This window comes from Marmota flaviventris, chromosome 19 (assembly GCF_047511675.1).
Source record: "Marmota flaviventris isolate mMarFla1 chromosome 19, mMarFla1.hap1, whole genome shotgun sequence".
Lineage (NCBI taxonomy): Eukaryota > Metazoa > Chordata > Mammalia > Rodentia > Sciuridae > Marmota > Marmota flaviventris.
Genome location: NC_092516.1, coordinates 22,781,544 through 22,903,053, shown reverse-complemented (window position 1 = coordinate 22,903,053; position 121,510 = coordinate 22,781,544). Strand labels below are relative to the sequence as shown.

General features: G+C 48.7%; 4 protein-coding genes and 1 long non-coding RNA gene across 7 annotated transcripts; 4 read left to right on the top strand and 1 right to left on the bottom strand.

Moving 5' to 3' along the window:
• Positions 1 to 2,198: 2,198 nt before the first annotated feature.
• On the top strand, positions 2,199 to 2,881 carry LOC114103020 (histone H2A.V-like). Its single transcript, XM_071605456.1, has one exon. It carries the CDS (start codon positions 2,227 to 2,229, stop codon positions 2,611 to 2,613), a length of 387 nt encoding a protein of 128 aa, XP_071461557.1. The 5' UTR covers positions 2,199 to 2,226; the 3' UTR covers positions 2,614 to 2,881.
• Positions 2,882 to 26,024: 23,143 nt separating this feature from the next.
• Positions 26,025 to 60,742, bottom strand: Crcp (CGRP receptor component). Of its 2 annotated transcripts, XM_071605808.1 has the most exons (7): positions 60,640 to 60,738; positions 50,223 to 50,321; positions 49,557 to 49,636; positions 48,562 to 48,631; positions 43,121 to 43,215; positions 33,908 to 33,965; positions 26,025 to 28,377 (listed from the first exon to the last, which is right to left on the bottom strand). In XM_071605808.1, the coding sequence occupies exons 5-7, from the start codon at positions 43,141 to 43,143 to the stop codon at positions 28,228 to 28,230; spliced, it is 231 nt and encodes a 76-aa protein (XP_071461909.1). In that variant the 5' UTR covers positions 43,144 to 43,215; positions 48,562 to 48,631; positions 49,557 to 49,636; positions 50,223 to 50,321; positions 60,640 to 60,738; the 3' UTR covers positions 26,025 to 28,227. The 2 variants fall into 2 exon arrangements, with proteins under 2 accessions (XP_071461909.1, XP_027804427.1); XM_027948626.2 differs by lacking the exons at positions 48,562 to 48,631; positions 49,557 to 49,636 and adding an exon at positions 52,484 to 52,520 and having other exon boundaries at positions 60,640 to 60,742.
• Positions 60,743 to 80,039: 19,297 nt separating this feature from the next.
• Asl (argininosuccinate lyase) lies at positions 80,040 to 88,764 on the top strand. Its single transcript, XM_027948539.2, has 17 exons — positions 80,040 to 80,092; positions 80,291 to 80,344; positions 83,139 to 83,333; positions 83,663 to 83,746; positions 83,997 to 84,053; positions 84,164 to 84,261; positions 85,374 to 85,451; positions 85,536 to 85,613; positions 86,037 to 86,089; positions 86,361 to 86,423; positions 86,601 to 86,715; positions 86,863 to 86,947; positions 87,038 to 87,097; positions 87,337 to 87,420; positions 88,141 to 88,221; positions 88,367 to 88,473; positions 88,566 to 88,764. Exons 2-17 carry the CDS (start codon positions 80,333 to 80,335, stop codon positions 88,708 to 88,710), a joined length of 1,395 nt encoding a protein of 464 aa, XP_027804340.1. The 5' UTR covers positions 80,040 to 80,092; positions 80,291 to 80,332; the 3' UTR covers positions 88,711 to 88,764.
• Positions 88,765 to 101,307: 12,543 nt separating this feature from the next.
• LOC139702862 (uncharacterized) lies at positions 101,308 to 105,740 on the top strand. Its single transcript, XR_011705432.1, has 3 exons — positions 101,308 to 102,133; positions 103,701 to 103,814; positions 104,331 to 105,740. It is a non-coding gene; the product is annotated as an uncharacterized lncRNA (long non-coding RNA).
• A 773-nt stretch (positions 105,741 to 106,513) lies between these two features.
• Gusb (glucuronidase beta) lies at positions 106,514 to 118,061 on the top strand. Of its 2 annotated transcripts, XM_027948423.2 has the most exons (12): positions 106,514 to 106,750; positions 107,457 to 107,642; positions 107,969 to 108,150; positions 108,321 to 108,463; positions 108,830 to 109,017; positions 109,533 to 109,685; positions 109,868 to 110,046; positions 110,132 to 110,278; positions 112,014 to 112,098; positions 113,389 to 113,565; positions 115,661 to 115,796; positions 117,172 to 118,061. In XM_027948423.2, exons 1-12 carry the CDS (start codon positions 106,544 to 106,546, stop codon positions 117,339 to 117,341), a joined length of 1,953 nt encoding a protein of 650 aa, XP_027804224.1. In that variant the 5' UTR covers positions 106,514 to 106,543; the 3' UTR covers positions 117,342 to 118,061. The 2 variants fall into 2 exon arrangements, with proteins under 2 accessions (XP_027804224.1, XP_027804225.1); XM_027948424.2 differs by lacking the exons at positions 106,514 to 106,750; positions 107,969 to 108,150 and having other exon boundaries at positions 107,549 to 107,642.
• The last annotated feature ends 3,449 nt before the right edge of the window (positions 118,062 to 121,510 follow it).

Sequence of the window (121,510 nt, the reverse complement as noted above, 5' to 3'; positions counted from 1 at the left end):
TTAATAATTTAGCTCAAAATACTTCCAAGGCTCTGCGTAATCAAGTAAATATTGATGAAAGGATTGAGACTAAATTAAACGCCTTAGAGGCGACTGTTATAGACATAGGTAATGAACTTTCAGCCTTAAAATTTAAGGAAAGGCTTAAATGCCATGCCAATTATAAGTATGTTTGTGTTACAGCTGCCAAGTACAATGCTTCTCTCTGGGATTGGGAGAAGGTTAAAAACCATTTATTAGGTATTTGGCAAAATAGTAATAATAGCTTGGATATTCTGGAACTTCATCACCATATCCAAGACATTCAAAATAATAAAGCTAAATTTTCAGATCCTTCTTCTCTGGCAAACCAAATATTAAAGGAGTTAAATGGATTCAACCCTGGAAATATTCTTAAACACTCGGCCTGGTACATTATTGGATTATTCTCTTTGCTGTTAATTCTCTTTTGTGTTGTAATTATAGGATGGCAAGTCTTCGGAACAAGAATACAGAAACTCCAAAGAGTGAACCGCCGCCTCATTTTTAAGAATACAAAGGGGGAATATGTGGGAAGCCATCCTGACACGTGACTGGGCGACTCCCGTTAAGGGTCTGAGGCTTCTGGCTGTGTCGGAATTTTCCCGGCCCTTTCCTGATGAGAGAACCCGTCCGTGTGGGGGTGTGACTGACCACTGACCCCGGGGGCCCAATCACTGACCCTGACCTTGGAGTGCAGTCCCCCCTCAACCTTCATTGGATGGAATTATCCCCTGAATTTCTTGTTCCCCAATAAAAGGCTACTCCCTGGCGTGTTCACTCTCTCTCTCTCCTGCTAGCCCTGAGTAATCCTTGCTGCCCTGCTGGGCGGTTAGAGGTCGGAGCCAGAGAGGGGAGCCGTCTCGGACCTGGCAATAGAAATAAGGTAACTGAGTCTGTGTGTTTTATTTCGATCTCTTCTAACTAACTTTATGCCTAGAACCTCATTAATGAAACCATTGCGCAGGCCGCGTGGTAGACATGAACACATCTGCTCTTCTCGCTCACCATCACACATCCCTACAGCTTGACGCTGTCTTCCAGTGGAAGAGGACAGCCTCTATTGTCACTCTATCATCACTCCTCAGTGGTGGTCGTGCTTATTCTTTTATTTAATTAATTTATTTATTATTTTCGTGCTTATTCTTTTAAATAGCTGCATGCATATCTGTTGTGTTTGGAGCTGCATGTGTGGGGGGACTTCCTGCTGCATGGTTCTTGGCTTTACCCAAGAGAGAGCCAGAAGCCACCAGCTCCCAGCTCCTTGCAGCTGAGGAAGCATTTGGTCAGGTGGCATCAGCTCCACCAACACAACCTACGTGTGCGAGACTTCAGACAGAAGCGGCAGGACAAAGCGGGCTGTGTGGAATGCTGGTGAGGGTGTCAACAGAGACACCCAGGCTGGCGCAGCTGTGAGGTTGAGCTCCAGGCACTGTGCTGGGAGTCATAGCAGGTGCCACGGATGTGGGCCTCTGGTACTGGTGCTCACAGTTCAGTGCCCGGCAGTGGGAAGAATGGTCAGCTCTGCAGTAAGGTCTGGGCATCACTTTGGAGATCCAGCTTCCCAGGGGCACTGAGGGTCACTCAGTGCTCACTCACAAACGCCTTTTCTATGCAATAGCTGGAGTGCTTTCTGATGTCTGTAAGGGGGAATCCCAAGGACACTTTAGGCCAATACGCCAGGGAAGACACCTGGGCCTGGACCCACTCTGCACATTTAAAGTGTAGCCCGTCTGGGTCGACAATATCGGCAATACTTGGGACTTCCTAACCCATTTGTTAGAAAGGCATAATCTTGGACCTACTCCAGTCCTGCTGAGTAGTTTTTGTTTTAAGTTTTTTCTTCTTTTTTAAGTTGCAGATGAACACAATACCTTCATTTTATTTGTTTTTATTTTTATGTGGTGCCAGGGATTGAACCCAGTGCCTCACTCACGCTAGGCAAGCACTCTACCACTGAGCCACAACCCTGGCCCCCTGAGTCGTTTTGTTTTTTTGTTCTGGTACATTCTGTGAGGATCTCCAGGGAATTTGTGAACACAGATTGAGAAGCCATAGCTTAGTATGATTTCAAACACTAGTTGCACCTTAAAACACACTGAGGACCATTAAAAGAATGATCGAGATTGTCCCGACCGGCGGCGGCGATCGGAGCTGCGAGAGCGGCTGCGGCGGCGCGGCCCAGCGAAGGCAGAGGCGGCCGAGACCATGGCTGGAGGCAAAGCTGGAAAGGATAGTGGGAAGGCCAAGGCCAAGGCAGTGTCTCGCTCACAAAGAGCTGGACAACAGTTTCCTGTGGGCCGCATCCACAGACACTTGAAGACTCGCACCTCAAGCCATGGACGGGTGGGTGCCACTGCTGCCGTATATAGTGCTGCGATTCTGGAGTACCTCACTGCTGAGGTGCTGGAGCTGGCAGGTAATGCTTCCAAGGATCTCAAAGTAAAGCGTATTACTCCACGTCACTTGCAGCTTGCAATCCGTGGTGATGAAGAGTTGGATTCTCTTATCAAGGCTACAATAGCTGGGGGTGGTGTGATCCCTCATATCCACAAATCTCTGATTGGAAAGAAGGGACAGCAGAAAACTGCTTAGAGGGTTGTTTTAACCAATCCTCTTCCTCCCCGTCATTGTACTGTAACTGGGACAGAAGATAACAGTGGGGATGTGTGGAATTTTAAAAAACAGTTAAATGGAAAGGCATAGACAATTACTGTAGACATGCTAAAAGAAACATTTGTATGTTCTTAGACTCGAAGTTTGATAAAGTACCTTTTCATGTGGTGACAGTGTGTGTTGATTGGCTAGGTTTCTCCCATATGTTTTATACAAAAATGGAATTGATAAACCATTTTTTACAAAATTATTGTCTCAAAATTGTTCTGTTCATGATGTATTGAAAATATTTTGCTCAGCTTTTGAATTTTTTTAAAATCATAATCATTATTCAGAATAGTCTTAAAGTAGAAATTGGGAATATAGCTTTATCGTGATTGATATTCCATGTTGTATTGAATGTTAGATGCTATCAATTTGTTATAATGCTCCATTATCCTATTATATACCACTAAGGAAGGAAAACTCCTTGAATTAATGCCATCAATTATAGGATACATCTCAATTTCAGAGATGTTAGAATATGGAAAAATATGCATTTAAGACCGAAATGGGGTAGTAGATTTACTGGAATCCTTTACTGAATACTTACCACGTGCCAGGCCCTGTGGTCAGTGCTTTACTAATCAAGAAATCTTATCACATTATAGACACGGTTCCTGAGGTTCACAGAAATTAAATGATCTGCCAAAAAATATTTAGGACTAACAGAGCAGAGCTAGAATATACACCTAGATCTTATTGACTCTAGAGCCCACACCCTTACCTAGATTTAATGTTAGATTTATCAAACATTTCTGCTTTTGGCTTAAAATTCCAACTTTTGGTGGTCTTTTATTGATATAGTAACAGTAATTTGTACAATCTTTTAAAAATTATTTTTCGTTGTCAGTTTCTAAATAACTGTTAGAAGATTTAAGTTAATTTAATTTAAGATTTAATTAATGGTCCATCAGAAAATTCTATTTTTCTGTCTGGAAATCTTCATAAAGAAGGAAATTTTTGATGTTTTATAGTATAACACTATCAAAACAAAACTCAATTTTAAAAATATTTTAGTATGGAAATCCTCACAAATACACAAAAATAAAGAGAACAGTATGATTAAGCCCCCCCCCCCAAAAAAAAAGAATGATCAATGTCCAATTCCATCTTCCATAACATTGACTTGGGCAAGAACGGAGGTCACAACCACAGGGCAAAAGGCAGTGTGGAATAGATTATTTGCAGAGCTCAAAGAATCTCCCCACAGGTCACTTATTCGTTACCCAGGGACAAGAACCATCTTCTCAGCAGGTACAGCTGGCAGAGCTGCCACAGGGAGAGGGAGGCTCCCTTCACCCAAAGCACTGACCCCTCACTTGGGCCTGCAGGTGGTCAGTGGGCAGTTGAAGTCAGGAGGAAGCACGGCAGCTGGGCCCTCGTTCCATATCTCGCCTTTACTGCCGTGAACTTGGGGTGGGATTCCTGCTCCACTCTGCACCCAGGCATGCCAGTCATCTCAAGGGTGATTACAAAGTCGGCCTCTCCCACCTCAAGGGTGAAGTCTCCAAGGTCAGAGCATTTTCAAGATCTGCAGCGGCGCCAACACCAGCCCTCCCGGCTCCCTGCCCAGCTCCATTCATGGCCCTGCCCCCTCCAGCAAGTGCAACAGCACTGGGCTGACCCGCTGAGCAGCAGCAACCAACTGTGGGATCACACTGGCCCTGGCTGGGATCACAGGTCCAACAGGTGAACGTGGAGCAGCGAGTGGAAACTGTCCCCTTGAGCCAGGGGACCTCTCTGAGGCCATCTTGCAGAACCAGAACTGAAAGACAGTCAACCACATGGGTCTGACTAGACTGTTTACTGGAGCACACTCTCAGCCCCCACCCGGGGTGTGCTCTGTGTGGTCTGGGCTCCTCCCGGGCACCCCAGACAGGGCTGCGGCGCTGGACCACCGTACCTCCCATGGCCATATCCACTGACATCCCTCTCCTGTTTTCCATCATTGTTTTTATTCTGGCTTTTGGGGCAAGTGTCGGGACACCCAGAGTCAGGCCTTGGGCTTAGGACTCTGGCAACAGCACCACCCAAAGAAGAGATAAACCTTCACACACGAGGGACACAGTGACTGCGTGAGCCCCAGGTGTGAAGCCATGGGGACATGGCACCCTCTGTACAGAACGCCTGCCAAGCCCACGGACCTGCTTCTCACTGAGAGGGACAGTGGGAAATCCAAACCAAGGGACAGCCTGTGGAATGGACTCCCGAGAGATTGACCCAGACTAATAGCAGCTGACCCCAATTTCACACAACCTGGGGCTGACCACTTCACTTTGGGGCTCTGCATGTAGCAGAGCAGCTTCAAAAGTCAGCCCTTGGCATAGGGTTTGATAAAAAAAAAAAAAATAGGAAAAAAGACACCACTCCTCTGTGCACCATGTGATGAATCATGTGCTATCACGGGCGGGGTGGGGGGGGTGGGGGGGGTGGGGGGGTGTAGGCAGGCAGGGCGTGTGCAGAGATCTCAGTGTCCCCTCCCAGGTACACTAGCATTAGCCCTCTGGGAGTAGCAACACAGTGTGCCTCATGCAGGGGGGTGTGCTTACTCTCAGTGATGTGCCAAAGTGCCACAACATCTCTGCTTGGTTTTAAATGGTTCGGGGAAATCCATGTATGAGAGAGAAAGAGAGAGAGAGAGGCGCAACACACCCACTGCTAGGCACACTGCCAGGCTGACAAACCTAGGTCAGGGCTCAGCAACATTTTTTGGTGAAGATAGTAAGTACTTGTGGCTTTGTGGCCCGCTCAGTCTCTGTCACAATACTTAACTTTGATGTTTCAACACAAAAATGCCATAAACAATATATAAACAAATATGCATGGCTGTGTTCCCACAAGTTTCTTTCTATGCAGTACTGGACTCAAACCCAGGGCTTTGTGCACCCTGGGCGAACATTCCACCTCTGAGCTACATCCCCACCCCCTGAATTTCCTATCATTTTTATGTGTCATGAAATATTTTCTTCTAATTAGTACTTCTCTCATTAAAGTTAGAACACACTCATTTCAAAAATTTTTCTCTGAAAGGATACCACCAAAGTGATGTCAGTAACTTCCCCTTTAGGAGCAGAAGGAATGAATTGAGGGGAACTTGGTTTGACTTTATTTACTTCTGAACTGTTGGCGTGTTCCAAAGAGGGCTTTGGCTTTTGGTTGGTTTTTTGTTTTCTTTTTTCATTAAGCTGCTTCTTAGATTAGTCAGCTTTTGTGCTGCAGCAACAACAAATGTGAACATCTCTGAGGCTCCTGCTCTGTGAGGGCTGAGCAGGGCCTGCAGATGGCCTCCCTGTGTCCGCTCACTCTGGAATGGATGGTCAAGAACACCCCGCTCCTGGCCAGGGCGGGACCACTGACTACACTGGCCAAACCTTGCAACTGCACTGAGGCTTCTGCTGACCCAGGATGAGCCCTGCACTCCTAGGCCAGAGGTGCAGTGGGCAAGCTGCCCAGGGAGTCTGGGAGGGCAGAAGCCAGTGATGGTGAGACCCTGACACCTTCACTGCACTTCTTCCAGACTAAGAAAATCTATTTTGAAGAATATTTTCTTTGTTCTTATGTAATTTTCCCCATTTCCTCATTTTTTTTTCCTTTTAAATTCCCTATTTATATGTAAAGACTGAAGACTGTTTAGTAGTGCTTTTCAAACTTGTGGGTGGCAACCCATTATTGAGTCAAGAAATTAATTAAATAGGGGCACAATCACCATTTTTGCAGGGGTTGGGGGAGAACCAGGGATTGAACCCAGGAGTACTTAACCACTGAGCCACATCCCCAGCCCTTTTTATTTTTTGACAGGGTCTTGCTAAGTTGCTGAGGCTGGCTTTGAACTTGTGATCCTCCTGCCACTGTGCTTGGCACAATCAGAATTTTTGTTTAAAACAAGAAGAATAGGATAGAATAGATAATTATAAGAAAACATTAACACAGCAAAATAAGAATTGTTTCATGAAATTTTTTTAAATATTTATTTTTTAGGTGTAGATGGACACAACACAATGCCTTTATTTTTATGTGGTGCTGAGGATCGAACCCGGGTCTCGCCCGTTCTAGGGGAGCACTCTACCGCTGTACCACAATCCCAGCCCTTCATGAAATTTTTATTTGCCGTGTCTGTAAGTCTGTGTTCTGACATAAACTATATATGTGTATGCACGTGTGTGTGTATTTATTTACTCACTTTTTGTGGTGCTGGGGGCTGAACCCAGGGCCTCATGCATGCCCAGCAATCACTCTGCTACTGAGCCACACCACCAGTCCTAAACATTTTTTTTTTTTACTTTGCATTTCAGTCAAGACACTTTTTTAAAAAAAATATTTTTTTAGTTGTAGGTGGACACAATATCTTTATCTTATTTATTTATTTGTTTATGTGTGGTGCTGAGGTTCAAACCCAGTGCCTCACACTTGCCAGGCAAGTGCTCTACCACTGAGCCCCAGCCCCAGCCCCTCAGTCAAAACACTTTAAAGCTTAGACATAGAGGACAGTCTAGATTAAAGAATGAAGGGAAGTCTGCCATAGAATTTGGTCACTAAGACACGACTGAGCAGAAGCTGGTGGATAGAGCAGACTGGCTGCCCTGGTGTCCACGCCATCCTCCACATTGTTATGTGACTGCCTACACTGCAGGGACCAGAAATCCTAACACTACACTCCCTATTCCAATGGGGGCTGGGTCCCAGGCATCCAGGTGGACAGAGCTCCCACCAGTCCTGTGGCTGTTAAGACTGCACACCATTCTTTGCTACTCCTCCCACTGAGGGGTGGGATCTGGTCCTCCCCTAGAACCTGTTCTGGATTTGGAGGTGTGTTTGGCCAACAGAACACCATCTCTGAGCACAGTCCATAAGAGGCCTTGCAGCTCCCTGGGCCTCTTGGGACGCACGCTCTGAGCGGCCATGTGGGAAGAAGCCCCAAAGCAGGAGACGGCAAGTGGAGGTGCTCCGTGGCGGAGTGAAAGCGCACTCCTGGAAGTGGGTCCCCCAGCCCCCGCTGCCCCAGACAGATGGGGTGGAACCTGAGTTAAGCATGATGGTGGCCTTCAAGGCTTCCCAGGGAGAAAGGGTGGCTTTTTGTCTGGAAGCCCTGAATCGGGTCTGAGAGTAGGGCTGGCTGCAAACAGGACACCTGGGAATCCAGAGCTGGCACTAAGAACCACGGGGGAGCCCAGAACCTGGGCTGGAGAGGCAGAAGTGGGGCACTCAGCATGGCAGGCAGATAGCTCACACCGCTGAGCGTCCGGGCGTTGACTGGGAATATGCCAGCCTTCTACAAGCATGGCCACACTTGACCTCCCCACGACCTTCAATGACTCACATGGCAGATGAAGAAATTGAGGCAAGACAAAGTTCAATGACTCCAGGTCACAACCAGGAAATGGGAAAGGCTGGATTCAAACCACCCGACTCCAAACTGCCTCCCACCAGCCACTCACCCCAACATGGCTTCTGAGAGCAAGGCCAGTCCCCGGGCACTCTGAAACCAGGGAGAACACCAGGGACCCATGAGGTGGGCATGTGTTCTTGCACACCGTACAGATGGCTGAACCTCACAAGGTAACTCATGTAGGTGTTCCCACGCCTCATCCTCTAGAACCGGCTGCAGCCTCAGAAACTGTTCCCACACTGTGAGACAGGAAAGTTCCACTGGGCCAAGGGCTCTTTCCATCCAGGTAACCTGAGAGCCTTGGTATTACCGAGAGCCCCAACAGCTCAGACCTCTTACCCTGGTGTAAATGTGACTCAGTGGATGCTGGCAAGGGTAACTGCTAGAAGGAGGCTGGGAATTTTAAGATGTTCCCTATATCCTTCTCCTCTGGTTACTCCCGTGATCATGCCATGTTATGCGGCAAGAGACATCATCCAGTGTTAGCAAGCTCCCTGTTACTACAAGAAAATACCCGCGGTAATCAACTTTGAAAGAGGAAAGGTTTATTTTTGCTCATGGTTTTGGAGTTTTCAGTTCATGGTCAACTGGCCCTACTGCTTTTGGGTCTGTGGTGAGACGGCACATCAAGACCGTGTGCATGGCAGAGCAAGATGCTCACCTCACTGCAGCAGGAAGGAGAGGGTGAGAGCAAGAGACCAGCACCTCACAGTCTGCACTGAGGGCACGCCCCAGTGACCTGAGACCTCTGCCAGGCCCGCCTCTTAAGGTTCCTCCACTTCCACGAGTGCCTTGCTGAGGACCAGCCTTCAGCACCCGGGCCTGGGGGGACGTTCCAGATCCATCTGCCATGCAGTGAGCCTTGTCTAATCCGTAAGCCCTTTTCTTTTTAAATTCCACTTTTTTTTTTTTTAAAGTGGAATTCCCTGGCAGGTGCCAGAAGTGACAAAGATACTTGACCAAACTCTCACCAGGCTCCTCTGAACTCTTTTCTCTACTAGGCCTTGACCTTGACCACAAAGACTATAGCAAACTAAGGCGATTTCTATCAGCTCAAGGCTGTACCACTCTTACTCTGTGCCAACATCTAGGGGTAAGATCTCCCAGCCGGTGGGAAGAGAGCCCCCTAACTCCAGTAATGGCCAGCTGGCAAATGCGGTGGGCATAATCACACTCACACTGGCCTACCCTTTTGTAGCTTTCCCTTTCTTTTTTCTTTTCTTTTTTTTTTTTTTTTTTTTAGAGAGAGAGAGAATTTTTTTTTTTTAATATCTATTTTCTAGTTTTCGGCGGACACAACATCTTTGTTTGTATGTGGTGCTGAGGATCGAACCCGGGCCGCAAACATGCCAGGTGAGCTTGCTACTGCTTGAGCCACATCCCCAGCCCTGTAGCTTTCCCTTTCTTGGCTCTATACTGAGAACCTGCTAGCCCCCTCCTACTTGTTCATTCTTTCTTTAAAATGCACAGCCACCTCTCTAAAAAATTAACAAAGTTGAGTTTCACTTGCTCTGGACTCTTCCCTATTGCAATACTGATACTGATTATAATCTGTCCTTAGACTGGGTTTATAGCTTGGTGATGGAGTGCTTGTCTAGCATGTGAGACACTGGGTTCGATTCTCAGCACCACATATAAAAAAATTAAATCTGTTCTTACCACTTTAACTAGATTGCACCTGTGTCTTTGACAGAAGTCAGAGCAGTTCTTTTTTTTTCTTTCTTATTTTGTGCCACTGGGGGATTAAACCCAGGAGTACTCTACCACTGAGCTATCTCCCCACCCCTTTATTTATTTATTTTTTTAAATTTTGAGATAGGATTTCTCTAGGTTGCTCAGGTTGGCCTCAAGCTTGTCATCCTTCTTCCACAGCCTCCCAAGTAGCTGGGATAACAGACGTGCACCATGGTGCCTGGATGAAGCCAGAGGATTCCTGAGCCTGAGAACGACTGCACACACAGTTGCTGGCTGGACCCCCATCTGAGGGGCCACTTGGTTTACATGTCAGGCAGCCTCTGGAAACTGAAGAAGCCTCCAGCTGATAGGCAGCAGCAACATGGAGACCTCTGAGCTAGCAACTGAGTCCTGTCACTGAATTTCTTGGAAGTGGATTCTTTCTAGAACTTCCAAGTAAGACCAGCCGACATCTTGATTGATGCCTATGACAACCCAGGCACCCTAAATATATCTGACCTGTAAAACTATGGGTGTTTGCATAGTAAGTATGCAGTAACTTACTATGCAGCAAAAAAACACACTAACACCCGCTTTGTGTGACCCCACAATCCCACATCTAGGAGTCTGTCCTGAAGACATGCTGTCAACAGTTCAAAAACATGTATTCACTGCAAAAATTTAAACTAGAAATACTGGAAACTATCTAAATGTCCACATAGAGGAGACCGGTTGACCAGACTGGCGTGTATACCACAGAGCTCCAAGAACAAGGACCATTTCTATGGACTGAAAGGAAGTGACCTCCAGAAGATGTTAGGTGAAGAAACTACACTGCAGAAAAGTACATGTATGTATTCTGTCTTTTGCATGAGAAAGGGGAAAGTAAAACATTCATATCTCTGCTTATCATAAAATAAGACACAAATCAGAAGATGATGCAGCTGTTTACATACACAGGGTGAGCAGAAGAGGTAGGAATGATGCATCTCTGAGCATACACCCCTTTTCCACGTTTTTCACTGGTGCATTGCAGTATGTGATGACAGGATTTGTTGTTCCATATTAGTACAAGCACATAGCACAACAATAATGATTTGACCAATGTCACTCCCCAGCATGTCCCCCTCTCCCCTGCCTCTCTCCCGCCCTCTGGTTGAGTGTACTATTTTTTTTTTAATTTTGTAGTTGTAAATTAAACTGGACAGAATGCCTTTATTTTGTTTATGGTGCTAAGGATCGAAGTCAGTGCTTTGAACATGCTAGGCAAATGCTCTGCCACTAAGCTACAGTCTCAGTCCCAGCGTACACCTTTTTGATAGTTTTGAGTTTTAAAAGCATGGCAGTATCCTACATATTCAAAATATATTTTATATGTATGTACATATGTGTGTGTGTATATATATATATATATATATATATATATATATATATATACACACACACACACATGTGAATGAAAATAAAATAAAAACTGAAAATAATTAAACTGATTCTATTGCAAAATAGTTCCATAACCACACTGAAAGTGGGGGAAAGGAACAAATTCCAGTAACTGAACACAGTGTTTGACTATACACCCTCAGTTAGGGGGCAGTTGTATGGTTAGGAGAACTGTGAACCAATCCTAGGTGTGATGCTGCTAATGGTCTGGGTGAAGCCATTCACAATAGAAGATGAAGCTGATGTGTCGATATAGCTGGGAAACAGATTCTCACTGAGGAAGAAGGAAGTGCAAATATGGAGCAGGGAAGGCAGGAGCTAAAGCACCACAGGGAGGGGTCCAAGTGAATGAATGGTTTCTAAATATGTATGAGGCTTGTGTCATCACGCATTACGAATGTGCAGATGAGCATGCAGATCTGTGTGAATGCACATGCACCTATTTCCTAACTCTGTCCACTGAAAGAGCCAAGCAGCAAAGCAGCGAATACACGGAATCTTCAGTGTCTCCTTAGTGCCACCCACCAAAAGAAATCAGGGCTTCTCAGAGAAGAGGCAGAGCCCAGGGCTGGCGAAACACACGGCAGGAAAATCCTTTTACACCAAAGCAAGGAAGTGATTTTAAAAAAGTATGGATTACATTACAAGGGCAGAGGAGACAGCCTGAATGGGTTCCCACAGGCAAATCTGTGACAATCTGAGTGTGAAAATAATTACGTAATGAGTTGTAAGTTGTTAAAAACAGGAACCCACACATTCCTTATGTGAGTCCATAACCAGGGACAGATAAGGTCTCCCACTCACAGAAGGAAAGGAGGGCAGGTGGAAAGGTGGAGGGGTGCTGAAGCTGGCAGCCATCACGGTGAAGGCTGGATGAGGCCAGGACAGGCGCCGTGGGGCCAGGGCTGAATGCAGAGGCAACTTTGATGAAGAGCACAGCAGCACCTGGCGCCCCTCACCGTCTCACTGCTTATGAGCTGAAAGGCAGGAATAAACAGAAATGACCATCCAGTGTGGCATGGGGCTTAATTCATTTCAAGATGATTTGGGGAAAATGTACATTTATGTTTATATTGTGCTTCTTTTATTTTTGCAACTTTTTATGAATTTGAATTTATTTCCAGTAGTTTTAAAAGTGTGGGAAAAGGAGGCATTACATAGAAAGACTCTGCATAAGGCGGGCTGGGGGCTGACGGCTGACCCAAAAGAGGAGGAGCCAAGTATGGTGACCCCTGCTGATGGGCCTGAGGGGCCCACGGGAGTCCCCGACTGCAGTTGGAGAGGCGGATGCCTATCATGCAGCCTGATCTTGGGGCGTCCACAGCAAGAGCACACGCCCGACCTCTGAGCCCCAGCCCTGGGCTAATGGGGAGACCTCCAACACAGAGCTCTCCCAGCTCACCCCGTGTGATCCTGCCTGGCTGGGGCCTGTGCTGGCTGCTGTCCCGACTATAGTCCCCTCCCGTGACCTCACCTGCATCTGGCCATCTCCCCCGGATCCCAGCACTCAGCCTGTGTTTCCCTCTAGTTGTTCTGGCTCGGGGTGCCCTGCCCTGGCCCTGACTCCATGGTCTGCTTATGACTCAGGACTCTGGCTCCTCGACCCAGGACCCCACCCTGCCTATGTTCTCTGCCTTCCCAGGGGAAGAACGGGGCCTTTTAACCCAGAACCTGCCCAGTTGTCCTGAGAAAGGTCAACATGAGCCCTCTGGTCTGTGACCCCAGCTACTGACCCAGCTAAGCCTGGGGACAAGCAGTGACCCACGGAGCTTCACACAGGGCACCAGTGTGAGCAGCGAGTGCTCTCCTGGGGACCCACATGTCACAGCCATGGCCTGCCTGCCCGACCCCCCTTGCCCCACTCTGGTTAGGGGTGCTTGGGACCCACAAGGAAGGAGCTTCAGAAACAGGATGACCAGGAGGGGCTGTGTGAGTTGTAAACAGAGGAACGACACTTTGGCCCACTGTCCTGAGCCAAGGCTGAGGGGCATCTGGCGATGACTTTCTCACTAGCAGTGCCACAGCACAGGGTGTAACATGTCCCTTTGGTCTCTCTCCCTCCCCTTGTGACTGACGCATGGTATTCAGCATGGGCTTCACTCCCTGGCCTAATCTGACCTCCTCCCTCTCAAGAGACCCAGTCTGTGTTGTGTTATGAGCAACAGAAAACCAAAAAGACAAATTCAAATGGATGCGTCTCCAAAAGAGACACCCGTGGCCAATCTGCCCAAGAGACACCCGTGGCCAATCTGCACACGAACAGACACTCAACTAGTAATCCTTAGAGAATTGCAACTCAAAGCCAATGTGAGATACTACTTCATACTGCTCAGGATGGCTACTCTTAGAAATAAGCGGGGAAGAAAACCCCCAGAAATCGAAGAATCCCCAGAGTTGGTGAGGAATAGGAGGCTGGAACTCGCACTATGCACGGCTCCTTGGAGTGTAAAACAGCAGCTGTTGTGGAAGACACCTGGGCAACTCCTCAGAACATCAGGTGCAGAACTGCCACAGGGCAGGCAATCCCATCTCACACAGACAATTAAAAGCAGAGACTCAGACACACTTGCATGTGAGCATTTAGCGCAGCCAAGATAGGGAAACAAGTCGAGTGCCCATCAACAGATGAAAGGGTATGCAAGCATGGCAGAGATATACAAAGGAATATTAGCTGGCCATAAAAAGGATGGAATTTGGATAATGGCACACGTTGGACAAACCTTGAAAATTCATATGTAGTGAAATAAGCCAGACACAGATGGACCATGCAAGGTACCCAGAGTACAGAAGAGGGTACCAGGGCTGAGGGGGAAGAATGAGAGTCACAGTTCTGGAAATTGCAGTGGTGATGGTCACAGCATTGGGAATATACTTTAAGCTACTAAGTCATAAGCCTAAAAATGGTACATTTAATGTTGTGCGTATTTTACTACAATAAAAGACGTGGGTGAGGGCAAAGGCTTGGTGCTAAGAGCTGAAATATCTTGAGCATCACTGTGAACCCTCCAAACCAGCTGGTGAGGGATCCTTTCCAGCCCAGGCCCCATACTGAGGAGAAACTATGGGGGCTGTCAAAAAACGGAACAGGGCCAAGGCACCCAAGACAAGGGAAGTCCTAGGCCAGAGTGACAAAGGGCCAGCAGGTACACATTCTGGAGGGCAGAGTCCATGGTGTAGCTCCTCAGCGCTGCTGATTCAGACTAAGAGCACCCATAAGCAATACACAAAAGATGCACATGGTTGTATTCCAATAAAACACTACTTAAAAAACAGATGGGCCAGAACTGTGGCTGTGGCTCAGTGGCAGAGCACTTGCCTAGCATGTGTGAGGCACAGGGTTCCATCCTCAGCACCACATAAAAATAAATAGTAAAAATAAAGGTATCATGTCCATCTACAACAAAAACTAAAAAAGCAGGCAGGCCGGGCATGGTAACTCCTAATAGCTTGGGAGGCTGATCATGAGTTCAAAGCCAGCTTCAGCAAGTTAGTGAGGTCTTAAGCAACTTAGTGAGACCTATCTCAAAATAAAAAAAAATAAAAAGGGCTGGGGATGTGGCTAAGTGGAAAAGCACCCCTGAGTTCAATCCCTGGTATCAAGATTAAAAACCAACCTGCCGCGTCCGGCTAACGGAGCCGAGTCCGGCGAGGGACGGCGGGGTTAAAAAATACACAGGACACCAAGGTTCTTCATCCAGGAGGGAGCATGTGCGCGCTTTATTGCCAAATTTGTTCCCCTTATATATCTTTTTAACAGCTGCGGGAAATCACTCAAAAGTGAGGAGGGAAGAGTAATAACTGCGTCCTTGGGTTACCGTCATGTTAGAGTCTGTAAACAAGTCAAAAATAACACCTGGCATTTTGCCAGGGGAATGTTAGAGTTCGTAAACAAGTTTGGATGGTGCCTGGCAAAATGCCAGAGGGAGTGGTTTGAGAAGTAACAAAAACAAGCCATTAAGTGTGGAGATTCCTTATTGGTTGACTGATGTATCTAGTTTATGCTAATTAAGATAAGCTGTGCGGAATGTATAAATACCGCTCCTGTCCTGCAATAAACGGCTCCTACTCCTGCTGTATCAACGTACACAAGTTTTTCGTCACCCCCCGGTTATTTTGCTGCAGCCGGACTGCAGCAGATGGTGGCCTGTTACGGGGAGCCCCGAGACACTCGGGGGTAAGTGACGAAATAAGCTGCCCGTCCATAGATAGGACGGGAGCAAATCTGCTCGTCCCTAGGAAGATAGGGCGAGAGGAAAAATGGTCATTTCAAGAAAATGGAGAAGATTGATACAGTATGTTTGTGTCTTGTTTTGTCTCAGTGTATTGTATTGTCTTTGTGATGAAAATATGGAAGGGGTGAGAAGTAAATTACTAAGGGAAGAAGGCACCCCAATGGAACCAAGAATAGTTAGGGCATGTGTTGATAGAAGCCCAGGAACTCTAGTCAGAAAGAAACAGAAAGTTCAGAAGAAGAAAGATTATCAGAGGAGGAAGGATTATCAGGAAAAAAGTTGCAGCAAAAGGCTATTACTAAATACTTTTCGTTACCGGAGGGTGCGTGAAGCGGAGAGGCGGCTGCCGAGTGTGCAAGCCAGTCACAGTGCAGCAAGGATTTTCCAAGAGGCGGCGGCAACTGGCTCTTCCAGGCCTCCTGGCCGGGGAGCTGGCTCTTCCACTGCTGCGAGCCCAAATCTAGACCTGACCTGGAGGCACAGTCTCGCAGGCTCTTGCTCCCTGTGCCCAGTAGCAGTTTGAGTCCGGGACCCTCCCCAGGGCGATCTGGGGCTACCCGGATGCTACAGCCAGCAGAAGACGCTACTAGCGTCCCTGATGTTTGCTCATTTTCAATGCCAATAACTAAGCTACAATGGTTCTCCCATACCTGGAAGCTAATGAGTAATGCGCACTATTAATGCTTATTTCAAATGTAGAAAACCTTGAGATAATGTACTAAATTGTTCAGAAGGTTGTTTTCTTAGTAGAATGCTACAGGATTTTCTTTAGCCATCCGGAGTTCCTGCCTTCGTCCCAGTGCCGGTGAGGATGAGGGTGGAAGAATTTCCAGTGTTGCTGAAAACTGGACAAGACTTCGGCTGAGAACCAGAGGAGACTTCGGATTAAGCTGGCTGCCTGCAGAACTTACCTGGACTGTGATTTAAGCTAGCTGCCTGCAGAATTTACCTGGACTGTGATTTACCTGGACTGTGAGTTAATCTATTGAGACACTGCTTTACCTGGACTGAGACAACAAACTGTAATCTATAACAAATTGTAACTCGGTATCTTTGCTAAAGGTGTCATTGCTGGTATAATTTTTCCAAGGGCTTCTTGCATGGAGCCATCAATTGGCTTGGTATTGTGGCATTTTGTATCCTCCCTTTCTGTTTGTAGCAGGTTATTTATGGTGTTTCTGTAAAAACCACTATGGTCATTATTTAAATTAAACAAAAGGGGGAAATGTTAGTCTGTAAACAAGTCAAAAATAACACCTGGCATTTTGCCAGGGGAATATTAGAGTTCGTAAACAAGTTTGGATGGTGCCTGGCAAAATGCCAGAGGGAGTGGTTTGAGAAGTAACAAAAACAAGCCATTAAGTGTGGAGATTCCTTATTGGTTGACTGATGTATCTAGTTTATGCTAATTAAGATAAGCTGTGCGGAATGTATAAATACCGCTCCTGTCCTGCAATAAACGGCTCCTACTCCTGCTGTATCAAGCTACAGAAGTTGTTCGTCACCCCCCTGATTATTTTGCTGCAGCCGAACGAACTGCGGCACCGTCACATCACCGTCCCCTATCAGGAGGCTCGAACAGGTCAAGATGTTCCCGAGAGACACATATGCGTGAGGCAGATAAACAGGGCATCACGGCCTTGTGAGCTGGCCACATTGACATGCATAACAAAGAACTGGGGGTTGAGTCCCCAGGGGCCAGGGCGGGCCTGCTACCAGCACAACCAACCAACCAGCAACATAGCAGCTCTGAAAGGTAATGATGGGATATCAAGAAAAGCAGGCTCATAAAATAGTGAACCACTTTATTTTTATTTGATAATGGCAACTGAATCCACAGGTGCTTAGCCACTGAGCCACATCCCCAGCCCTTTTTATTTTTTTGAGAAAGGGTCTCACTAAATTGCTTAAGACTTCACTAAATTGCTGAGGCTGGCTTTAAACTTGTGATCCTCCTGCCTCAGCCTCCAAGATTACAGGAGTGCACCACTGCACCTGGCCAATCCACTGTATTGAGACAACGTTGATCTAGAGATAAAGCTTGTATATTTCACACAAACAACTTGATGAAATCTGGAGATGGATACACGACCCTGAAAGCATTGTGGTCTATGCCATTGACCTACCCATCACCCTGGAAGTTTCTTCCTACACTCTTGATTTATTACTATGACTTCTTGTGACAAGAACACTTGTGGTGAGATTACCTTCTCTGCAAATCTTTGCATGCACAATGTAGTATTACTAACTGTACGTCCTGCTATAGGAGACATCTTGGGACTTACTCATCTTGTATAACTGAAAATCTGTGTACCTCCCTTGCCCCCGTCTGTCAACCACCATCCCACTCTCTGCTCCTGGAAGTCCATTTTAGATTCCTCCTATAAGTTTGGACCTGTTAATTTAAGACCAGCTAAAAATCATTAAGAAAATAATTTGAGACATGAAAACACCACATTAAATGAATTGAGAAAAACTCAGAAATTAGTAAATAAGAAAGAAAAAAAGCAAAAAAAAAAAAACAACAGGAAACAAACACAATAATGTCATAAAGAAATAGGAACGAAAAAATTTAAATTGTGAAGAAATCACAGAAGACAGCAAAATGATTTCAACGCAAATGAAAGAGATAAAGAGGAGTCAAGAAGTGAGACACAGTGGTGCACGCCTATGATCCCAGTGACTCGGAGGCAAGTTCAAGGTCACTTCAGCAACACAGTGAAACCCTGTCTCAAAAAAAAAAAAAAAAAAATTTTAAAGAGCTGGGTTGTAGCTCAGTGGTAGAGCACCCCTGGGTTCAATCCCGAGTACCAAAAAACAAACCCAAGAAGTTTCATTTTTCCTTTTGATAGATAATTCCTATGTATGTACTGGATTGCATCTGCCTGGCCATAGAAAAATGGCCATGTGCCCGGTGATTTCCTCCACAGTCTCCTAAACAGATTGCCTATAATGTGTAGTACAGTCTGGCTCAATGCTTATTCAATACTACAACTGCTTTTTCCCTGAATTTTGTAGAGAGCGATTTTTGCATTGACAGTTTTTAGTTTTAAATATATTTCCTCCAAATATGTACCTGAATACATATTAGAGGGAAAATATCTCATTATAAAAATATCCCATTTGGGGCTGGGGTTGTGGCTCAGTGGTAGAGTGTGTGCCTAGCACATGAGAGGCCCTGGGTTCCATCCTCAGCACCACATGAAAATAAATAAAAGTACTGCGTCCAACTACAACTAAAAAATAAATATTTAAAAAATCCCATTTTATAAATGGAATTGATCTGAACTAAGCAGAACAAGTTAAAAAATAAAAATAAATAAATGGAATAGATTTGATAGAACTAGAGTTGGGATCCCCTGTGACCTAACAGATATAGGCACCGAGAATCAACAACTGCCTTTATCACAGATAGATACACAATACCATCTGTCATCCCAGAGGGATCACACCTGAATAGTACTAGCTTCTGCATTCAAATGCTAAACTGCAAGATAAACTCAAGACAGAGCAACCAGTTTAGTGGTACTGTAAGGAGGCATCAGCAAAGCCCAGGGCTATGGGGAAGCCTACAGACCAAACAGCCTGGGCTCTTCTCTGAGGAATATGAGATAGAGGCTATGCCTGCGATGAAGAGACTTGAAGGTATGTTAAAAAAACAAACTACCAAGAGTAAAGAGAACAATCATAGTAAGGGATGCCCACATGGGCATGAACCAGGCAGGAAACCAAAGAGCATTAGAAAACACTGAAGTATCCTCAGGACCATGGTCTACTCACCCTTCATGCCCACACACTACTCGAGAACCTTCCTGACTCTCCCAGCAGGCTCAGGACTGCATCTGGGACTGGGTAAAAGTAGGGCTCTGGAGCAGCTGGCCGAGCTCTGCTTTTGACCTGGGAGTTGTTAACAAGGATGCTCTCCTTGTAATCCATTGAGCTATGAATTTTAACCCACAATCACAAGCTGTCCGTATCATTCCCTCCTCATGACCCATGTCTTGTATAGAACTTTTTGGTAACTGTGTTTTACTGAGCAATAAAAAAGTTAAGATCATTTCAAGCCAAGTCCTGTCATCACTGCTGTCCCCAATATCCTATGTGGACACACAGCAGATGTGACTCACCTTGAATTGAACAGAAGTGGAATCAGGGGCAGTTTCTGATGAACACAAGAGGGCCAGGCAAGCATCGCTACACATGCAGGGCCATATCTGGCTTAGAGCTGGGTCAGGAACAGATGGTCCTGTCCACAGCAGAGTGGCCCTGCAGCACAAGGTGCTCAGGAAGGATTTCTCAGAGAAGGGCAGGAGCAGCTCTCGAGCTGGAATCTGGGTATTTGAAAAACCAGGTAGTACAAGCAGATGGCACAGTATGCACGAAAGCACGGGCTAGAAAACACTGAAGTATCCTCAGGACCACGGTCTACTCATCCTTCATGCCCATACACTACTCTAGAACCTCCTGACTCCCCCAGCAGGCTCAGGATCTCCATGATGTGCTGCCTTGGTTCCCTCTCATTTGAAACTCTATCCACAGCTGCAACTCACTAGTGAATAGTGAAGATGGTCGTTCAACATCTCTGCTCTCTTCCTGGTGGTTGGCAATCTCCCCAGACAGCCCAAAGCCTGTATGATCAACACATAAGAATCCCTTCAGGAAATGAGTGCATGAGCCCATTGGCTGGCAGGACATAGAGATAAACCCAATTCAGATTCATTTCTTCCTAACAGGCTCCCAACACAAGTCTCTTCCATGATCACAACATATGTGGGGGCTTCTCCCCACTGGCCACCAAGCCACCAGGTCCACAGCAGACACCAGCTGGGTATCCTTTACCACACTTCTGACACAGGGGCTGAGACTGCTCTCTGCTTCCAACACCAGTGGCAAGTCTGGGCCTCTGGAACTTCTGACTAACTGGCTACGAAGTGGGGTTCACATGCCCCCTTTCTGAGTTCAATTAATTTTCTAGAGTGGCTCATAGAACTCCGGCAAACACTTCCCAGTTATTATGTACAGGATGCAGACAAGGACACAAATAACAGTTGCATGAAGAGGCAGGCAGGGAAGGGTCCAGAGTGCAGGAGCTGCCCTCCCAGTACAGTTGGGCGCAGCACTGTCCATTATGTGGACACATTTTGCTCAACATCCTGCTGTCCTCCATGTGCTCAGCTACCCAGATGTTCACTGAGGCCCTTCCTTTGGGCTTCTATGGGATTTCGCCCTGTGTGCATGGCTGAAGCATGGGCGAACCTGCGGAAGCACGATTAGACAATATGGGTGTGATCCACTATGATCAGGCCGAGTAGGGAAATGCAGCAAGGCCTGTGTACACCTTCCTGGCTGCCTGCAAAGTGCTGCTCCCTCCAGAGTAAGGAAAAGGATCCTTCTAAAATGGGGTCTTACTATCTACTATCAGACAAGGCAGGCCAAGAGCTTAAGGCCAGTTCTAAGGGGGAAAGGCTGGGAAAATGATGATTCTAGCTTCTGCAGCATCCCTTGGGGAGAAGGAGCAGGTGAAGGAGGGTAGAAGGCCAGAAACACTGCTTCCTGTGCCCTGAAGTACCTCATGTTACTATATTATAAACAACAGTAATGACGACTCACCTTTAGTATTTCGAAGCTGTTCTGAAAGCTGCTTCAGGAACCAAGTACAAAAGGGCAGATTTATGAGCTAGGAACCACAGATGAAGTATGTGTACACCAGGGAATCAGACGGCTGTGTGAGAAACTGACAAAGCCGGAAGCTTCTGTGAAGACCAGATGCGAGTGACCAAGAATTCCAGGGTTACATGTTCACTTCTTGGATAAGAGAGGTGCAGCTCGAGGGTGGGCGTCATCCGATGGGGCTGGATTATACCCACTTGTTTGTTGTAACTCTGCCCCTTGCCTTCTTTGAATGGCTTCTCCCCAATAACCCAGGTTAGAGGCGTGCTCTCTTTCTTGCCTGCCTTGCCCCCTTGTGGAAGCTGTGCCCAAGGAGTGGTCACTGAACCCCAAAGGGCTGTGTCTGTATCTTTATTTAGCCAAAATTCACTTGGAGTGACCTTGACCACTTTAGTCGTGTGTCGTGACAGAAGGGCACTGACACCCTTGATGAAAACCATCTGTCCTACGTGAGGGCTTTGCTTCTGGGCTCTCCTACCCTGTTCATCTATATATCTGCATTTATGCCAGTATAACTCTATTTTGGTTATTCACTTTGTACTATATTTTGAGATCAATAAGCAATTTTCCAGCCTTTTTAAAAATATCTATTTTTTAGTTGTAGTTGGACACAATACCTTTATTTTTTTTGTATGTGGTACTGAGGATCAAACCCAGGTCCTTGCACATGCTAGGCAAGTGCTCTACCACTGAGCCACAACCCCAGCCCCTACCCTTTCCAACTTTTAAAAAATTAGTTTATTTTAGCTACTCAAGGTCCCTTGAAGTTCCACCTGAAGTTTTAAATGTTTTTCTATTTGCACAAAAAAAAGTCATTGGGGGGCTGGGGTTGTTGCTCAGCGGTAGAGCATTTGCCTAGCTTGGGTGAAGCACTGGGTTCGATCCTCAGCACACCATAAAAATAAAATAAAGGCTTTGTGTCCACCTACAACTAAAAAAAAAAAAAAAAAGCCATTGGGATTTTGATAAGAGTTATGTTGAATATATCAGTCACTTTAGGTAGCACTGACACATCTTCCAATGCATGAACATGGAATGTGGGCTGGGGATGTGCCTCAATGCCAGAGAACTTGCCTAGTTGGAGCGGGAGGCCTTGGGATTTAATCCCCGGCACCACACACACACACAAAGAACGTGGAATGTTTTCCATTGATTTGTATTAATTTCCTTTAGCAAGGTTTTAAAGTCTTTTGTTTTGTTTTTAAGCATTCAAATATTTTTCTTGGTCATTTTGAATCTTAACTATTTTTTAAAGACAGGGTCTTGCTATGCTGCCCAGGCTGTTTCAAACTCCTGGGCTCAACCAACCCCCTCAGACCACAAAATCCCAAGTAGCTGGAACTTTTTTATTTTCAATGTGGTTACAAATGGAATAGTTTTACTGATTTGCAGATTGTTTGTTGTTGGGGTAAGAAAATGCAACTGAAGTTTGTGTTGATTTTATATCCTGTCACCTGCTTTTTCTGAGCTGATATGCCTGTAGGCAGGTTCCCCCTTGTTCTGTTGATGTGGTACATAATGCCTACTGATTCTTACTTGAGGCATCCTTACATCCAGGAATAAATATCATTAAGTCACAGTGCATCACTGTCCTTATACACTAGTGTATTCTCTTGAGGATTCTGCATCAAAATTTGCAAGGGAAATTGGTCTTTAGCTCTCTCTTCTTGAGGTGGTATCATCTAGATTTGGTATTGAGGTTTGTATTGGCCTCACAGTTAGGAAGTGCTTCCCTTCTTCAGCATCTTGGAGGATGCTTGGTAGAATTCATCAGTGAAGCCCAGGAGGGCATTTCTTTAACACAGGGCTTTGATTATAGACTCAGTCATATGCGCGCGTGCACACACACACACACACACACACACCCACACACACACATACACCGTTGTTTATTTACTTTTATGTGGTATTGGGGATTGAACCCAGGGGCTCACTATGCTAGGCAAGTGCTCTACTGCTGAGCCACAGCCCCAACCCCTAGATTCAGTCTTTAAAAGCTGTGGTCTATTGAGATTTTCTTAGCTTTTTCATTTATCTTCTGGTGTTGGGGATTGAGTCAGGGTTAGGGTTAGAGCACACGCTCTACCAGAGCCAAACTCGCATCCCCAAGATTTTTTTCTTTCTTGGCACTTGCCTGGCAGGTTTGCAGGTATTTGCACATTTCGTTCTGGTTGTCAAATTTGCTGATGTACAGCTAGCTGTCCATCATACTTTCTTATAATCCTTAGTCAGTAGCAAGGTCCTCTTTCTGATTTTAGCAATCTGAATTTTCTTTTCACTTAGCCAATCTAGTTAACTGTTCATTTGTTACTCTTCAAAGAACTAAATTTTGATTTTTTTCTTATTCTTATCTAAGTTTTTTAAAAATATTTTTATTGTTGATGGACCTTTATTTATTTACATGTGGTATTGAGAATTGAATCCAGTGCCTCACACATGCTAGCCAAATGCTCTATCACTGAGCCACAATCCTATCTCTTAAGTTTTTCAAAATAATAAAATCTAATTTTTTTCTGTTAGCTTTGGTTTTAACTTGTTCTCTTTTTCCCATTTCCTTAAGGTATCTGTTTAGGTTGCAAATTTGTTTCTTTTTAAAATAGAAGTATTTGCAACTATTCATTTTCATCTGGCACTGCTTTTGCCACAACCCTTAAATTATGGAATGTGATTTCATTGTCTCATTTTCTAATTTCCCTTGTGATTTCTTCTTTGTATCATTGGTTCATAAACCTGTTTAGTTTCCACATAACTGTTAATTTTCCAGTTTAAAAAGTATTTTTAGTTGTAGATGAACACAATACCTTTATTAGGCTTATTTTTATATATTTATGTTGTGTTAGGATCGAACCCTGTGTCTCATGCATGCAAGGCAAGTGCTCTACCATTGAGCTAGAAGCCTTTAATTTTCCAGTTCTTTTGTTACTGATTTCTAGTTTCATTCCATGGCAATCAGAAGAGAGTCTGTATAATTACCATACTTTAAAATTTGTTCTTGGGCTGGGTATGTGGCTGTTGGTACAATGCTTGCCTCGTATGCACAAGGTCCTGGGTTCAATCCCCAGCATAATTAATTAATTAATTAAAAATTTATTCTTATCTGGGCAAATAGCACACAGCTCTGTGGTCCCAGCTACTCAGGAGGCTGAGGAAGGGGAATCACATTTGGAGGTCAGCCTCAGCAACTTGAGGCCCCGTCTCAAAGAATAAAAAGGGCTGGGGGTGTTGCTCAGTGGTAAGTGTCCTGGGTTCAATCTACAGTGCTGCAACAAAGAGTGCATCATCTTGTCTTATCCTGATACATGTTTCCTCCTGGAGAATGTTCCACATGCACTTGGAAAGTGTGTGTGGTATTGTTTTTGAGGGAAATGTCTTCATGTCTGTTAGGCCCGGTCAGTGACGCTGTTGGAGTCCTGAATCTCTTTACCAATCTCACCTCATTGTTCTATTCTGTATTGAAAGGAATACTGAGGTCTCCTATAATTAGGCAATCATTGTTCTCTTCAATTGTCAATTTTAGCCTCATGTATTTGTATGGGCTATTTTTTACAGATGTAAACATATAATTATTGTTAAATATTCTTGCCATGTTGAACCTTTCAATATCTTTTTAAAAAACTATTTACAAAGCATTTTGTTTATTGTAAACTTCTTATTTAAAATTTAGAATATTTTGTCTGATATTAGTATATTCACTTCTGCTCTCTTTTGGTTACTATTTTCAAGAAATATATTTTTTTACCCATTCACTTCCAACCTATTTGTGTGTTAAATCTGAAGTGAATCTCTTGGTGATAGCACATCATTGGATCATGTTTTCTAAATCTATCCCGTCAACTTTTGCCTTTTGATTGGAGAATTTAATCCATTTACATTTAAAGTAAGTGCTGATAGGGAATGACTTATTTTTGCCATTTTTATATGTATTGTTTTTGTTCATTTCCTCCATTACTACCTTCTTTTTTGTTCAGTTAAGTTTGTTACTATGACGTTTTAACTAGCTTCTCATTTCCATTTGTATACATTATAGCTATTTTCTTTGTGGTTACCATGGGCGATTATATATAATATCCTGAAGTTATAACAATCTCTTACATTTCTTGTTGTAGTAAAGCACACATAAAAACTTACCATCCTAGCCATTAAGTGTCTAGTTCAGAGATGTTAAACACATGCCACCTGTTGAGAAACATCACTATCATACCTTTCCATAACTTTTCATTTGGTGAAATTTGAAACTCCACACCAGTAAACAATGTCTCCCCATTCCTTCCTCCCCCAAGTTCTTGGCAACCGCCATGTTAGTTTTTGTTTCTATGATTCTGACTACACTAAGTACCACATGAAGGTGGAATCATACTATTTTCCGGGGCTGGGATTGTGGCTCAGCAGTAGAGTGCTTGCCTAGCACATGTGAGGCTAATAAAGACATTGTGTCCAACTACAACTAAAAAATAATAAATATTTAAAAAAAAATTTTAAATCATAGTGTTTTCCTTATCATGGCTGGCTAACTCAGTATGATGTTCTCATTCCATGTCACAGAATGTAAGAATTTCCCTCTTTCTCAAGTTTAAGTAACATTCCACTGAGCGTGTGTGACACATCTGGCTCACTGGTGCACCCATCAATAGACAGCTAGACTGTTTCACAGGTGTGAACAATGCTGCTGTGAACATGGTTATGACAGATATCTCAAGACTCTGCTCTCAATTCTTTTGCATATACACCAAGAAATGGAATAGGATATGGTGCTTCTCTTTTAAAAATTTTCTGACAAACTGTCATATTGCCTCTCAGAGCAGCTATGCCATTTCACATTGCCACCAGCAGTACACAAAGGTTTCAGTTTCTCCATACTTTTTTGCTATTGTCATTTAAGATTAGCCATTCTAATTGGTGTGAGGTAGTTCTTCCTTATTTGAAGGAGACTTTCAGGTACAAAATTTTCTTGGTTGATAGTTTTTTTATTTCAGTTTCTTAAATACATCATTCCATTGCTTTCTGGAATCCATAGTTTTTTTCCTGTGGAGACAGTTTTGAATAATCTTTTTCTTGCTTTCTGCCCTTTTTTTGTTGGTACTGGTGACTGAAACCAGAGGCACTTTAACACTCAGCTACACCCCCAGTCTTTTTTATTTTTTAAAGACAGGGTCTCAATAAATTGCTGAGGCTGGCGGCATTACAAATACAAGTCTCCTCTTTACTCTGTCCAGCAAACTAAGTAAGAAGACAAAACAAGTCAAGAACAACGAAAGAGATCTACACACATAACATCCAATGACAGCCACTAGGCCAGACACTGGCCTGGTCAGATGCTGCAGTCTTCCAAGCTCCTCCCAGAAGGCAAGAGTGCCTGGGCTGGGTTCAGCCTCCATTCAGGAAAATTCAACTGTCAATTCCAAGAGCAACAAGCAAATGGACATTTTTTTTTTTTTTTTTAAAGACTAAAACAGTCACATAGCCAAAAATTAAAACAGTACAGAAAGATACAAAATGAAAAGCAAGCTCCACTCCCCAGATGTGATCCTGGTTTTCTTATATAAAATGACCTTATTTCTGAAACATTTAACATGGCAGGAATATATACATTAGGGTGTATGTATTTCTTATGCATGTTAGATATGTTCTGATAAAGGTTAAATCTTCCAGAGACTGATTGCTGAGGCTAAATTCAGGCCCCAAATATAGAGACAAAATTTTCTTGAAATCCGATAAAGAATTTAGAACAGATTCAACCTTTTTTGAAAAAATCACATTTTATCCTTTAAGTCATATTTTACTTTTTCAATCTGTAACAATATAAACTCTTGAAGAAAAATGACACCTGCACCTGGATGCTCTGACAGATAATCAATAGCTCCAGATGAAACTCCAGACCTGAAAAGCTTAGCATAAACTCTCCTGGTATACCCAATGCCGCCCATAAGCCATTTCAGTGGATCCTCAGTCTGTGGAGACAGACACAATGCAACTGCTTGCAAGTGGAGTAGAAAGGTCTGAAATGGACTGGGAAATATAAGGGGCAGAGGTAATCCAAGTAACTTTTAAACAAAATGAGTACCAATTTGGAAAATTAATGTTTATGGGCATTTTCTTCCCCAAACAGGGACCTGTGAATGCAAGAAATCAGACTTTAAGCAAGACTCCTAGGATCTAAGGCAATCGCATACTTGGAACAAATAAACTTTCCAAAGAACACTTAAAATGTTTTGACTGTAATTATCTTAATATTTTACATTAAAAAACTGATGCAAACTTGCAATGGAAAGCAAATCCAAACTCTTATTAATCATCTTCTGGTTTATTTTTTCAACCTCCAGTTTTTACATGATCTGTTCACAAAAGAGCTAAATAATTGTGCCCCTTTTAAAGGTGTAAATGACTTGCCCATCATGCAAACAAAGCTCACCTGGTCTCAACAGGCAGTGTGTGGCCCGGGCTGCTGACTCAGTCAGAAAGACAGCCAACACAGTATTCCTGTTGCCACTGTCATACTGTTTAGAGTTTCTACCTTGAATTGGAATGAGTTGGTCTCTAACATTCAAGACTCATTAGTAGGTCAGTAAACAAAGTCTGTTTGGGCAAAAGAAAGGGGCATTTAGAAAACCTCAGAAGGGCAGGCTGGACACAGTCTTATCTCTTTTTCTTATCTCTGCTCTCAAGGAAGTTCCTTTAAGGTGAGCCAACTTTGTGGTTCATTTTAATCTAGAGCCACTATGTGCTGCTCTGGGAGTCTTGAGCCAGCTAATTGTTCTCACAGTTCAGCTCACATCCCAACAGCACACTGAGCTTGGGACTTGGGAAGTTCCTAGGGAAGCAGATGAAATTCATTAAGACAGAGCCCATCAAAGGCAAGAGCATTTTGCCATCTGTGTATACAGACCTCCCACAGCTGTGGCAAAGGCCACAGAGGAAGTATTTCTACCACAGAGAGGTCCAGTCATTGTTCTCCCCTCTTCAGCTCTCTGCCTTGACAACCTCAGCTGCCTCCACCATGTTTCTTCTCCCTGAGGCACAGACATTTCTTTTCAGCTTATTTTTGTGATTTTTTCCCCCCAACTAACCATGAAATTGGGCCTATTGGGATAGAGGGTAAAGTCAAATAAGCAATCCTTTGTATGTCCAGGAAATGGCCACCGGGCTCCTCTATGCTGGGTCCTCTTCGTCCATTGCTGCATCGCTACTGGCATTCTTTGTCTGCTCAGCCTCTGGCCCTGCAGGCAGAATGCTCATGACAGTGTGGAGAAGAGCTTCAATCTGCTCCTCCGTGAGCCGCTCTTCACTCTCTTCCACCATCTGCCCAAGGAAAGAAAGTCTTCATGAGTCACATTGAGCCTAGCCATCCTGCCCCACCCTGCCCAGAGTTCAGCATCAGGGTCCTGAGCCACCTGGTCCCCAGGAGCCTCTTCATCTAGGCTCCAGGGTCGGGCAAAGCCAGGTCAAATCCCAGGACATGTCAGTGCAAATGCTCAAACTGCAACTTGCAGGATCATATTAAAACAAAAACAAACAAAAAAACCTAATCAAGGGCTGAGGTTATAGTTCAGTGGTAGAATGCTTGCCTCACACATGTGAGGCACTGGGTTCAATCCTCAGCACCACATAAAAAAAAAATAAATAAAGGAAAGATATTATGTCCATCTTTTAAAAAAAAAACTCTCAAAAAAACCTAATCATTCTATACTCATCCACTTCCACATACAGATATGAATGTTTTTTTGTGCAAAGAAAATCCACCTCTGGGGAGTGGAACAGCACTTTATAAACACATCTGTACCATGATCAACTGTATCTACAACTCCTTTCTCCTAATTCTTACTAGCACTCAGGAGATCCCTTGGGGGGCCTCCCATGTACCCGGGGATGCACATTGTGCATGAAGACTACTATCTTCTTTTAACCCTCACAGCAATCCTAGCCAGGGGCAGAACTGGAATCTGAAGCCCCGCCCACGCGAGTCTAGTGCCCACCACCTCACACCCTTCACATGATGGTTTGGATCTTGAACTGAATCTGTACACAAAGGGGCCTGGACCATCTGTCACCACACCTTTCTCGACTCCACCTTCCCGACTGAGGGCCTGTTCTATGGTATGTATCACAGCAATCTCTTGAAACCTGGCAACAGGTACCAAAGGAATTCCAGAAAGAAATCCTGGCAGATTTAAGTAAAACAAGGTTTACAGTCCTCAGAGAACCTCTGTCTGACTGTCCTATTTCAAGATGATAGCACAAAAATTAGAGAAGTTACCAGACAAGTCCAAGAGCACACCACTCTCTCCTGACAAAGCAGCCAAACAGCTTCTCCACAACTAGAAAATTGTCCCTGGTATCACAGTGGGAAAGATCCTGAGCAAACCAATAGCGGCTACTTTCCTTCATGCAGTGAAATACAATGACATTTTCTGATGATTCAGTGGCTCAGGAAAATGCAACTTCTTTGCTGATCAAGAACAATCCTCAAAAATACATATTTTCCAAATATTTGGTTTTTAGTAGTATGAACACCATACCTTTATTTTATTTATATGGTACTGAGGATGGAACCCAGTGCCTCTCATGTGCTAGGCAAGTGCTCTGCCACTGAGTCACAACCCCAGCCCATTCTTTATTTATTTTTATTGCATTGGAAATTGAACCCAGAGTGCTTTACTACTGAGCTACATCCCCAGCTCTTTTTATTTTTTAATTTCGAGAAAGGGTGTGATTTTCCCAGGCTGGCCTTGAACTTGCGATCTTCCTGCCTCAGTAGCTAGAATTACAGGTGTGTTCCACCATGCCCAGTTCAAAAATGCATTTTTAAAATTAGACATGCAAAATTAGGTCCTGTGACAGCAGTAATCAAATATAGACTCCCCCAAAGAATGAGGGAAGCAGGGAGACACACAATTTGATTATTTATTTTACAACAAAAAAATGTCTCCAGGTGTAAAGCCATTGGTCTGGACAGCTGAGAAAGAGCCTCCCAATAGTTTACAGTGCTTCCCTGTGTAGGAAGCCCTCCTCCAATCACAGATACCAGTGTTTCTCCAAAGCCTGGCACACAGTCAGGACATGGGAGTTTTTTCTAAGAAAAACTTCACCTGGGCTCAACAAGTAGGAGTGAGGTCTTCTGGTGCTAAATGGCAGCTCAGTAGAATGCCATGGCCTCCACAGGAGGTTAATCATTTTCCTCTCTCAAAGATGCTATACACAGACTATAGCCCACTGGTTTGAAAGTCTGGCTATGTGTCCTCTGGGGGCCTTCTTCTTTAGAAAACCAGAGAGGCCACCTTCTTCCATCCTCGTCTCTGGCTTGGCACATGCAACTCTGATCAGGTGTCACCTAGCTGTGTTTATCAGCAAAATGGCAAACCTGGCAAGAGCAGAAGCTTCTGCCAGCACGCAAACCCCAGGGGTCATCAGAGTCAGAAAACCTTTTTTTTTCCAGTCCAAGATTCCCAGTCACAAGAAGAAATCCTAAGCTGCATTGAGCTAAATAAAATATACACAAAGAAGTTTTAGAAAGAAATGTATTAACAGCTCTTGGATCAGTGGAATAAGTGACAGCTACACCATGCCTCACCTTTTCCTTCCAACACAGAGAAACAGAGCCTGAATAAGGAAGCACAAAGCAGCACACTAATATTCTCTGATACCAAGGGTTTCCAGTTGTTCAGAATATAAAGGCAAATTAAGTTAGCTATCCAAAGTACTGGCAGATGGGTCATGACAAATTTTTATTACATACAATGATTATATTAATCCCCAGGGTCTGTCCAACTGGGCTGGGACTCCAAACATGGCTGTTTCTCATTTTAAGGTGCCAAGCCTAATGCATTCCTTTCCTCAAAACAAGTGAAACCCTTTCTGAGTGCCAACATGACACCTCTAGTGGAAAAGACTGCACTGACCACACGTGACAGCCTGTAGTTACAATGGAGGCTCAGCAAAGACGCAGCACAGGGTGCTATGAAGCATGAACAGCCTGGGTGAAGATGCGGGCTTGTCCCCAGGGTATCATCACGTACACACAAATATTCCAAAACGAAAAACACTGTGGTCCCAAGCATCTTAGACAAGGGACGCCCAACCTGTGGCCCCAACAGTCACTTCTCGCTATGTTAACAACAGCTGACTACCTTCTCTGACTGCAGCTTTCTCCAAGGTAAAACCAAAGCAAAGAGAAGGTGCATCAGTGTCTCTAAGCCGGGCAGGGAGTGCTAGAAGCCATGAGACAGCCCCACTTCCCACAGACCCAGCCACAGGCAGTCACCAGAATGTCAAAGCCACTGTCAAGGCACAACCAGACCAGTGAGTCTCAGCTTCCAAGATGCCTGCTCCCAACCCAATACCAACAAGCACTGGGAGCCAGGATACTTTCTGGACTAAGGAAGAACCCATAGTGCTGAGTTCAACACAGAGAAAGTCTCCAGTCCTTGCATTTCCACTGTGAATGCCTCCCTTCTCATCCTTTTGTAGTGAGGAAATGTGGCTAGAGGCCCTGGCAAATGACCTGCTACCTTCTGCAGCTAGACCCTAGGATGGGAGGAATCTGGCTATGTAACGGTCCGACTGCTCAGAAAGAGTTTTGATCAAGGCCTACCTCTCTGAGGAAGGGAGAAGAGACTTTCTTCTCTCCAGCTGTGTCAGCTGACTTCAGGTGTCAACTTGACTGTACCAAGAACACCTAGAGGACTGGCAAGGCACTGCTCTGAGGGTGCTCCTGGAAGACTGGTGTGTGAGCTAGAGGGGAAAATCCACCTTTGAGGTCAGTAAGCACCATCTAGCTGGCTGGGGACGCCATGGACTCTCCCTCCTGAAGCTGGGACAGTCTTCTCCTATCCTTGGACATTAGAACTCCAGGTCCTGTGGTCTCTGAACTTCAAGACTCACGCCAGCAGCCCCTGAATTCTCAGCCTTCAGTCTCCGAGTCACCTGATCAGCTTCCCTGGTTCTGAGGCCTTCATATATGGACTGAGCCACGTTGCTGGTACCCCAGATCTGTGAAACTTCTAGGCCTCCATAATCACATGACCCACTCTCCAAATCCTTTCATCTCTCTCTCCAGAACCCTGATTAATACACAGGACAAAAGTACACGGCTTGGAGGAACCAAGGGGAGGTTCTGAATGAGACCTAATGGGCCACACTCCAAACCTCTGGGCTAAGTGGAGAGAACACTGTCCCTTCCTACACAAGGGTGAGGGCACTAAGTCCAGCTAATCTGACCAACAAATGACAGAACTTTCTATGGACTCTGGGATGAGGTCATGCTGTCCTCCTCTTCTCCATCTGTCCTCAGCCTGAGTACCATGTGCTGCTGGTTAAAGCTGGAGGAGACAGGACATGTGATCTGTGACCCTGAGGGGCAGGGATTAGTTTCTTACTGTTTTGTTTTTTTCTGTCCTGTAAATTGAATCTCCCAACAGTCTAAAGTATCAGAATAATGAGGATACTTTAAAAAAATTACCTCTATTTAGCCTAAAGGCCAATTCATCCAGAAAGGCATGCTAATGGAAGGAATTTTTCTAATTTATTTTTGGGCACATGTTGAAGAACAGAAACAACTCTGGGAAGACAATGAGGGTTTTAGTCAAAATTCTGAAGAAAAACTGCAACAAGAGAATCCAGAGAACATAGGTTTTTTTATTTATTTTTTTTTTTTAAATCATTTTCTTGCATATTTTTCTATGGAGAATTTCACAAAAAGCTGAGTATTCCTATAAAAGTAACTTTGGAAATGGCTTTATTCTTTTTTTGGAGGGGAGGGTACCAGGGATTGAACTCAGGGGCACTCAACCACTGAGCCACATCCCCAGCCCTATTTTGTATTTTATTTAGAGACAGGGTCTCACTGAGTTGCTTAGCTTTTGCTGAGGCTGGCTTTGAATTTATAATCCTCTTTCCTCAGCCTCCTAAGCCACTGGGATTATAGGCATGCGTCACCCGCCCCGCAGAAATGGCTTTACTGCTGTTGTATTAACTCTCTAGACTGAAGTTTTTTTTAATGATGGTCAGAGACTCTGCTCAGTACCTGTAGCTTACTGAAGCACACTGCCACGCCCAGAAGGAAGCTGCTTCGGTGTACCAGCAGATCAGTCACTCCTTTATCACTGGACCTCATTCTCACGGTCTCCTCATACCACCTCAGGGCTCCCAATCTGGCTGCCCTCCCCAGTTCTAAAGCAAATTCCCAATGTGGAATTTACAAATGCTGGCTCCACCAAATAGCTCTGTGCAGAGAAATGCAATCACACTTGTGGCTTAAAAGATGATCTATGATCATGGCACAGAGGAAGGAATTGCAGGGGACCACATAGGAGGCAGGGAGAACGGGGGAGGACAACTGCAAGAGGAGGGCTAAGAAACAATAACAGAAATCAATGCCGTGAAGCAGGGAGAGAAGAAAGAACAGGCAGGTGGGAGGTGGGAGCAACAGCAGAGGGGACTCACTGAATGTGAGATGAGGGGAGAGATGACTTCCAGGTATCTGGCTGAAGAGATGAGGCCAGGAGAGAGGATGAGTGTGTGGGAAAACATACACATGCACCACTAACCAGGAAAGGAGGGACAGGGGAAGATAACCTCCACTAGGCAGAGAAACAATGGCCAGAATGGCCCAGAACATGACAGCAAAGAGCTGCCAAACTCCACGGGAGAAATCAAACCTCCTCCAATTCCTGCACTTTCCCTGAGTCTATTCTAACTAGGATCAAACTGGTGAGGTCGCTTTTCTCTTACAAAACGGGGACTGGGCAGACTCTTCAAAACAACTGCAGTTCCTGCTTAGCCCTTCCAGATTCCAGACCCAGAAAACACTCTGGAGCCCAAGATTCTCACTCACCAGCTGGATCTCAACAGCAGTCACAGGCCTGTGATTCAGCAGCTGCAGCTTTTCAGCCCTGTCAGGAGAAAGCACAGAGCATTTAGACTCTTATACCCTGGGCTTGGTCAGACATGAACTGAGACACACTCTAAGGAGGCCCCCTGTTGGCTCAGCTGTAAAATGAGAGAAGGGTACAGGAAAGTGCAGCATAGGTGTGTTCCAGGGCCCTAAAAGGCAGAGAGAAGGGATGGCAAGAAATGGAGTGACAGGAAAGGTATGGTTTTAAAAACCACATTTGACATAGTAAGCTTCATCTAGAAAACGTGAAGAAAATAGTACTTTCTTAATCCAATTTAAAGAAAATAAACAAATACATTGGTTGGTCATTACTTAGAGATGGTTGAAAATATCTTTTTGAGAATAAGACAAAATGTTACTAAGATTTGATCTGCTATCTTAGGAAAAAAACACAATAACAACAACAACAACAACAAAAGTACTATAAAGGGACAGAAATTAATACACAAAATTATAAAGAGGTTATATTATATGAAAATTTCCAAAATAAAAATTTCAGAAAAGGGTGAAAGAGAACATGTCTCTTCTGTCACAAAGGCACACACAGCTACTGCTGGTGGGGTTGAAAAGGTGAAAGGGCTTCAAAAGAAAGGGGACTTTAATTGCCACCCCTGTGCAGGAATAATTTCTAAAGTTCCCCCTCTCCAACTCTGGAGATTCAGACCCATCTTGCGATTCAGTTTGGCAAGGTTCACTGCACTCAGACACACTGTGAGTGAGAAGACAAGTCGTCACTCCTGCAGCTACGTGCTGGGAGAAGCAGTGCAAGTCACTCAGTGTCCTGTTTCCAGTCCACCACGGGTGAAACAGGGTTGGTAACAGAGCTTAGCACTTAGTAGAGGGTCATGAGGGCTGATAATCTCCTACTGAGTGTGTCAGCAGCAATCGTCTATTGCTTGTTTCCACGTGGCTATCACATTTAACCCTTGGACTCAACTGAGGCCGAGACAGGAAATAACCTGTCCACAGCTACACAGCTAGTACAGGAAGAGCTGGGCTCTGCACCAAAGCTCAAGCTCTGGACCTCTGACTCTCGCAGAAATGTGACAACATGGGAAAGTGTTCATCAAGAGGCCGTCCCACAACAGTGCTTCTGTAAATGGTGGCCATTCCTAAGGCAGCTGTAGCCTGCTCTCCTCCTCTTAATCCCTTACTGACTGTAGACTCAAAAAGGGGACCTCACAAAACAGATGACCTTTGCACGGGGCCCTGAAGGATTTTCTAGGCTAAAGAGATGGAAGAGCAAGAACAAAGGTGAATACCCAGAACAGTAAAAGTTTTCAGAGTTTTAGGCTGCTAGGAATGTACGAGACTGAGGCTGGACGCTACTTTGTAGAACTGAGCGGCAAAAAGGAAAGGAACACCGCACTCTGGCTGGTGCTGGCAGCAGTTCCAGGACAAATGCAGAAACCACTGGAAGACTCCCAGGTGAGAAGGTGAGGTTGTGAACCCTGCAGCAGCAGCAGGAGGAATGGCAGTGAGAACCTGACACACAAAATGCTCCTGGTCACCCTCAGGAAGAATCATCCGGATCTGCCACCTGCCTAGCAAGAGTGAGGATGAGGCAGGGTAAAGGAAGCAGGAGAGTCGAGGTTAGCCTCAATGCTTGGGAAAAAAATTATTTAAAACTGCGTTTGCAGAAGTTTAATGACTATTATGAATAAGTGTCTGTCAAAGAGTTTATCAAATCTGGTCTAGAATTAACTAAAAAAAAAGACCAGATCTAGACATGCAAAGAAAGTTAATAAGTGAAACCACACTGTGACCCAAAACCAACTGTGGAGCACATGAAGACCCAGGGCAGAGCAGCACAGAACACCTCCACTTCAGGGCCAGGAGAGAAGACAACCTGGGGTGGTGTCAGGGAAGCCCAGAGAGGACCTATCAAGACAGAGGGATCACCAGCAATGTTAAGTGCTGCAGGGAAGTAAGGAGGTTAATAGTGAAGAAGTCACTGAATTTGCCCAAAGAGGTCACTGGCGGTCTGTGTAAGCAGTTCACTGGTATCAGTGGTGTTGACAACTGGGTTGTAGGGACTGAAGAATGACTGTGGGCTGGTGCTCCACCAAGATCACAGGAACATGGAGAGGGGCTCTGAAAGGTGTGACTGCTTTCTGGACCACCTCTAGGGAAGCACAAGTGAAGCGACCCCGGGAGGGCTGGGAGTGAAGGACAACATGGACCAGATGCTGCAGAGAATCTGGTGAGGTGAGGCCCCGAGAGAAGACCAGAGGCAGTGCTGAAGGCCCAGGTGAGATGGAATCTGAGCCCTTGTGCAAAACAAAACTATGGTGGCTTTTCTGAATTTCTTGTTTTGCAACCACACAACAGTATGGATTTAAAAAAAAAAAAAAAAGAATAGGAACAGAAAAAAGGTATAGCGGAACAAAAGAGTATCTCCTCTCCTAATCAGCCAAAGCAGCAGAACGCAGTTCCAACTGTCCTTATTCTGCCAGGCTCTGAACTCCTGGAAAAGCTCAATGCCACACTCTGAAAGACCCCCAACTCTGGGCCAACCAAGGAAATTCCTGTCCCATACCACAAAGCCGTGCACTGCTGGAGTAAAACCACAGACCTGCGTGCTACAGGCTCAGAAGAAACTCTCCCACCATCTCTATAGCCTTCTCAGTTCACTCAGTTATCTCCAGTCTATTCTGACTGTGCCGTTTGACTCTGCTGACCAGTCTCTCCCCAGAATCCCACAGTGCCACTCTTCCCCAGTTCTCCCTCTCCCTGGGTTCCTCTTCTCTTGCTTGTCTCTGTCATCCCACAATGCACCCTGCACCTTCTGACCCTCCCCCCAAGTTCCTCACCCACACCTCACAATCTCAACAGCTACTACAGTTCGTGCCCCCAAAATCCAATGTCTTCAAGGTACATGAAGAGAGCCACACCTCCGTGCTGACAGCACATCTCCACTCAGACCCTCTGAGCTGGACATGTCCCTGGGTGACCCGACAGACCAACAGCCCTCTGTACTCCTCATATGGGTGAAGAGCCAAACACCCAGGCTTGAAGACTGGAGACCAGATGTCTCCAACTCTTCCCTCTCACCCACTCCCAAGGCAAACATGACTGACTGTATCTCTTTTTTTTTTTTTGGTACCAGGGATTGAATCCAGGAGTACTTAACCACTGGGTCACATCCCCATAGCTTTTTATATTTAATTTAAAGACAAGGTCTTGCTAAGTTGCTTAGGGCCTTGCTAAATTGCTGAGGCTGGTTCCAAATTTGTCATCTTCCTGCCTCAGCCTCCCACTCCACTGGGATTATACGCATGTGCCACTGTGCCCAGGATTGATGGTATCTATTTTAAGATGTCTGAGGGCTCCTAACCATTTTTAAAGGCCACTTTGACCTATTGGTTGTAGGACAAAGGCATCTGTCAAAAGACGACTGCCACTTTTTCTATCTATCTTTTACAAGGCATAAACAAGCTGGTGTGCCACTGCCTATAATCCCCTGAGGCAGGAGGATCACAAGTTCAAAGCCAGCCTCAGCAACTTAGCGAGACCATCTCAAAATAAAAAATAAAAAGGGCTGGCTGGGGCTGGGGTTGTAGCTCCGTGGTACAGTGCTCGTGTAGCACATGCAAGGCCCTGGGTTTGATCCTCTGCACCACATAAAAATAAATAAATAAAATAAAGGCACTGTGTCCAACTACACCTAAAAAAAATAAATATTAAAAAAAAAGATAAATAAAAAGAGCTGAGGATTGGCTGGGGTTGTGGTTCAGAGGTAGAGCACTTATCTATCATGTGCGAGGCTCTGGTTTCAATTCTCAGCACCACACATAAATTAGCAAATAAAATAAAGGCTGGGGATGTGGCTCAGTGGTTAAGCAACCCTGAGTTCAATCCCCAGTACCTAAATAAATAAATGGCAAACAGCATCACCCCAGTATCCTGCATATAGCCCTCCTCTCCCTACATGTCTTGGTATGAACCCTGATGGCCACCTGAAATCTGGTCTCAGCCGGTCTCTATGCCATAGCGCTCTACTCTCCCTAAGAGCGCATATCCCATTTACCCAAACTTCCCACACTGGAAGAAGTCACCCAGCTACCTTCTGAGTCCATGTCTTACTCAGCTCGGGGTACTCCCCCTGCTGAGGAAACATTTCCTCACCTGCATCTGGTTGGCTTCTTTATAATAAAGCTACTGCCACTTCTTCCAAACAAAATAAGCTCAAATTCTGACCCTGCAATATCTCTTCACTGTGTCCCCACTACCACTGAACTCTTTTTTTTTTCCACACAATACCTTTATTTTTTATTTTTAATATTCATGCGGTGCCAGGGATCGAACCCAGTGCTTCACACATGGTAGGCAACTGAGCCACATCCCCAGTCCCTGCACTGACTCTTCACTGTATAAAGTACTCATCTTTGCATTCCCAGTAACAAAGACAAAGTTGGCATGAGAAAAATAAAACCTGAAGGATAAAGAAAGCTATGGAATGTGACTTCCAGAATTCATGGAAGAAGACTAGTCTAGAACTTTGTGAAGACATGGGACAGGGATCCATGCTCTAAAAGCAGATAGGGTAATCAGACTCTATATACTAGGGAAACTTAACCATCTACCCATTTACTCCTGAGTTTTTCTGGTCCTAGAGGTATATGTCCCAAATGTGGTATCAAGTCCTAGAGTAGTCTGAGCACAGGATTCCTTTTAGGGGTTCTAATGTTCTTTACAGACTAAGTAAGCTGGGCTGTAAAGGAAAGTCCTCTCTGATCCTGGCAGACATCACTATCTCAGAATGAGAGCTGGACTATAAACCAGGCGACAGTCCCTTGAGGACGAAATGCCTCAAGCAAAAAGTAAAAAGGTTAAAGAAACAAATGTTCTGGGAGGGGAAGTAACACACTGTAGAAAAAAATTACGTGAAACATATTATCAAAGGGATTTTGAGTTAAGTTCCAACCCTATCATTTTGCTGAATAACACTATGAAGCCATATGAAACATGGTTCCTCTGCTACCCTCAAGGACTCTAGCAGTGGAGAGATTTAAGAAAATTAATGGAGCCCCAGCTACACTAATAGAACCAGGTCTGTTATGGGTACATTTTGGATCTCCTTTCCCTGAGCCAATGGTAAAAAAACAAAACTTATTTGGGATACTCAGATACAAAAATTAAAGGGAACTTCAGCAATTCCTATTATAAATGGAATTCCGCTCTTAAACTGCATTGACTAGCACAAGATGGTATAAGTCTTGATGGTACTGGGTAAGCAGCCCCTGGGTCACTAGGCACTGGGGCCAGGAGCCAGGACCTAGCCATGAAGAAAAAAGTCTGCTGGCTCCCTCTCCTGTATTGTGCAACCCTGATTGCAGCTTCTGCTCTAGTAGTCAGAGGGCCAATTTATTATTTATTATTGTTGTGTTATTATTATTTGCAATGCTAGGGATTGAACCCAGGGCATGTTAGGCAAGTACTCTACCACTGAAACCATCCTGAGCCCTATAGGACCAATTTAATAAAAGGCAGAGATTAAAAGGCCACAAAGGACTTTATAAATCCTCAGTTTGGGGTTCAAATGGAAAACAGAGCTAAAATTAATCCTCCAAACTTACGCAGATTGCAGTCAAGGATCACTTTTCAGGGTTATTTCTATCTGCAGCTTTCTTGAACCGTAGCCACATCCATATTTAGTGAAAAAGATGGAAGATTAGGAAGCTAAACACAGCCAGACAATTAGCTGAGAAAAAACAACAACAAAAAACCCTTAAAAATCAACCATTAAGATTTCTATTGTGTAAAAAAAAGACTTCTACTACAAAGTGAGTGCTATTCTGTGGTGCATGCCAGCGATCCCAGCTATTCAGGAGACTGAGACAGGAGGATCTTGAGTTCAAGGTCAGTCTGGGCAATTTAAGCAAGACCCTGTGGAAAGGGAAAGGAGGGGTAGGGATGGGGGGGCAACGGAGAAAAAATGGCTGGAGATGTGGGTCAATGGTGAAGTGCTTACCTAGTATATATATGCAAGGCCCTGGGTTCAATCTCCAGTACTGACAAAAAAAATTTGTAGACAAGATGATATAAGCCCACTAAGGCCTGTCTCTCCACTGATTACAGTGAAAATCTCTGGACAGAATATAAAAGCAATAGCCTGAGGACTCTGTAAAGCAAGCCAAAGCAGGTGGATTGAGGGAAACAACAGATAAAGAACAACTGGGGAGAGTATGGAAATGAATTTCTTACCCACACTCCTCTTAGATCCTTGGACCTAGGGTGGCTCACAAGTAGTTAAGAAAACTTCAAGAGAAATCCGGTGTGAAAATCCAGATGAATTTCCTAACTCAAGGGCAACTCCCCAGCAGAGAAACAGCAGCAGGAAGAGACCTTCAGGTGCAAAGTGCCCCGTTTCCCTTTCTTTGCTCTCTCCCTGCTGCACCCCAAGGGCAGCCCCAATGACAACCACACCAGCAGAGAAAACACACTGCCACTGAGCAAATCAAACCGTCATGCAAAATAAGACCCAAAACAGCCCAGACTTCAGAAACTGAGCAGATGCGGCAATCCTTGCCCTTGGAAGGTAGATTGGCCTGAGGTCTGAGCCTAAGTGGGCTGACTGCTCACTCCAACAGGAAGAATAACATCGACCAGAGGCTTAACAGAAGTCAGAGACTCAACTACTTAAATATAATATTTTAAATGCCCAGGACACTACTTAAAATTATCCCAACCAGGAAGATGTGACTCATTCTCGCACATGTGAAGCACTGGGTTCGATCCTCAGCGCCACATAAAAATAAAGATATCGTGTCCATGTATAACTAAAAACATTTTTAAAAAAAATGAGTTGGGGGGCTGGGGATGTGGCTCAAGTGGTAGCGCGCTTGCCTGGCATGCGTGCGGCCCGCGTTCGATCCTCAGCACCACATACAAACAAAGATGTTGTGTCCACCGAAAACTAAAAAATAAATATTAAAAATTCATTCTCTCTCTCAAAAAAAAAAAAAAAAAGAGTTGGGTGCCTGTAATCCTAGCCACTTGGGAGGCTGAAGCAGGAGGATCATGACTTAGCAAGACGCTCAGCAACTTAACAAGACCCTGCCTCAAATAAATAAATAAATAAATAGATAGATAGATAGATAGATAGATAGATAGGACCGAGGGCACAGCTCAGTGGTAAAGCACTGCTGGGCTCAATCCTTAGTACAAACAAATAAATAAATACGGGGTTATCTTTTTTTGGTACTGGGGATTGAACCCAGGGGTACTTAACAACTGAGCCCCAGCCCCAGCCCCTTTTTTGTATTTATGTAGGGTCTCGCTAAGTTCCTTAGGAATTCAATAACTTGCTGAGGCTGGCTTTGAACTTTGAGATTACAGGTGAATGCCACTGCACCTGGATTGAAAGCAGGATCTTAAGGAGCTAACTGTATACCCATGTTTCTAAGAGCATTATTTACAATAGACAGAAGTTGATGTATACAGGTATACATACTGGATGTTGAATAAACAAGATATGGTTTATATATAACATGGAATATCATTCAGCCTTGAAGAAAAAAAAAAGTGTCCACACAAGCAGCAACACGACACCCTTGAAGACACTAAGCTGAACAAGCCAGGCACAAGGACAAACACTGCACACACGCACTCCCTGGAGGGACTCAGGGGTCCTCAGGTGCAGAGACAGATGCAAAGTGACAGCTGCCAGGGGCTAGGAGGGCAGGGGTCCTGTTTAAACAGGTAGAACTCTGGCTTTGAAAGATGGAAACTGTTCTGTGGATAGATGGCAGTGAAAACTGTACAGTGTGAATACATTTACTACCCCTAACACCCACCTAAAAACAGTTAAAATGGTGAAAAAATAAGGGAGATTAAACAATACTCATATTTTTTTAAAAAAAGACAAATACTATATGATTCTACTTATACGAAGGAGTCAAATTCACAAAAATAGAAAGAAGAATGAAGGTTGCCAGGGACAGGGAAGGAGCAAATGGGGAGCTGTTTAAGATACACAGAATTTCAGTTTCAGAAGATGAGAAAGTTCTAGATATTGGCTATATAATACTTATCAATATTATACTTAAAGTGGTATTATGTATATTTTACCATAGTGAAAAATAAAATATATATAACACATACACACACATGCAAGATGTTTGTCTTCAGAGTTCTTTTCAAGGAGAGAGGTCAGGTGAGGAGCGTTCTTAGTTTACTGGTTGTATAGCAACTGTGTGCCAGAAATAACACTACACTGTCCCTCCAAAAGAAAATCATCCATTACCCTGAATGATACAACAAAAGCTACTGGAATTCATCAGCACTAGTATTAAAATTAATGATATTTTGGACCCCACCATAAGCTTCAGTGAGTTACTATCTTCTCGGTTTCCAGGGACTGGATGGTAAAACTGATTGCTTCTGTGCTGTCTGTAGAAAACAATGCTTTTCTGCTTTCTTATTGTTGTCCTAGCAGGATCCCTGTCCAATCACCAGCCCACCCCCACATGGAACCCTGGACTGCCCATGGCCCTCCCCCAACTTCACTCTCTCCCAGCAGGAGGCAGTCAGTCTGAATCAGGCCCAAATACCCTAAAAGAATTTAGAGACTGACGTCCTTAAAGGCCCCACCCATATGCTAGTCAGCCATGAATGGGTAAGCAGAGGAGCAGGAAGACCCCTGAAGATCACAGGGAGCCTTACCTGACAGACAATCCCTTGAAGATGGGAGATACCTGTGTTAAGCCCTCCCAGTCTTAACTGATAAAAACTAGTGCTGGGGTGGTGTAGAAAACTTAGGTAGTTTTTTTCTCATGTAAACTCGATTTATAGTGATGTTAATTTTTATAAGCTGAAAGACCAAAAGTAACTGGACACAGCAAGAGCAGAGAGAACATTATAGGCACTTTTGCCTCATACCAACCCAAGTATCAAATGACCTTACTGTGAACCTTTCAATCCAATCTGGCCTGATCACTCGGAGGAGGTAGAGGGTTAGGCCATGTGAACTGGGACCCCAAGAAGGACTTTGAGACAAACATGAGGTTCTGTCCCTGCTCCCGAAGCACTTGTACACCTCTTAGCTGTTTTATCCCAGGGCGTCGTAGCCACACAGTAGTAAGGGCAGCCCTGGGAAGCCTTCACTTTCACCACGTGTCCCTCTCGTCCACTCGGCTGGTCTTCACTTACTTGGTCAACTTGTGGCTTTTCATTGCTGTAAGAAATTCTCTGACAATTTCAGGACTCTGGTGTCTGCACGGTGTTTTTGATATGTATTTTAGCGTCTACAACAAAAAACAAAAAACAAAGAAACCTACTGAGAAAAAGGGAGCAATAGCTAAAAATTAGTATTCTGAAATTTTGTTTTAAGAATCCTCTATAAATAAATGTCTTCAGAAACACCAATCTTCATATAATAGGAAGGGAGAGTGTGAAGTTGAACAGGAGAAATCAACAAAATTTTAGAAGAAAATTCATTCCATTTTTAAAAAGAGAAACAAAAACTCAATCTGACAATTATGTTACCATATTTCAGACCAAAAAAAAAAAATGTTTTTAAAAGAGGGAACCCGAAGAATAAAATCACCATAAGACTCTATGGATTGTACAGGAAAAAACAAACTCAATTCCTTGTAAACGTCCAGGGTACATATGGTTTTTCCTGCTACCAAGTACGCAAGGCTACATCAGCAGTGAACACCACTGGGTGTCCCCCAATCCAACATTCTGATGCTGCCTACTGGAGGGAGCCTCGGGCCTCAGACTGAGGGCTCGACCCTGCAGGCCGGCTCTCCAAACCCCAGACTGCTCGGCTGTTGCTTTCCAGGGTAACAGGCCTGAATCTGTTAGAAGGGAGAGAGCGGGTCCTCTCAGAGAGGAGAGGGACAGAAGGCCTTCTGCCTTCCAGTGTTGCCGGGGGTCAGAGCAGTTTCCAGGGAACTCTGCCCAGGCCCATCTCTTTACTTTTGACTGATAGCACACTAGCTGCCTGGACTGAACTCACCTGCCTGTCTCCAAGAGAGGATGGTGTGGTGCTCAGAGTCGGGGACTTTAAGAAAACTGACTCCCCCTGCTTTTGCCTCAGTTTCCTGCCCCCCTTTGAAAGGCCCTCAGCAAGCTTTCTTTGTGAGGGTCTTGATGTTTTAGTTGCCAAGGTGATTGGGGGCTGAGATAAGGGAAGGTCCATGCCACTTGATAGAATGTGACAAGACCCTGAAACAGCTTTTCTGCCGAGAATGTGACCTTGGCTGGACATAGAGAGCCTCCAGGTGCTTATCAGGTGTTGAGAGCCACAGCCGAAGGGGCCCCAGCAAACTTCCAGCTGCCAGCAAACTTCCAGCTGCCAGCTGATGATTGGCTCACAGCGGCCCCAGCAAACTTCTAGCTGCCAACTGATTGGCTCCTCTGTGGTGATGCTCATTGGGCTGTTTCCCCGCCCTTTCAGACCACAGAGCTGCTCATTGGGGGACTTTTTTTGGCTCTGCCCACGCGACCCAGCCAATCAGCCTCAAGAGCAGGAGGAGTGGGGGAGGTTGAGAGGCTTGTGGGAAGCCAGTGGTGGCAGTTGGGCTCTGAAGGTTTTTCCTGAGGAGCTGTGTGGTTTGGTGTGTGTGTTCTAAAAATAAAGTTCGTTTCTTTTGACAAGTGGCTCCTGAATTGTGCCTAGCCAGACTGCGGCAATCAGGTAAGGCTCCCTGTGGTTTTCAGCAGCCCTTGCCTTTTCCCTGCTCTCCCCTTCATAAGCCCAGGGTTGTTTTACCTGTGCCTCTAACAGTCTGGCTAGAAATTCAGGTTGCCACAACCCTCCTTGGGTTCCATTAATTTGCTGGATTGGCTTACAGAACCCAGGAAACACTTAATGTTTAGTTTATTATAAAGGATAAAAGATAAGAGATGAAAAATTGCACAGAGGAAGGCACAAGAGGAGGGGCAGGGAGCTCTCTATGGCACTCCCCTCCAGGAAGCTGCAGTCGGCTTTTGGAACCTCCAAATCCTATCCTTCTGGGTTTTTATGACGCTTCACTACATAGGCATAACTGATGAACACACAGGCCACTGGGGATCAACTACCCTTCAGCTCTTCTCTCTTCCCCAGAGCCAGTGTAGGATGAAGGTCTCAGCCCCCAATCCTGCCTTGGGGTTCCTGGTGATCAGCCCCATTCTTAAGCCACCTAGAGGACACAGATATCAGTCAACTCATTAGCATACAAAAATAATCTTCAAAGAGTCCGAGGATTTTGAGTTATTTAGAAATAGAGATGAAGACCAAATATGTATTCCCCACTATCACAGGATATATGCAATTGAATAAATAACAGACAACTTTTCTTATAGAAAAAAAGGAGGGGGGAAAAATCACCATTAGGCAATTGTACCTCAGTTGATAATCACTGCAGGAAAGACCCCTTGATGAATACTAAGTTAACTGTCTAAAGTTAAGGGTCAGGTGGACATCTGCACACCTCAGAGCAATTCTCCAAACACCTGCTAATGCTGTGCTGGTTCTAACACATCCCAATTCTTTGATGCTCCCCTTCAAGAGGGGATGCTTAATCCCCTTTCCCCTGAAGGCACGAGACAGGGACTCTTTCCTAAGAGAATAAGGAAATGGAGAGAAAATCACTTTACCGTGCAGAAACCAGGCCAACACCATCTTCACCAAGTGATCAGTGTCAACATCATCGGTAAAATCACATTGTGCCAGGCACCCCAAAGTCTCACAAGGAGAAGGGCACGTCAACTCTGCAGGGTTCTTCCCTCAAGAGCCATAACCTCTGTAATTTCACCTGTGAAACATCTCGGAAATTTATCTCCTTTTCTGCCTCTCTAGTGCTCCATCCCCAGTTCAAGCAAATACAGCCTGTCTCCTACACTATTTAATAGTCTTCTAACTACATTCATCTTCCCCTGTTGTTCCTCTTGACTATTTCTCCCCACAAAGGCCAGAAGAATATGTCCAAGATGCCAACTTATCATTTTTTTCCTTACTTTAAGATAAAGATCAAAATCTAAAAATAATACAATTTGACCTATCTCCTACCTAAAAGGTGAACATAATGCGGTGATAACCCTATAAGCTCAGTTTAGTCAGGAAACAACATCAGTCCAATCAAGGAACATTCTACAGAATACCTGACCATTATTGTTCAGAAGCGTCAGGGTCATGGAAAATAAAAAAAAGAACTAAGATTGGAGAATATTAATAAGACATATTAACTAAATACTGTTGAGTGAGAACTCTTGAGACTGAAGTTCTCTGAAAAAGCAGGGCTTACTGAGCTGTTGCAGATGCCAGGCAAAAAAAGGTGCTGTTTTCTGGGACACATCTCCACAACTACCAGCAGCAAAGCAGACAAAAGTAGAAAACACGTCCACTAGACCTACAGCCAAGAGTATTTTTAGGACACAAATTTAGGGAAGGAAAGCCTAAGATGTTTACAGTGAACCTAGATTGGCTGCAAAATAAGAAAGGCAGAGCATCAAATCAGGAAGCTCTGGAACAGGAGGGCAGCCCAAGGAGAGCCAATGCTGCTGGACTGGTTGGGGTTAGAAGCCCAGGAATTGCAAACTTACACAGGGCCCAGGGCCCTGTGTGGCTAGGATGGGATTTGAGTACATGTTTCAACACTTGTTCAGGAATGTGAACTGGAATCCCCACAGCTGTTAACTGACGAATTTCCTTGTCTCTGCCCTTCTCCATTCTCCATCCTTGTAATTAAATTGTGGTCATCTTACCGATACAAAATGGTATTCTGAATTAGACCCTGGAACATAAAAAGGATAGTAGTGGAAAAACTCCGGAGATAAAAATAAAATCCTTAGTTTAATAGTATATACCAATGTTAACTGCTTAGTTTTGATAATAGTACTCTAGTTATGTTAAGATGTTAAATGTTAGAGAAAACTAGGAGGAAAAGTCTATGGAACTTCCAATACTATCTTTGTAACTCTACTGCAAAATAATTTTAAAATAAAAAGTTTTTTTTTTTTTTTTTGAAGAGGAAACCCCACTTTGACATAATTTGAGAGGAATTTCAAACCTAAAAACAAATAGTAGCCTTAAGTGTCAAAGAATCTCTCAAAAATTGTAAAAATCACATCAGTCTTAGATTCTTGCCTAATATAATACCTATGTTAAACCAAAACTCTAGAGAGACCCAGGAAGCTCTAAAATAAAAGGGCTTACTGAGCTATTATAAATGCTAGCCCCTAAAAAAAAAAAAAAAAAAAAAAAAAACCAGGTCTTGGGACAAGTTCCCACAACTACCAGCAGCAGAACTAGTTAGCAGTTAAGAAATATCCAGCAGATCAGAGCATTTATTCTATTGTTTTTTTGTTGTAGGGCTGGGGTAGTCTTTGTGCTAAGCAAGAGCTCCACCACTGACCAATGTATACCAGCCACAAGAATATTTCTTATGACAAAAATAGGGAAGCATAGCTGTTTGCATTAATATTACACTGGCTGCAAATGAGAGAGGCGAGGAAGAGCTGGGAAAATCTGCCGCTTCTGGATGGAGGGCACTGCAAACAGCATGTGGTGGGCCAGGGGTGGGGAAGGCGTCAGAGCTCAGGTTTCAGCATCCTTTCAGGAGTGTGCTGGCCCTAAATTACCACTGATGAGCCTCCACCTCTACTCCACTCCATCCTCCAACCCTTGCAACTAAACTCAGGACATTTTGAACTTTTTCTCTGATCACCAATAAAACCCGAGAACTTCATATTCAGACAAGTTGTTGTTCAAATTAAAAACACCAGAAATAAGCCAGGCATGGTGGTGCGTGCTGTAATCCCAAGGGATCTGGAGGCTGAGGCAGCAGGAACGCAAGTTCAAAGCCAGCCTCAGCAAGACCTGTCCCTAAATAAAATATAAAAAAGGGCTGGGGATATGTCTCAGGCTCAGTAGTTAAGCACTGGGTTCAATCCCCAGTGCAAAAAAACAAAACAAAAACACTAGAAATAAATATTATCAAGTATCACAAGCCTCGAGACATTTACTACCATAACTTTCTTACATAAGAACTTAAGGAAAAAGAGAGTGGCAGCAAGTTTCAACTAATCTAAGTATACAGAGCAGGAACACTGAATGGTTTGAAATGTGGTCAAAAAACTAACAAACACTACCTTCTAAGAAATAGAGGACTATGTGATGAAAGAGAACATGAACAAACACGGGAGGGATGGAGTTTTGCACAACCCGCAGGAGGAGGGTGAGGAGGGTGAGGAGGGGAGTGCCAAGTCCTCTATTTTCCCTGAAAATCATTAGGACAACTTGAATAAAACTCAGTAATGTCTTTGGAAAGATGAAATAAAGACAATTAAAACCAAATTCTCTACAGGGGCAAAAATCAGAATTGTAAGGAAACAGAAAGAAAAGAAAATCAGAATTGAAAGGAAATAGAATGAAAAGACAAGAAAGATTCTTTTTGGACAAAGCACACGTTGGAGAGAACAAGGCAAACCTGCAGCCAGCCAGCATGTGATGAGCGGCTTCTGCTTTCTTCTTTATGCCCTCAGCACTAAGCTTTCTGCAATAAAATATATCACATCTTGTGCGTATAAAGAAGCTAGCATTGCCCAAAGAAAAGCTCTGGCCTGGGGTTGGGACTATAGCTCAGTGGTAAAGTGCTTACCTCGCATGTGTGAGCTCTAGGTTCGATCCTCAGTACCACATAAAAATAAATAAAGATATTGTGTGCTCACCTACAAAGAAAGAAAGAAAAGAAAAGAAAAAAGAAAAGTTCTGTTCTGGCCTTTGTCCTGGGCTTCCAGAAGGTAATCTTGAGGTCCTTGGAATGCTATACCTAATGGGAGTACCCTTGCCTGGGCCCGTGGTTCACAGTGGACAATTGTGTGTGTGTGTGTGTTTTGTTGGGGAATGAATCCAGGGGAGTTCTACTACTGAGCTACAGTGTTTCTCACTAAGTTGCTGAGGCTGACCTCAACCTGTGATCCTCTTGCCCCAGCCTCCCAAGTTGCTAGAATTACAGGCGTGTACCACCAGACTAGGTTTGCACCGTAGATACTCTTTAACTATGTGACTTAGGACAGAGGTTGGTCTAGTCTCTCAGCTTTAGGGTGGAAGTTGGTTGCTTGCAACAACTTTGGATTTCAAGGTTCGCCAGAGCTTCCCTGGTTGGCAATATTCTGTGCACATTGCCACATAATGATTTCTGGAGAATCATGTCCTGATACCAAGGGAGAAGACAATGGAAATTTTGTGTCTGGTATATATCCTGGACTTTGCTCCCATTTTCTTCTTTTCTTGGCTATTTTTTTTTCCTCCAGTACTGCAAATTGAACCAGTGGTGTTTTACCACTGAGCTACATCCCCAACCCTTTTAAATTTACCATTTTGAGATACAATCTCCATAAGATGTCCTGGCTAGCCTCAAACTTGCAATCCGTCTGCTTCAGCCTCCCAAGTAGCTACAATTTCAGGCATATGCCATGGTGCCTGGCTAAATAAGAGATTTTTTTAAATGCAGTGTTGGGAATCAAACCCAGGGCCTCATACATGCTAGGTATATGCTCTACCATCTGCCACGCGACCAGCGCTGGCTTCATGAAAGAAGGTTCGATTCATAAGTAATTGCTAGGGAGTTTTAAGAGACAAGACTCTCATTACCTTTAATACCAGCTCTGAGATGGCTTCTCCTAGCTCCCGTCTCCAGCCACCTAATGCGGTGGCGAGGTTTACAGAAGAGACTAGCGAAAGAGAGAGAACACGCCAGGGAGTGGGCTTTTATTGCGGAACGAAAAATTCAAGGGAAATTCCCATCCAGTGAAGGTTAAGGCGGGTGGCATCCCAAGGTCAGAGGCGACGATTGGGTCTTCAGGGCAGTGGCCAGGCATGCCTCTGCACGGACAAGCCCTCGGACATGGGAAAGGGTGGAGAAGGCTCTAACACAGCTGTGTCTAAGCGCCTCTCACCCAGCCAGCGAGGTAACTCAAATCACGTGCGAGGATGGCCTCCCACACTACCACAAAACTGCCTCCCCAGCCCTTTGGTCACTTTTCATCTGCATCCTTTCCCTGAAACACGGAATAACTATAAATGATGGCTTTCATTGAGCCTACTCCCAGGGAACCGCTGAATCTGAGGAAGGTTCAGGGGGAAAGCCCCAAAGGTACAACATGTTTACAAGTGAACGCAGTCTTCCACTCCACTCCCTCTCTAAACAACAGAACCTGGGTTACTGCCAACCCACTCCAATCAGGGAAGAAGCCAGCCATCAGCAGAGTACACCGCTTCCCAGCGGTGGCTTAGGCGGGCTTTAGCAGCCGGGCTCACCTCGTAGGTGATGGTGTTCAGGTTCTGCTGCCCAGAGCTGTGCTTGTTCTTCCCGCTTTCTTTGCGCTGCTCTTTCAGATCAGTTAGTAACTGGAACACCTAGCAAGAGACACACAAAAGATTCCTGTAAATCTGAGAAACGTACCTACTACAAGGTTTCAAGGGGAAATAAAAAGTCTAATACCTCCTTACTTCCCATAAACCAGCCTCTCAACTCTTGGTTTAGAGCAAATGCATCCCAGAAGCAGGTGACTTTTTTTTTTAAACATTTTTTTTAGTTGTAGATGGACACAATATCTTTGTTTTTATTTATTTTTTTTATGTGATGCCAAAGATTGAACCCCAGTGCCTCATGCATGCGAAGCAAGTGCTCAATCATTGAGCTACAACCCCAGCCCACGGTGACATTTTTAAGCGTTCTTTTATCTACACTGAATACATTCATTAGTTTAATTAAAATATTTCAAATGTTTCCTATCAATATATACTACATTACTGATTTTGATCTCAAAGCCATATTCACTATTCCAAAGTAAATCTTCCTAAAATAAATATTTTTTTAAAAGGAGTCTGCCTAATACATATATTTAGTATAATCTCTTTCTATAAGAAAAAAATTGTTGGCGAAGTAGCTCAATGGTAGGGCACTTGTCTAGCATGTGCAAGGCCCTGGGTTCAATCCCTGGTCCCAAAACAAGAGAAAGAAAAAAAGAAAAAATTCTGAGGCAAGTGATAGTTCTTTAAAAAAAATGGATGGGCTGAGAGTGTAGTTCAGTGACAGGGAGTTGCCTAGCTTATATGAGGCCCTGGGTGCAGTCCCAGCACGCCTAAATAAATAAAAATCTAAAAATGCTGTAGATGTTAAATAGTAAACTTTCCCCACAAAGAAAAAATATCTGCCTTAGTATTGGAATGGGGGTGGGTGGTCTGTCTTTCCTGTTTGAGATTCCACCAGAAAGGTGAGGGCAACAGAGGCTCAGAGACCATAACTGGGTGCAACGCAAACCCTTCCTACCAACTAGTCCTTTCAGAAAGAGTGGCACAAGACTCAATGAACGCTGTGTTCCCCCCAAACACCACACCAAATCCAAGCTGGACATGGAGATTCCTGAGAGCCAATGGCTTGGCCTCACCCCACTGCATTCCTATCACAAGCAGCAGTCATGCAGGGTTAACCTTTAAGACCAGCATGCCCAACTGCATTTATTCTGCATACACATCAAGCATAAGCCAGAGACCCAGGTTTCCTCCACATCTCCACAAGTCTGGCCTTTGATGGGATGTGTAGAAAACTGACGTGGCTCATTCTACACCTGGCACTAACCCATCAAATGGTTTTGCTAGTACCAAACAAGATCCAGGCAAAGCAGGAGGCAGGTGAAAATACCATTATATTTCCCTTTCCTGTCTTTCACCAACAGCTCTACCCTCAAGCCCCCAAAATTAAAAACCTGTTAATCCCTTATTAAATTATTCATAATGGTGAGTTGACTGAACTCTTACTTTCAAAATGAGGACGTTAATACCTTTGTGACTATTAAAGATCAAAGTAACATAAGCATGTTATAAGTCAAGGATGATAATTAAGAAAAGGCATAAACCAGGCACAGTGGCGCACACCTGTAATCCCAGTGGTTCAAGAGGCTAAGACAGGAGGATCCGAGTTCAAAGCCAGCCTCAGTGGGGATGGGGTTGTGGCTCAGAGGTAGAGCACTTGCCTAGCATGCGTGAGGCACTGGGTTCAATCCTCAGCACCACATAAAAATAAAATAAAGGTGTTATGTCCACTTACAACTAAAAAAAAGTCAGCCTCAGCAATGGCAAGGTGTTAAGCAACTCCATCAAACTCTTATCTCTAAATAAAATACAAAAACTAGGGCTGGGGTATGGCTCAGTGGTCAAGTATCCCTGAGCTTAATCCCCAATACATTTTAAAAAAGAAAGGTATAAATGTTTTACTAAGAAACTTGTGTGGGCACTCAGAAATGGCTCTAAAACAAATGCTTCTGTTCCTTGAGGGCATCCCAAAAGATGACCTACAATCTCTGGGACTTAGGGAAAGGGACCTATTATAAACCAAAGTTTACCAGACTCCCCAAAGTAACAAGCTTAGCATACTTCAAGGTCCACCAGATAGTGCCAATTGTCCTGTTTTAGAGCGGAAAATCCAAATGAATTCAATGATTTCTAATCAATAATCCTTACATCGAAGGGCAAGCAATGAGGAAGGAAAGAGAATGACCCACTGTAGAGCTATTTACCTCATAGTTACTGAGCAGTGCAGAGCTTGCATCCTTCCTGCAAAAGAAAAGAAGCCATCATCAGTACAGGCTCACAGCCTTCCTGAGCGTTCTTCTTGTAAAATAATTCTGTTATCAAGAGCTAGTCATCTAGTTCAGGAACCTAAAACTGAGAAACGTCCTAAGTCCTACACGTCTTATCAGGCTGAAGACAATTTCAGAGCAGACTCTCCTTTTTATAGCCACAGCATATCACACACCCATCAGCAGGCAGGTGACTAAAACACGACACTTATTCCAAATCCACGTAGGCTGGAGTTCAGCACTTGGGAAGTGAAGGCGGTCGGACAGCATGGAGAAATGAACTACAGGAAGAACAGGAGGGCAAGACCATAGAGGACAGAGGGTTCAAGGAACAGTGACAGTGTGGGTGCCAGAGATGCCTGGAGAAACCAAGTGCCGCTCCCTTCTGAACCCAGGGCCCCTTCCCATTGGCCAACAGAAATGATCTGCCTGATACAGTGTCCTACCTAACATCCACCAGGAATTCCAGCAATGGCCAGGAATCCTGTGAGACATCCACAAAACGTTAATGTGTTCATCCTCTGTCAACTCAAGAGTCTCTACATCGGGCAGTCGTTAAAAGCCTGTTGCACCTGAGAACCAAACAGTGCAAACTATCATCTTTCATGTATGACTGAACACAGCAATGTGACATGTCAAATTATAACTGATGTACCCTACAATATCACATCAGAAAGTATTTACTTTCAGAACCCTAGAGCCAGTGTAGTATGCCAATCCAGAACACAATTTTGAAGTCAGACATATTTGGGTACATAACCCAGCCCTGCCACGTATAAGGTGTGTAAGTTTTAGTGCATCAATTTCTAAGTATATCCCTCTAAAACAAGAAATGGGGATAATTCCAAATCTGGAAGGGCAGCCTGGATTCTAAACCAAACTTCATCATGCACTAGCTAAGTGAATTTGGGAGTTATTTTATAGTTATGCTTAAGTTTCCTATCTATAAAATACAAGTGTACACAGGATTAAACTGAAACAGGAAGAGTATCTGAAAACAGTAAGCTCCATAAATGCTATTATTATCATTACTATGACTTTAGCCATTACCACTACCACCTCTTCCTACCTCATAAAACTGCTAACGAGAAACTTAGTACAGTTCTTGGTACTTACTAAGATCTCTATAAATAAAGGCTATTAATATTTTTTTAGTTGTCAATGGACCTTTATTTATTTATATGCAGTGCTGAGAATTGAACCCAGTGCCACATGCTAGGCAAGTGCTCTACCACTGAGCTATAACCCTAGCCCCTTTTATTATTAAAAGATAATCACCCTTATTCTCACTAAAATTCCTGTGACACAGGAGCTATTAGTATGATCCCTACTTTATAAATAATGAAGCTGAGACTCAGAGATTAAGTAATCAGCTCCAGGTCACACAGTAAGAAGTCTAACTAAAACTGGAAGATAACTACAGAATAGTGAAAAATGAGACTGGATTAGATGAATGGAAACCAATAATCAGAATCCAGAAATTCACATTGGGTAGTCTGGATCTGACATAATGGGCAACAGGGAATACTATATATTCTTAAAATAGGAGTGGAGCTAGACGATGAAAATGGCAATGATAAAACTTTAAAAGTGAGGCAAACAGATGGGTGATTCCCCCAGTCAACAAATACAGCAAAGCTGGCAGAAGCTTATCACGGGGACTTACCATGACCCAAGGTCATCAGCACACAAAGCTTACTCAAATACTAGCAGTAATTCAACAAATGGCTACCATTTCACAAATGTACTGCTTTGCCCAATAATCACACTGGACTCAGGTCACATGCAATATTATTTTTAAAAAGAACCCAATCCAGGAAGGACAACAGTATTATGTGATATGGTTCATTTAAAATTGAACATGATAAACCAAACAAACAGTGTCTACTTAATCAGGAAATCCATCACAAGGCTCCCTTCAATCTTTGCCAGAAACTGAGTTACAACTCCCCATATTCTCAAAGGAGCATTTTGTACCTATGATGTCAAGGCACTAAGACATTCCTTTTAGGAACAGTAGAATGGGGGAAAAGTACAAATGTCAATTTTCTTCAGAGCCAATGGATCCATCCCAGGTGCTGTTATTACAACTTCATTTCCAAAACAAACCCTGTCCCTCTATCATGGAGAATATTCCATTCCCTGATAGATTCATCCTAGGCCTTTCCAAGTTACTGCCCCACTACTCAGTCAATAGTTAGTGCAAGAATCCAAAGAATATAAGCTGCCTTTTCTAGGATATAGGAAGAGAAGGGAAATTCTCTTTCATATACATTTAATTTTTTGCAGTGCAGAGACTGAACCCAGGGCCTCATGCATACTAAGCAACTGTTCTACCAATGAGCTACCCCCCAGTCCCTTAACATACATTTTAATGAATCTATGTTTAAACTACGAGAAGAACAGATGTTTAAACAAGAACTGCATCTTGTACACTCTTGCTGGCAGAAGCTAATGCATTCATTGATGTTCTTTCATATAAATAATTTTTTACCCATTTATATGAGTATATGCCAATATATACTAGGCCTTCCTTTATTCAGTAAAATGCGGGTGAGGGCTGGTTGGTACTTTAATGGTAGAACACTGCTTAACATCAACAAAGTCTGGTACAGTCCCCATTATTCCCCCACCCCGTCCCAAAAAAGGCCAATGAATACAATATCTGTCTTTTATGGAGGTCTAAATAAGCTATATACACTAGGAAACTCCTTTAAAGTAAGTTTTTAACTTCAAGGAGTTAAGTGACAGGTTGTTGGGAACAAGATATGAGATCAGACAGATATCAACTTAATCAAGTTATACAATTTAACAGCACCAATAATAAGGATGTGATGCACTGAGACACATGCCTTAAAGCAACTCTGCCAAAAAAAAAAGTTTAATTTGAATCTAATCATGAGAATTTAATCAGACAACTCCAAACTGAGGAACATTCTTCAAAACAGCAGCCTAGATTCTTCAAATATCAACATCACTGTCACAAGGCCAATGTTGCAGACAAAGCCTAAGAAAACTGTTGTAAGGAAAATGAAAGAATCATGCCAACTAAATGCAATGCACAATTCTTAACTGGATCATGAAGCAGAGGAAAAAAAAACCTCAGCTAAAATGACATTATTGGCTAAGAGAAGAAATGTGAATATGCACTGTTTTAATAATAGTAATTACATCAGTGCTTCAGTTTCCTGGGTGTGGCAATGGTGCTGTGTTACATGAGATAATGCCCCTTTTCAGTAAGAGGTGGGATAACATGAGGGCTACAACTCTCAGGTGATACAGTAAACTGTGTGTGTGTGTGTGTGTGTGTGTGTGTGTGCGCGCGCGTGCGCGCGGGGTGGGGGGAGGATGTGGGTATGAATGCACTGAATGGAAAGACAGCTTGTGCATGTACAAACGAAATACAGCAAACATCACATCAAGTGGGCTGGGGTTGTGGCTCAGTGGTAGAGTATTTGCCTAGCATGCATAAGGCACTGGGTTCAATCCCCAGCAGCACATAAAAAATGAACAAATAAAAGTATTGTGTCCACCTACGATCAAAAAAATTTTTTTTAATGTTTACAAGTAACTCTAGGTAAAGGGTATAAAGGTATTTGAGTGCTACTTTTGCAACTATTCCTTAGGTCTGAAATGTTTCAACCTAAAAAGTTGAGGAAAATGGACATGTAAAATAAAGAATTCATAAGGTTAAAAAAAGTCACTGCTATAATTTATAATTGACGATATAAAATACACTTCTATTCAATGCCTTTGAGAGCTACAAAAAATCCGTCCTCTGGCATGTTGTCAACTACACACTTATAAAATGTTGATCCCTGCAGAGCAGGCACTTCTCTCCGAAGCCAAAACCTGATGTCATGAACACATTCACATGCGCTCAGACTAGAGAAACTGCCCACCCACGCAGAAGTATGAAATTCTTCTGTAAAACTTAGTACTGATTTATCGGTGCTTAAATATTCCAAATGAATTTTAAAGACTGAATTTATACTCCTAGCTACAGTTTCCTTACATAATGACTTACTGGGCTGAAACTGATTATTTGAAATTTGACCTGTAAAATCTATTTAACTTGCTGAGTCAATTTAACGAATGTGAACAACTACTGTGGAAAACCAAATTCTAAATAAACAGTACAAAATGATCTATTGACAGATTTTCCTTAAAAGCACACAAACAAAAGCCCACACAAACAGCGTCTACTAATTGCCACACAGTTAACTTACGAATGCAATGACGAACAGAATTGCTCAATTTCCATGCTCAACCTATGCTATCAATTCATGTTTTCAAAAGTTAAGCTTTGGTACAAGAAAGCTACACAGGCTTCAAAATCAGAAGTCAGCTGTAGCAACATCTCTGAAATCAACCAGCAAGCCTCCTCTTTCCAGGCCTGTTACTAAATCACTACCTACATACTAACTTTCGACCCTCAGTATTTTTAGCTATAAAGTGGAAGAAATCCTGAAAAAATCCTCAAAAAATGACACAAATGACAACAGTATCCACTTTCTTTACTCTGTGCACTAAGTTCAAGAGGAAACAAAGAGCTTTCCAGGTACACAGATGATTCCAAAGAACCAGACAAAATTAGCTTAACAGTAAATGCCTCATAAAGAACAGTTCTTAATCTTGCTATGACTATTTTTTGTTCTTTTACCTAAGGCCATCACTTCCAAACAATGGTCAAGAAGCTGTTTGCTCATACTGGGCATGGTGGCACATGCCTATAATCTCAGTAACTCAGGAGGCTGAGGCAGAAGGATCATGAGTTAAAAGCTAGTCTCAGCAACTTAACCAGGCCCTCAACAACTCAGCAAGGCCTTGTCTCTAAACAAAATATTTTTTAAAAAGGGGTTAGGGATGTGGCTCAGTGGTTAAGTATCCCTAGGTTCAATCCCTGGTACAAAAAAAAAAAAAAAAAAAGTTGTTTGCTCATAGAGCTGTTAAACTTGCTGTGACTACTTTATGTCCTTTTACCTGAGACATTATTTCCTAACAATGATCAAGAAGTTTAATTTTTTGGCAGAGCTGGAGATTAAACCCAGGGCCTCATGCCAGGCAAGTGATGTACCACTGAGCTACTGAGCTATACCCCCAACCCTGCCTGGTCAAGAAATTTTTAAATTATCATTTGGTCAAATAAATATACATGTTTAGGCCTGGTGCAATGGTGCATGCCTGTAATCCCAGCAGCTCAGGAAGTGAAGGCAGGAGGATCGCAGGTTCAGAGCCAGCCTCAGCAATTTAGTGAGGCACTAAACAACTCAATGAGACCCTGTCTTTAATAAAATATAAAATAGGGCTGGGGTTGTGTGTGGCTCAGTGGTCAAGTGCCCCTGAGTTCAATCCCTGGTACCCAAAAACAAAAATTTAAAAATAAATAAACATACATGTTTAAGAAACTTCTGAAATATGTATGTGTGTTATTTACTCAGTGGGTATTTACATCATAACTGAAGAAAAAAGAAAAAAACCTCAGGATAAGTTTTTCCCCTGTGCCTCCTCACTTCAGGTCCCTGGAGTGCCCTCAGAGTCTCAGGATTCTACTGAAGATGCTGGAGACCAAACTGCCAGAGGTCACACCTCATGCTTGAGGCCACACAGAACTAGAAGTGAGGCCTCTTGATCCTTCCACTACCAAACCACATTATCTACCCCAGCAGACTTCACTTTCTATAAGTTGATAGCTGAAAATTTCTTGAATGGTTTCAATAAGCCAATAACTTCTTGGGAGAAGTTGTTAGGTTGCTATAGGAGTAAAAACCACTAACTTCATCTGTTTCACTTAGGAAAATCAGAAAATCTATATGCCCACCAGTCAGGATGCTAGCCAGTTAATTTATATTTATTAAACTAACACTGTTATATTTCTATATTCAACACACATTTTCTGAATGCCTACTCTGTGGCGGATGCAGTGCTAAGCACTAGGTGAACAGATACCAGTCCCAGCCCTTATGGACTAGGGAAGTAAACAACCTTCTATTATTACCACTTACAATTATTTAAGGGAAAAGTGAACCGAGCAGCTATGAGACAAAAAAGAAGACTTATTTTGGACTGAAGAAATAGGGCGGGTAACCTTGAAAAGGGACATTCAACCTGAATAAGAGAAAGAGCAGGAGAAAAAGTATACCAGTCAGAAAGAAGAGCAACACGAAGATCTGAGGCAGGAAAGAGCTCGGAAGGGCACAGGAACTACCTATTAAGCAGGAAGCATGTGTGTGTGTGTGGTGGAGGAAGGGAGGGTGGCAAGAGATAAGGCTGGGTTAAGGCAGCAAGAGATGTATATTCCTCTAAGTGCAATGGAAGGCCACTGAAGGGTTTTACGCAGGAGGTGACCTGGTCCAGCTAAAGTTTAAGATCACTTTGGTTGTTGTGTGGAGAATAAAATGGAAAGGGTGGCAAGGGTGAAAGCCAAAAAGGCCAGTGCTAACCCAGACCACCGAAGATGGACTCCAAGGCTGGGTGGAGAAGGTGGAAAGGAATTGCATTCAAAATGTATTCTAAATTCAAATTGCATTCTAAGGTATAAATAACAAATTGGCTGTTAGGAGTGAGGAAAGAGGAAGATTTATTTATTTATTTATTTATTAAATCTAAGCAATCCGGCAGATGATAAAAGCCAGAAATACACTTTGGGGAACCATTAGCATATGGATGAGTAAAATGACAGAGCAAATATGAAGAGAGGGGTTCCAGGACTAAGCCCTAAGATATCTCAACATTTAGACACAGAGCAAGGGAAGAGACAGGAAAAGATGCTGAGAAGTAGTCCAATGCACAAGGAAGTCCAGGAGTGCACGTCATAGAGTTTCTAGTTTGTCTATCAACTGCTGAGTGATCAAGACAGTTGATGCCAGAAAAAAGAATCTTTGGATTTGACAAGATGAAGTGCTCAGACCATCTTCACAGAAGCCATTTTAGTAGACAGAAACAAAGTCCAACAGAATGGTGGACAGAATAAGGGGATAAACAACACTTTAAGAAATTTCGTTGTAGGCGTGTGCAGTGGCACACACCTGTAATCCCAGTGACTCAGGACACTGAGGCAGGAGGATAGCAAGTTTGAAGCCCACTCGGCATCTTAGCAACACCCTATCTCAAACACACACACACACACAAAAAGGGCTGGGGATGTAGCTCAGTGATAAAGCACCCATGAGTTAATCTTCAAAACCCAAGCAGAAAGCAGATGGGAAGCAGAAACAGAGCTACAGGTAGATATGAATGTGGGGACAAGAGATTTTTTTAAGTTGGACAAATTAGAGCAAATTTGTATGCTGCCAGAAAATGTTCTAGAAGAGGGAGAAATAATAATGACAACTTCAGACTAGTGTATTATACAGTCAGCCCTCCTGATCTGCAGGTTCTGAATCCTTGGATTTAACCAAGTGCAGACCAAAAATATTAGCAAAAAAAGTGTCCATACTGACCTTGTGCACACTTTTGTCATTATTCCCTATGCAATACAACTACTGCCATAGCATTTACTAGTACTGTGTAAGTAACCCAAAGATGATTTAAAGACTATGGGAGGACGTGCAATTATAATTCCCCAGCAAATTCTGCGCCATTTATGTGCCATGTTGAGTGTCCCCGGATCTGAGGAATCTGCAGAAAGGAGACTACGGGTGTCTTTCAAGTCACAGTTTAGACCTCATGAGTGGGTTAAAAACTTTGGTGGGTCGATACTTTCAGTAAGAGAATAGATGACGTCAGAATATTGCAGCCGGACAAGTGTTGGTTCGGGAAACTTTCACTTTTCAGTAACAGATGACGTCAAAGTACCGCAGCCGGACAAGTGTTGGTTCGGGAAACTTTCTCTTTGAGTTGCACGAACACAGTGTCAAAAGAAAAAAGCAGGGGCTGCAGGGGCGGCTCGGGTCCCCCCATCGGGCCTTGGGACTGACGCCCGCGCCGGGGACGGTCTGAGACGCGCGGTTCACCTGCGCACGCAGCAGGAGGCCCGCGCACCTGGAACGCGTCGCGGGCCCGCGGACCCGAAGGCCGCCGCCAAGGAGTCCGGGGCTTGCCGCCCCGCCCCGCCGCGCTGCCCACTCCGCCAGGGTCCCAGGGCGGCTTACACTTCCATGTTGTCCGGCCTCACGACGGCGGCCACTCGCCGCGCTGCCGCTTCTGCGATGAAGGGCCTCGGGCTCCGCGCGCCGCAATGCAGGCCGGGAGGGACGCGGTGCACGGCGGGAGCGCGCGGTGCACGGCGGGAGCGCGAGGTGCACGCCGGAAGGGCCGCGCTGCGCCGAGCCGGACCTCGCGCTGCACGTCGGGGGCGGGCGCCGCACGCCGTCCGCACTACTGCGCGTCAGAGCCGTCGGGAGCGCGCGCCCCAGCGATTCGGGTGGACTCTGCCTTTCGCCCAGCCAGAGTCCTGCCCCGTCCGTGGCTGGGCCTTGTATGCGCGGTCCAGGTTTCATTAGAGCTCTGACAAGCCGGCCCCGTGCGAGCCGTAGCAGCCGCGGGACCCTTCCCAGGAAAGAGGCTGGGCTCGTGGCGCTGTGCGGCGTGGGGAAGCCGGGAGCCCGGGGCGGGAGAGTGGGCAGTGCACTGCGCTTTTCTGCTTGTTAGTTGGGTTAAATGTTAAAGAAATCTCCTGCAGTCGAGGAAGCAGCGCGATCCAGGGGTAGCTCAGTTACACACGCCGAAACATGGGAGGGCCCAGATCTGTAGCGAATTCCGCGGCAATTGGTATTCTCCATACTTGAATGTGCCGCATGTGCACTAGGGGGAAAGAAAATACCATGGCGCGCTGTAATCGCCGTATCGCACGTGGAAAATACAATGCCTTAAATAAAACTATGTAAAATTGGCAAGCCAGCGCGGTGGCACACGCCTGGAGTCCCAGAAGCTCAGGAGGCTGAGGCAGGAGGATCGCGACTCGGCAAGACCCTGCAGCGGGTGTGGCGCAGTGGTTAAGCCCTGGTTCAAACCTCCCCCCCCAAAAAAAGGGCATAGAAAACAAATAACTAGGGATAGGGAGAGTCGGGTGGAGGCTAGGGTCCTCATCTCACTACTTTTTGTGTGTTTGGAATTTTCCCCTTGGGAAGTGAGGCGGCGCCAGCGGTCTCCGAAGGATGAGTCCAGGCCGTCGGGGGGCTTTTCATGCTTTCCTGTCCCGACCTTTGCCAGTACTTAGTACCCGTTCCTCTGAGAGGACCGTTCACAGAGCTGGGGTGCAGCCCAGGGCCTTGCCCCTGGCAGCCCACCATCTGCCCTTCTTGTGATCCTCTGGCCTCAGCCCCGGGCTGTAAGCCGCAGGGTGACCCTTACAGGGTGCTGGGCACGCCACAGGTTGCTCACAGGTGCTGACACTGTCGCAGGACGATCATGACACGCTATGAGTAGATCCACAACTATGCATATTTTGTAATTGGAGCAATCGAGGCAGGCTTGGAAAGACTGATTTACCCAAGGTCACTCAGCCGGAATTTGTCCCAGAGAAATTGAACCCCAGGTGATCTGAACAACATAAGTAGTGTCTGATGATAGGATAAACAAAATGTTCCAGATTCATACAGTGGAATACTATTCATCAATAAAAAAGGATGAAGTACTGTCAAATGCTACTGCACAGATGACCCTCAAGACATGACCCTAAGGGAAGGAAGCTAACATAACAGGACCACATCTGGAATGATTCCATACATGAAGCGTCCAGGAATAGGCAAGTCTACAGAGACAGAAAGTGGATGAGTGGCCGGTAAAGGTTAGGAGGAGGCCGGGGCCAGAGAAGTGGATTGACAGTGGAAACAGTTTCTTTGTGGGGAGATAAGAATGCCCTGAAATGGGGCTGGGGTTGTGGCTCAGTGGTAGAGCACTGCCTACCATACATGAAGTACTGGGTTCGATCCTCAGATCCACATAAAAATAAAGGTATTGTGTCCACCTACAACTAAAAATATGTATATATTTTTAAAATGCCCTAAAATTTTGGGGGGATTATTACACAACCCTAAACAATGAGTTGTACACCTTAAGTGGGTGAACTGTATGGTGTATGAATTATGTATATCAGTAAAACAAAAATTGTACTGATAGTTGTGTCTGGGAAATTGATTAGAAGAAAGGATTTTTAACATTTAATTTTGTATACTCTGTATTTAAGATTTTCAATGAACATGTTATTTGAAGCTTCAAAAACGTTTTAAAATTAATTTACTTTTAATGACTTTTAAAGTCAACCATTGAATAAAATAGCCCCCAGCCCAGCGGGGTGGGTTTGCATGGGTCCCCGAGCCTCCAGGCCTCCAGAGCAGTGCTGAGGAGGCTCCCTGCATTCTGCTCACCTGTGGTGACAGCTGTCAGATGCAGATGTCACAAGCATGAGTGACACCCTCTGCCCTGGCCCCCTGACGGCCTGGTTGAGGAACCAGCTCTGGACACAGATAACCCCACACACCAGGTTTGACCCCATGGGCAGGGAAGGTGTGACTAATGGGGCAGGAGGCGTCCCCACGCCTGGCGTGTTAGAGGTGGGGGGGGGAGCTCCTGTGGAAGAGAGCAGGTGCCTCAGGGCACCCGAGACAGCCAGGGGTGGCTCAGGGTGGGGATTAGAGAAGGGTCAAGTTCAAGTGGTGCCTGCCTGGGTACCTGCATACCTAGGCACCTGCATAGCTGGGTACTTGCCTGAGTGGGCACCTACTCAGCTGGGTACCTGCCCACATGGGCTGCCTACCTAGGCACCTGTCTGCCTGAGCACCTGCCTGCCTAGGCACCTGCCCACCTGTGCCGCCTCGGTACCTGCCACTCAGGCATCTACTTGTCTGGGCACCTGCCCATCTGTGCCCTCCTGGGTACCTGCCTACTTAGGCACCTGCCCACCTGGGTACCTGCCACTCAGGCATCTACCTGTCTGGGCACCTGCCCACCTGTGCCCTCCTGGGTACCTGCCTACTTAGGCACCTGCCCACCTGAGCACTACCTGCCTGGGCACCTGCCCATCTGTGCCCACCTGGGTATCTGCCTACTTAGGCACCTGCCCACCTGGGTACCTGCCACTCAGGCATCTACCTGTCTGGGCACCTGCCCACCTGTGCCCTCCTGGGTACCTGCCTACTTAGGCACCTGCCCACCTGAGCACTACCTGCCTGGGCACCTGCCCATCTGTGCCCGCCTGGGTATCTGCCTACTTAGGCACCTGCCCACCTGTGCCTGCCTGGGTACCTGCCTACTAAGGCACCTGCCCACCTGGGCACTGGCCTGCCTAGGCACCTGCCCATCTGGGTACCTGCCACTCAGGCATCTACCTGCCTGGGCACCTGCCCACCTGTGCCCACCTGTGCCCACCTGGGTACCTGCCTACTTAGGCACCTGCCTGGATTCCCAAACAGACGCTGTGTTCTTCGTGGACCCTCCCAGCTTGCTCGCTGTCCCCATGGACCCTCCCAGCTTGCTCACTATCCAAGTGGACTCTTCCAGCTTGCTCAGTGTCCACAGGTGCAAAACGCTGCCTTTTCTGTGGGCTGCTGAGTGCCCCTCCCAGCTGCCTGCTGTGTAGACCCAGGTGTCTCTGGTTTTCCCATGCACTCACACGGTATACACCCCAGCACATGGGGACCTGGGAACCCTTCGTGGCCACCAGGGCCTCTGTGGGATATCTTCTAGCTCATTAGCAGGGCTGGCTATGGTTGTTCCCAGCCCCAAGGCACAGCCCCTGCCTGTCCCATTGCCCTGAACACCTGAGGCTTCCTGGGTTTATCCTCCTTCTCTGGCTGCTGGAGTCCGAGGGGCCTGGTGGGAGGCACGTGGTGACAGTCACAGTGTTCCACACAGGACTGCCCCGTGGCCTTCGACCAAGCAGGACGTGGCTCTGCACTGGGGAGGTGCTTCCTTCCTGGAGCCCACTGGTCCTGCGGGGGCTGCTCCTCCCATCAGCCCTCCCAGGCAGGCTGCCTACTGGGCCTGCTGCAGGTGCTTCCCAGCAAGAAGTGCCCCGGCAGTGCCTGCCGCTGGCCCTGCGCCAGGGAGACCCGTGTGGCTTGTCTGCCCTGCGAGGAGTGCCCAGCAAGCCCCGTGTGGCTGGTCTGCGCGCCGTGATAGGAGTCTGGCCCAGGCGACCCCCTTCGTGGCCTTGGGCAAATCTGCAGGTGTTCTCATTTCCCTATAGAATGGTCACGATGGCCGGTGTACCGAGAGGGTGAGAGTGACAGTAAAAAGCCGGGTTCTGGGTTCTGAACTACTTCCCACCCACCTGGAATACGCGCTGGCCTGGGGTGTGGTCTGTGAATGGACTGCGGGAAGTCACTCTGTCCTGGGCCACAACAGGTGACGCACCCCAGAGAGCTGCAGCCCCGAGGGCCTTGGGCCAGCCTACCCACCCAGCGTCCTCTAGACCACGGTGCTGGGGGCACAGTCACACTGTAGATGCCCACCAGTCCCAAACCTGGCAGCCCCAGCCAGAGATTCTCCAGGCCCAGGCACAAGATGGAGATGGGGAAGCCTGGGAAGGGCCCCAGGCACCAGGACAAAACCCTCCGAGGGAGCCGTCCAGCCCCTGGACTATCAGAGGCAATACGCTGGTCCCCTGCCTGGTTCCTTCTACCATTTCACTTTTCTCACCTGCATTCAATCACAGCCTGAAAATATAAAATGGAAAATTCTAGAAATGAGCAATTCATAAGAATTTTTTGTTTGTTTTGCTACCAGGGATTGAACCCAGAGGCATTTCACCACTGAGCCACATCCCCAGCCCTTTTATTATTTTTTATTTAGAGACAGGGCCTCTCCAAGTTGGTTAGGGCTTCATTAAGTTGCTGAGGCTGACTTTGAACTTGTGATCCTCCTGCCTCAGCCTCCAGAGCTGCTGGGATTACAGACGTGTGCCCCTGCACTCAGCATAAGTAAATTTTTAAAATAAATTTTATTACAGTATATTGACATAATCACTATTTTACATTAGCTGTTGTTGACCTGTGTGGCTATTCCGTAGGTGTTTGGGAAAGATCAGGGGGTGGGCAAGGGTGGTGGCACCTGCAGTCTAGGGGTCCGGTGTGTCCCCTGCATGAGGGGACCACGGCAGTGATCACGACAGCCATTGCATACTCGGCCTCACGACAACAGATGGCAGGGGGTACACACGTGGAACACTTGGCTCCTGAAACGCACCAAATAAATAATAGTCCTAAAAGTTACCCTCCTTACTTCTACCGCCCTGCCCTGCCCTGGCCCCAGGGCCTTACCTATCGCTAGCAGCACCATCCTGTTGGGCACTCAGAGCCAGTCAGACTCAGCACAGGCCACTCCTCCTCATGCCCAGGGCCTGGGAGTCACTATCTACCTTTGACTGAGTGCGGAGGGTTAAGTAGCCCACCCAAGAGTGCTGAGCCTCCATCCACGCTGCCTCCCCGATGGGCAGCCAGCCACGGAGCACGCTGCAGCGTGGTGACCCAGCGGGGCTCTTCTGCAGCTGTGGGTGGTGAGGCCTGTGCCTGGTGTGTCACCCACTCTCCACCAGGGTCAGCAGGACTGGGGCTCTGCCATCCCTGTGGCCTTCCTTCAGGCTGGCTCAGGCATGCCCAAAGCCAGGCACACCTGGTCAGCCTAGTCAGCCAACAGAGGGGCGGGCAGTGGGCAGCGGGCAGGCCGGTGACCCCTGTCACTCTTGTGCCTTCACTCCAGGACGGGAAGGCAGGTGCTTGTCCTGCGGGTAACTTAGACAGGCCAGCTCTGCACAGGGCAAGGGCGCTGGCCAGACAGCCTGGCTTGGTTCCAGCCTGCCTTTGGACCTGACCTCTCCCAGACTCCGTTTCCTCCTGTGCCGAACAGGGACAGTGCAGTGCCGACCCGGAGGTGAGCTCAGGGAGCCTGGTGCTGCGCAGGGCCCGGTGACGGCTGCTTGCTCCTGGCTCTTCATGGAAGGACCTCAGCCCCACTCGATTCCTCACTGTCCTCTCATGTTCAGGCAGGCTCCATGCTGGGGTTTCCAGTGCCTCTCTGTTCCCTCCCGTCTTCCACTTTGTCTGGAAGCAGGACGGCCACTGTTGGTGACAGCAGTGAGAGCCTGTCTGTGGAGAGCGGCCTGCGTAGGTGCAGGGCTGGTCCTGGGCTCTCCACAGTGTGTTGGTTCAGACCACCACGAGGGGTCACAAGATGGGGTCTGGCTCCTTCTTGTCCACCCAGCATCGTGGGCTGTGCTCCCTCAGTTCTCGGAGGCTGGGAGAAGTCCAAGAACGGAGCAGACAGGACAGTCAGGAGGAAGCCGACAGGGCCTGTCAGAGGGTGACGGGGACACTGGGGGAGGGAACCGGAGCTGCAGAGGGGGGGAGCAGGAGACATTGCCCTCCAACGCGTGGTCGCCGTGAGGAGGGGGTGCTCAGCTGTGCAGCAGACCCTGTGACCATTAGCTTCCAAGACCACGTTTTGGAAGGTTCGGCCCACTGTGGACTGTCCCCAGTGTTGGGCCTGTGCAAAGGCAGCCACCATGTCAGAAGCGGATGGCAGAGCGAGACTGCTCGTCCTACGGTGGGGGGCAAGGGAGAGGGCAGGGGGCTGGGATCTGACTGTGCCTCTCAGAGGCAGGGACTTGAGGACCTGCCACCACTCCACCCCATGGCTCAGGTCCCACCACCTCCTGGAGACATCGTGCTGGGGACCACACCCCCCAACAAGGCCTCCCACAGGACCCCCTAGGTCCGGGGTAGAGCAGCAGGTGAAATGTGGGCAGATGTGAGGAAGGAGGGACGAGCCCCTGGACACCTGGGCCCCATGGCAGCAAAGGGCACAGCAGGACGGGAGTGTGCCTGGGGTTAGGAGAACAGAGAGCTGGTGGCCACAGCAGAGCAGCTCCATGACAGGAGAGTCCTGAGCCAGGAGGGCAAGAGTTGTGTGGGAGACCACAGCAAAGGTCACGGGGAGGGAAGACACTGAAAGAATGGGACCCCCTGGAGAAGTCCCAAAAGTCACACAGCCTGACTTGACTTTGAAAAGCTCCCCCAGACCAGGAGCCCAGGGGAGGGAGCGGGGCACCGGGGGGCCGTCCACTGTCCAGGCAGAAGCAGAGGAGGCAGGGACAGGTGCTGGGTGTGAACTCAGGTAGAGCCAACAGGCTGCTGTGAAGGAGCAGGGCAGATAGGGGAAGAAGAGTCACAGAGACTCTAAGGGGAGGGTGGCTGAGTGTCAGGGTGCCATCCCTGTCATGGGAAGGAGAGGATGTTGTGGAGAGCAAGGGATAGCGCTGGGCTCCCGCAAACTCAATGTGGACACCTGTCCGCCAGGTGGGGTTATTTGGATGCAGGGCCGCGGGGTCACCAGGGTGGAGCCTCCCTGAGTGGGATTCATGCCCTGGTAAGAGAGACCCCAGGGAGCCCGTCCATCCCAGGGACAGTGGGAAGAGGCCATCTGTGACCCAGGAAGCAGCCGCACCACACACCAAACCCCTGGATCCTTGATCCTGGACTCCGGCCTCCAGAACTGAGTAGAGGACTTGGTGGTTGATGGGCCCCCCCCCGAGCTGTGGTGCCTTGTTACAGCAGCCAGAGCACACCAAGAAAGACGCGTTCAAGTTCAACTGTCCTAAACACGCGAGGGAAGGCATCAGATAGAAATGCGGACATAGAAAGTTTCTCCCCATTTTACGGCAAGTGACAGGTTGAGGTCTAAACCAAGGTAAGTCCACCAACGCCCCACCTTACCTATTAAACATCTGCCACCAAACGTTTGCCCCTGGCCAGAGTAGGACGCCGGGGACCTGACTTAGTATCACACGTGAAACAAATAAAAAGTTAAAAAGACAAAATGTTGCTGGGCATGGTGGCCCACACCTGCAATCCCGGCCACCAGGAGGCTGTGGCAGGAGGACAGAAGTTCAAGTCCAGCAAGATCCTGTCTCAAAGTAAAATACAAAAAAAGGGGGTTGGGGGATAGCTCAGTGGTAGAGCATTACCTAGGGTTCATGAGGTCCTGGGGTCAAACTAGAGGGAAAAACCAAAATACAGAACCTGTGGAAGGGGGGCTTTCCGTGAAGGATGAGGGCAGCTGAGAGGTGGAGGCAGAGATGAGCTCAGCAGCCATGCAGCCTGCTGTTGTGAGCAGCTCCCAGGGACACCAGGCCAGGAGGAGGACTGAGGCGGGGTCTGCCGACCCTCCAGGTGAGAAGATGAAGAGAGGAGCCCGGGGAGGCCAAGACCTGTAGGGTCCCAAGGAAAGGTCTGCACAGCCATATCTTTCAAACGTCCTCAACAGAGGACTGAATAAGCAAAATGAGACACACGTAAAATAGGAGGACAGGAAAAGGAAGGAAATCCTCCCACGCTGGAACGCAGGAAGCCCTGAGGCCATTGAGTGACATAGCCAGCCACCGAGGACACACTGACCCCCTCTCATGAGGCAGTGTGCTGGCCCCACTCACAGACACAGGAGAACAGCAGCTACCAGGAGCTGGTGAGGGACGGAGGAAAGTGACTGTTCAATGCGTACAGGACACTTCTGCAAACTGGCAGAGTTGTGGAATCTGTTCCATAATATATGAGTATCAATATCGGGGCTGGGGACACAGCTCAGTTGGTACAGTGTCTGCCTTGCATGCACAAGGCCCTGGGTTCAATCCCCAGCACCTCAAAAAAAAAAAAAAATCAACATTAATGAACAATATACTTAAAAATGGCTGAGATGATATATTTTATTGTTATATGTGTTTTTCATAATAAAAATGTTAATATGCAATAGCATTCCCATATAATAAAAAATAGTTAAGTATTATAGAAATTATGAAATCATCATTTTGTATTAAAAAAAAAGTTAAATAGAGACAGGGAAGAAATAAATATGACCCATACCAAACTGAAGCTAAAAGCTACAAGACCTGTGGTACTAGGTCAGATTGACAGAAGATTAGACACTGGAGAAGAAAAGATTGGTGTGTTAAAGTCATAGGAAAAGAAAATAATAAAGTCATAGAAAGAGGAATTACCTAGAATGGAACAAAGAAGAAACACGCATTGGGATACGCTAAGTAGCATCGCAATACACAGGTAAGAGGAGTCCCAAAAAATGGAAAGAGAAGAAAGGAGAAAGTGGAGATGAAAATACTTGAATATTAAAAATTATAAATCTGGAGCTCCAAGAAATTTGACAACCTCCAAGCACAGGAAAAACGTGATTTTAACTATAAGGTCTTACTTAGCATCTGGACGGCCATCTTAAGTGGCAGCTGCCATTTTAAGGAAATATCTTTGCTTTCCTGCCCAAGGGCCTTTCTGAGAAAGGCTCACCACTCGCTCCTACCAACCCCACCCCTAACCTTCCTCATCAGGGCCCACCCGGCTCTGATTCCTGAGCCTGCCCCATAAAAGTCCCAGAACCCAAGCCTCTCCTATAGGGAGATGGCCTTTATTGGTCAGCTCTGACAAATGAATTGGTCTCTGTCTTTCATTTCTTGCTTACCCATCTCTCGTCCCTTACTTTCCCTTCAGTAGCAGTGTCCACTTTATGCTGAGGACAGCCCTTGCTGCTCTGCCATTGAGACTTATCTCCCAACTTAACAAGTGACTTACAACTCCAGACAGAGAACACGTGGAATGTGGCGTTTGAACCACCTCTTTAAAAGCCCCCTGTTCCTACTGATGGGCAGAATCCCAGCCTGGGCTTCTCCTCTTCTAGCTGAAGGGAAAGTGAGGAATGAGAGACAGGTAAGTGAGAAATGAGAGACGGAGACCAGGCAGAGATGCACACAGAGTTCATTTCTTAGAGCTGACCAATAAAGGCCATCTCTCTATAGGAGAGAGGGGCAAAACAGGCTTGAGTTCTAGGACTTTTATAGGGCAGGCTCAGGAATCAGAGCCACCCTAACCAGCCACTGAGACTCTAATGCCCCTGGTTAAGGGTGGGTTTGGTATGAGGGGTGTTGAGCCTTTCTCAGAAAGGCCCTTGGGCGGGAAAGCAAAACTTTTTCCTTAAAGTGGTGGCCATCACTTAAGGTGGCCATCCAGATACTAAGAAAGGACCTTATATCACCCCTTTTTTGTTTTATATTGGGCCCCTTAGGGAACAGGAATATAGGTCAATCTTCTATAACTGCTTCCTGCTGAGACGGGGCAGCGTTTGAATCACTGGAGCTATGATGAAGGTTGAGTTTTGGTGGAATGCTGTCCCCATGGCCCAATTTTGGTGAGGGATTGGTTTTCCTTTAGCTGAGGCGAGCTGTTGTTTTTGACATTCAAGGTCCTGTTGGAGTTGTTTTGTCTTGTCCTTTACTATACCAGATTGATTGACATAGAAATAGCATTCCTCCTGTAGGGACAGACAAAGTCCACCTTTTTGGGGCTGTAAGAAGATCAAGGCCCCTTGGATTCTGCAGAACCACAGCAGCTAAACAATTAGTCTGGGGTTGTGTGGTCAGTAAGGTTTGAGCAAGTTGCTGTAAGTCTCCTAGAAACTGGAATGGTAACTCCTGGTAACGGTCCCCCTGGGAGGTGAGTGCAGAATGAGGGAGGAGGGCCATAATGAAAAAGGAAGGATGGTCCTCACAGTCTGCAATGCCTTGTGGTCCCCAGAGACTGAAGGAAGAGTGGAGAAAGGCAGCTTGAGGGGGCCTGTGGATGTCACTGTATAAAGGGCAGAGAAAACTGCTTTAAATGGGAGTTATGAACCCAACATGGGATGCCCTCAAGGCAGGTCTCCGAGGGAGGGGTAAGAATGACCCGATAGGGTCCAGTCCATTTTGCAGAGAATTGAGAGGAGGAGGGGGGCCCGTGGGGGGGGGTGTTAAAAAGTACCAGGTCGCCATGAAACAGACTGGGAGAAGGGGAAGAGGCAGAACTAGGCTTTGCCAGAACAGCATCACTGTATTGCCAAAGAAGGTTCGTAATGTATGCAAGAAGGGGCAGAAAAGATGAGAAGCAAGGGGCAGTGGAGAATCAGAAGGTGGTGAGCTGGGCAGGGAGATAGTCGGTCCATATAGGAGCTCAAAAGGGGAGATGTTGGGTGGCTTCTTTGGGAGGGCTCATAACCTAAGAAGAGCCAAGAGAAGGAGTTTAGTCCACCCTAAATGTAATTCAAGGGACAGTAGATGTTGAGGGAGGCTCCCTTTGCCAAAGTGAGGGCTCTGTTGAGGACAACCAGTTCAGCCTGCTGGTTGGATATGTTACTGGGGAGGGGAGCCACTTCCACCATCGAGGTTAGAGAGACATACCCTGCCTGACTTCCTCCTGAAGGAAGGAGGAGCCATCTGTGAACTATATGTATGTGGCCTGGAGCAGGGGCCTTCCTGTGTGAGGGAGGGATGTGGAAGGAGCTCCTCCAGAGTTTCAGTGCATGAACGGGTAAGAGGAGAAGAGGTGGCAGAGTCCTGAGGAGCCGGGAGGAGAGTAGCAGGATTTAAAGGTGAGCACGTGTGGGAAGTAAGACTGGGATCTTCCACCAGGGAAACCTGTAGAGACAACAGGCGACAGGGGGTAAGGAATGTAAGCCCTTGTAGGTGAGGAGATCCTTTAGGTGATGGGGAGCAGTAGGGTAAGTGGGGCCCCAAAGGTGAGTTTCTTTGACTCCTTAATGAGTAGAGAGGCTGCGGCCAGCCCAGCATTGGTAGGCAAGGGGCCCATCCCTGAACAGTAGGGTTAAGAGCCTTCAATAGATAAGCCTCAGGGGCAAAGGTTGGCCCTGGCAGGTATCCAAGGACTCCTATAGCAAATCCCTGCTTTTCAGCCACACAAAGGTGAAATGGGCGTGGGAGATCAGGGAGATAGAGAGGAAGCTTTGAAGTTATTCTTCTGGTTTGTAGCCAAGGGAAAAGTTAAATTGACTTACTCCAATGAGGTGGGAGTATGGATGAAGAAGAAGAAGAAGAGCTCTGGGTGAATGGAGGAAGGTGTGTGGTCATTGTCCTGGGCCCTCGGGCCTCGGTCTCAGGTCCCAATGCAGCTCAAATCCCCGAGGGGAGAGCAAAGCTGATGGGAGAAGGAGACCCAGTCACTGGCACCAATGAAAGACAAGTGGCGCAGGACTAGTCACATACACGCCTGGGATAAGAAGCGGTTTGTTGTCAGGAGCCCCACAAGGCTGCTCTGCAGAAGGAGAGGGACTGCAGAGGCAAGGAGGGAGAGCAGGCATTGTGACTGGGCAGAAAAGGGAGGGGGCTTGAAACGATTGAATGGGCTCCTGGTGCGAGGCGATAGAGGACTTGAAGCATCCCAGACAGTAGCGTCCACCTCAGAAGTGGGTAATGGGAGGCACTGGCAGACACAATAGGGCATGGTCCTAGGTAAGGGTGAGGATCGGGGTGCAGCAAGAGAGTCTGGATGGAAGTGTATATGAGGGGGAAGGAAAGCGTGGCCCCCTTGGGCAGTTAGGAGCCCTCCCTCGAGGTGTCTTAATTTGGCCTTAACATCGGGGAAACTCTGGGAGAAAAAGTAGGTCATTAGCAGTTGTCTCCCGTCTGGAGTCTCAGGACCAGGTTAGTATATTGTAAAAAGCCCTGTCAGGGGGGTCTAAAAATGCTGAAGGGTTTCATTCTTATCTTGGAGGACTTCCTGGAGCTTTTGATAATTGATAGCCTTGTGGGCTGCGTTTCCAAGTCCTGCCATGAGGCAAGTAATGAACTGGTTTCTACTGATTACTCCTTTAGGCAAATTATAATCCCTACTGGTGTTCCAATCAGGGACCACTTCAGTGCCAATCGGATGGGCAGGGGAGGTCGGATGTACCTCAGCATAATTTCTAGCTTGCTCCCAAACTTGCCTGTGCTTCTCAGGCAGGAAGGTGTTAGACAAGATCATGTGGACATTGTGGAAGGCCTAAACATATGATTGGGTCAGATATTGAAACTCCTTCATTATGTGGTGGGACTTGAAGTTTAGGACCCAAACTGCTTTTCTATCTGTGAAAGTTCTGACAAAGAGAAAGGCACATGAACCTGGATTGTACTGTCTACCCCAGCCACCTCGTGTAGAGGACACCGAGATGCGGGTTGGACAGCAGCAACCCGTGAGCGTGTAGCAGGAGGAGAGAAGGGTGGAGAGGCTGAGGGGACAGTTGTTGCATTGACTTCATCAGAAAGAGAATTGTGGTATGGCGGGGGCTCATCTGCACCAATGAAAGACAAGTGGCGCAGGACTAGTCACACACACACCTGGGTCAAAAGAGGAGGAGTCCTGGGTAGGATCTTCTGTCCTTTGGAAGCTGCCTTAGGGGAGGTAAGAGCTGAGAGGACTTGTGCAGGAGAGCAAGAGTTGCAGAGAGAGGGCTTAGAACGCAGAGAGGGAGAAGCCCTTAACTTATGCTATCTCTTTCCATTTTCCTGAATGCTCACAATAGTTGAAAAGATCCCTGATAATATTGGGACCTAGAGTGCCGTTAAGCAGCCATTTAGAGTCATTATCCAAAGGATATTGAGGCCAGATTTGATTGCACAAAAAGATAAGCTTTTGGGGCTTTAGGTCCGGGGTGAGAGAGAGAGACCCTGGGTTAGCCAGGAGGCAGCCTAGGGGACTATCGCAGGGAGTGGACGAGGAGCCACCCATGGTGAGACATAGGAGATGAGTCTAGAGGTGAGGCGTCCCCCAGTCTCTAGTATATCCCAGTCTAGAGGACAGTTACGCTCAGGGGGTCGTCACCACCACTGGGTAAGTGTCGGGGCAGGAGCCCATAGAGGCACTTGGGTGCCTGGCCAGGACCAGGTAGTAGGAACACAAGCTATAGAGACTAACCCAAGGCCGAGAGGGCTCACCAGGAACAACTCCCGATCATTCTCCTTGTTTTTTCTCAAAACCCAGGGTCCAAATAACAGACTACCTATAGACCTGGTCGACAGTAGGGATCAGCCGTAGCCGTGAAAGCTGTGGCTGGGGTGCCCCTGACCACATGGTAACCCTGGGAGTGCCAGACAATCAATGGCCACTTCCCAGGACCCTTAGGTTGTTTAGATCAACTGGAGAGAGGGATCTTACCTGAACTGTCCAGTGGTGGGTGCAGAGAGGGTGTTTGGCAGAATGGAGGGCCTGGTCCCATGATGGAATTTGGATTGGGGCCTGGGGATGCTCAATGACCCTTGAAGAGGGGAGCGGGCACACAGGGGAACCCAATCCTGGGTTTCGGACCAAAATGAAGGAAAAGTGAGGAATGAGAAACAGGTAAGCGAGAAATGAAAGATGGAGAAGACCAGGCAGAGATGCACACAGAGTTTATTGTCAGGCTCTCTCTATAGGGGAGAGGGCAAAACAGGCTTGGGTTCCTGGGCTTTTATGAGGGAGGCTCAGGAATCAGAGCCGGGTAGGTCCTTATGTGGGTTAGAGGTGGGGTTGGTATGAGGGGTGGTGAGCCTTTCTCAGAAAGGCCCTTGGGCGGGAAAGCGAAACTTTTTCCTTAAAATGGCGGCTGTCACTTAAGATGGCCGTCCAGATGCTAAGCAAGGACCTTATACTAGCACAGCAATAAACTTTCTTTTTCCTTTTTCTTAAAACTGTGTCCTCATTATTGGGTTGGCATCGGGGACAAGGCCCGAGTTCCCTGCAACATAATGAGAACTACCCTGTGGCACATCATAATCTAATTGCCCCAAACCAGCGATAAAGAGAAAAATCATAAGAGCAGCCCAAGGAGAAAATGATAATAAATACGATGGCACGAGAAAAAGGAGAGTCTATTTGTTGTCAGAAGCAACACAAATGAGAAGACAATCGAGCTGCATCTTTCAAGAACTGAAAGACAAAAAGGTCAATTTGCAACACTCCATGTGAACAACATATTTCTCCAAAACCAGAAGAAATAAAGACAAATTTAGACCTGCAAACACAGACCTATTCATCACCAGCATTTGTGATGCCCTGGGTTTGATGCCCAGAACTGAATCAAAACAGAACACGGGTGAGCTATCACTTCACAGCCATTAGAGTGGGCACTATTCAGGGGGAAAAAAGGGAAGAAAATGGCAGGTGTGAGCAGGACAGGGAGAAGCCATGCCTTGTGCATGTTGAGAAAACGTATAATGGCAGCCACACCCCAAAAACCCCAACATGGCGCCTGAGGAGCTTCTCTTCCTGCCTCTCCCTTTCCCGCCGGTGCCAATATTCAAATCCCGCTGGCTGGAAACCTTAGCCCCAATAAGAACTAACTTCTTGGGCTCCGGAACTGACATCTGGAAGAACTTACCAATAAATGGGTGACCCGTCATTTACCTAAGCCATGCCACCTCTCCTTAGATCTATATAAGCCCACAGCCTTTTGTAATAAAGCGGAACCTCTCCGGTGATTTGTGTCATGTGGCGCCTTCCATTCGTAGTGCGGTGCAGTGTCTTTCAGTGCACACTACAAGGAATGTTAAGGAGTCCTTCAGACAGAAGGGTGATGACAACCTGGAAATCCAGAGCAGGAAAGGAAATGGAGAAATAAAGAACACAGAGATGGAAAACACACCGGTCACACCTAAGACTGTGCTGACGATTCCCATCTGGTGTGCGTGTACAGGGATGTGATGAGGAAATCCCACTTCTATGTGTGAGTATAATGCACCAAAAAAAAAAAAAAATTAAAATCTCTATAAGCAAAACTTACCACTTATGCAAAATGACAATGAATTGGGAATAGAAGGAGCTTCCTCGGTCTGATAAGGGCATCTATGAAGGCTCCAGTGTGGTGGGTTGAACCGTGTCACCTCTACTACTTGTGGACAGGACCTGAGTTGGAAATAGGGCATTGCAGGTGTAATCAAGTTAAAGTGAGGTCACACCAGATTAGGGGAGACCCTAAACCCCATGACTGGTGCCTTCAGCAGAGAAAGGAGGAGGAGACTTGGATACAGAGATGCCAAGGAACAGGGAAGAAGCCCGTGGGAAGGTGAAGGTGCAGCTCAGAGAAAGGCAGCCACAGGACCAAGAAGGCCAGGAATGCTGGGTATCATTAGGTGCTAGGAGGAGACAGGAAGGACACCTCCCCAGAGCCTTCAGCAAGCACCCAGCCACGCGGAGACCTCGAGGTCTTCATGGCTAACAATACATTCCTGTTGTTTTAAACCAGATCAATTGAAATTTGTGTTTGTGGAAGTTCTTTAGAGCAGGGCTAGGAAACTAATGCAGACATGAAAGAAAACATTGCTCAGAGAAATTAAGGAAGAATTTTAAAAAAAGAAGATATACACTTCGTTTATGTGTCCGTAGACTCAATGTCCTTAAGTCAATTCTCTCCAAATTGACTGATAAACCAAGGCAAGCCCAGTTGAAATACCATCTTGTAGAAATTGACAAGCTGGTTCTAACATTCACTGCAAATGCAAAGGATTTAGAATAGTCAAAACAACTCTGAAAAAAGAAAGATGAAAAGCTAATACTGCCTGCTTTCAAGAATTATGACATACCACAGTATTCAAAACAGCAGTGTCCACTGTAATACCAGCTTCTTTGGAGGCTGAGGCATCAGCAATATGAATTCTGGGCTGGCCTGGACAATTTGGTGAAAACTATGTCTCAAAATAAAGCTAAAAAGGAAAAAAAATAATAAAAATTAATAAAAGTAAAAAAGGCTGGGAGTGTGACTCTGATAGAGTGCTGGTTCAATCCCCAGTACCACAAGCAACACAAAACCCCGCATGGGATTGGATAAAAATGCACCAATTCTGCAACAAAACAGAATAAAAAGTTTAGAAATAAATCCACACATGTGCAGTCACTGATTTGTGCTAAACATGCAAACACAGATGGAGAAAAGCCTTTTCCACAAGTGGTATTGGACAGAAAATGCAAACTAAGCTATAGTTACTGAAAACAGACGGGTGCTTTCTTGGGGGTGGGTGGGGAGAGGCAGGAGGAAGGATCTGAAAGGGGCACGGGCACTTGGATATGAAGAGTGTATTCACGGGCTGGGGATGTGGCTCAAGCGGTAAAGTGCAGTGCTCGCCTGGCACGCGTGCGGCCAGGGTTCGATCCTCAGCACCACATACAAACAAAGATGTTGTGTCCGCCGAAAACTAAAAAATAAATATTAAAAAAAAAAGTGCATTCACTCTCCTGATTATGGTGGGTTTCATAGGTGTGTGCAGGTCAGATCTTATGTTCTTTAAACATTTGTATTCTATTATGTATCAAATCTCAATAAAGCTGATACATACACATTATAGAGGGGTGTGTGTGTATATGTGTGTATCAGGTTCATTAGTGTCTTAAAATGAAATTGTGAATATTTTTTAACACTTGGAAATTTTCAAACATACCCACCCCAGTTGACTCCATTGACATGTTGCCGGCCTCAGCAACTAAGCAAGACCCTCAGCAACTTAGCAATACCCTGTCTCAAAATAAAAAATAAAAAGGACTGGAGATGTGACAGAATGGTAAAGCACCCATGGGTTCAACCTTTAGTAGCACACATACACCAAAAAAAAAAAAAAAAAAAAAAATTAAGAAGAAAGGAAAAACATCTTCTATACATAGACACCAATACTATTTCTTTCTTTCTTTTTATACTGAGGATTGGACTCAGGGGCACTCAACCACTAAGCCACATCCCTAGACCTATTTTGATTTTTTTTATTTAGAGACAGGGTCTCACTGAGTTGCTTAGCACCTCGCTGTTGCTGAGTCTGGCTTTGAACTTGTGATCCTCCTGCCTCAGCCTCCCAAGCCACTAGGATTACAGGCATGCACCATTGTGCCCTGCCCAATCCTCTTCTTCATTCCTTCCTATAGATACACATTTCCTTCCTGATATTATTTCCTTGGTCTCCTGGCAATGAATTTAGAATGAATTTAGTCACCAAGTCTCCCTGAAAAGGCCATGTCCCTGAGCAAACACCCAAGGATGGTTTTCCTGCCTCTAGAGGAAGGCAGGACTGTGCCTGTCACTGGCTAGTCGGTTACCAGCACAGGAAAGATGAGCAGGAAGAACAGGTCATCTCTAAACACTAGGAGATATCCCTCTCTGACCTCTGGTCCATACAGGCCAGAGAGGGCTCTGAAAGGTGACTGTCCCAGCCATGTGTGAGGTAACACTCAGTACAAACACAGTCTAGCAGCTGCCCCACCAGGCAAGGGGTCTGAGTGGACCTTGCAGCCAGTGTGGGAACATGCTAGAAGGAAGACGCTTTGGGTCGCTCTGGAGAGCAACAGCAAGTGCCTCATTATTGCAGACTTCTTTGATCACCATCAGACCCAGATCCCTACAGACTACAGGGCAGGGCTGCTGGCATCTGGGGACTGAGGTTAGTCTACTTTTCAGGAATTGCTGGGGTTGTCTTGATCACATAGCACAGTGGAAATGATGGATAGGATTGAATCAAATTCTCAATCCTTGTTAAGTGACAGGTGTCTAACCCTAACCCTAACCCTGTATTTCTTTTTATTTTTAACGAAAACTTTAATAAAGTCAAAAACATAATTTTAAAAGAGGGCTTTGCATGTAGTTGCAAAGCTCAGAGATCTTGACAAATAACTTACCTCTGCTTTAAGAGTGGGATTTTTGCACTCTATTGTGTATACCTTTGAGGTGAAATTTGTTTTAAAGGAGCACACCATTGCATTATTGGAGATCCATATGATTTAATATTAAAAATGTGGCTATTGAGCCGGTCAGAGTGGCGCATACCTGTAATACCTGTAATCAGGAGGCTGAGGCAAGAGGATCACAAGTTCAATCAATGCCAGCCTCAGCAACCTAATGAAACTTGTTTCAAAATAAAATATTTTTTAATATTTATTTTTTAGTTATAGGTGGACACAATATCTTTATTTATTTATTTTTTTTAATGTGGTGTTGAGGATTGAATCCAGTGCCTCACGCATGGTAGGTGAGCACTCTACCTCTGAGCCGCAACCCCAGTCTTCAAAATAAAATATTTTTCAAAAGGGCTGCGGATGTGGCTCAGTGGTAAAGCACCTCTGGGCTCAATCCTGGTACCCCCCCCCCCAAAGAACAGACCATTCTCCAACTTGTGACTTACATTTTCATAAAATTTGATTTCCACAATTTAGCTCAGGAGATCTGAACAAAATGAAATTCCAACCAAGCATGTTGTTTGAAACTCTTTGATGTGTTTCTAATGGATTTGCAAGAAAGTCCAACCCCCTCCTCATCTGGATCCTTAACCCTGCTTCCTTCATGAACTACTCTGCAGCCACCCTGGTCTTGCTCTGCCTCACGGTTTCTGGGCTCTCTACTCTCTTTGGGACGGGAGTCATTTCTCAGGTCTACCTCTGGCGCGCAGGAGGTGCTTGCTGAATGAATGTGAATGAGTGACTGAAAGCATGGCAAACATGCCACTTCACCTCACACGTGTGGCCTACATGGGTCCCAGCCTGTTGTCACACCTTACATGGGCCTCAGCCTGTTGTCACTGTTGACCCCCACCCGGATCGGCCGTGCCTGCGCGTCTGCCAGCGCAGCTCAGGACGCTGGTCAAGGCTCCCAGAGCAGGCCCTGCCCACCGCCACCGGGATGGCCACGCCCGTGAACGTGATTGGGCTGCTGGGGCGACGCCCACCTCGCTCGGCTGCCCCGGATTGGTGAGACCTCCCCTGGAGGCGGGGACAGGGCGGGGCTTTGCTGACGCCATCCGGGCCAGAAAAGCGCTGCTGGCGGAGGAGGGGGACTGCGCGGCCAAGAGGGGTGAGCGTGTTGGGCACGCGGGGCGGGCGGCGCCGGCGGCAGGGCGGGACCGGAGATAGGGGACCGGGCGCGAGCGGGGGCGCCGGGCTGCCCGCGTCCGCCTCCCGGTTCTGCGCTCCGCCCAGCGCTGCCGGGCTCTGAGCAGCCCCGCCCCAAGGACCTTGTGGCCGAAGTCGCCAGTCCGGTCTTGTCTTCCAGACCGGAGGACCCACGCGCCTGGAGCACGCGGAACCGCCCAGCATGGCATCAGAGGTGAGTGAGACCTTGGGGGTTCCGGTCTCCGGGCCTGCCAGCCCCAGCCGCCACCTGCACGCAGGAACCTCTCCTGTCACACCTGAGGTGGGCCACCTTCCAGGAGGCCAGCACCACTGGGCACATTGGCCAAAGCCCGGCAGAGACCTTTGCCAGTGCTCACTAGTGTTCCCATCACTGTCTTCCCACTCCCTACCTTGTGCCTAGATGACCCCAGTGGAAAGCCCTCCAACGACTGGAGGTTGGCTGGCCCTGCCCTGACCTGACAGTGTTGTTACCATCCAGAAAGGTGCCATCCACACATGCAGCTCCCTCACCTCTTCATTCCTTCTTCCCAATGTCCTCTTGCCAGTCCCCACCCTACACAGTACCCCTCTCCTGCCACAGAAGCTGTCCCTGTATATAGAAAAGGTAGCAGCCAGAAAGTGTCCTTGCTGTCCACTTCTGGCCTGTGGGAAGAGCCAGTAGGTAGGAGCCTCGCTGTGGCCCTCCCTGGTCTCAAGGGGTGCCTGACCTCCGCCTATCTCACAGTGTCTCCTCCTGACCTCTAAATGGCAGGAGTCCAAAGCACAGGCTCCTGCCTTGGGCTGCAGTGGATTTATCTAGCAAATTAGGATAATAACAGGTGCCTGCCTTCATCTCTAAGGTACTGGATCATGAGGTCATTGCTTTGAACCCTTCAAGCAAACGAGGCTATTAGCTTGAAGCTGATGAAGGGAACTCGAGGCCTGAGAAGCAGCTGTCTGGGTTCCAGTCCCTCTGGCCCTCATTAGCGGGCGAGTCACTTCCTCTCTCTCAGTTCATCAGAATAAACAGGTTAAGAATGTCTGCCCTGCTAGTGTCTGGATTGTGGTGGAGGGCCTGGACTTTGGAGCCAAACTCTGTACCAGAGTCACTTGAGCTCTCTAAACATCCTTCTGCGCTTGTAAAGCAGGGGTAACAGTGCCCACCTCAAAGCAGGGTGTAATAGCTCTTGGAATCCTTCCTACAGGGCCACTAAAATAGGTACTCAATTAATGGTGGCTAATAGGACAACATGATGTTCCCTGTGCACTGCAAGTTGGCTGTTGCTCATTCAACCCTGCCCTTCTGCCCCCAGAGTTCATTCTGGACCAGCTGTCTCCTGGCTGGGGGCAGTGCCCTCTCCTACCATGATGGGCCTACCCTCTCTTCAGTGACCAGTTGGAGGCACCTCACTCTGACCTCCTCCTGCTATCCTTTTGAACGCCTGCCAGTGGGATGGGAGCTTAGTCCCAAAGTACAGTGGTCTGCCTTCTGACCAGCCTCTGGGTGGCCTCAGCTTGCCCCAGGCCGTCCTGTGGGATGGTGCTAATTGGTTTGGCTGCAGCTCTGCTTGTTACAGTTGTAGTTATTACTAACAACTCAGGCAATGAGGCCCTGAAGCCTGCCAAGGGAGGCGGTGCCAGTCTGCTGAGCCTCCTCCCCAGCAGGCTCCTGGCTGGCTTGGATTCTGACTAGCTGGCTCTGGCCCTGTGTCCCCTGTGGTCAGGCCCAGGGCCCCACAGGGTGCTTTGCTGAAGATCATCTTAGTGGGGCAGCTGAAGGGTCAGCCCTGCTCACAAGGCTGGTGGGGGTGGAGGCTGCCTCTATAGGGCAGAGCCCCGCTGGGCACTGTCAGATCAGTTCACAGCCTGGGGCAGAGCATTGCCAGCCCCTGTGGTGCACATTGCAGCCCCAGGATCCCTGGCTGCTCCCCAGTAATGAGAGCACTGACTGAGCCCTCTCTAGCACCGGGTGTTATACTGTGCCAGTGTGTGGCACATATATCTGATTGGGTGTTCACAGCAAGACTATCAGGTGCTGTTATTACTCCTGCTTTCAGAGAAGCAGCCCTGAGGGTCAGAGGGGGTGTGTAGTGTTCCCAAGGTCAGTGGTTCACAGAAGCAGGGCACTGCAGGGGGCGGAGGAGGACATTTGTTCACTGGCCCCTTGTAGACACGCCTCCCCTCCATGATGCAGGTGAAGTAGCCAGCATGTTTCCTCCTGGTCCTGGGCACTTGGCGCTCAGGCTGCTCCCTGGTGTTCCGCAGCCCCTCCCCTCTGCCCCTCTGCCCCTCTGCCCCTTGCCCTGGCCTATGCCCTCATTCAAAACACAGATTTTGTCCTGTCTCTGTCCTCAGCTCCTCGGGTCCTTGCCTCCTAGAAAGACAGCAATGGTGAGGGGTCAGTGGTCTCCAAATCCCCAGGCAATGAGGAAGAGAGGTGCAGGAAGCCAAGGTCCAGGACACCACAGCCCAGGAGAGGGACCCTGGTGGAGCATGGGGCTAAGGCGTGGGCTGCAGTCCTGGCCATAGGTGGGAGCCAGCGGCATGGCTCTGTGCCTCTGGCTCCCCTCTGTAGAGGACAGTAGTGGTGCCTACCTCAGAGGGTTGCCGTAAGCACATGCCAAGCAATTAGCATGGTGCCTGGCACACAGAGAGAAAGCAGTATATGCTCACCAATATTTATATACATGTCATTATCTTTGGTGAAACTCAGGTTCCAGCAGGTGACTTCTCACCTTAGTCCATGGTAAGGAAGGACCAGGATTTCTGTTGGTCCTGGGGATGCCACCATGAGTAGGACACATTCCTGTCTTCCATATCCAGCCACGTTCCCATGCTCCTTCCCGAGAGCTCTGGGCAAGGCCCTCATCCTTTGAATCTCAGTTTCCCTGTCTGTCCAGGGAGAACAATCCTGATCACTGACCCCATCAACAAGTTCCCTGGGGGCCCTTTTTTGAGAGGCATTATTCAGGTGGGTGGGTGACTGATTTTTCCTGCTGTCCTGGTAGAGCGGGAAGCTATGGGGTGGCCGGTTCGTGGGTGCAGTGGACCCCATCATGGAGAAGTTCAACTCGTCCATCGCCTATGACCGGCATCTGTGGGAGGTGGATGTACAGGGCAGCAAGGCCTACAGCCGAGGCCTGGAGAAGGCAGGGCTGCTCACCAAGGCCGAGATGGACCAGATACTGCATGGCCTGGACAAGGTACTCCCATGTCCCAAGCTGCACCAGACCCCTTCCCTGCGACCCTGGGCTCCCACCAATTCCCGAGCACAACTTACAGTGTGCTGAGCCTGTGGCTTCCCTGTGGAGTGATTGTCTGATTAGAGAACTGCTATGTGGCCATGTGCTATGTCTGCTCCTCATCTTTCAGTGGTCCCCATGTGCCCCATGGCCTATGGCAGAGATGTATAAGTGTGAGGAGCACCCTTAGGGCTAGGACTCCTGTGCTAGGACTTAACTTCTGTGCAAAGACAGCCATCAGGGAGGGCAGAAGCCAGGACAGGGGCCTGGGTTGCTGTCACCCACTGCAGGTGGCTGAAGAGTGGGCCCAGGGCACCTTCAAGCTAAACCCGAATGACGAAGACATCCACACAGCCAATGAGCGCCGCCTGAAGGTATGACTCTCCCTGCCTCATGGCCCCCCTCCACGTGGCCCAGCCACTCATGTCATTCTGTTCTTCCTCGTTGGCAGAGTGTGGTTGGGACCCCTGAAGGGGAGGCCTTGGTAGAGATGGCGAAACCACGGTCACTCCGGGGGCCCTGGGGTAGGGAGGGAGAGCCACAGGTCCTGCAAGGAGCCCTGCAGGCCTGGGTTGACCCTGGGGGCTGTGAGCAGGCCTGACCCTGTGCCTCTCTTCACCCCAGGAGCTCATTGGTGAGACTGCAGGGAAGCTGCACACGGGACGGAGCCGGAATGACCAGGTGCCACCAGCTCCTCCTCCCTGGGAGCCCAAGTGGCATTCAGCTGGCAGTGCCTTGGTCCCCTCAGGGGCCAGCAGTCTCCTCCCTGAGTGCCTCTTCTTCTTCCCCAGGTGGTCACAGACCTCAGGCTGTGGATGCGACAGACCTGCTCGAAGCTCTGTGCCCTCCTCTGGGAGCTCATCAGAACCATGGTGGATCGTGCAGAGGCGTGAGTTCCCCTTCTGCCCCCAGGGACACCCAGATGGCAGAGGGGACTGTCAGGGCAGCCAGCATCTCCCCTCCCTGAGGCAGATGGCCTGAGCACCAGACCCAGGTGGCCATGGTGACCAGTTAGTGAGGCTGGCTTTGGGTGTGGGGAAGTCCTGAAGCAAGGTGGAGTGGCCAGGAGGGACACCTGGCTGCCTTCCCCACCCCAGGCCACCCTTGCTCAGCAGGCAGGGAAGGTTGGCCCTCGGAGGGTTGGAAGGCAAGTGCCAGACCTCCAAGGCAGCACCTGGCTGAGCCTCGAGAAGTCAGAGTGGCTTGTCGGCCTGCTGGTGCCCATGTCCCACCCAGCAGGGCCGGCACAGGACAGAGCCCAAGGATGCCTCCCACCAGCCTCATCCCAAGCCTGGGTCTCTGACCTGAATCCTTTGGAACCAGCTTTGCCTCTTGCAGACCTGGCCAGGGGCTACTGGGAAGTTCCAGTGTGGTGGGACTGACCTTGGTCAGACAGGCTAACCCCCCTCTTCCCCAGCTCTCCATGATGCTGTTTCACAGACCTCAGCCACCTGGGCATAGAACTGTGCCCCCCGTCACCCCACCCCACCCCTGCTGCTGGGAAGAGCAGGGAGTGGGTGCTAATGATCACAGGAGATTTTATGGAGTGATGAAAATATCCTAAAACCAATTGCAGAGATGGTTATACACAGAACTGCATGACGGGCAGATCCCACGTGGAGTCTGTCTCAGTGTAGCTACTCATTTAAACAAAACAACCAATCAGAATCGTCCCCGAAGCCCCTGTGCCTCTGCCTCACTTCTTCAAAGTGCCCTGTTGTCTCTGGGGTCCTTCAAAGAGTCTCTCCTGTTTAAAAACAGGCCTCGAACCTCGAGGTGGTACCCCCCATGGCCTCCTCCCCTGCTCTGGCCCCTGCTCAGAGCAGCCAGGCTAAGGGCCTAATCCACCCTTGGTCCCGGAGTGACCTTGTCCCTGACCATGGCCCTGGCCTAGTCCTTGGACCACAGTCACACCTCTGCTTTGCCCAGAAGACCTATTTGTGCCTAGGCCTATAGTGTCCTCTGACCTGCCTCTTAGCACCTGCTCCTCCTCCCCCACAGTGAGCGGGACGTCCTCTTCCCAGGGTACACGCACCTGCAGAGGGCTCAGCCCATCCGCTGGAGCCACTGGATCCTGAGGTGAGCGGCTGTGGCACAGGAGCAAGTGAGGGTCGTGTGGGAGGGGAGCCCTGCTGCCCTGAACCCCCAGCCTGCCTCCCACAGCCACGCCGTGGCGCTGACCCGAGACTCCGAGAGGCTGCTGCAGGTGAAGAAGCGGGTCAATGTCCTGCCCCTAGGGAGGTGAGTGGGGCCCAGCGCCTTGTGGGCCTGGAGGGGTTGTGGGCACTGCTGGCCAGTCAGCATGGCCCTGGGGGATTGAAGAGGAGAAGCAGGAAGCACAGAGCCAGCCAGGAAGCCAGGCAACTGGCCAGGAGGAGAGGATGAGGGCTGTACACCAACCCCCAGCTCTTCCAACATGGGGCCGACTCAGCCAGAGAACATGTCCAAGCAGGGCCTGAGCTTTCCAGGAAAGCTCCTGAAGAGCCCAGCTGGCCACCGCAACCTGCCATTTCCCCTGCATGGGGACACGTGTTCTGGCACCCAGGGCTGGGCCAGGGAAGGGATGGGCCCTGGCAACTAAGGCTTGGTTCGGTGGGTACATGTAGATGTGCCAGGGCCTGCCTGCCAGGAGCCCTGGTCACTGTGAACCCCCTGTCCCCACAGTGGGGCCATTGCAGGCAATCCTCTGGGTTTGGACCGGGAGCTGCTCCGAGCAGGTGAGGAGCCCTGCCCATCTTCCCTGGGGAGAGTCACTCTCAGCACCTGCCAGGTGACCCCCCCACATGATTACCTGCAGGCTCGGAGGTGACCGAGGTGACCAGGTGCTGGGCACACTCAGGGTTCCTGCCTGGGCCTCTGAAGAGATCCCATCCCCTCCTCTTATCCTTGATCCTGAGGGGAGTCGGGGTCGTGGCTGGGCATCCTGGTCCAGGGTGAAGAGGACGCTTCCTGCCCTCCAGCCCAGCCCCATTTCCTCCCCACCTCCAGAACTGAACTTTGGAGCCATCACTCTCAATAGCATGGATGCCACCAGTGAGCGAGACTTTGTGGGTGAGTTCTGGGTGCCACCCACTCATCTGCAGGACCAGTCCTTGCATGGCGCCCCATGTTTGTGACCCAGCCTGGGTCCTCCCGGGTTCTCCACCCCTGGATCCACCTGGCTCAGCTCTAGGCCTGGTAGGGAACCAGGAGGGCCTGCTGACCGAGTGCCCGCTGTCTCCCTCCAAGCTGAGTTCCTGTTCTGGGCTTCGCTGTGCACGACCCACCTCAGCAGGATGGCCGAGGACCTCATCCTCTACGGCACCAAGGAGTTCGGCTTTGTGCAGCTCTCAGATGCCTACAGGTGAGTCTAGGCGGCACCCGGCCTGTCCCACTGCCATGGCTTCCTTCCTCTTACCTCCTTGTCAGCAACATCTGGACAGCATGCTGCTAGGCCTGCAGGGCCACCCAGGGCAGGGCAACCCCTCAGTCCCAGCATCTCTGTCCCCAGCACTGGAAGCAGCCTGATGCCCCAGAAGAAAAACCCAGACAGCCTGGAGCTGATCCGGAGCAAGGCGGGACGCGTTTTTGGGCGGGTGAGCAGGGCAGGGGGGCAAGGTCTCCGGGCCAACCCAGCGGGTCCAGAGGCACCCGGGTCCCGTCTCCTGAGACTCCCTCTCCTGCAGTGTGCTGGGCTCCTGATGACCCTCAAGGGACTTCCAAGCACCTACAACAAGGACTTACAGGTCTGACGTCGGGGAGGGGCGAGGGCCATCTGCCCCCACACCACACACCAGGCCTCAGGGCCGGGCACACCCAGGCAGGTCACTGGGTGACTGCTGCTCCTCGCCCTGCACACACAGCCCTGTGGCTGCCTTGGGGCTGTGTTCTTCCTTGGTGTGGGGGTGAGGGGTGCTCAGTGGTCCCAGTGGGAGGAGTGGGGACAGAGCTGCGGGGCCCTCACCTGCTGCTACGGACCCCCCAGGAGGACAAGGAAGCTGTGTTTGAAGTGTCAGACACCATGAGCGCCGTCCTCCAGGTGGCCACTGGCGTCATCTCTACACTGCAGGCAAGACTGGCCTCCCCTGCCCATCTGCTCTTCTCCCTCCATCTGGGGTGGGCATGCCTGGGCATGGCTGGAGCAGGCTAGGTGGGCTGCAAGACTCGAGGGCTGTGCCCTCTTCTCGGGAATCCCAAAGGGCCAAAAGCTGCTGCAGTGGAGGAGAAACAGGTCCAGGGCCCAGGGCCCTTCTGCTGGCCAGGCGGGTTCTTAAATCATTTATCAGGGAAGATTTCGGTTGCAACAGTTGCAGAACACATCAGAGCGGCTTTGTACCCATGCCCAGCCGCAGCGTAGACCCTGCTGTCTTGCTTCAGCGTCTGTACCTACCCCAGTTATCCTGAAGCAGTCCCACCCCCTCATCACTGCATTCCCAAGTCACGCTTGTGTCTTGAGCACTGGTCCTCAGAGCCTCATCCTGGGACTAGCCACATCCGTGTCAGCTGAGAACCTGACAGAAAGGTGGCCCCAGGCCCCACTCCAGACCACTGACCCCCGTCCTTTAATCAACCCTGCAAATCATGCTGTGGCGAAGGCTCTTGCAAACCCAAAGGCAACTCTGGGGGCTCACCTAAAAGTGTCAGGAATTATGAGAAGACGGGCAAGGAGAGAGTAGGGCAGATCAAATGGGCAGGAGAGTCTGCCCAAGTAGGGGACATAGAGGGTTTGGGAGTAGGCCCTGTGTCCAGGGACCCCAGGGCTCACGACTTGCTTGGTTGACGTCCCCAGATTCACCGTGAGAACATGGCTCAGGCTCTGAGTCCGGACATGCTGGCCACTGACCTGGCCTACTACCTGGTCCGCAAAGGGGTGAGTGTGAGGTAGCTAGGCAGAGGGCATGGGACAGGGCTTTGCCCTGAGCTGTGCACAAGGGAGGTCAGGAGGGGACAGGCACACCGGGTAGAGCACAGTGGAGGGAGCTCACACCAGTGCCACCCCTGCCCTGCCCCCCCAGATGCCATTTCGCCAGGCACACGAGGCCTCCGGAAAAGCCGTGTTCATGGCTGAGACAAAAGGGGTCGCCCTCAACCAGCTGTCCCTGCAGGAGCTGCAGACCATTAGGTACAGCCTTCCTCTGCTATCCCCAGGAGGGAGCCTGGTCACCCCACACAGGGCAACTTGGACTCCCTGACCCATTTCCTGCCCTCCTCCAGCCCCCTTTTCTCAGGCGACGTGAGCCACGTATGGGACTATAGACATAGCGTGGAGCAGTACACAGCCCTGGGTGGCACCGCACGTGCCAGCGTCGACTGGCAGATTGGCCAGGTGCGGGCGCTGTTGCAGGCACAGCAGGCCTAGACTCCCCACAACGTGCTTCCAAATAAAACGGGCCCCAGAGGGGTGCAGCATGTTCTCGGCCGACCCTGTCTCCCTCAACGGCGCACTTGCCAGGATCTGTTGAGCAGCTAGTAGGGGCCCCCAAGGAAGTGGAGAGGATGGTGACCTCTCACCTGGGTGTCCTCAGCAGTGCCAAGGTGGCCCCTGGTGGGCATGGCATGTGCCCTCCTTCCTAGTATCCTATGGACGCCCTGCTTTCCTTCTCTCCTGTTTAATGCACCCTTCCCTGGAAATTCAGGCACCATGACAGGTGTCCCTTGGACAGTGGTCTATGCCAGGGCTGCAGGAGTAACTGTGCCCTCGTGAGGGGCATGGTGTACTTGGCGATGTGTGGTGTCAGGCATGGGGCCAACTTCACACACAGGTGGAAATGGTGCCTCCTTCACCCTCAAGAAGATATGCCAGGAAATCTCCCCTGGACCTGAGGCGAGGGCCTCAGAGAGGTGGCATCTCTCCTGCAGACACGTGGGGACAGCCACACCAACCTGCCAGGGCCCTGGCACTTGGGAAGTGTTCCAAAGAGCCCATACTGGAGATGTCTTCTACACAGATAGCCCCAAACCCTGATAAGAAATGTCTGAAGTTTACATTTTATTAATGACAAAGAAAAGCAAGGAAAACCCAAGGGAGAATGAATAGTGGTTCTGGGAGAAATGAAGAGGTTTCTGTGCACTAAGGAACCAGAGCGCCAGCAGTGGGGACACGCCCTCAAGCCCAAGGCGGAGGGGAAGCTGCAGCCACAGACAGATTTTCCAAGGGAATGGTCTGGGAACTAGCTGGAGATGCAGATTTCAGTCAGACCTAAAACAGAGACTGGATCTGTTTCACCAAGTCCTCTGGGGGACTCCAGTGTATGCTCAGAGTCTGAGAATCACAGTCACTGGAATGGTCACCAGTCTTGCCCTGACCTGGAACCTGCTCTTAACAAACTCCTGGGTACCTCCTGCTGCATGAAAGTCACAGCACCCATCCAGAAGGTGCCTAGAGCCAGTCCAGGGAGGAAGGAGGCCCGTAGATACCCATCAACAGGTAGTGATGCTTTGCCCTCAGTGCAGGAGGCGCTCACTGCACACACGGGGCGCTCACCTGCACACACAGGGTGCTCACCTGCACCCATGGGGCACTCACTGCACACACGGGGTGCTCACCTGCACACACGAGGTGCTCACTGCACACACTGAGTGCTCACTTGCACACACTGAGTGCTCACTTGCACACACAGGGCGCTCACCTGCACACATGGGGCCCAGCCCTACAGATGAGAACCAGAACAGAGCGGGTGGGGAGACTGCGGGAGCCTGTCTGCCTCCTTGGGGGGCACCGTGCGGTCTAAGTGGGGGATCTTCTTAGATGACCCTGTTTAAAGTTCCTCCCTGACCAATTAGGATCTGTCTCCCAGGGCCTTGACACAGCAGCCTGGCCACCTGAGACCTGACCTCACCAGAGGGCAGGGGAATGGGTGGAGACAGGGTATCACACCCTCCTCCAAGGGCTGCTGTGCCTGACGCTCTTCTTCACACCTGCCTATCCTGGTTTGCTACCTGATCTTTTCCACTTCTCTACTTTTTTGTTTTCAACCTCAGCATCTGGGGGATGGGGACATAGCTCAGTTGGTAGGGTGCTTGCCTCGCAATCACAAGGCCCTGGGTTCAATCCCCAGCACCACACACATACCAAAAGAACATAGTCAACCTTGGCATCTAAATACACCCAAACTCAGTGTGACCCTGTATCAGTTTCCTGTTGCTGCTGTAACAAATACCACAAACCTGTGGGCACAAAACAACATGAGTGGAGTCTGAAATAGGTCTCACTGAGATGAAATCAAGTGTCAGCAGGGCCAGGCCTCCTTCCCAGGTTTTAGAAGAGAATCCACCACTTGCCATTGCCAGTCTTTAGAGGCCATGCGTGCCTTGGCTTGTGGCCTCTTCCTCCATCTCCCAGTCCAGCAGATGTCTCTGCTTTAATTGGCACAGCTCCTTCTGACCCTTCTGCCTCCCTCTTACAAGGACCCTTGTGATCACACTGGATCCAATTAGGTAGTGAACACAATCTCAAGACCCTAGTCATATTTACAAAGTTTCTTTTATCATTTAAGGTATCAGATTAACAGGTTCTAGGGATTGTGGTGTGGATTTCTTGGGGGTCCCTGACTGCCAGGGGCACCCGATCTTGCAAGACCAACTATCATTAAAGCCTTGCTTTTTGCTGTACCTGTCTGTTTCCCAGTCCCTTCTTTAGGCTTTAACAGGTGTGTTTCTCACACAAGGTCCCCAGTCTTAGCTAATGGCAGCATCAATTGAAGTCCAAAATCTCATCTGCATGGAATCATCTAAATGACCTAGCCGGGTGTGGTGGCACTCACCTGTAATCCCCATGGCTTGGGAGGCTGAGGCAGGAGGATCTCGAGTTCAAAGCCAGCCTCAGCAACAGTAAGATACTAAGCAACTCAGTAAGACCTTATTTCTAAATAAAATACAAAATAGGGCTGGGATGTGGCTCAGTGGTCGAGGGCCCGAGTTCAATTCCTGGTACCCCGCCAACACACAAGAATGACCTAAATTAGGTACAAGTACAGCACCACCCAGGGATGACTGAGTGTAGGCCTTCCTGGGGCCACACTTCGTCTGTCTAATCCTGGGAAACTCACGACTGTGATGAGGCTTAAGTGAGTTCACACACATAAACTCCAGAACCCATTTGTTCCTAATGCAGTGCCTGGACCAGCACAAGGTAACAGTCACAGACATTCCAGTTTAAAAAGGAAGACGATGAAGGAAAGAAGGAGTCACTGGTCCCAGGCAATTTTGAATTGCAGCTTGGAGAACTCCAAGATCTTGAAGGTCTCAAGGCCTGGGAACGGGCTGATCCTGGGCTCTGCCCCTGGCCTGTACCACCGTCCTCTGAGTTATCCTTACCAGCCGAGTCCTGCCGGTGAGGTTTGGAGAGAAGCTTGGAAACCTTCTTTAATTTCCTCTTGATGCTGGACGTGGGAAAGCCTGACTCAGGACACAGAAGAGGAACCAGCTCAGGAGAGCACAAACAGGCCAGGCTTCGCTTGGGTCCCGCTGAAGGGAGGAGCACTGACGGGGGACCAGGCTGCTCTGCCAACAGGGAGGTGAAGCTTGTACATTGATCGGGGACAGGGCAGAGTCAGGTCATTGGCACTGGCCAGGGGCATGCTCCAAAAGACATTCCACAGACGTCTCTTGAGCAAGGCTTGGACCACCAGGGGCTTGTGCTCAGCTTGTCCTGGGAACTGCCGTTGTCCTGTAGCTGGTTCCACCACCCTATGCAAGCCTGGCTTGTGGCTCCCTCAGGGCCTTGTGCTACAGAGAAAGGGCCTAGGATGCTTGGGCCGTGCAGCGGGTGAAAAGGCACGCGGTGGGTTGGAAGAAAGCCCCAGGTCCAGGGGGAAGCCAGCATGTCCACGTGCAGAACATAGGGGAAGCTCCCCCCCAGAGTTAAGGGGACAGATGTAACATGAAGATGGAGATCCCTCTCAGCCACCCATCAGACACCTGCAGGCCCAAGTCCCTGAAAAGTCACCTAGGCAACAGCTGCTGTCATCATCCACACGTCAGAGGTGTGACCTCCAGCAGAGCCGGCTGCGTGGTCTTCGGGGTTGACTAGGTGAAGCTAGAGGTTTATTTGGTTTCCCCTGGTAACGATGTCATCTGCCCCTGTGGTTCCCTGGTGTCTCCCGATGGCTCTGTGGGAGGAGCACAGGGTGGGGGCAGCCTGCCTGCCTCAGAGGATGTGCCCAGAGTCGCCTGCCCTGCCAGCTCCTGTCCCCCCATGTGGCCCCAACACTGTTTCTCTCACTCTGTGCCAAGGGACTTTTGCTGGCAGAACGTCCTTGAGAGCCCTGTGGGTTTCCTGGACAAGAAGCTCCTCTCCAGAGATTTCCTGGGTGATCCCATTTCTGTTCCTGGCTTCTGCTGAGATACCTGAGGGACTCCATGAGACACATTCCTGATCTCTTCAAGAGCACTGTGTGAAATGCTCTGACCCTTCTTGGTACCGGGGATTGAACCCGGGGTGCTTAACCACTGAGTCACATCCCTGACCCTTTTTATTTTGAGACAGGGTCTCACTGAGTTGCTTAGGGCCTTGCTAAGACACTGAGGCTGGCTTTGATCCTCCTACCTCTGCCTCCTGAGCTGCTGGGATTACTGGCCTGCACCACTGAGCCTGGCACTCTGGCCATTCTTGATCCTTTCAAGGCAATAGCAAACCGTCAAACAACACCCTGGGCTTCCTCTGTAAAGCATGCTTTCCTGACAATCATCTCCTAGTTTAAGTATCCTTAAACTGGATACTTAAGTATCTTGCATGTAGACAGGCTGAGAATTTCCCAAATTATGAAATCCTGGTTTCTTTTTGCTTAACCACTCTTAGCTTGTGCTTCTCCTTGCACATTATGCCAGATAGAGAGAGAACAGGCAGGTGCCTGGCAAAGGGGCATGAGGTGGGTCTATTGGCTGTGGGCTGGGGGCCTGCTGCACCTGAACAGTCAGTCTGTGCACCACACAGACCTGAGCCCTATTTCCAGGGACAGCAGCTTTCCATTCTTCCTTGTTTCTTCTGGTAGTCACCCCCTTACGTCAGATGAATTAAATTATGTGGCTATTTGTTGATTTATTGATTTACTCAATACCTATTAACATTATATACTCATCACAATTAGTTAAGAGTTTGCCTCTCTATAACCGTATTCCGCATCCAACACTGTGCTGGGATTGTCCATGGTGTGACTCCACCCTCCAGCCCAAATCACAGTCACCACCACATGCCCAGTGTTTCACTGATTTAAAATACTCATCTGCAGCACAGGCCAAGGCAGAAGGCTGGCAAGTACAAGTCAGCCTCAGCAACTCAGTGAAAGCCTGACTCAAAAGATGTACCAAATATAAATAAATTAAATAAACATGAAAACACCTCCTTTCTGCCAATATTACTTTTCCAATGGTCAATCGAATCACAAGACCCACCAGGACAGCCCTGGGAGCTTCTGGTTTTGGACTCAGTTCACGCTGAGCTCTCCGGTACCTCAGCTTAGCTACAGCCCGATGTCCCTTGGTGGCATGTCCCTGTCTCAATGTCTGATCTTGGATCCTGCCGCTTCCCCATTTTGTTTTATGTCCATATTTCCCTTAGTAACATCTTCTTAATGTCCTAAGAAAAAGTGGATGGAAATTACAGTTTTAGCATGTTTTGTTCCTAAATCTGTCTTTACTCTCGTAATTGACTGAGTTGAGAATCTAAATGGCAGATCATCTTCCATGGGAATTCTGCATGGTGCTGCTGTGCTTTAGCTTTCAGTGCAGCTGGAGACATCCCAGGTCGCACTTCCTCTGGTTCGAGGTTCCCAGAGCCCCAGCCTCCCAGAGCGTCTATTGTGACTTAGAACCTGGCTCCTTGCAGCAGCTACTTCCTGCTGGGCTGTGTCCTGAGTTGTTCCCACTGAGATCTGGAAGAAGGGACTTTCGTAGGAAGAGGACCAGGTTGATCTTTCCTAAAAGCAAGATTGGAAGGGGTGGGCCATTCTGACAGCTCCCTCTGTAGGATTAGGACCCTCGAAGCACTTCAAATGCCACCTGTGCCCCCCCAGGCCTGCTGTGGCTCCAGCCCTCACCCTGACACCTGCTCCCTCCCAGGCCTGGTATGACATTTAATCTCCTTGGCTCTGAACATCCACCTCTGGGATGTGCCGATGGGGAGACAACTCTGACCCATTCCCAGCCCTCAAGGGTGGGCTCAGACCCTGGGCAAGCAGGGCCCACAGATCAGAGACCTGGACTGAGAAGTTTAGAACTGCCTCCTCCCGGGTGGTGAGCTTCCTCCTTTTCATCTTTTTTCCTTTGCAGTGAACATAAATAAATAAATAGTCCCTGGGTTTTGTGCCTTCAGGGAAGGGAAGAGAAAAAGTAACTTTCAGATTTGCTGTAATATTCTGCTAATTTTGAAAAAAAATAAAGTCACAGAGCTAAAAACTTTTTTTTTCCTGATAAATTCTGGTGCAAATAAGAACTATAAACAGGGCTGAGGATGTGGCTCAAGCGGTGGCGCGCTCGCCTGGCATGTGTGCGGCCCGGGTTCGATCCTCAGCACCACATACAAGCAGGGATGTTGTGTCCGCCGAAAACTGAAAAATAAATATTAAAAAAAAAAAATTCTCTCTCTCTCTCTCTCTCCACTCTCTCTTTAAAAAAAAAAAAGAACTATAAACAAAAGCCAATAAATTTTAAAACCCCAAAGAATGATAAATAAAGGAAAAACAAACCTCTAAAAAGTAATAAAAGCAAAAATTAATAAAAAATAACAGTTATAGAGTAAACATACTTAATTTTAAAACATTAAGAGGCAAACACCACATATCATCATGTATCACAGGTTCCGTTAATATAAAGGTGAAATAATAACAGACAGACTTGGTCTTGAGGTAGGAAACTGGAGCTACAGAAAAGGAAAGGCCGTCTCAGGAGAGTCTTGGGAATGCAGGAAACACCACTCAGGACCAGCAGAGGCAGGTGTCCCAGGTCAGTTCCCTTGGCCCATGCCCTTGACTCCACGCCCACACCTGCAGAGAGTAAGGTGGGGGCAGTGAGCCGCTGCTGGGAACATGGGTGAATGTGGTTGCTTTGGCTGTCCCTCTAGCCCAGTCCCTGCCAGCGGCCAACCTGAGAACTGATGAATGGGAGACCGAAAGGAGCTCACAGTACTCAGGACAAACCTGCCCCAGGGCCCAGTGGAGGCCCAACGGCTTCCCAACTGCAGCCTGGGGAAGTTATAGGGGGAATTTTGCTGTGAGGCTGTTGCTAGGGGTTGTCAGGGAGAGTCCTTGGGTGGACCAAGTATTTTCAGGATTTCAGTCCCAGATGACAATTTCCTTCCTTTGCATGATGATAGAATGTTGTCTGGGTTCAGGTCAGGCTAAGTCAGGGTGACCGTGAGGCGACTCTTGTTCTTGGATGGAGGATGTGTTTCAAAATGGCACTGCCTGTGTCAAGTTCTCCCCGACAGTGGGCACCTCACACAATGGGGTTGTTAGGGTTGTTGTTTCTCCCTCTCCAGGTGGCCCGCATTCTCCTTTGAACATGTATCTGCTTTCCAAAATAAACCACCTGTGTCTGTGATGAGCACATGCTGAGATGCCCTTCTGGCTGGTGAGGTGGTACAGGCCTGTAATCCCAAGGACTCAGGAGGCTGGGGCTGGGTGGCTCAGTGGCAGGGCACCCCTGGGTTCAGTCCCTAGGCACTGCAACAAATACCCCTAAAAAGAACCATAAAGAAACTTTTCCAGTCCCAAATGGCAAGGATCCCTGTCTGGAGTAGAGGTCCCCCTCTCCTGGAACTCCTCCAGGGACAACCTCAGCCTCAGTGTCCTGCACAGAGCCCTTGGGTTTCTAAAGCAGTGGGCATCCACTTATATGCTAATGAATAGCTGGTGTCCCCTGATTGCCGGGGAACCAACTGTCCTTAGTCCACTTTGAGGAAGAGGAAGGGCTGGAGGTTGATCGGTCACCTCTGGATAATGACTTAATTAATCGTGTCTAGTGATGACACCTCTGTCAAACCCAGCTGACATTCAGAGGGCACCCAGGTGGGTGAAGACCTGTCGGTGCTGGGAGAGCCCCTGCCTGGCCCTTCTCCACCCTGTTTTTCCCGGGTTGTACCCTTCATGAGAAACCAGCAATCTAGTAAGAAAACCGCTTTGCTGACTTCTGGGGAGACAAGTGTTTAGGATAAAGAGAGATATGGTGAATCTTTTTTTTTTTTTTAATTGTAGTTGGACACAATACTTTTATTTTATTTATCTTTCTGTGGTGCTGAGGATCGAACCCAGGGCCTCACATGTGCGAGGCAAGCGCTGCACCACTGAGCCCCAGCCCCAGCCCTTTATAGTGAGTCTTAAAGGAAACACCCACAGCCATGGAGACAGGAAAGCACAGGTTTAAAGCTCCAGTCTGAGTAGCTTGGCCCGTGTCCTTGACCCGCCCTTGACCTGTGCCTTTGGCCCGTGCCCTTGGCCCCCGTGTGCAAGCAAAGGAAACACTGGCATGAAACTGTGCCCTCCCGGTGCCTTGGCCTCCAGCCCCGCGCACTGTCCTCCCTAAATACTGACCACCACTCGGGTCAGTCTCCCTGGACACCAGGTCCTTGCTTTGCCTGCAGGCGGCACTCTTTTGAGGTTCGCGTCCTCCAACCTCTCTCCACGCCCCGGGGACTGCAGCTGCTGAAATCCTTTTCCCTCACACTCGCCAGGAACACCCTGGTCCCCTTCTCTCGGGGACTCCTCAGACCCTCGCTGTGAGCCATCCCAACAAACCGCGGAACCTGAGGAGCAGGATTATCGCTGGCGAAGGGCACAGGTGACAACCCTGCCTGGCGACTGGGAGGCAGGAAGCAGCCCAGGACAGCCTGGACCGTGGGCACCTGCTTTCCTTCCCATCTTCCCTCTGTGCTTCAGCCCATCCTCTCTTGCTCACCCACAATCTGCCATGGGCGGAAGGGCCACTGGAAGCCAGGCCACGGAAGCAGGTCCACTGAGGCCTGCCCACAGAGGCTGGTCCATGGAGGCCTGTCCCTGAAATCTCTCCTAGCTCCTGCCTGCTGTCCCTGAAGGACTGAACGCCCGTGGAAGCCTCTTTATAAATCAACTGCATACTGGTCAGGAGTGCGCAAAACCCTCGCATCCCCAGCAGTCCCTAGTCCCAGGGCAGGGACCACGTGGGGACCAAGGCAGGTGCCCTGGCTCAGGTCTCCTCGACCATCAGGACAAGGGCACGTGGCTTCCCTGACGCTCTCCTCTCCCCAGCAATCCTGGCCCTGGACTAGGGCACCGAGATGGACCAGGCAGGGCAGAGAGCAGGCAGCCCTTCCCACACGCCGACCCGCCATGAGATGGTCCTGATCCTCGGAAGGGCCCAAGGGTTCATCTCACTGAGAGCCATTGCGTGACCCGCTGCGGCCGCTGCGCAGCCCGGGACAGTAGAAATGGGAAAGCGACCGGGAGGCCTCACTGCAGGCCTCGGCACTCCTGTCCCCCTGCAGTTTCCTCGAGGGCTTGCGGCGGTCCTTCTGCAACTCGGTGGCACATGCGCCGATCCTGACTCCTGCCGGCAACAGGAGACCGCTGGGAAGGCAAACAGCCTCCTGGGCCTCGACCCGCTGCAGGCTAAGGGCTGGGGTGATCTCTCCACACACCGGGGCTGCCTCGGACCTCCGGCAGCCCCACCTCTCTGTCCCAGGGTCCAGATGCTAGAGCAGGAGGGCAGCGCCGAGTTCTGGTTCCCCAGGGTAAACCCGCCGTCCGCCCTCAAGGCCCAGGTGCTTGAAGGAGGAAGAGTCTTAATACCATGCCCCTGATGCCCGGAGCAGTGGTGCACGACTGTGATCCCAGTGGCTCGGGAGGCTGAGGCAGGAGGATCTGAAGTTCAAAGCCAGCCTCAGCAACTTAGCCAAGCCCACAGCAACTTAGCGAGGACCTGCCTCTAATTAAAAAAAAAAAAAAAAGAAAGGGCTGGGGATGTGGCTCAGGAGTTAAGCTCTCCTGGGTTCAATGGCCAGTGCCAAAAACCAAATCCAAAACCAAAATCCATACCCCAGGCAGATGAAAACTCACCAGATTCAGCCTACCCCAGAAATCAATAAAGGCATACTTCCCCTGTTCAGGGGGCAACCTGGCCCCCTGGAACAGTGCAGACCCCTTGGCTGAAGCCCTGTCAGAGCAAGGCCTGTGTCACTTGACCAAGTCAGTGTCCTTCAGTGTCAGAGGATGCTTGCCCAAAACACTAACTGACAAAACACAGCTAAGCCACTTTGGTCAGCCCAGAAACAGCCATTTATATCTTCTTCAGGTCCCTGGGCTGCAGCTTGGGGGCCTGGAGAACCAGAGGAGGTGCTCAGGCCTCTGTGGAAAGGGCTGCTGTCGGAAACACCCACAGCCCAGGGGCTGCCCATCTGGCACCCACACTCCTTCCCTGGCAAAAGCCTGAAGAGATCCTCCATAGGAAGAAGTGTAAGATGGTCCTGGGAAGGCAAGAGCCAACCACGTCCAGCAAGCAGGCTTGTTGATGAAGTGTTTTCTCTCATTCTGCCTCAATCCTTTGCCTCCATGATGGCAGGGAACTGAACCTTATAGGGTCACAGCACCATGCAGCAAAGCCCCTCCCCAGACTCTGGCTCCTCACCCAGGCCTCCTCCGACTTCAGGACGGCAAGATATAAACATCTGCTCTTTATTAAAAAAAAAAAAAAAAAAATTGAAGGAAAGCAAGGCACACGATTCCTGCCTGCAATCCCAGCTACTCAGGTACTCAGGAGACTGAGGCAGGAGGATTGCAGGTTGGAGGCCAGCCTGGGCAACTTAGTGAGTGCCTGTCTCAATTTTTATTTATTTCTTTAAAGAAAGGGGTGTGGATGTAGTTCAATCCCGCGAACTGCAAAAATTAAAGAATACAATAAAACTGTAGGTTACCCAGTTTGTATCCGCAGATTGGTCACAAAGTGTTCCGTGTTGAGTGTGAGCACAGAGAAAAGCAAATCGCTGTTCCTGCGAAGTGAAGCATCTAGAACAGCCAGGTCTACGGACACCACGGGTAGGCCTGCTTAGGGCGCGAAGCGGGACCAGCACCCTGGGAAAGCGTCCTGGACCGCCCGCAGTGCGGACCGCCCATCCGCACACTTGAGCTGGGTGCCTTTTATGGTGTGTGCATTACAAAGTTGCTCAAAAGCAAACGTGCGAGCGCTTCCTTTGCCAAACTGGGCAGGAATGAAGAAATTCTCAGCAACCGGTCCGTTGACATTCCAGAGTCCTCACCCCCTGGGGGACAGGGGTTGTCGCCAAGGGCCAGAGCGGGAGCCCTCCGGAAGGAGCAGGACGGGCGCGGGGGAGGTGGGGCAGCGGGTCCAGAGCCCCTGCTGGTGGGCTAGGCCGCGGTCTGCGCGGTGGGCTCTGCGGAAATCCAGAATGACCTGGACGAAAAGCGTGACCTGCGGGACGGTGAGGAAGCCGGTGCTGCTTGCCCGACGAGGCGCTGACTCGGACTTCATCAGAGTCTTCGCTTTGGTGCAGGAAGACGGAACAGCAGGGAGAGACCCGCAGGCCGGTGAAGAAGGCGCGCTGTCCAGCTGTAGAGAGACTCGAGACCTGCTGGCCGCGTTCTGAAAACGCAACACCACGTCCCTCCGGGGCCGACCGGGAGGTACGAATCACAGTTGATTACTGTCGCTCCTTGTTAACCACATTTAATAACAACACGTTATTTCAAAGCTACGAAATAGAAAATTTAAAATATGCTCGCTGTCAAAAAGATGCGAAGTGATGGACATGTTAATTAGCTTAATATAATTATTCCATGATGTGCACAAATCCCAACATCACATTGGTGCCCACAAAATATATGACTCTTACGTTCAATTAAAAATTTAAATTTACATGATCTCTTAGAAAAAAAAATCCCCCAAAGCATCAATGAGAAGTCCCTGCCCTGGCCGGCTGAAAGTGCTGGGTCTTGCGGTCATTTCAAGGCGGTGCCCCAACGGCCCCTGCAGGGGCATTTTCTGCTGGGCGCCCCTCACCACCAGGGGGCGTGTTCTGTCATTTTCAGTTCCCCTGGTCAGAAGGTGCTTTGAATGTAGATAATTCCAGGACCCTTTCATGGGGCAAAGAGAAGGGCCATATTTTAGTGTCTTCTGCAGACCCCTTAGCAGAGTCTGCTCATGGGGGCTGCTGTCCCTATTGTCACCTGGCAGCTGGAGTCCTGTGGGCGCCCCACACGCAGATGGCCTTTATGGCTCAGTGCTCCTGCCATTGTGGTTCCAGAACCAGTAGGAACATTGACTGTGGAGACTCACAGTCAGCCCAGCACCACACAGCCAGGACCCCAGTTCCAGCTCAGGCTCCCAGTGCAATGGGCTGCCCAAAGGGAGGCTCCCTCTATGGGGGGGGGGGGAGAGGACAGAAGAGCTGGCCTCTGAGCCTCACTAGGAAGGATGACCAGGAGAGGGGGAAAGAATTCAGGGCTTCAGAGACCACCTGGGCAGCTATTTCTGGGACCAAGAAGAAGTATGACCAGTGGCCAGAGAGGTAAGGTGGGTGCACAGAAAAGGCGTTTAAGACAGACTCAAAGTCAAAAAGGGCTTTTCACAGTGGCCACGCCTGTAATCCCAGAGGCTTGGGAGGCTGAGGCAGGAGGATCACAAGTTCAAAGTCAGCCTCAGCAACTTTAGCAAGACCCTGTTCAGAAATAGAATATAAAAAGGGCTGGGGATGTGGTTCAGTGGTTAAGTGCCCCTGGTTTCAATCTCTGGTACCAAAAAAAAAAAAAATCAATAAGTATGGTGAGTCTATGTTTCAAATATATAATAATGACAAATAAAACTCAAAAGAAAACGACCAAGAGGGTCTAGCCATGATAAGTAAGTGAAATCTCTGTGGCGCAGAAGCCAGCAGCAGTGGGAGAGGAGTTGCTGGGGCCTGCGCTGTGCCCAGGGGGCACCAGGGAGACATGTCCTCTCTGTAGGGTGGTTGGAAGTGAAGGGCTTCCTGCACAAGGCCCCACAGAGAGCGCCGTGGCTTGCATCTGGAGCCCCAGAAGCTGCCGTGATAGTGGGGCAGCCATGCTTGGAGAAGGGGAGGCTGGACATCCTCAGTGGATCAGCCCATCTGACGCATTCCTAATCTGAATGGGTGGACCGCTGGTGGCACTAGGTGGATGGGTGTGTCACAGGGATGTGGTCTTGGGAACCCTGTCCTACCCAGGTCCTTCCCATCTCTCTCTCTGCTGCCTGGCCTTCCTGAGCAAGCAGCCTGCCCCACCATGTCCTCTGCCATGTTCTGCAGGGGAGTCCACCAACCATGGACTGAACCTCTGAAACCGTGAGCCAAAATAAATCTTTCCTCCTCTAAGTTGTTCTTGCCAAATATTTTGGTCACAGCAATGAAAGGCTAACTGAGAGTGCTCTCAGCAACGGCAGTGAAGGGGCATGCACCCCTGGGACCCTAGCTCCATTCCAAGGACATCGCTGGAGAAATCTCACTCATGAGCTGGACAGGAATGTACATCTCAGCTTTGATCACACAAGTGCCAACTGCAGACAACCTAAAAGGTCAGCAGGGAAAGGGTGAAATAAATTGTGCTACACTCACACAATGGAACTTTCTCTGTGGTGAACAGGGTGATCTACAGCCCCGTGAAGCCACATGCAGAGATCTGGATAAAGCCTGACATGGTCATGCCTGGCTTCTGTGGCAGGAAGCGGGTGTGGGGGACTGGATATTAGCAGGACCTCAGAAACATGCCCAGACAGGTCAACCTGAAGGCGCTGTGCATCAGGAAGGTGACTTAGCAGTTGCTAAGTCACGCACCCCAAGTCAGGTAAGAGCCTTATCCTCGTACCCTCATCCTTAAAATTCCCTTTGCCTTTCTCCTACCTGGGGGTAGGTCTGGAGCTCCTCAGCCCTGTGTTCAGTTGTCTAGCTGCTAGCAAAAATCAGACAGTGAGTATTACCGGAGTCCTAGGCCAGAGGCCTGGCCAGGGGACCCAACAAATCAGGTCTGACCATCACCCCCAAAACCAAACAGAGGGTCCTGGTGAAGCCTAAAGGAACTTCAGTCAGTGCCGTTGCCCTGACTGAAGACCAGGGGGGTTGGGGGGACTCTGAGGTTTTAGAGAGGGGATGGGGCTAGGGTGGGGTTTGCTCAGCTGGAGGACTCTCACTGCTGCCCACCACAGATCTAATCCCATCTGAGCACCCAGGCAGAGCCTGTCCAGGACTAGAAGCTGCTGCTGCTGCCCAAGTTGGGGGGCTCTCTGGAATCCAAGGGGACCCAGAGCCCAAGAGCCGGATGCAAAATGGAGGCAGAGCCGCCAGGACTCTAGTCTTGCTCTTAGCTCCCTGAGGACAGCTGCAGGGCAGGCCGACAGGAGGAGTCCAGTCTTGTCGCAGGCGCTTCAGGGCAGGAATTTCAGGAAGACAGAGAGGACACATCTCCTTTCCAGTGGCTGCCAAGGGGAGCAGTATGATGGGCTCAAAATCTCATCTGAGCAAAGTGCGGACTTTCGCAAGAATGCTCCACCCCTGAGCCACTGGCCAGTACCACAGTGGACCCGAGAGCCTCAGGCCTAGACCGGCAAAGACCAATGTACCCACCCTGCAGGGCCAGGGATCCCCGTATGGGCTGCAGCTGGTGCTCCTCCCTGCTGCTGCCTGAGGAGCAATTCAGCCCGCTGCGGGCTCATGGCCCTGGGGTTTTGGCTGCCAGGGGCCCGACCTCCCCAGTCCGGCCCAGTGTTCTCCCTTCTGTATTCATAAACCTGCAAGTCTTTTTATTTATCTTTAAATTTTGCGACAGGGCCTTGCTAGGTTGCTGAGGCTGGCCTTGAACTTTCCAGCCTCCTGCCTCCCCAGGCAGGCTAAGTTGTGGAATTGAAGCATTCATGAATGTCCTGTCCAGAATGGAGTCTCCTTCTGGGATCTGTGGAAATAGGAGACTGACACATACCATTTTGCAGTGGATCTAAAATGTGTGCTGCATGAAAGAGCTAGACACCCAGGATTTATCATGTAAGGCTCCAGAAGAGCGGAATCAACAGTGATAAGAAGGAGTCAGTGGTTGCCCAGGTCAACAGTGGGAGGCAAATGGACTGGGAAGTGCCAGGAGAGAACTGGACTGTGAGCCTGGAGTGGACGGTGGGTGCTCAGGTGTGCACATTTACCAAGTCCCCTTGGTACCTTAGGATGAGTGCATTTTACATATGTAAACTAGACCTCCATCAAATTTATCTTAAACAATAAAAAGCCCTTGGGAGTATTTCTACAAAGAGGAGAAGATCTTTTAAGACAGACTTTAGAAGTTATTCTTAGATCTTGTAAAAATAACCTTTAATATCTAAAGTTTCTGTTATTCTAATTGCTTGTTGTACTCGATAATTATTGTCCAGGTATCAATGTTAAAATACCAATTGACATCATCCTGCACCAGCCTACGGCAAACACAGCAATTTGGGAAGCTGAAGCAGGAGGATTTCAAGTTTGAGAAGAGCTGCCCCAATTTGGTGAGCCCTGTTTAAAAAAAAAAATTAAAAAGGGTTGAGGGTGTAACACAACATAGAGCTTCCCTACGTTCAATCCCTTGTATGAAAATAATAATAATAATAAGTAAAACAAACAAACAAAAAACCACTGTCCACCCAGAGGATGAAAATTGGCAGTTCCTTTCCCCTATGCACGTATGATTGTGAGTTAAAGCCCACAACTCTGTTGGTTCCCTTTGCAAACACGGGTCTGAGAATGTTGGAGGGGCACCATGGATTTTGAGCTCCTCACCAGCTCTGTGGTGTCAGCCAATTTACAGGCCACCTGGGTCTGGGTTAGCATGCTTGGAGAGTGGGAGTAACAACAGTAACCTCCTAGTGAGGCTGCGGCAGGGGTCTGGTGTGCTGGGTTACAACTCCCTCCTCTCTACTGCGGGTTCAGTGCGCTGGCTGGAAGGGACCCCAGGGAGGCTGGGTTTCTTTTTTCTTTCTTTCTTTCTTTTTTTTTTTTTTAGAATTTCAATATTTATATTTTAGTTTTTGGCGGACACAACATCTTTGTTTGTATGTGGTGCTGAGGATCGAACCTGGGCCGCAAGCATGCCAGGCGAGCGCGCTACCGCTTGAGCCACATCCCCAGCCCTGGGAGGCTGGGTTTCAACAGGTGCTTCCAGGATCACTAGACAGGAGAAAGGGATGCCAGAGCCAGGGCTCCTCTTAGGACTTTCTGCTATTTACGTATCATTGGTCAAAATGGTCATACGGCCACCCTGATATCAAAAAGCGAAAGCATGCAATACTACCTTGGGCCTAAATGGGAAGAAAGTAAATACTTGGTGAACAGCACTAGCCTGGTTAGCAATTATAATTCAATTTTAAAAATGGGTAGAGGAACCAATAAAAAAAAAAAAAATTAGGCTGTGGCTGTGGCTCTACAGTAGCACACTTGCCTGGCATGTGTGAGGCACTGGGTTTGATTCTCAGCACCACATAAAAATAAATAAATAAAACAAAGGTCTTTCAACAACTAAAAAAATTTAAAAAATAAAAATGAAAAATGGAGAAAGAAAGAATGGATTTGAATTTTTAAAAAATGTTTATTTTTTAGTTGTACACAATAGTTTTATTTTGTTTATTCATTTTTATGTGGTGCTGAGGATGGAACCCAGGGCCTTGCATGTGCCAGGTGAGCACTCTACCACTGAGCCACAACCCCATTCATGGATTTGAATTTTAAGAATCACAGAATTGCAAAATAGGCTCACTGATCTGGGGAAATTTCACAGAGGGCATGGGAAGGCCATTGGAGAGACGAGTGGAGTGGCGTTGTTATGTCTGGGTGTCCACTTGGGGTCCAGGTTCTTGGGGATGTGAAAAAAGAATTGAGCAAGACACACAGAAGGAATAAGCCAAGTACACTTCATGGAGGGGAAGGCGGAAGTAGCACTCCATAAGGCAGGTACAGCGGCCCACAGGGGCTCATGGCCCCAGGTCCAGAAACCCTGGTCTTATATGCTCTTTTCCCTGTGAGGACAGAATTGAAGACCTTATCCCATCTGCTCCCACTGGTTACCTTGTGATGCCTGATTACAAGTGTCGGTTTCTGAATACCCAACCTGTGGCAGGAAGTGTCACAGCCATAGGACTTGTAAACAGGGACATGACTCACCTCCAGCTTGTACCCTGCCTCTGCCATCTTGGAGTCCTGCTTCAGTATCTGGGATTTATCTTTACTGAGCCAGATGGAGGGTCTGGGGTCAGTGGTCGGTATCTGGGAAAGGATTTGTCTAGGGAAGGATCAATGCTTTGGCCTCTTCCCAGAGACTGTCATTTCAGACTCGATGGATATCTCCTCCTGGGGACCTGTCTTGTCACTGGGGAAGATTGTACTAGGAAAGAATCAATGTATTGCCTTCTGTCTCATTCCCTGTCCCTGGGCCATACTGGTTGGATTTTGTCATTTTCCATATCCAACACATAAATAAAAGAACATTCTGAAAACAAATTTAGTAAGTAAGTACCTATTAATTGGACTGACAGCACTCTGTAAGAACTCAGGCCTGGAAAAAGACAGGCCTGGAGGTGAAGGTTGGGGAGTTCACGGGTTTTTGGATTGAAAGCCACAGTCCCTCTTTCCTTCCCTTTGGGTTCTTTCTACCTGTCCTGTTTCTTCTACCCTATTTCGGCTTAGTGGTTGAACACTTGCTTGGCATGCCAGACGCCCTGGGTTTATCCCCAGAAAACTGTATTTATTTTGCCTCATATTCCGCTTATTTCACATTGCAAGCATTCGGGGACTGTTCATCCTTTGTCGGCTTCTACATTTTCACTCTCCTGGGAACTGCACTTTCAGCATCAAAGTCCAGCATCAGAAGGCTGCTGTGGTGACCTGAAGTCAGAACAAACACACGGAAACCTTGTGCAATTGGGCCGGCTGGGTCCAGGCCCCGGGGGGGCGGCAATGATCTCCCGCCTGCTGGATTCGGCCCCAGGTTGGGCCAGGACCCCGCGTTGGGTCCCGGCCCAGGAGTTGGGCAGTGACCTTGCCTAGGGTCCCTGCTCCGAGGAGGGCGGTGACCTCGCAGACACAAGCCTGGGATTGGGCAGCGTCCTTGCAGGCACCCAGCCTTCCGCGGGGGGCGCCGGGGAGCTGCCTCCGCCCCGGGCGCGCGCCCCGGACCCGCACGCGCGGGCGGCCTCGCGGGGCCACGTGACGCCCTGGTCTGGCAGACGGCGGGCGCCGCGGAGCCATGGGCCGGAGGGTGGCGGGCGCTTGGGCGCTGGGCCCGCTGCTCTGGGGCTGCGCGCTGGCGCTGCGGGGCGGGATGCTATACCCGCGCGAGAGCCCGTCGCGCGAGCGCAAGGACCTGGACGGGCTCTGGAGCTTCCGCGCCGACCTCTCCGACGGCCGGCGCCTGGGCTTTCAGCAGCAGTGGTACCGGCGGCCGCTGCGCGAGGTGCGCGCTGCACGGCGGGGCCGCGGCCGGGCGCGGGGTCTGCGGGCAGGGGGCCGCGGCGGCGCAGGGCGGGCGGGCTCGCCCCAGCGGCGGGCGTTGCCGAGCGGTGTCCGCGGCTCAGAGCGCAGCGGGGCACCGCAGGGGCCAGCCTGGACTTCTGGGGCCACCTTGGCCCAGGCAAGAGGGACCGTGGCGTCCAGCGCTCAGGGAGAGTACGGGTGCTGCCCCCCCCCCCCCACCAGGACTCCTGCCCAGCTCCCCGGCCGCGTGCGGGTGCGCCCGCGCCTTCCTCTCCCTTTCCCACTTTGCTCAGCAGAGGAGGAAGTGAGGAGCCGGCCTGCCGCCAGCATTACCGACCCGGGCTTCCTCAGCCCAGGGGCCCGGCCCTGCCAGCCTTCCTCTCTTGTCAGCCGGTCATCTGCCTCTGAGTCAGGGGGTGGCCCTTCCTGCCCCTGGCCGAGCTAACCCCTGGCTCACCCTGATCCATGGAGATCTTGGCCCTGGTGCTCTCTGCCCTGAGGAAGCTCTTCTGACCACCACGGTCTCCCCACAAACCATACTGGCATTGCTGAGGCCAGCAAGTGATCCATCTGTTCATAGTCCCTTTTGTGTGTCAGAGCTGTGCCAGGTGTTGGGGAGTGTGGCAGTGCAGGACGGTGGGCCTAGGGCCTAGGGGACTGGATCTGACCTGACTCTTCTCTCCCAGTCGGGGCCCACCCTGGACATGCCAGTCCCCTCCAGCTTCAACGATGTGGGCCAAGATGCACAGCTTCGGAGCTTTGTTGGCTGGGTGTGGTACGAACGGGAGGCAGTCCTGCCTCAGCGGTGGACCCAAGACCTGGGCACAAGAGTGGTGCTGAGGATTGCCAGCGCCCACTACTATGCCATTGTGGTCAGTGCAGGGGGCAGCAGGCAGGGGGTGGGCAGTCATGCTGCTGAGCATGCCTGGGGTTGCCTGGCTCCCAACTGTCACCTGATAGCCCACCGTCTGGGTGGAACAGTAGGGGGACATTCATGCCCCAGTATGGGGTCTGAGCTGCAGGTGGGACACATTGCCTAATCTCCTTTGGCTCTCCCCTCCTCCCACCAGGCTGGTGTGGCAGGGGGCTACTGGCAGGCCCCTTGGCCCCTACATGTGGGTCCTTATGTGAGGGAGAACCTGAGACTGCAGGGACCCCTCTTTAAGCTCTGGCCTGGTGGCCCTCCTTGTGTCTGCAGTGGGTGAACGGGGTCCATGTGGCAGAGCATGAGGGGGGCCACCTCCCCTTCGAGGCTGACATCAGCAAGCTGGTGCAGAGTGGGCCCCTGTCCTCTTGCCGCATTACCATCGCCATCAACAACACACTCACCCCCCACACCCTGCCGCCAGGGACCATCCTCTACAAGACCGATACCTCCAAGTGAGCAGCAGCCTGTCCCCTGGTCCCCCTCCCACCTGCCCAGAGGTCTTCCTGCTGGGAACAGGGTGGCTTTTGCAGAATTAAGGCCTTAGATCTGGGGAGGCCAGGGAGATGTGAGTTGAGGTCAGAGGATCCAGAGCAAGGACACATGATCACTGTCCCCCACCTAGGTATCCTAAGGGCTACTTTGTCCAGGACATAAACTTTGACTTCTTCAACTATGCGGGACTGCATCGGTCTGTGACTCTCTACACGACGCCTACCACCTACATCGACGACATCACGGTCACCACTGGAGTGGACCAAGACACTGGTGAGGGCTCGTGGCAGCCTCTGCCCTCAGCTGGGCCTAGAGAGGCTTTATTCACTGTTTGGAAAGATCCTAGGAAAAGGGCTCTCGACCCCCACAAGCTCCAATCTACTCAGAAGCTGAAATGGGAACCATCAAGGCCTTGAAAAATCACCTGGTTGACCTCACTTTGAGGACAGGAGGCTCAGGGAGAGGTGGGGTCCTGCCTAAAATGGCGTAGCTCAGGATGAGGGTCCTGTGTCCCCCTCTCCTCTCGCGCACACTGAGCTCTATTGAGAATCTCTGGCCCCCCCCCTCTGCCGGCCAGGTGGTGGCTGCAGGGTGTGTGATTAGCCTACCCTCCCTGGCCTGATCTCTTGTTCCCTGCAGGGCTGGTGAATTACCAGATCTTCACCCAGGGCAGTGAACATGTGCAGCTGGACGTGCGTCTTCTGGATGTAGACGGCAGAGTGGTAGCTGATGGCGCAGGGGGCCAGGGCCAGCTGCAGGTGCCTGCAGCCCATCTCTGGTGGCCATACCTGATGCATGAGCACCCTGCCTACCTGTACTCACTGGAGGTAAGGGTGGTTTAGGATTGGTGCTGAAGGAGGCCTTTTGCCCCCATCTGGTAGCCCTGGCTTCAGCAGGCCTAGGACAGGTGGGCGGGCTGGCTTGGTCCCTTGGGCTTTCTTTTTTCATCCCTTGGTGGGGAGGCCCAGCTTTGAAGAGCAGGCCCAAGGGGAAGGGCTGGGGTGATTCTTCTTTGCAAAAAGCAGAACCTCTTACTTTTAGGGGATGTTTCTGCTTGCAGGCCCAAAGGTGGGGCTTGTGGTGTACCAGGGACCTTCCCAATTGGGTGCAGTGGCTCAGGCCTGCAGTCCCAGCTATTCAGGAGGCTGAGGCAGGAGTTTGAGGCCAACCTCAGAAATTTGGCGAGATCCCATCTCAAATAGTAAAAGGGACTGGGGATGTAGCTCAGTGGCAGAGTGCCTGCCCTCAGCCCCCAGTACCACGAAAAAGGGGGCCTTCCTGTCGGGGCCGGTGGGCTCGGCCTGTGCGCTCACCCTGCGCTGTGGTTGCTTGGCCCCCACAGGTGCGCATGACCGCGCAGACCGAGGCCGGGCCAGTGGCCGATTTCTATACCCTCCCCGTCGGGATTCGCACCGTGGCAGTCACAGAGAGCCAGTTCCTCATTAATGGGAAACCCTTCTATTTCCACGGGGTCAACAAACACGAGGATTCAGACGTGAGTTGCGGCCCTGTGCCCTGGGGGGCTGTTTCTGTCACCATCCCCTCCTCCCACCCGCCCAAGTGGCCTGAGGTCCTGGAGGGCAGCTCACCTGCGCCCGGCTGGGGTCCGGTCGCAGTTCTGGCTGTGGCGGGCCAGCCCTGGCTGCGGGTGTCATTCTGCTCTGTGGGGGCGCCCAGGTCCGGGGGAAGGGCTTCGACTGGGCCCTGCTGATGAAGGACTTCAACTTGCTGCGCTGGCTGGGCGCCAACGCCTTCCGCACCAGCCACTACCCTTACGCCGAGGAGGTGATGCAGCTCTGTGACCGCTACGGGATCGTGGTCATCGATGAGTGTCCGGGCGTGGGCATCGTGCTGCCGTGAGTGTGGCCCTCCAGCCCTGCATGCCCGCCCCGCAGCCTGTCCCCGCGGCCGGCCTTGCCAACGCCCTCTTCTGCTCTGCAGCCAGAGCTACGGCAACGCGTCCTTGCAGCACCACCTGCAGGTGATGGAGGAGCTGGTGCGCAGGGACAAGAACCACCCGGCCGTCGTGATGTGGTCTGTGGCCAACGAGCCCACCTCCTCCCTGAAGCCCGCGGGCTACTACTTGAAGTAAGTGCTGCCTCCGCCTCAGCGGAGCCTGGCTGGGCTGGGTCAACTCTGGGCTCCAACACACCAGTCGAAGTTTTCAACCTGGAGAGACCCTGTATCTCCCATTCACCCCTGAAGTGTTGTTGGTATCTGTAATTTTAAATTAAAGACATGGCTGGTGACAAAATGAGTCACCTATAAAATAGTACTTGAAAGCTGAGTGGTACAGCTCCTGCAATCCCAGCAGCTTGGGAGACTGAGTCAGGAAGATGGTGAGTTAGAGGCCAGTTTTGGCTACTTAGGGAGGCCCTGCCTCAAAATAAAAAATTAGGAAAAAAAAAAAAAGGCTGGGGGTGTACCTCGAAGGTAGAGCACCCCTAGGTTCAATTGCCCAAACTAAAAAACAAACAAGCAAAAAGCCCACACCAAAAACTCCCCAAACCAACCAACCCCAGGCATAAAAACACTCTTTGCTGCTCTGGTTTCAACTGTAAAGTGGAGTTGGACGTAATAGAGCCAATTAATCTTGGCACACAATGTTTTGATTATTTTGTTTTGGGTACTGGGGATTGAATCTTGGGGTGTTCAACCACTGAGCCACATCCCCAGTCTGATTTTACATTTTATTTTAAGACAGAGTCTCACTAAGTTGCTTAAGGCCTCAACAATTTGCTGAGGCTGGCTTTGCACTTTCAATCCTTTGGCCTCAGCCTCCTGCATAGCTGGGATTACAGGTGTGCGCCACTGTGCCCAACTGTAGGCACACAATGAAACAGGTTTTTCAATGGTGTGCGTATGTAACAGGCTAAAGTTACAGGTTCAGGTCATCTAAATTCATGCTCCCTTTCACCAGATGCCCGTAGCTCCCGCCCGATCCCCAAGTCACTGCAGAGGACTGTGGCACCTTTGGAGCAGTTTCCCTGAAGTAGAGGACTTGCTGTGGCTGCTGCCTGGGAGCATTCCTCCTTTCTTAGTCCCAGGGCTGTCACTTGTGGCAGGCTACCCCTTGCTGTAGAGGTGCCAGGCCACAGAAACTCCCCAAGGCGAATGCACCCAGCCCAGGAGTGCTTTGAGCCCAACCCGGCCCGGCTGGCAGGGAGGAGGGGAGGCTGGCTCCTGGACACAGGGATGGAGGCCCAGCCGGGCTTGCAGGCTGTTCCCACGTGTGGGTCTAAGGTGTCCCTGTGGAAACCACAGCTTTCAGAGGGGAAGGGGGGTGTAACGGAAGAGGATGTAAGGAAGGAGGAAAGCAGGCATGGCCAGGGACAGGGCAGCCTGCTCCGGTCCCTCTACCAGGAGCCTCTTCTCCATTCTGCCTGGTCAGCCTGACGCCACACTGTGCCATTTCTCCAGGGAGGCTGCCCCTGATTCTCTAGACCAGACGAGGTCCCCCATGTGCCGCCCTTTCGTGACCCTTGCTGTCACTTGCCCTTTTAGCTTGTCCCTTTGCCTGTGCCTGACTCTGCTCCTAGGACCTCTGTACTTAGCCTGTGAGCCTTGCTGAGCACAGGCACAGGGCAGCGCCCTGACTGTTGTATGGACAAATATCCCATCCTGACACTCCCTTCCTACAACCAAGAGCTTCTCAGGTTCACAATGCTACCCAGCCCAGGGGCAGTGCTGGGCCTGCTGACACCTGCTCACTTCTGGGGAAGGGGAGTGGTGGCCTCGGGGTACCTGGGCAGGTGGGGCGGAGGGAGAGGTGACTGAGGGCCCTTCCCAGGCTCACAGCCTGTCCTCTGTCCTCCTTGCTCAGAACAGTGATTGCTCACACCAAAGCCTTGGATCCTACCCGGCCTGTGACCTTCGTGACCAACTCCAACTTCGAAGGGGACCTGGGGGTGAGCTGCACACCTTCCTCGCCCCTGTCCTCTGTCTTGGTGTTTGCCAACACCTGTTGCTGCGAGGCTCTGTTAGCATCCCGCCATTTCCACAGATAGTCAAAGAGCGCTTCCTGGCCAACCAGCGTGGCTTCTAAATCCAAAGAGGCTGGGCAAAGGGCCATGTGCTGTGTTCAGTCTGGACTCCACATCCTCTGCACCCCAGTTAACAAGCTCTAGAAGTCGAGTCAAAGGTCTAGGGTGCTGAGTCCTCCTGACTGTGCACCCGTCACTGTGGGAAGCTTTTCAGAAGTCCAGATGTGATCCTGAGGTTCCCAGGTATCTCAGGGTGGGAACCTGAGTTCTTAAGAAGCTGCGCAGGGCCTGCAGTGACCAAGTGGCTCCCTTCAGATGGGACCTGTGTGATGGGCACTCAGAGCTGCTGGGCCCACTGTTCCGGGCTTGAGTTTGTGTGGGAGCTGTAAACATGGCACAAGGGGAGGCTCTTCACCAGGAACCAGGGGGAGCGTGGAAGCAGGTGCGACAGTAAGAGCAGTAGGAAGGGCCCCCTGGGCGGGGATGGAGAACCCCCGAGCCCCCAGGCCCTTGCTGCCTCTCCAGAACACCACCTCCACAGCAGCACAGGCTGCGTCCTTCAGCCTGGGCAGCAGCGCTTCCTTTATGGTCTGCCATGTGGTGGGGAAGGCTTTGCAGGGCGCCCTGTGCTTAGCCTCCAGGGAGAGCGCCAGACTCCTCTGGTGGAGTCTGGGTCAGAAGAAGGTGGTGCCTGCACCAGCCTCCCCAGCTTCCGCCTGCCGCAGTCTAGGAAGGAAGGGGCTGTGGCCCACGGGAAGGACTGCCTCTTCTACTAGACAGGTGTGTCCCCGTGAGGTTAGGTGCACTAGCTGAGTGCAGAAGCCTTCGCTGTGCAGTGGCCCCCTCCTCCTATCACCAGTTCCCCAGGGAGCCCAGGAGCCACCTTGGGACGCCATGGTGAGCTGGGAGGGAGCTCCGCAGTGTGCCCTCAGCGCATGCACAGCCCTAGGTCCTTGGAGAAGAGCTGCATCCAGTGGGCCTCCAGGGCAAGATGTGGGAGCACCACCTCAGCAGCAGAATCCAGCTGGGTTAGGGCCCTTGACCCCGCTGAGGGTTGGGCCTCTGAGGCCAGCTCAGAGCACCTGCCCAACATGCTCCTGGCCCCACCTGGTCACTCGTGGCCGCCTTTCCTACCTGTGGGGCATCTCCTGCAGCCCCTGGGTGACTTCTCTGACACAACCTGGCTAGTAAACAGGCTTTGTCACTCTGTCCCAGGCGCCCTATGTGGACGTAATCTGTGTGAACAGCTACTACTCCTGGTATCACGATTATGGGCACTTGGAGGTGATACAGCTGCAGCTGCGCACCCAGTTTGAGGGCTGGTACAGGACCTACCACAAGCCCATCATTCAGAGCGAGTATGGTGCAGAGACCATCGCGGGGTTCCACGAGGTGAGCAGAGCCGTGCAGTCCTTCACTCACCTCCACGAGGTGGGCAGAGCCCTTGCAGTCCTTCACTTACCTCCACGGGGTGGGCAGAGTTCTTCACTCACCTCTCCCAGCCTCCCCGCCCTTTGTTTGGACTGGGGGGTCCTCCCAACTCTCCAGCACCTGCCCAGCAGGGCAGGTGCTGCCAGTGGTCAGGCCTCTACCTTGCTTGGCCCAAGAGGCAGCCTTCTTTCTGGACAGCCACCCTCCAAATGCCTGTCATCTTGCTGGCTGACCCACCTTGGGTGTCCTGGCGCTGGCTCTTGCTGGCCTGTGGGATGGGATGGAACACTGATTGCCCTTTGCTGTACCCCAGGCTCCCCTGTTCCTGCCTAGGCTGCCCACAGCAGTGCCAGTCATCCGAGTTCCAGGGTCAGCTTGGCTGGCCCCTGTCAGGGGCTCCGCCTTGCCCGCCCAGGCAGGGTTAGCTGTATGATATCCGTCCCAGCTGTAGGCAGCACACTAGTGCTCAGTGCCCATAGGAGTGGGCGAGGTCTTGGGAGAAGACTCACTTCCTCAAAAATTAGCCACTCTGCCTTGTGGGGCGGTTTTCTTATGTGATTCTTTAAAAAAAACCCTCTTCCTTTTCCAGCTGGGGTTTGAACCCAGCAGCACTTACCCAACAGGTTCTGAGTTGCTTATAGCCTTGTTCATCTGCCCCAGCTGGCCTGAGCCTTGTGATCCGCCTGCCTCAGCCTCCCAAGTAGCTGGGATTACAGGCATGGCCACCTGCCTGGCCCTGTGTGGACTCTTGAGTCACAGCCAGTCCATGATCCGCACCCAGTCGTCCTCTGCTGTCACTGTTGAGCTCTGGTTCACTCAGTTGACTCTGCTATCCTGCTCGCAGAGAAGGCCACTCCCACTGACTAGCAGAGCAGGGTAGAGTGCACGGTGTGCAGCTCCTGTCTGAATAGGTTGAGGGGTGACAGACCCTTTGTGACAACAGAGATGTCTCCATCTGTGCTGCCCCAGCAGTAGCTTCCAGGTACACATGAGCTGTGACCGGCAAGGCTGCCTTCACTTGGGGTTAGGGAGCTGTGTGACTGTGCCGCTGCTTTAGACAGTGCAGCTCCACCTCCATGAGCAGGCACCCGGCACCTTGCCCTGCCCTGCCCTCCCCTCAGACTCAGCATTTTTTTCTCCCCCACTTTCATACTAGGGATTGACCCAGAGGCACTTAACCACTGAGCCACAGCCCAGCCATTTATTTATTTTTAAATTTTGAGACAAGGTCTCACAAGTTGCTTAGGGCCTGAGTTGCTGAAACCTGTTTAGACCTTGTGAAGTCTCGGCTTTGAAATGGACATAGCTTGGCTCCTCTTTCAGCTCCTCTCGCTGGAGCAGAGTCAAACCCAGCAGGGCCTTCTCTTCTGAATGACTGCTGCACCCTGGAGCACCTGAGAGACCCCATCTCCCAGGAGGCTCTTGAGGTGGACACTTGGACTGCCTGCCCCAAGAACATCTTTCCATCACGAGGTCCTGCACCTTGACACATAGGAACACCTACTAGAGCATTCAGTGAGAGCCTGGAAAGGGCCCCTGGCCCTGTCTGCCAGGCGTGCTGCATACTGCCCAGCCCTGCTCTGCATACCCCTTCCCTGTGCCGACTTGGAGCTTGTTCCCCTTGCAGCGTGCTTGCCTTTCCTGTTTATTGCTCTGTCACCAGTGCCAGTCACACAGGTGGACACTAGGTTAACCGCTGAATGAACGACTGCTCCAGCAGCTGCTGCCCAGGACAGCTCCAGGTGGAGCTGCAGTGTGTAGAACTGGGGGCACGCTAATTCTCAGACGAGGCTGCTTAAACCCAAGACTTCACTGCAGGGCCATTTGGCTTTCAGATTCGGAAAAACGACAAGGCAAAGCTCAAGTTATGCTTATAAATACAGTAACTACTACTTATGGGTTCGACTCTGGGTTACAGCACACCATAGCTGAGTCCTGCAGTCACCATGGCCCACTGCAGGGACAGTTATTTTGGTCACTGTCAAGTGGATCTTTATTTTTATCTAACATTTTTGGTTCTGCCAGTTCTGACTCCTCTCTCTGCCTTGAATCCCAGGATCCGCCTCTTATGTTCACTGAGGAGTACCAGAAAAGTCTGTTAGAGCAGTATCATTTGGTTCTGGACCAAAAACGCAAAGAATATGTGGTTGGAGAGCTCATCTGGAACTTTGCCGATTTCATGACTAACCAGTGTAAGTGGCCCTGTGACTTGTGCAGTGTACCACTTCTCATTTCTTCAGGTTAGCTTTTCAGTTCTGGGCATCTGGTTGTAAAAAGGCTGGAACAAAGGAGTGGGCTTAGTTCACGTGGGCTACACGGAGAACTTGCTAGGAAAATAAGGCCGTGCTTAGCAACAGCAACGCAATCAGCACCTGCTCCCAAGTCATCTTAAGAGAGAGTCTCCTATCTTGAGGCAAAAAGGGCCAGCTTCCCCTGCCTGGGTCCAGGGGACTGGATCTAATTTTGGATACACCTATTATTTCAGAGAAGGGTACAAAGTCCAAGAAACACAATTCAGTCTGTTTTATGTTATCAACTTGCAAAAAGGAGGTTCGCCAAACACAGGTAAGTCCCAATGTACTGAATATGGGTGTCCATCTGCACCTTCTTGAGTCAGGCTGGATGAGCAGCTTCAGTGAGGTTCCAGGCCAGCACTTCCTTTCTTCCATGCCTCCAGATTTCTAGTTTCCTCACTTACTCGACCTTCACATGGCTGGGTGAGCAAGAGGACACGACAATGGGGAAAGTCAGGCCTCTGGTAGGTCCAAGTGTGACTAGAAATCTGAAAGGAAGGGGGACAGACAAGCACACAGGATGAGGTGAGGAATCAGAAAAAGGACCGAGCTGCTTAAGATCCATAGCCCTGGATACAGGGATGGCCCTTCTGTGGTGGGATGCTGTGACCTTGGGCAAGTTGTGTCACCTTTCCATGGGCCTACAAGGCGAGGTAGTTTGACCCTCACCTTATAGATTCCATTTGACATGTCAGCGGTGCCAGGTATTTGCTTATCATGGGAGAATTAATTTTTTAATTGTACGTGGACACAAAAATCTTTATTTATTTTTATGTGGTACCAGGGATTGAACCCAGTGCCTCAGGCATGCTAGGCAAGCTCTCCACCACTGAGCCACAACCCCAGCCCCGGAAATGGTCTTTTTTGAGACGGGATCTCACTATGCTACCTAGCCTGGTCTTTGGCTCCTGAGCTCAGAGCCCTCTTCCCTCAGCCTTCCCAGTAGCTGGTCACCAGGTGCACACCTGGAGCACTCATCCACTGGTGGAGCCACATTGCAGGTCCTGTTGCTCTACATCCCAGTCCCCTGGGAGAGCTGCCTCTGCAGGAGGCCCAGGCCTTGCCGGGCACCCATGTTTAAATCCCCCCAACAGACCTGTGATATGGGAGGGCAGTGGTGTTTAAATGCTCTGGCCTAGAAGGTGTTGCTCCATACTCTTCAGAACAAGCAACCGCCACTCCGGACACTCAATTTTTGTGGCTGGCTTGATTGCAGTTTGGTTCTCAGGTTGTCCCATCAGTCACCTCAAGTGCTTTCTGCCTTGTTTTTTAGCACCGCAGAGACCAGTGGGGAATAGAAAGGGCATCTTCACCCGACAGCGACAGCCCAAGAGTGCAGCCTTCCTTTTGCGGGAGAGATACTGGAAACTTGCCAATGAAACCAGGTACCACCCTTCGGTGGCGAAGTCACAGTGCTTGGGAAACAGCCCATTCACTTTGTAAAGCCAGAGAGCTACCTCCAGGACACCCACCACTGTGCACCTGAGGAAGGGCGACTTCCACACCCACAGAACAAGTGCCTCTTGCCGTGTTGATGGCACCAGTTTCTGGTTTGGACTCTGGCGACCTGCTAGAAGGGGATGATGTCAGAGACAAAATAAAGCTTTTCTAGAGTGGGAAGAGTCTGCATCAGTGGCCCCTCACACAAGGGTCTGTCCTGCAAAGATAGGTGGTGTCCTGCGTGTCAGTTCTTCCTTGGCGTTCGCTGCGCAGGACAGGTAGAGAACCATGGCTTCAACACCCACGTCACAGACGGAGTCCCCATCACAGGGCTGCCTGTGCTCGTGGGCCCAACAGCCCAGGGGAGTAGACCCCCACGAGAGGAGGCCCACGGGCACTGGCGGGCGTACAGAGGCACTGCGCTGGCATCGACCCACCCACATGCCACTTCCAGTCGCCTGGCAAATGAGCATCAGAGAGGCTTACGTGTGGACACGTGTTGCTAGTGCTTGTTCCAGCCTTGGCCAGCCCAGTCCAACAGACAGGCTCCCTCACAGCCAGTGCCACTGTCTGCAGTGACACCTCTGGGCCAGCTGTGTCTGTAAATGGCACTCCAGGCGGACTCCTCCACCTGCCTTCTGCAGAACAGAGGCCTTCCTCAGGGAATTTCCCATCCTCCCCTTACAAGGGTCCAGTGAGGCAAATAAAGTGCGTTATACCTGAGATTTGAGTTTGCATCAGTCCTGGTTTGGAAAATGATTCCTTTTGGTGTCAGTCAAATGGCAGACAGTGAAGCCACACAGTTCTGGATGCAGAGCTGGACTCGCTTCTCTCGCAGTTGCCTTTTCAGCCTGTTTTCCAAGCTCCATGGAAGAGACAGCAAAACGAATTCAGCCTGACTGTACCAGGTATCTGCAGACCACTTTTTAAAAACAGCTTAAGTACCAAGTCAGAAATTCACGTCACCACTGAACGTAAGATCTTCAAAGGAATCAAGTTTTGTGTTCCAGTTTAATGCCAAAGAATATATAAAGTTCCTTTAGTTGGCAAACATTAAAGGAAATTAAACATAACAGGCACATAAATGTTTTACAAATTAGGGACAGGGTCCAATTCTTGGGCCCTCATGGTCTAGCACATGATAGGTCTGTTCTTTCAAATGGATTTGTTATCTTGTAGGTGTTTCCTCTTCAGAGGACTGTCAGATGGAGCATCTGGGTGAGCTCCAGGAAAACCATGTACAACATCTGCTTAAGCATCCTACATCAGTAGAACTCTAAGCAGCCAGCACCTTTGGTCATTAATTCTTGAGAGCCACATACAGCACAAACCCACAGGAATCCTAAGACCTAGAGTCCATGGGAAATTGATATCAGATCAGTGTACCTGTAGAGATGAGGTCACATGCAGCATCACTTCAAGAACACTTTAAAGGTTCCTACTGAGTCTAAAAAAAGATTTCATTCAGGGACTGGGGTTGTGGCTCAGCAGAGCGCTTGCCTTGCACATGTGAGGCACTGGGTTTGATCCTCAGCACCACATAAAAATAAATAAATAAAATAAAGGTATTGTGTCCACCTACAACTTAAAAAAAAAAAAAAAGACTTCATTTAGCTTCTCTTAAAAAAATTTAATCCGGTAGTGTAAGAACGAGGGCAGCCGGTTTCCACAGATAACTTCTACATTTATTTTATACCAAAAAGTTATGTGCAACAAATAAACATTCTTACATATTTACATTTGTTTTTATTTACCAGTTAGCAAAATGGTGTCCTCAATCTTTGATAAAGAATGTTTCTGTCTATATTAAAGGGGAAATTCTGCCCAGTGAACTCCATTTAAAATGAATGTTTACTCAGGAACGTAAAGCACTAGTAATAAATATTTTTGATGGAACATACTATACAGATCAGACACCTAATCCTTTGGCCATGCTTAATACAGATTTATAACAAAACATTTCACCTTTTTTGGGCTAATTTGTCAAAAAAAAAAAAAAGGAAAGAAAAGAAAAAAGATGTTTAATCGAGTAGCCTGGACTTCCACCCCTGCCCCTTTAGTTTTACGAAGGGCTGTTCTCACAAATTAGGATTCATAAGTGCTGCCTAAAATGTCTAAATGGAGATGTTTTGCCAAGGCCTGTGTGTTGGATGAAACCCAGAGGACCAAGGCTGCTGAGTAGGCGTATCACCCCAAGTAAATTCCAGGAAGAACTGGGCTTCTTCCCTGGCATCTGTCTAATGCTGACCTAAGACAAGACTGCCTGTCATTCATTGGCATCAAGCACTGGTGCCTGCCAAAGTCTTGAAGTAACTGCTAAAGATTTCTTTGCACTTCCAAAATATACAGTCTCTTGAAAATAAAGCAAGCAAACAAAAGCCAGCAAATACTTTTAATTTTACTGTGGTCTTGGTCCTAAATTCTACCTAAGAGGTCTAAAGATCCTTTGTACCAAATGAAGAATCTTTGTTTCTTGGTATGAAAATAGTCAATACTTTCGACATTCTTCTGAAGTCATGACCTGGAGGAGAGGCTGTGCTATATTTATCAAGAAAAAATAATTTCTGGCACACAACTAGTTAAACCTGAGTTTTCCAGAAGTTCACCCCGACTGACAGCAACCAGCTGCTGTGAAAACCCAGATGAAATCCTCCAAAACACCCTAGAATTCATCCTTTAACCATACTAATTTCCTCAAGTATTTGTGACTATTAAGTAAAAAAGAGGCTTTGTTTGTTACGAACCACTTGAAACACAAAGCATGGAATTACTGCTAAAACCAATTTTTTTCCCAGTCTGTCCTTCAGCATTGATGGTTTATGATGCTGCATTGTTTAAATATTCAATCTAAACACTGCAGATCCTAACAATCTTCAAATTTTATAATATGGTATCCCTCTTCTTGGTGGAGTAGGTGGTGTGTAGGGAGCCTGAATTCCTCTAGAGAAAAAAAAAAAAAAAAAAGCCAAGTAACACGCAACAGGGTTTTCTGCTGCTTGCTGAGACACTGACAGTGCAACAGGGTTTCTGCTGCTTATTGGAGACACTGACACTTCAGCAATGCTGTTACTTTAGGCAGCACCTTTTCATCTCAGTGAGAAAAAGGGCCTAATTCTACTGGGGCACAGGAATGTGGCAACAGTTTTTATATAGCTGAAACAGTGCTTCCCCGAAGTGCAGGAAAGCAAGGGAAACATGAAGGGCCAGGCTGCACATCTGCAGCTTTCTCACGAAGTGTTGCAGACCTTTCCCAGAATGCAGCATCAAGATAAGCTTTAACTCTACTTTGCTGACGGACACAGAATGTGATCAGAGATGGCTTAAAATTGGGCACAACGGACTTGTTGGCACAGCTGCCTGGTGCCACAAGTCTTAGCCACTAACCATTTCCACTAAAAGAGAGCCAGTGACTGCTCCAGTGACCTCACTGTTCGGCTCTCAAACACAGAATCTGCTTCTCTGAAAGCGCCGGGCACTCAGTGCTGTCTGAAGTTCTGTAACTGCTTACGAACACAACTACAATACACACGAGACAGGCATTGAAATGTTCACATTCGTGGGAAATCATAAGCCTCCATGAAATCTGAATACCTTTTAAGAAAATGGGTTAAAACCCCACTAAGAGTTCATTAAACTGTTCAGATTTTGCCCCTGCCTTGGGCCAGATCATCTATGTTGTGCCAGTTACGGCAGTTAGTGGTAAACTAATAAACAACTGCTGACTCTACACACCTTAGTTTAGAGCAGAGCCTGTCCCCGCAGTCAAAAAGAAGGCAAATAAAGCACTCAGGTTACTCTTCTAATTGACTATTTTTAACATAATGATTAATCAAATTGGAAGCAAAGACATTGCTGCTGCTTCTCAATCTAAGGAGTAAAATGACTACACAGAACCTTTCTGCAGAGTGCAAGTTTTCTACTTCACAGTTACGAAGGAAGGACACTTCTGCCCAGGTTCCACACACAAAATATTTGGTTTGAGATGTAAGACAGAAGGCACTTTTAACATTCTGATATAGGATGTTAGCCACAGAGGCGTACTGTCACGATTTCATTTGGGCTTATTCAAATCACCTTGAAAGATTCTTACTGCATTGTGTCGTTATGAGAAAGAGCAGTGATGACATGACTGCATTCCCCCTTTAAATATTTCCACCTGTAATGCTTCTCCC

Excerpts from the sequence above, each read along its gene's own strand:
- LOC114103020 (XM_071605456.1), top strand. The coding sequence starts at position 2,227 with ATGGCTGGAGGCAAAGCTGGAAAGGATAGTGGGAAGGCCAAGGCCAAG.
- Crcp (XM_027948626.2), bottom strand. Across the intron at positions 43,216-50,222 it reads TGAACACCATCACCTACGAG|ACGCTAAAATACATATCAAA; the intron begins GTGAGCCCGGCT and ends TTTTTGTTGTAG. Across the intron at positions 33,966-43,120 it reads AAAAGCCACAAGTTGACCAA|GGCTGAAAAGCTGCAGCTGC; the intron begins GTAAGTGAAGAC and ends TTCTCCTGACAG.
- Asl (XM_027948539.2), top strand. Across the intron at positions 84,054-84,163 it reads GACGGAGCCGGAATGACCAG|GTGGTCACAGACCTCAGGCT; the intron begins GTGCCACCAGCT and ends CTTCTTCCCCAG. Across the intron at positions 88,222-88,366 it reads ACTACCTGGTCCGCAAAGGG|ATGCCATTTCGCCAGGCACA; the intron begins GTGAGTGTGAGG and ends CTGCCCCCCCAG.
- Gusb (XM_027948423.2), top strand. The coding sequence starts at position 106,544 with ATGGGCCGGAGGGTGGCGGGCGCTTGGGCGCTGGGCCCGCTGCTCTGG. Across the intron at positions 109,686-109,867 it reads ACAAACACGAGGATTCAGAC|GTCCGGGGGAAGGGCTTCGA; the intron begins GTGAGTTGCGGC and ends GGGGGCGCCCAG. Across the intron at positions 115,797-117,171 it reads CGATTTCATGACTAACCAGT|CACCGCAGAGACCAGTGGGG; the intron begins GTAAGTGGCCCT and ends CTTGTTTTTTAG.